The sequence below is a fragment of the Gavia stellata genome, chromosome 23, assembly GCF_030936135.1.
Source record: "Gavia stellata isolate bGavSte3 chromosome 23, bGavSte3.hap2, whole genome shotgun sequence".
In the NCBI taxonomy this organism is placed as follows: Eukaryota; Metazoa; Chordata; class Aves; order Gaviiformes; family Gaviidae; genus Gavia; species Gavia stellata.
In genome coordinates this window covers 13,382,637-13,525,338 of record NC_082616.1, presented here as the reverse complement: position 1 = coordinate 13,525,338, position 142,702 = coordinate 13,382,637, and the positions used below count along the sequence as shown (strand labels likewise).

At 52.4% G+C, this 142,702-nt stretch overlaps 2 protein-coding genes across 2 annotated transcripts; both read right to left on the bottom strand.

The window, feature by feature from the left end:
- Positions 1-78,303: 78,303 nt before the first annotated feature.
- Positions 78,304-87,948, bottom strand: NAA20 (N-alpha-acetyltransferase 20, NatB catalytic subunit). Its single transcript, XM_059828457.1, has 8 exons — positions 87,942-87,948; positions 85,303-85,519; positions 85,079-85,114; positions 84,929-84,996; positions 83,525-83,693; positions 82,377-82,522; positions 80,905-80,992; positions 78,304-78,530 (listed from the first exon to the last, which is right to left on the bottom strand). Exons 1-7 carry the CDS (start codon positions 87,946-87,948, stop codon positions 80,907-80,909), a joined length of 729 nt encoding a protein of 242 aa, XP_059684440.1. The 3' UTR covers positions 78,304-78,530; positions 80,905-80,906.
- RIN2 (Ras and Rab interactor 2) lies at positions 86,509-137,870 on the bottom strand. Its single transcript, XM_059828490.1, has 11 exons — positions 137,823-137,870; positions 125,399-125,493; positions 116,238-116,430; positions 115,254-115,365; positions 112,694-112,766; positions 109,642-109,733; positions 105,435-106,565; positions 96,104-96,409; positions 93,823-93,954; positions 91,506-91,669; positions 86,509-88,365 (listed from the first exon to the last, which is right to left on the bottom strand). The coding sequence occupies exons 1-11, from the start codon at positions 137,862-137,864 to the stop codon at positions 88,048-88,050; spliced, it is 2,658 nt and encodes an 885-aa protein (XP_059684473.1). The 5' UTR covers positions 137,865-137,870; the 3' UTR covers positions 86,509-88,047.
- Between the last annotated feature and the right edge of the window lie 4,832 nt (positions 137,871-142,702).

The window sequence follows — 142,702 nt, the reverse complement described above, 5'->3', positions numbered from 1 at the left end:
TTCTCGCTCACTCTTGCCTCGCCGTTCCACACGAAGCCTCTTCTTTCTTCTCCGCCAGCTGCTGCCAAGGAAGGAGGACACAGTTAGGCCTGAGAAGCGCCAACTCCTCCGCCCAAAGGACACGGGGTCCCCTACCCCTGGAGGGAGCTCCTCAAGGCACAAACCCAGCCGCCACCCACCCGCACGCCCGCCCACAGAGCCCCCACCTCCACAACACCCCTCCTACTTCAGCTTGTCTCACCCAAGCGACGCACAGCAGAGAGTCCCAGCCGGTGCTGGAGCTGGCCTCAGAGGCGGGCACCCTGGGCAAATGGAGCTGGGCATGCAAGGCAGCGGCCAAAGAGGCTGCACCCCTGCTTAAGGGGGCTCGAGCCGCTGCCTGGACTGCAAAGCGCCCGGGACTCCAGGGCACTGGCCGGGCCCTGACTTACAGGGCAGCCCTGGTCCCAAAGGCCCACGGAGGCTCCTTCTCTCCGCATTCAGGGGCACCCTGACCCGCACCCCGCTAACGGGGCGGTCACCCCACACAGGCTGCCAGCTGAGCACAAAGGCTCCCAGACCCAGACCCCGATTACAGGTGGGTCGACACCCAGGGAGCCAGAGAGCTCGGCCTTCCCCCGCAGCAACAGGAACGAGACTCAACAGCCAGGCAGTGGAGCTTCACGGCCAAAGGCCGGGGAGGCCGGGGCCCCAGCCCCGAGAACAGGGGGGGCACACGCCCGGCCCCACGCATCCTGGCCCCACGCCTCTGAAAGGCCGGGGCCAGGGGCACCCGCCTGCTTACAGGGGGTCCCTCCAAGCACGGGGGGCACGCGCAGCCCTGCTTACAGGGCGGTCCCCCTCGGCTCGGCACGCACTCCCAACAAGCCCAACGGAGCCCGAGGCTCTGACCCACGCCCGAGTTACGGGCTGGCCATCCTGGCTGCAGCACAACACCACATCTTCAGGAGCCCAGGGAGCGACCTCGACCCCAACCGCGGGGAGGTCGCCCCAGCCAAAAGCAGCGCCAAAGGCGGGACTGTGCCCTCCGGCACAGCGCTTCCTCAACCTGCACCCTCTAAAGAGTGAGGGAGGGCTCGTTCCTGTAGGCTGGCTAAAGGAGCCTCCCCGGCCCTGCTTACAGGGATGTCGGGCTGCTCCTGGGGACAGAAGGCTCCACAGCTCATGACACACGCCCCGACTCCAAGGGGTCACGCGGGCCAGGCCAGCAGCAGGCAGAAAGCCGCGGGGCCAGAGGAGGGGGACAGGGAAAGGGCCCTCCCCTGCTTACAGGGTGGGCTTGGGGTCCAGAGAGCTCCATTTCCCCCTCGGGTGCGGAGACGGTGGCTCTCACCCTCCTTACAGGGTTGCCACTCTCTCCGGGCAGCCAAAGGAGCAAGGAGGCAAAAGGCCAACAACAGCAAAAGCAAAGACCGAGCCCTGGTTACAGGGCGGTCGCCCAGCGCAACGCCAGCCAAGGGCACCCCAAAGGTGCCCGCGAGGCTCTTACGTGACCGCGCCCTGCTGACAGGGAGGTCCCTTTGCCCAGAGCGCCTTTCTCGTGGCCCCTCTTCAGCCCGACGCCGCTCCTCTTCTCGCTCACTCTTGCCTCGCCGTTCCACACGACGCCTCTTCTTTCTTCTCCGCCAGCTGCTGCCAAGGAAGGAGGACACAGTTAGGCCTGAGAAGCGCCAACTCCTCCGCCCAAAGGACACGGGGTCCCCTACCCCTGGAGGGAGCTCCTCAAGGCACAAACCCAGCCGCCACCCACCCACCCGCCCGCCCACAGAGCCCCCACCTCCACAACACCCCTCCTACTTCAGCTTGTCTCACCCAAGCGACGCACAGCAGAGAGTCCCAGCCGGTGCTGGAGCTGCCCTCAGAGGCAGGCACCCTGGGCAAATGGAGCTGGGCATGCAAGGCAGTGGCCAAAGAGGCTGCACCCCTGCTTACAGGGGGCTCGAGCCGCTGCCTGGACTGCAAAGCACCCGGGACTCCAGGGCACTGGCCGGGCCCTGACTTACAGGGCAGCCCTGGTCCCAAAGGCCCACGGAGGCTCCTTCTCTCCGCATTCAGGGGCACCCTGACCCGCACCCCGCTAACGGGGCGGTCACCCCACACAGGCTGCCAGCTGAGCACAAAGGCTCCCAGACCCAGACCCCGATTACAGGCGGGTCGACACCCAGGGAGCCAGAGAGCTCGGCCTTCCCCCGCAGCAACAGGAACGAGACTCAACAGCCAGGCAGTGGAGCTTCACGGCCAAAGGCCGGGGGGGCCGGGGCCCCAGCCCCGAGAACAGGGGGGGCACACGCCCGGCCCCACGCATCCTGGCCCCACGCCTCTGAAAGGCCGGGGCCAGGGGCACCCGCCTGCTTACAGGGGGTCCCTCCAAGCACGGGGGGCACGCGCAGCCCTGCTTACAGGGCGGTCCCCCTCGGCTCGGCACGCACTCCCAACAAGCCCCACGGAGCCCGAGGCTCCGACCCGCGCCCGAGTTACGGGCTGGCCATCCTGGCTGCAGCACAACACCACATCTTCAGGAGCCCAGGGAGCGACCTCGACCCCAACCGCGGGGAGGTCGCCCCAGCCAAAAGCAGCGCCAAAGGCGGGACTGCGCCCTCCGGCACAGCGCTTCCTCAACCTGCACCCTCTAAAGGGCGAGGGAGGGCTCGTTCCTGTAGGCTGGCTAAAGGAGCCTCCCTGGCCCTGCTTACAGGGAGGTCGGGCTACTCCTGGGGACAGAGGGCTCCACAGCTCGTGACACACGCCCCGACTCCAGGGGGCCACGCTGGCAGGTCGCCAGCAGGACAGGCAGCCACGCAGGCAGAGACCCAGGCCCTGACTACAGGCGGGTCGCATTGCCCGCGCTACGACTAAGCGGCTTCGCTCCGTCCTTAGAAAGAAGGGGCAAGCCCGCACTCTCCCTCCGCTTGCGGGCTCAGAGGGGACTCCCCGTAGCTGCACAGAGCCCTACTTTCCCTCCTGGGAAGCTTAAGCTAAGCTGCAGCAACTTTAACAGGGGCCTAAAGGACAAGCTCACTCACACCAACAAGGACAAGGACACACAGACAGAACTTCCCAGAAGGGAGCGCGAGCTCTGTGCAGCCAATGGCTGGGGAGCCATCCCTACCGCCGAGCAGGAGAGGAGAGCCTCAGACCTGCCCTCCGGGCTGCTGCGTGGAGGCCAGAGGGGCCTCAACACACCAAGGGACAAATGCTGTGACACGCCCCGACTCCAGGGGGTCACGCGGGCCAGGCCGCCAGCAGGCAGAAAGCTGCGGGGCCAGAGGAGGGGGACAGGGAAAGGGCCCTCCCCTGCTTACAGGGTGGGCTTGGGGTCCAGAGAGCTCCATTTCCCCCTCGGGTGCGGAGACGGTGGCTCTCACCCTCCTTACAGGGTTGCCACTCTCTCCGGGCAGCCAAAGGAGCAAGGAGGCAAAAGGCCAACAACAGCAAAAGCAAAGACCGAGCCCTGGTTACAGGGCGGTCGCCCAGCGCAACGCCAGCCAAGGGCACCCCAAAGGTGCCCGCGAGGCTCTTACGTGACCGCGCCCTGCTGACAGGGAGGTCCCTTTGCCCAGAGCGCCTTTCTCGTGGCCCCTCTTCAGCCCGACGCCGCTCCTCTTCTCGCTCACTCTTGCCTCGCCGTTCCACGCGACGCCTCTTCTTTCTTCTCCGCCAGCTGCTGCCAAGGAAGGAGGACACAGTTAGGCCTGAGAAGCGCCAACTCCTCCGCCCAAAGGACACGGGGTCCCCTACCCCTGGAGGGAGCTCCTCAAGGCACAAACCCAGCCGCCACCCACCCGCCCGCCCGCCCACAGAGCCCCCACCTCCACAACACCCCTCCTACTTCAGCTTGTCTCACCCAAGCGACGCACAGCAGAGAGTCCCAGCCGGTGCTGGAGCTGGCCTCAGAGGCGGGCACCCTGGGCAAATGGAGCTGGGCATGCAAGGCAGCGGCCAAAGAGGCTGCACCCCTGCTTACAGGGGGCTCGAGCCGCTGCCTGGACTGCAAAGCGCCCGGGACTCCAGGGCACTGGCCGGGCCCTGACTTACAGGGCAGCCCTGGTCCCAAAGGCCCACGGAGGCTCCTTCTCTCCGCATTCAGGGGCGCCCTGACCCGCACCCCGCTAACGGGGCGGTCACCCCACACAGGCTGCCAGCTGAGCACAAAGGCTCCCAGACCCAGACCCCGATTACAGGCGGGTCGACACCCAGGGAGCCAGAGAGCTCGGCCTTCCCCCGCAGCAACAGGAACGAGACTCAACAGCCAGGCAGTGGAGCTTCACGGCCAAAGGCCGGGGGGGCCGGGGCCCCAGCCCCGAGAACAGGGGGGGCACACGCCCGGCCCCACGCATCCTGGCCCCACGCCTCTGAAAGGCCGGGGCCAGGGGCACCCGCCTGCTTACAGGGGGTCCCTCCAAGCACGGGGGGCACGCGCAGCCCTGCTTACAGGGCGGTCCCCCTCGGCTCGGCACGCACTCCCAACAAGCCCCACGGAGCCCGAGGCTCCGACCCGCGCCCGAGTTACGGGCTGGCCATCCTGGCTGCAGCACAACACCACATCTTCAGGAGCCCAGGGAGCGACCTCGACCCCAACCGCGGGGAGGTCGCCCCAGCCAAAAGCAGCGCCAAAGGCGGGACTGTGCCCTCCGGCACAGCGCTTCCTCAACCTGCACCCTCTAAAGGGTGAGGGAGGGCTCGTTCCTGTAGGCTGGCTAAAGGAGCCTCCCCGGCCCTGCTTACAGGGATGTCGGGCTGCTCCTGGGGACAGAAGGCTCCACAGCTCATGACACACGCCCCGACTCCAAGGGGTCACGCGGGCCAGGCCAGCAGCAGGCAGAAAGCCGCGGGGCCAGAGGAGGGGGACAGGGAAAGGGCCCTCCCCTGCTTACAGGGTGGGCTTGGGGTCCAGAGAGCTCCATTTCCCCCTCGGGTGCGGAGACGGTGGCTCTCACCCTCCTTACAGGGTTGCCACTCTCTCCGGGCAGCCAAAGGAGCAAGGAGGCAAAAGGCCAACAACAGCAAAAGCAAAGACCGAGCCCTGGTTACAGGGCGGTCGCCCAGCGCAACGCCAGCCAAGGGCACCCCAAAGGTGCCCGCGAGGCTCTTACGTGACCGCGCCCTGCTGACAGGGAGGTCCCTTTGCCCAGAGCGCCTTTCTCGTGGCCCCTCTTCAGCCCGACGCCGCTCCTCTTCTCGCTCACTCTTGCCTCGCCGTTCCACACGACGCCTCTTCTTTCTTCTCCGCCAGCTGCTGCCAAGGAAGGAGGACACAGTTAGGCCTGAGAAGCGCCAACTCCTCCGCCCAAAGGACACGGGGTCCCCTACCCCTGGAGGGAGCTCCTCAAGGCACAAACCCAGCCGCCACCCACCCGCCCGCCCGCCCACAGAGCCCCCACCTCCACAACACCCCTCCTACTTCAGCTTGTCTCACCCAAGCGACGCACAGCAGAGAGTCCCAGCCGGTGCTGGAGCTGGCCTCAGAGGCGGGCACCCTGGGCAAATGGAGCTGGGCATGCAAGGCAGCGGCCAAAGAGGCTGCACCCCTGCTTACAGGGGGCTCGAGCCGCTGCCTGGACTGCAAAGCGCCCGGGACTCCAGGGCACTGGCCGGGCCCTGACTTACAGGGCAGCCCTGGTCCCAAAGGCCCACGGAGGCTCCTTCTCTCCGCATTCAGGGGCACCCTGACCCGCACCCCGCTAACGGGGCGGTCACCCCACACAGGCTGCCAGCTGAGCACAAAGGCTCCCAGACCCAGACCCCGATTACAGGCGGGTCGACACCCAGGGAGCCAGAGAGCTCGGCCTTCCCCCGCAGCAACAGGAACGAGACTCAACAGCCAGGCAGTGGAGCTTCACGGCCAAAGGCCGGGGGGGCCGGGGCCCCAGCCCCGAGAACAGGGGGGGCACACGCCCGGCCCCACGCATCCTGGCCCCACGCCTCTGAAAGGCCGGGGCCAGGGGCACCCGCCTGCTTACAGGGGGTCCCTCCAAGCACGGGGGGCACGCGCAGCCCTGCTTACAGGGCGGTCCCCCTCGGCTCGGCACGCACTCCCAACAAGCCCCACGGAGCCCGAGGCTCCGACCCGCGCCCGAGTTACGGGCTGGCCATCCTGGCTGCAGCACAACACCACATCTTCAGGAGCCCAGGGAGCGACCTCGACCCCAACCGCGGGGAGGTCGCCCCAGCCAAAAGCAGCGCCAAAGGCGGGACTGCGCCCTCCGGCACAGCGCTTCCTCAACCTGCACCCTCTAAAGGGCGAGGGAGGGCTCGTTCCTGTAGGCTGGCTAAAGGAGCCTCCCCGGCCCTGCTTACAGGGAGGTCGGGCTACTCCTGGGGACAGAGGGCTCCACAGCTCGTGACACACGCCCCGACTCCAGGGGGCCACGCTGGCAGGTCGCCAGCAGGACAGGCAGCCACGCAGGCAGAGACCCAGGCCCTGACTACAGGCGGGTCGCATTGCCCGCGCTACGACTAAGCGGCTTCGCTCCGTCCTTAGAAAGAAGGGGCAAGCCCGCACTCTCCCTCCGCTCGCGGGCTCAGAGGGGACTCCCCGTAGCTGCACAGAGCCCTACTTTCCCTCCTGGGAAGCTTAAGCTAAGCTGCAGCAACTTTAACAGGGGCCTAAAGGACAAGCTCACTCACACCAACAAGGACAAGGACACACAGACAGAACTTCCCAGAAGGGAGCGCGAGCTCTGTGCAGCCAATGGCTGGGGAGCCATCCCTACCGCCGAGCAGGAGAGGAGAGCCTCAGACCTGCCCTCCGGGCTGCTGCGTGGAGGCCAGAGGGGCCTCAACACGCCAAGGGACAAATGCTGTGACACGCCCCGACTCCAGGGGGTCACGCGGGCCAGGCCGCCAGCAGGCAGAAAGCCGCGGGGCCAGAGGAGGGGGACAGGGAAAGGGCCCTCCCCTGCTTACAGGGTGGGCTTGGGGTCCAGAGAGCTCCATTTCCCCCTCGGGTGCGGAGACGGTGGCTCTCACCCTCCTTACAGGGTTGCCACTCTCTCCGGGCAGCCAAAGGAGCAAGGAGGCAAAAGGCCAACAACAGCAAAAGCAAAGACCGAGCCCTGGTTACAGGGCGGTCGCCCAGCGCAACGCCAGCCAAGGGCACCCCAAAGGTGCCCGCGAGGCTCTTACGTGACCGCGCCCTGCTGACAGGGAGGTCCCTTTGCCCAGAGCGCCTTTCTCGTGGCCCCTCTTCAGCCCGACGCCGCTCCTCTTCTCGCTCACTCTTGCCTCGCCGTTCCACACGAAGCCTCTTCTTTCTTCTCCGCCAGCTGCTGCCAAGGAAGGAGGACACAGTTAGGCCTGAGAAGCGCCAACTCCTCCGCCCAAAGGACACGGGGTCCCCTACCCCTGGAGGGAGCTCCTCAAGGCACAAACCCAGCCGCCACCCACCCACCCGCCCGCCCACAGAGCCCCCACCTCCACAACACCCCTCCTACTTCAGCTTGTCTCACCCAAGCGACGCACAGCAGAGAGTCCCAGCCGGTGCTGGAGCTGGCCTCAGAGGCGGGCACCCTGGGCAAATGGAGCTGGGCATGCAAGGCAGCGGCCAAAGAGGCTGCACCCCTGCTTACAGGGGGCTCGAGCCGCTGCCTGGACTGCAAAGCGCCCGGGACTCCAGGGCACTGGCCGGGCCCTGACTTACAGGGCAGCCCTGGTCCCAAAGGCCCACGGAGGCTCCTTCTCTCCGCATTCAGGGGCACCCTGACCCGCACCCCGCTAATGGGGCGGTCACCCCACACAGGCTGCCAGCTGAGCACAAAGGCTCCCAGACCCAGACCCCGATTACAGGTGGGTCGACACCCAGGGAGCCAGAGAGCTCGGCCTTCCCCCGCAGCAACAGGAACGAGACTCAACAGCCAGGCAGTGGAGCTTCACGGCCAAAGGCCGGGGAGGCCGGGGCCCCAGCCCCGAGAACAGGGGGGGCACACGCCCGGCCCCACGCCTCTGAAAGGCCGGGGCCAGGGGCACCCGCCTGCTTACAGGGGGTCCCTCCAAGCACGGGGGGCACGCGCAGCCCTGCTTACAGGGCGGTCCCCCTCGGCTCGGCACGCACTCCCAACAAGCCCAACGGAGCCCGAGGCTCTGACCCACGCCCAAGTTACGGGCTGGCCATCCTGGCTGCAGCACAACACCACATCTTCAGGAGCCCAGGGAGCGACCTCGACCCCAACCGCGGGGAGGTCGCCCCAGCCAAAAGCAGCGCCAAAGGCGGGACTGTGCCCTCCGGCACAGCGCTTCCTCAACCTGCACCCTCTAAAGGGTGAGGGAGGGCTCGTTCCTGTAGGCTGGCTAAAGGAGCCTCCCCGGCCCTGCTTACAGGGATGTCGGGCTGCTCCTGGGGACAGAAGGCTCCACAGCTCATGACACACGCCCCGACTCCAAGGGGTCACGCGGGCCAGGCCAGCAGCAGGCAGAAAGCCGCGGGGCCAGAGGAGGGGGACAGGGAAAGGGCCCTCCCCTGCTTACAGGGTGGGCTTGGGGTCCAGAGAGCTCCATTTCCCCCTCGGGTGCGGAGACGGTGGCTCTCACCCTCCTTACAGGGTTGCCACTCTCTCCGGGCAGCCAAAGGAGCAAGGAGGCAAAAGGCCAACAACAGCAAAAGCAAAGACCGAGCCCTGGTTACAGGGCGGTCGCCCAGCGCAACGCCAGCCAAGGGCACCCCAAAGGTGCCCGCGAGGCTCTTACGTGACCGCGCCCTGCTGACAGGGAGGTCCCTTTGCCCAGAGCGCCTTTCTCGTGGCCCCTCTTCAGCCCGACGCCGCTCCTCTTCTCGCTCACTCTTGCCTCGCCGTTCCACACGACGCCTCTTCTTTCTTCTCCGCCAGCTGCTGCCAAGGAAGGAGGACACAGTTAGGCCTGAGAAGCGCCAACTCCTCCGCCCAAAGGACACGGGGTCCCCTACCCCTGGAGGGAGCTCCTCAAGGCACAAACCCAGCCGCCACCCACCCACCCGCCCGCCCACAGAGCCCCCACCTCCACAACACCCCTCCTACTTCAGCTTGTCTCACCCAAGCGACGCACAGCAGAGAGTCCCAGCCGGTGCTGGAGCTGGCCTCAGAGGCGGGCACCCTGGGCAAATGGAGCTGGGCATGCAAGGCAGTGGCCAAAGAGGCTGCACCCCTGCTTACAGGGGGCTCGAGCCGCTGCCTGGACTGCAAAGCACCCGGGACTCCAGGGCACTGGCCGGGCCCTGACTTACAGGGCAGCCCTGGTCCCAAAGGCCCACGGAGGCTCCTTCTCTCCGCATTCAGGGGCACCCTGACCCGCACCCCGCTAACAGGGCGGTCACCCCACACAGGCTGCCAGCTGAGCACAAAGGCTCCCAGACCCAGACCCCGATTACAGGCGGGTCGACACCCAGGGAGCCAGAGAGCTCGGCCTTCCCCCGCAGCAACAGGAACGAGACTCAACAGCCAGGCAGTGGAGCTTCACGGCCAAAGGCCGAGGGGGCCGGGGCCCCAGCCCCGAGAACAGGGGGGGCACACGCCCGGCCCCACGCATCCTGGCCCCACGCCTCTGAAAGGCCGGGGCCAGGGGCACCCGCCTGCTTACAGGGGGTCCCTCCAAGCACGGGGGGCACGCGCAGCCCTGCTTACAGGGCGGTCCCCCTCGGCTCGGCACGCACTCCCAACAAGCCCCACGGAGCCCGAGGCTCCGACCCGCGCCCGAGTTACGGGCTGGCCATCCTGGCTGCAGCACAACACCACATCTTCAGGAGCCCAGGGAGCGACCTCGACCCCAACCGCGGGGAGGTCGCCCCAGCCAAAAGCAGCGCCAAAGGCGGGACTGCGCCCTCCGGCACAGCGCTTCCTCAACCTGCACCCTCTAAAGGGCGAGGGAGGGCTCGTTCCTGTAGGCTGGCTAAAGGAGCCTCCCTGGCCCTGCTTACAGGGAGGTCGGGCTACTCCTGGGGACAGAGGGCTCCACAGCTCGTGACACACGCCCCGACTCCAGGGGGCCACGCTGGCAGGTCGCCAGCAGGACAGGCAGCCACGCAGGCAGAGACCCAGGCCCTGACTACAGGCGGGTCGCATTGCCCGCGCTACGACTAAGCGGCTTCGCTCCGTCCTTAGAAAGAAGGGGCAAGCCCGCACTCTCCCTCCGCTTGCGGGCTCAGAGGGGACTCCCCGTAGCTGCACAGAGCCCTACTTTCCCTCCTGGGAAGCTTAAGCTAAGCTGCAGCAACTTTAACAGGGGCCTAAAGGACAAGCTCACTCACACCAACAAGGACAAGGACACACAGACAGAACTTCCCAGAAGGGAGCGCGAGCTCTGTGCTGCCAATGGCTGGGGAGCCATCCCTACCGCCGAGCAGGAGAGGAGAGCCTCAGACCTGCCCCCCGGGCTGCTGCGTGGAGGCCAGAGGGGCCTCAACACGCCAAGGGACAAATGCTGTGACACGCCCCGACTCCAGGGGGTCACGCGGGCCAGGCCGCCAGCAGGCAGAAAGCTGCGGGGCCAGAGGAGGGGGACAGGGAAAGGGCCCTCCCCTGCTTACAGGGTGGGCTTGGGGTCCAGAGAGCTCCATTTCCCCCTCGGGTGCGGAGACGGTGGCTCTCACCCTCCTTACAGGGTTGCCACTCTCTCCGGGCAGCCAAAGGAGCAAGGAGGCAAAAGGCCAACAACAGCAAAAGCAAAGACCGAGCCCTGGTTACAGGGCGGTCGCCCAGCGCAACGCCAGCCAAGGGCACCCCAAAGGTGCCCGCGAGGCTCTTACGTGACCGCGCCCTGCTGACAGGGAGGTCCCTTTGCCCAGAGCGCCTTTCTCGTGGCCCCTCTTCAGCCCGACGCCACTCCTCTTCTCGCTCACTCTTGCCTCGCCGTTCCACACGACGCCTCTTCTTTCTTCTCCGCCAGCTGCTGCCAAGGAAGGAGGACACAGTTAGGCCTGAGAAGCGCCAACTCCTCCGCCCAAAGGACACGGGGTCCCCTACCCCTGGAGGGAGCTCCTCAAGGCACAAACCCAGCCGCCACCCACCCGCCCGCCCGCCCACAGAGCCCCCACCTCCACAACACCCCTCCTACTTCAGCTTGTCTCACCCAAGCGACGCACAGCAGAGAGTCCCAGCCGGTGCTGGAGCTGGCCTCAGAGGCGGGCACCCTGGGCAAATGGAGCTGGGCATGCAAGGCAGCGGCCAAAGAGGCTGCACCCCTGCTTACAGGGGGCTCGAGCCGCTGCCTGGACTGCAAAGCGCCCGGGACTCCAGGGCACTGGCCGGGCCCTGACTTACAGGGCAGCCCTGGTCCCAAAGGCCCACGGAGGCTCCTTCTCTCCGCATTCAGGGGCACCCTGACCCGCACCCCGCTAACGGGGCGGTCACCCCACACAGGCTGCCAGCTGAGCACAAAGGCTCCCAGACCCAGACCCCGATTACAGGCGGGTCGACACCCAGGGAGCCAGAGAGCTCGGCCTTCCCCCACAGCAACAGGAACGAGACTCAACAGCCAGGCAGTGGAGCTTCACGGCCAAAGGCCGGGGGGGCCGGGGCCCCAGCCCCGAGAACAGGGGGGGCACACGCCCGGCCCCACGCATCCTGGCCCCACGCCTCTGAAAGGCCAGGGCCAGGGGCACCCGCCTGCTTACAGGGGGTCCCTCCAAGCACGGGGGGCACGCGCAGCCCTGCTTACAGGGCGGTCCCCCTCGGCTCGGCACGCACTCCCAACAAGCCCAACGGAGCCCGAGGCTCCGACCCACGCCCAAGTTACGGGCTGGCCATCCTGGCTGCAGCACAACACCACATCTTCAGGAGCCCAGGGAGCGACCTCGACCCCAACCGCGGGGAGGTCGCCCCAGCCAAAAGCAGCGCCAAAGGCGGGACTGTGCCCTCCGGCACAGCGCTTCCTCAACCTGCACCCTCTAAAGGGCGAGGGAGGGCTCGTTCCTGAAGGCTGGCTAAAGGAGCCTCCCCGGCCCTGCTTACAGGGATGTCGGGCTGCTCCTGGGGACAGAAGGCTCCACAGCTCATGACACACGCCCCGACTTCAAGGGGTCACGCGGGCCAGGCCGCCAGCAGGCAGAAAGCCGCGGGGCCAGAGGAGGGGGACAGGGAAAGGGCCCTCCCCTGCTTACAGGGTGGGCTTGGGGTCCAGAGAGCTCCATTTCCCCCTCGGGTGCGGAGACGGTGGCTCTCACCCTCCTTACAGGGTTGCCACTCTCTCCGGGCAGCCAAAGGAGCAAGGAGGCAAAAGGCCAACAACAGCAAAAGCAAAGACCGAGCCCTGGTTACAGGGCGGTCGCCCAGCGCAACGCCAGCCAAGGGCACCCCAAAGGTGCCCGCGAGGCTCTTACGTGACCGCGCCCTGCTGACAGGGAGGTCCCTTTGCCCAGAGCGCCTTTCTCGTGGCCCCTCTTCAGCCCGACGCCGCTCCTCTTCTCGCTCACTCTTGCCTCGCCGTTCCACACGACGCCTCTTCTTTCTTCTCCGCCAGCTGCTGCCAAGGAAGGAGGACACAGTTAGCCCTGAGAAGCGCCAACTCCTCCGCCCAAAGGACACGGGGTCCCCTACCCCTGGAGGGAGCTCCTCAAGGCACAAACCCAGCCGCCACCCACCCGCCCGCCCGCCCACAGAGCCCCCACCTCCACAACACCCCTCCTACTTCAGCTTGTCTCACCCAAGCGACGCACAGCAGAGAGTCCCAGCCGGTGCTGGAGCTGCCCTCAGAGGCAGGCACCCTGGGCAAATGGAGCTGGGCATGCAAGGCAGCGGCCAAAGAGGCTGCACCCCTGCTTACAGGGGGCTCGAGCCGCTGCCTGGACTGCAAAGCGCCCGGGACTCCAGGGCACTGGCCGGGCCCTGACTTACAGGGCAGCCCTGGTCCCAAAGGCCCACGGAGGCTCCTTCTCTCCGCATTCAGGGGCACCCTGACCCGCACCCCGCTAACGGGGCAGTCACCCCACACAGGCTGCCAGCTGAGCACAAAGGCTCCCAGACCCAGACCCCGATTACAGGCGGGTCGACACCCAGGGAGCCAGAGAGCTCGGCCTTCCCCCGCAGCAACAGGAACGAGACTCAACAGCCAGGCAGTGGAGCTTCACGGCCAAAGGCCGGGGGGGCCGGGGCCCCAGCCCCGAGAACAGGGGGGGCACACGCCCGGCCCCACGCATCCTGGCCCCACGCCTCTGAAAGGCCGGGGCCAGGGGCACCCGCCTGCTTACAGGGGGTCCCTCCAAGCACGGGGGGCACGCGCAGCCCTGCTTACAGGGCGGTCCCCCTCGGCTCGGCACGCACTCCCAACAAGCCCCACGGAGCCCGAGGCTCCGACCCGCGCCCGAGTTACGGGCTGGCCATCCTGGCTGCAGCACAACACCACATCTTCAGGAGCCCAGGGAGCGACCTCGACCCCAACCGCGGGGAGGTCGCCCCAGCCAAAAGCAGCGCCAAAGGCGGGACTGCGCCCTCCGGCACAGCGCTTCCTCAACCTGCACCCTCTAAAGGGCGAGGGAGGGCTCGTTCCTGTAGGCTGGCTAAAGGAGCCTCCCCGGCCCTGCTTACAGGGATGTCGGGCTACTCCTGGGGACAGAGGGCTCCACAGCTCGTGACACACGCCCCGACTCCAGGGGGCCACGCTGGCAGGTCGCCAGCAGGACAGGCAGCCACGCAGGCAGAGACCCAGGCCCTGACTACAGGCGGGTCGCATTGCCCGCGCTACGACTAAGCGGCTTCGCTCCGTCCTTAGAAAGAAGGGGCAAGCCCGCACTCTCCCTCCGCTCGCGGGCTCAGAGGGGACTCCCCGTAGCTGCACAGAGCCCTACTTTCCCTCCTGGGAAGCTTAAGCTAAGCTGCAGCAACTTTAACAGGGGCCTAAAGGACAAGCTCACTCACACCAACAAGGACAAGGACACACAGACAGAACTTCCCAGAAGGGAGCGCGAGCTCTGTGCTGCCAATGGCTGGGGAGCCATCCCTACCGCCGAGCAGGAGAGGAGAGCCTCAGACCTGCCCTCCGGGCTGCTGCGTGGAGGCCAGAGGGGCCTCAACACGCCAAGGGACAAATGCTGTGACACGCCCCGACTCCAGGGGGTCACGCGGGCCAGGCCGCCAGCAGGCAGAAAGCCGCGGGGCCAGAGGAGGGGGACAGGGAAAGGGCCCTCCCCTGCTTACAGGGTGGGCTTGGGGTCCAGAGAGCTCCATTTCCCCCTCGGGTGCGGAGACGGTGGCTCTCACCCTCCTTACAGGGTTGCCACTCTCTCCGGGCAGCCAAAGGAGCAAGGAGGCAAAAGGCCAACAACAGCAAAAGCAAAGACCGAGCCCTGGTTACAGGGCGGTCGCCCAGCGCAACGCCAGCCAAGGGCACCCCAAAGGTGCCCGCGAGGCTCTTACGTGACCGCGCCCTGCTGACAGGGAGGTCCCTTTGCCCAGAGCGCCTTTCTCGTGGCCCCTCTTCAGCCCGACGCCGCTCCTCTTCTCGCTCACTCTTGCCTCGCCGTTCCACACGACGCCTCTTCTTTCTTCTCCGCCAGCTGCTGCCAAGGAAGGAGGACACAGTTAGCCCTGAGAAGCGCCAACTCCTAACTTCTAAACCCGGAGAAGGACTGACTCCGGGAGCAGCGTTACTTTAAGTCCCTGTTCTGTCTTCAACCCGTATCAACTACAATTTTTGCTTCATGCATCCTCCTCTCCTTTCTTACCCAGCCCCATGTTCTCTCTCTCCACCCCTCCTGCCCATTCACTGCAAGTAATCCTTTTGCTGAACTCACCATTAAGTACCGGTTGATCCTTTATCTCCTTTCCTCCAGGAAGATTATGTCCATGCATTTCTGTTAAAACTGGGCTTCAGAACTCTAAATAATAGAAAATACCATTGCTAAGTTGTTATTTTGAATCAAGTCCTATGCGGATGCCTTTTTTTTTTTTATGAAAATCCCTCTCCATGACCCTCTTTTCAGCTGTCCTGCATCTTAGAGCCTAAATAACTACACAAATCATGTAGCATGACCTCCTAACATCTTCATCCTTCCTCCTACTTTTAGCATCTTGCAACACCATAGCTTCTCCCACAAAAATGCTGCCAATATCTTCCCTAAGGTACCTTATATACTGCCCTCAAACATGCTCACCCCATCCTAACCATCCTGAATTTTTCTCTGATAAATGACGGAGGTCTCTCCTGGTGCCTTCCCTATCATCTCAGTTACCTCAAACTTGCCCCTCAAAAATACTGTTTCTGTTCCTCTTAAGAAACCTAAGGCTTTCCATTGATAATGCTTACTCCGTCCATTTTGAGGTGCCTCAGATTTTCCATAAAAACTGTCTGGTGGTTCCCCTCTAAATTACCTCAACTATTCCCTCCCCAATGCCACCTCTCCCCTCTACATTACCTCAGATTTTCCTACAAAAACACTTGTTCTGTCCCCTTTAAATTACCCCAGCTATTCAGCTTGAAATATCACCTCTATACCCTCTAAGTTATCCCAGATTTTCTGTCGAAAATGCAGCCTCTGTCTTCTCTGAGTTACAGCACTTTCCCTCAGAAATGCTCATTTTCCCCCTCTAAATCACCCCAGATTCATCCCTCCAAAAAAGGTCATTTTGTTTCATCTAAATTACCTCAGGTTTTCTGTCAAAAATGTCACCTCTGTCCCCTCTAACTTACCTCAGCTTTTCCCGCCAATAAGTTCATCCTGTCCCCTATAGATTATCTCACATTTTACCCTCAAGATGTCCCCTCTCTGACCCTTTTAAGTTACTTCAGCTTCCCCCACCCCCATAAAGCTCACTGTCCCCTCTAAATTACCTCAGCTTTTCCCTCAGAAATTGCACTGAAACACCGTGCTGTCCCCTGAGGCAGCTGCCCAGCACTCCCTCCCTCTGCAACAGCCCAAAGCCTGCCCCACGGCCACTCCAAGACCCATTACCAACCCCTGCACAGCGCACCCCAGCCGCAGGCGCGCATTTCAGCCCGTGTGGCTGCCGTCCCTCTCGCTGAACGGCGGAGCAGTGAGGCAGCGCGGTTTCAAACCCGGCGCCGTCGGCGCCTGACGAGCCCAAGGCGGCGCGAAAGCGACCCGCCCCGCCCCGCCGCTGAGGGAGGGCAGGCACAGGCGCGGCTGAGGGCGAGAGGCGCACTCCCTGTGGCGCGCGGGAGCGATGCACCCGCGTAGCCCACGGCGGCACAGCAGCAACCCGCCGCCCCCCCTTGGCGACCCTCAGGACACTCACAGCCCCCTCAGCGACACGCGGGGCACCCCCCGCCCCTTTGTCACCCTCAGGACACTCACAGCCCCCTCAGCGACACGCGGGACACCCCCCGCCCGTGGCGACCCTCAGAACACCCACAGCCCCCTCAGCGACACGCGGGGCACCCCCCGCCCCTTTGTCACTCTCAGGACACTCGCAGCCCCCTCAGCGACACGCGGGGCACCCCCCGCCCCTTTGTCACCCTCAGGACACTCGCAGCCCCCTCAGCGACACGCGGGGCACCCCCCGCCCCCCTTTGTCACCCTCAGGACACTCACAGCCCCCTCAGCGACACGCGGGGCACCCCCCGCCCCTTTGTCACCCTCAGGACACTCACAGCCCCCTCAGCGACACGCGGGGCACCCCCCGCCCCTTTGTCACCCTCAGGACACTCACAGCCCCCTCAGCGACACGCGGGGCACCCCCCGCCCCTTTGTCACCCTCAGGACACTCGCAGCCCCCTCAGCGACACGCGGGCACCCCCCGCCCCTTTGTCACCCTCAGGACACTCGCAGCCCCCTCAGCGACACGCGGGGCACCCCCCGCCCCTTTGTCACCCTCAGGACACTCGCAGCCCCCTCAGCGACACGCGGGCACCCCCCGCCCCTTTGACACCCTCAGGACACTCACAGCCCCCTCAGCGACACGCGGGGCACCCCCCGCCCCTTTGTCACCCTCAGGACACTCGCAGCCCCCTCAGCGACACGCGGGCACCCCCCGCCCCTTTGTCACCCTCAGGACACTCGCAGCCCCCTCAGCGACACGCGGGGCACCCCCCGCCCCTTTGTCACCCTCAGGACACTCGCAGCCCCCTCAGCGACACGCGGGGCACCCCCCGCCCCTTTGTCACCCTCAGGACACTCACAGCCCCCTCAGCGACACGCGGGGCACCCCCCGCCCCTTTGTCACCCTCAGGACACTCACAGCCCCCTCACAGCCCCCTCAGCGACACGCGGGCACCCCCCGCCCCTTTGACACCCTCAGGACACTCGCAGCCCCCTCAGCGACACGCGGGGCACCCCCCGCCCCTTTGTCACCCTCAGGACACTCGCAGCCCCCTCAGCGACACGCGGGGCACCCCCCGCCCCTTTGTCACCCTCAGGACACTCACAGCCCCCTCAGCGACACGCGGGGCACCCCCCCGCCCCTTTGTCACCCTCAGGACACTCACAGCCCCCTCAGCGACACGCGGGCACCCCATCGGCTCTCCCGCCCAGACCGCTCGCAGCCCACCACCCCTTCTCACCTGAGGCCGGCCCCGCCCACCGGCTCTGCCCCCTCCTCCCCGCACACCCGCCTGTCCCCGCTCTGTCCCCCACCACCCCCCCTGCGTGAGCTCTTCCCGCACCTGCATCCTGGCCCCAGCACCTCTCATCGCCTTTCCACCTGCCCTGCCTAGCTAGACCCCGGCCGAGTCCTCTGGTTTGCTCCAGCCAGCCCCTGGCAGTCCACAGGCTACTCCAGAGCTTGGCTTGACACAAGAGGCCCTCTCATTTCCTTTATTTTTTTTTTTAAGTCCAAATAAGCATTATGTGCTCTGATGTGATTTCCCCCAAGTTCTCACCACATGCGCCTACTTAAGATGATTTTTACATAAATACATCCATTTTGATCTTTGCCACATTTGTGCTGCTGTTTTCCCATAACCAACGCTTTGGCAGTATCATTCCTCTGCCAGTAATAATTCCAAAGGGAGTAAGTATGCTGTCTTTGCACTGGAATGCGTGGTCAGACGGAGCTATGAAAGTTAAGGAAATAAGGCTGGTTCCCTATGCATTTTTAAGCATGTATTTTCTAGAACTCTCTGATCTTTCCACCTGCACAGAGGTTCTCATGGTTAGCAGGGAAAAGTACATTTTCCTTTAAACAAGGTCCTGGGTCAGACCGCAACCCTGTGGATAATTCCCCAGGGATCCTACCTGACCGGGCAACTATTGCAGTCATTTTAAGGGGTGGGGAAAACTGCCAGCGACAAACACAAGCAACCTCGAGTCAGCAGAGGCACCAGGGCTGAGTGGTCTCTGCCTATAAAACTTACTCAGGACTCTAACGCCACAGGGCTAGCTGCTGGCCATACCCTTCAGCTTGCTCAGGTAGGTACAGAAGGGAGATCTTAGAGCACTGAGCCAGTGTACTTTGAATACCAGGGTGACATTTGAGTCCCCCTACTCCATCATAAAATCGTTTAGGTTGGAAAAGATCATTAAGATCATCACGTCCAACCGTTAACCTAACACTGCTAAGTCCACCACTTAAACCATGTCCCTAAGCACCTCATCCACATGTCTTTGAAATATCTCCAGGGATAGTGACTCAACCACCTCCCTGGGCAGCACATTCCCATGTGTGACAACCCTTTCAGTGAAGAAGTTTTTCCTAATATCCAATCTGAACCTCCCCTGATGCAACTTGAGGCCATTTCTTCTTGTCCTAGCACTTGTCACTTGGGAGAAGAGACCAGCACCCACCCCTCTGCAGCCCCCTTTCAGGTAGTTGTAGAGAGCGATAAGGTCTCCCCTCAGCCTCCTCTTCTCCAGACTGAACAACCCCAGCTCCCTCAGCTGCTCCTCCTAAGAGCTGTGCTCTAGACCTCAAGGCACAGCCTCACCAGTGCCAAGTACAAAGGTACCATCACTTCCCCAGGCCTGCTGGCCACACTGTTTCTGATACAAGCCAGGATGCCATGCATCGCACGGGGCTGTTGCAACCTCGGCACAGCAGCTTTGACGATCAGGCTGACCGCAACAGGCAGGCCAGGATTATATTGTAGCCTCATGGGTGAGGTGGTGAGCTATCTAGGGATCTCGGCTCCAGGGGACTTGACACTTCAGTTTCCAATACTCAAGAGCCTCAAGAAGAACCCCTGAGCAAGGCAAAGCAGGACCCCATAGCCGATTCATGAATTATCTTCTCTAGAGAGTCTTAGCACTCTCATGAGCTAAAGAGCTGACGTCTAGTGGAACTGGAAGCTCACATCCAGGCCCTGGGTGTCTGCTACCAGCTTGGAGTTACTGTGCCAACATGAACTTCTTAATCAGTGTAAGTTCACTCTGCTGAGTCAGGTGTGTTCCAGTGTATTATTTCGTCTGACAGAGGAAGATTTGTCCCAGCAGGTTTATGCCAGATGGGCTATCATCTCTGCTCCTGCAGCTGACACAGCCAGCACAAACAGCTCTGCATGTGCCAGCAAAGGGGACAAAACCTGTTTGTGCACTGGTATAGGTAACACCTTCATTGCCAGGTGATCCACCAACATGTGGATCCAGTACTAACCAATGCAAAACAGCAGTCTGCTACAGCTATACTCTAAAAAGGTACTAGAAATTTTGTTGGAAGGGAACAGTCTCAAGGCAGGGGACAGCTTTATAGCAGACAATAATGCAGATGCCAGCAGCAACACACAATGCCAGGTCTGGCAGAGCAGCCTTCTCTCTCCAGTTTTTTTTCCCCTAGGATTTTCATGGCATTATTTTGTGCCCAGTGAGCTCCGCAAGAGGTGCCTATGCCTGCAGCCATTGACAAGGCCTTTGGCCAGGCAGGCAGGCTGCCTGGAAAGCTCCAGGCCTGTGCCCTGGGGGAGGCATGGGCAGAGCCCAGAGCTCTGGGGCAGCCTGGGACCAGCCTCCTGCCCGGTGCTCGGAGCCCCTTATGGCTCCAGTGCTGCTTAGGAAGGGGAAGGGGCAGCACAGGCAGTGCAGCCCCAACGCCCAGCAGAGAGCACCCGGGAAGGCGGGCAGCTCAGCCCCCACATGCCGACTCAAGCCTCCAGGGTCAAACCACTTCGGAAAAGTTACATGAGTGTTTATCCCAGAGTAAGCACACTGGTAATTGACCTAAGTAAAGCCAAAGCAAGCTACTAACACAGGCTTAACCACCCAAAGTGCATCTCAGTGCTGCAAAGCACCTCCCCCCCCCCCCCCAGGTTAGACTCTGCATCACCCAGGACCATTTATATTGCCTGACAAATCTGGTCTGGAGAGCAGGCCACCAGCATAGCCCACAAACTCAGAGCAGCTGACCCCTAATCTTCCCAAGCAAGGGGGAGATTTATCATCATGGTCTGTTGCTATGTTAAATTACAGGGCAGACCAGCATCCCTTCAGCAATGCCCTAGCCTCCCCCAAGGCCCCTGAAGACCTCCCAAAGGAGATAGGACCCTGCAAAGAGGCGTCAAAGCCATTCTTGAACAGTGATCCTCTACCACGTTTTTAAAGCGCCCACATTTTGGCAGGCATCAAGCCATCCATTTTTCAACAGCAGGCACCGCATCCCCCAGGCTAAGCTAAGCCTGAAGCACCACCCCTTTGTACCCCTTCCATGAGCTACCTGACTTTCCTGCTCAGGCACAGCTCCCACTGGCATTACAACACTTACAGGACCACCCAGCCTCACTGGCCCTCCCTCAGCATTGTAGTTGTTAACTCAGAGCTAGAAAAAATTTGACAAATATCCTACTCTCCCCAGGTCACCCCTTAAGTAAAATGTAAGCCCCTTCATGAAGTCCACAACCCCCAAAAAATATTTTAGGAACTCTGTTTCCAAAAACACTTTGACCTAACCTCCAGCCAAATACCTGTATCAGCCCATTTTTCTCTGAAGCTTCAATCCTGAACACATTGAGGACCCTTCCAGCACCTCTCAGCTCCCTCACACCAGACCACAGCACAAACAGAAACCTTCACCTACTCTTGGGAAGCTACTTATAGGGAGCCCAGCTGCATTCCTGGGGTGCCAGAGGCAGAAGCCCTCATTGGCAGCATCTGAGGCACAATTAATAGCACACAGGTGCAGCCCAGCCTGATTTCTTGAGCAGATCCATTAATCCTTGCATTTATATAATTCTGGAGTTGAATTCTGAACAAAATATTTTAGGCCCTTTAACATGCAAAAATACTGTCACTGTAGAGTATATGACCAGGAAATTATTGCTATTTTACAGTGGTCTCCTCGATTTCTTTTAAAAAACAACTTATCAAGAAGCCCTCCTTCTCCACCCTTCCTGTGCAATGGCAGGAAAAAAATGTGGGCAAAAAGATTTATGCTATGTCCTCCTAGCTCTGCTTCTCAAGCCTGCATCCTTCCTCTCCCTGCAACTGGATTTGTACTTTTCTTTGCCTTGAAATTCCTGGATACAAAGCACTGGCCAGTCTGAGTATCACAATATTCTCCTAGCTTGCTAAACTGAGCCCTCTGAGACATTCAAAGTCCTGAAACAAGATTATAAATCATGAGATTATAAAGCTTATAAAACAAGCTTATAAACATGAGCTTATTAAAAAACAAAAAGAAATTGCTGCTTAAGTTCATATGCTGGCTTAGAAACCTTTTGAGCAAGTAAGTTTCTCAGCTTGTTATTGCAAGGATAAAGTCAATCATTTGACTTTATTTACTACGGTTATTTACATACTTCATTTACTATGTTTATATACATATAAACTGTGTTTATTTACATAGTTCTTTATTATGTGAGCAGTGGAGGGTGTTTGTGATGAGTCAGTCCTAACATGATGTGTCATTTTACTCTTTACACAGGGTAGATTTTTTTTTAGGTTGTGATTTTTTTTTAATGTTGTGAATTCCTGTTTTGAAGAGATTCAGATTTCAGTCAAAAAGTGTGTTGGGCAAGATACTCCAAAAAAGCAATGTTTAGGATCATGACCACAATCTAGGCTAGGGCTAGGAATAGTAAAGAAAATATATTTCTCAAAATAGATGTTATTGGAATTTATGCAGCTGTTACACGGGGGAAATATGCGTGTTTCTGAGCATCTTATTCAGTAAGATTCCTTTTCTTTCTTGCTATTTCTTAACTTGAAGGAAGTACTTATAGGTATTTCTGAGGTCACACATTAGTGTGAAACTCAGAAACCCCCTGAAGAACAAGTTATTTGCAACCAAAGGAAAAATGGAAAGTTCTGTCGGTTAAAATCAGAGGCAGGGACAGAGAGATGGGCAAAATGAGAAAGATAGGGAAAGAATTAGATGAATAACACGTACTGTCAGAGGAAAACAGTGCTACTATAATCATGCACGCACACAGACACCACAGGGGAAGGTTCTACTTACATACAAACACACACTTAACAAAAAGGGTATTTATTAAGCATCACAAACAATGTAATCTGCTGTTTACTACAAGAATAGTAAATAAATGCTAGGAACTAAACCACAGCCTATTTTAATGCAATTCCTGTTTGCGCTGGCAGGCCAGGGCTACACTTCTGAAAATATATTAGAAATAAATCACAAAAAGCTGTATTCAACCGAAGCAAACTTTGTAAATGTGAATTAATCAAGTGTGAAGGGCCAACAAAACCTGCCCTGAAGTCTCCATGTGTCCTCCTCATGCAAAGCAATGACTGGATAGAGCTAGCTTCTTCCTCCATTCTCCTTAACACGACATTCAGTGCTTTTGCTGTTGAGATACAGGAGGGAATTTACGCTGACACCAGCTGAGTCAGAAACAGCTTTAACAGGGGGAGGGGAAGAAAACCGCTCCCTGGCCTGCACGGGTGAGAGTGAGCACAGCCCCTTGCACCTTGCTGCGTGTAATTGATGGCTTTCCCTGGCAGAGGTGGTCTGTGTTATTGGGGTGAGGGGGTGGGTCAGTGAGCATGGTCGGTTATCTCTTCCCAGTGTAGTCTTTTAGGGAGCCCAGGGTGCTATGGCTCTCCATGATAAAGCTGCATGATACAGGGAAGCTGGCCTGTATGAGGGAGGGATGGGGGGAAGCAGCGTGATGTTAACACCCGTGGCTTGCAGCCCCTGTGTTAGCTCTGGTGACTGGTGGGCAGACCGGTTATTCTGCTAGGAAGCGCCCGAGGGCAGCATTGCCTTTTGCTGGAGTATGCTTGTGAGAACCAGCGTAGTGCTGCAGTCTTCCCTAAGGATCGTGAGGCTTGTTGGGGTGGAGCAGGTTGGATCCTAAGGTCCTGCCGTGGTCTGTTCTTACATGTGAAAAGAAATGCACTGTAGAAGCCGAAAGTCCTATGATTTGTTTATGGACTGCAGTCCATTGGTAGGGTGGGGTTTGATTTTTTTTTTAATGATCCTTGGGTTTTCAGGGTTTAGCCTTGCCTTCCCTGGTAGGGTAGATAGGAGGGATGAAAGTGAGCTTTATGGACTCACCTTGTCATGAGTCCTACAGCTCTATTTTGTGTCTATGCTAGTAGGTCTAAGTTACTGCGGCAGGCTTTTAGCAGAGAAGCACAGATTTCAGTGGGGAGGACTGCTCCTAGCTGTACGGGAAGGGGGAGTGGGAAGAAGTTAAAAAATGCTGATCTCTTAGAAGCTTACTAGATGAAATGGTTAAAAGTAATAGCAGTACAACTTCTGAATGCTGGCAATGATGTGTATCATGTGTGTAATGAGTTCCAGGAAGCTGTATGGTTGTATCAAAGGGGCAAGGCAGACTTCAGTGGGGAGTGCTGGCAGGGAGAGAGTTACAGCATTGCTGGAAAGCCAGACTGGTAGTAGTGTCTCTGAACGGTGTTAAAGTCTGCCTTCTCTGTCCCAGGCTTTCCAGGGCCAGCAACACTGCTGGCATACCTGTGTTTGGTGGTGAGGGAGTGAGGGGCTTAGAAGGGGGAGCTCTCCTGGATTGGCTTTCCAGACCTAATGTGTTCTTCTTTTGCAGGTATGGACCAGGCTGAGGAAGGACCCTGAACCTGCCTTGATGGCTGTAGACCTCAGAGTTGCACTGTGCTGCCTGCCTGGCTGCAGCTCAAGCTACCTTGACCTATAAAATAATTTCCAGCCTCTTGCGAAACACAGTCAGTAACTGTTCTTTGATCACTTAAATATTTTCCTATCCCCCATCTAGCCAAACTCTGTCTCTTTGCCACCATTTACAACTCAGAAAAACTTCAGGCAGCAGAAAAAATTGTTTCCTTGTTTGCAAAAATAAAAAGAAAATAACACTACCCCACTCAAGGGGCATGGGGACCTTGTTTGCCCTGCTTCAGCTTGAAGTGAGGTTTTTATGGGCGGGTTATAAACCCCTGCACAGCAAGCTCTGTAATATTGACAGAGCTTTCAGCGTAGCTGCTTTAATACCTCTGCTCTGACAGCAGCAACACCGTGCATCTCAGGGGATGAGATCAGAAGCAGGCAGACATTTTCAGCTATTGGCAGGCTTGTGTATACTTCACAGAAGCCTTTATCTTGCTAAGGAAGTGGAGACCTTTCAGTGTCTCTTGGTGGGGAGCGGGGAGGAATTCAACATGAACAAGGCAAACCCGTTCCAGTCCTGCCAAAGCTACTGGTTTGCTTTGAGCCTCCGGTTGCCTGCAGCAAGGGCTGCTTCTCTGTGCTATGCAATAGTGATCGTGTCCTGCTTCAGAGGTAGCTGCATAATTTTCTACCCACAGCAGAGCTTGGGATCCTTCTGTGAGTGGCATTAATGGAAGGTAGGCCAGAGCTTAACAAAGTGTTGGCCACCCGATTTCCCATGCGGTTTAATGGGATGCCATGGCCTACCTTCACCTAAGCGATGCTCGAGTGTGGAAATATAGTAGCTTTCAAGGTCACTCAGCAATACTGGCCAGTGGTTCAAGGGCCAAATCCTACAGAGTCTGCAATGTTAGCTCAGCTCTGGGTAGGGGTAAAAGCCCAAGCAAACTCTTTTGTGGGGTGGGGGAAACAGGACCTCGCTTCCCCCTCGAGAGGCTCTGGAGAATCGTTTTGGGAAGGTGAGGGCTGCAGTATGCCATCCTCAAGTTCTGTATTTTTCCGTGAGGGAGACTAAAGCGGAACTATGTTGGGAACAAGCAGAATCCTGTCTGAAAGGTAGCTTGGACTCTGGAGGTCCCATCAAAATCTGTTTTGTACTGTACGTGTACTATGGCATTGCTTTTCTCAGCCCCTCTAGTTTCCAGCAGTTTTGGAGTACTATTACTCCAGTTGTAGCGGTAGGGAAGTAGAGTCCCTGACAGACCATGCTCAAGTAAGGTCACGCTGTCTTCTGCAGACTTGGGGTTGCCTAGAGTTTGCTAGATAGGCGCAGGGAGGAGATACGCAGAGCCAGCATGGTGCCTGTTTGCCCCAGCTGAACTTGGTCTTGGTGGTGAATCCTGCTGGAGGATGGGGGTCTGGTAACTGGCTCAATATGGAGAGCGGGGACCTTTTCTCTGTGGCTGGCAACTCAGATCCCTGCTTGCTGGAAGTTGAGGAATTTACTCTACTTGAACTCCCTAGCTCCTGGCAGCCTGCTGGTAGAGGTTCTCCAAGGAGATACTTGAGGCAGAAACTTGGTACCGTATACAAGGGAGAAGCAGCCAGCAGGGTGTGATGGGGTGGACCTTGTTCTAGAGCCGTCACCGGGCCAGCGTCCAGCCACCAGTGTCACAGCGCTGAGGACCTGCAAACGCCCCTCTGTGTTTCCCGTGCCCTCTGTCTGGCACGTTTTCTTCCGCAGCCTTTGGTTCTTCCTTATCGTAAATCCTGTAGGATTTAACTTCTAGCTACTGATCCTTTTGACAGTAATGGACCATTAACTAACTAGACATAAAATTGAAAGTGTAAATCCCTCTCCCTTGGGGAATCAGAAAGCAGGTTTAGGATGCAGGCCATGAAATGCAGGAGTTCATTGTAATCACAAAAGAGGCCTGATTAACTCTGCCTGCCCAGCATCCCCAGGTCTGTGCTAGCTGATGAACAAGAAAGCAGAAGCTGAGGCTGGTACTGCAGAACCATTTGCATCTGCCAGGGGAAAGCCTTTAGTCTCAGCGTTTGAGCTTGTTTATCCCATTGCCAGGGTCTGCCCTGTAAGACAGTGAGGGGAGTCTCGGTTGCTAAGGAATGAATTATTTCTGGAGTCTGATGCTGTCTCTGATTGCAAGCTTGGTGTTTTTTCCTTTTTTGGGACAGGGTGAGAGGGGAAGACCAGGAGCTTTGCTCGCGTCAGAGGTGAGGGGGGGAAAAGCACAAGGTGCCTCTGCCCCAGGGGAATGGCCCACACTGCTCCCACCAGGGAGAAGGATGAGATGACGCAGCAGCTCTGCAGGTTGGTGTGTACCAAGTCTAGTTCCCAACACTTTCCCTGAAATCTCCAATAATGTGGCAGGACTCCGCTATGTACCTGTGGGAGTGAGGTTGCTGCTGACTCTGTTCTCTGACCTTGAGATCAGTGCCCACTGATTAAAAAATTAATTACCTTCCTCTTGAAGGAATGACTGTACTTTCAAGGTCTCCCAGGCCCTTAATCAAGCATCTCCCTTTGAAAGAAGTATTGATTGAATTGCAGTAAGCTGTCACTAGAGCCAGGATGGCCAGGTTAGAGGGGGATGAGTTCAGAGACCTAACTGAGCTCTGCTTGTGGTGAATGGAGTGGTTCCAAACTTCTCGGAGAGAAGAGGGGGAAATGGGTTCAAAAGCAGTTTCGTCATGCAGAAACTAAGTATCTTGGGCAGTCTGAGTACCGGCCGGAAATTATACAGGTTGCAGTAGAAAAACTAGCTGCATGTATGGAGGCTATCCAACATGGGAACAGTGTAGAAGGAGAGGACCTGGCCTAGATTCTCACTGGGCTGGAGATGCGGTTTTTACAGATTTGAGTGCTCAGTAGTAAGTAGCTTGAGGCTTTCTCTTCTCTGTGCCATGTTCTTTCTTCATGCTCTGCTTTGCAACCCTAGAGTTAGAGGATAATTCGCTCCTCAAACACAGGGTTCTCCAGTAATCACTTGATCGTCGCAGCTGGGCTTTGGGAGGAGCAATGCTGGCAGGGGACTGGCAAGGCCATGTCACCTGCCCTCACACCACCTCTGAGGTTCCTCTGAGCCTGCAATGGGAGGGACTCCAGGCATGGTGCTGATAGTAGGCAGGGCTGGGTGTGGTCTGTATCGCCGGGCCAGTGGCCCCAGCACACCTCAGTCAGCCTCACCACGTGTGTATGCTCTGGCATTTCCCTCCTTTCCTTGCAGCCCATGGCCACGCTCCTGCAGCCGAGCTGCGTGCTGGTGCCTGTGCTATTCATCATGCCAACAGCACAAGAGCAACTGGAAAAAGTGTCTGGAATTTATCACCTGTGGCAGGAGCTTTTGTCTGCAATAAAAACCACTTTCCCCCTCCTCTCTTCTAGTACTTTCCCCCTTCCCTTCTCTCATTATTATTAAGAAGCTTAATGCCATACGTCTTGCTGTTTCATAAATAACCCCTATAATCAAGCAGCACTGGGTAAATGGGCAGTCCAGCTTGTGCGATTTGTTTGGCAAAATGAATCCAGAACAATATGAGTCTGTGGAGGAAAGACAAATAGAGCAGCTTGGATTAATGTGTTAACCAAGAGAAAAACGGCTTGGCAGTGTGGTTGATGCTGTATTTATCCACACAAATGGAGGTCAGGGCTAATTTATTAAAAATAGAGTACAGAGCTTGCCAGAGCAGTCAGTGTCTCCGGGGAGGGACAGCAAGAAACACGGACCTGCCAGGGTCATGGAGAGGAGCTGAGCTCAGGCTTGTCTGGGGGTGTTAGGCCTTTCTGCACTGTGGGGAGGCAGGCAGTGTTGAGAGGCTAAAGGGACCCCACCCTCAGCTGATGGACACACGGGCTGCAGCAGTAGGGCTAGTGTTTGTATTCCTTGTGTGTATTGGCAATGCAAGTAGCCCTGGCCTGGTCTAGATGCTGGGCATACCTGCAGACAGACATTGCTGCAAGGAGCAGACAGTCTAGTAAAAATCACCAGCAGGTTCTTGTTGACTCTTTGATCTTCTGGGCTTTTTTCATGCTTTTCTTCTCAATCTCTGAAAGTGTCCAGCAGACTTTCATTCAGCATCAGTCCTTCCCTGGCCTATTTAGTGCATTTTAATTGTTTGCAGGGAAACCAGGAGTCCTGACTCCCTATTTTGGGACTGAGCAGGTCAGAGCTGGCTACTGGCAAAAACGTTCCAGCCAGAAAACCCCTGGTTCCAGCTGGGAGACCCCAGCCAACCACGGCTCCTTTGCCATTTGCTGGCAAACGGGTTGTGCCTGGCCAGGGGACGACATTGCCTGGCTGGGGGACAGGCAGGAGGGGAGCCAAATTCAAGCGCCTGTGTGCTGGGAAAACCTCTGAGCTGTATGGAAGCTCAAGGGGACCCTCAGTCTCTGCAGTTGCCACACTGCTGAGCTCCAGGCTGGGCCTGGTGAGCTCTATTTGGTTGTTTCCTGCTAGACCAAAATGCTAGGGCCATAAGGGGCATGCTGGTGAGCAGACCAGGCTGAGCAAAGACCTCCAGCCCTGCAGGATGCTCAGAGTGCTACAGGAGGAGGGAATGCGGGAGGCGCAGCCCTTGAGCACCCTTGGAGGCAGCAGGGATATGCAGAAGTGAAACAACAAAGTCGGTACCGAGCCCGCGATCAGGACGGTTTTCCGAGATGAATAACTCAGTAACAACTAGTTTGTTATTAAGCAGGCACTCTTTAATACAGTGCTGTGCAGCACTGGGGATTCGTCCACCACGAGTGCTCCAATGGGTTAGCAAAGCACCTCAGTTCATATACAGAAAAATCATACATATTCATCAGAATTCTAAAAAGGGCAGTCTTACGTGGATGAGTTCCCGGAATTCACTTGCATAGTCCAAGCATGCGCAGTAAAATTAGGGTTAGGGTCTTTTCACCCTCCGGTGGTTGTTCATAGTCTTCCTCACACTGTCCGCTAGTTGAACTTCGGCCTTCCTTTGTCCATACATGGTCATGGAATTGGCTCATCCATCCTTTGGCCTCGGAATGTTACAAAAGGGTCAGTTTGAACTAGTTCTTTGGCACTTATCTTGACACAAACGTCCCGAGTCCCTGTTATCAATGATATACTCAGGAGGCATAATGAGCTACCTCAAGGCCCATTTGATCTTGTCAGGAAGGGAGTTACACGTCTTGAAACATCCTATTATCAACTCTGCTCAGCAAATAACTAAAACTATGCAAGTAAAGCTTTTATGTATCACAGCAGGGTCTCAGCCAGGGACCATCAGTGATTTAACCCTTCATTCAATATGACTTTTCATATCAACTTTCACAGTGGCAGCCCTTTTTGCAGAGCCCAGCCAGGGGGTATGAGAGGAGGTGAGGACAGGGCAGGCCATCCTGCATGCCGCTGCTCCTCCCTGGGGTGCCTTGGGACCCAAACTCCCAGGGAGAGCAGCTCCCTGATGCTGCCCTCCTCCTCTGTCATACACATACCCAGTCCTGGGAGCCAGTCTGCTCCGGGGTTCTGGGCCCCCACCACTCCCCCTGCCCGGGGACACCTTGGCAGTCATTTCCAGAGCCACACTCATCACCCGGCAGGGAAGAGACCGTCAGTCGGTCTACCGGCTCCTGGGCAGAGGTGAAGGCCGCCGAAGAGGAGGAGCGGGGTGCGGGACACTAGAAGCCGGGGGAGGGTGGTGTGAGAAAAGCGGCAGCCGGCTGGGCAGCGGGGGTGTAGCGAGAAAGCGTGAGGCAGGGACTGGGCCAGCGACAGAAAGACAGGGAGCCCAACAGGGATGGAGAAAGAAGCGGCAGGCAGAGAGGAAGAGAGGCAGCAGAAAGAGGGAGAGGGAGTGGGACAGGGACCGACAAAGAAGGACGGGGAGTAGGATGGAGATGCAGAAAAAAACCCGGGATGGGCAGCATGACAGAGAGGGAGGAAAAAAGAAGAGGGACAGGGAGCCGGACAGAGAGAGAGAGAAAAAGAACAAAAAAGCAACAAAGAACAGGGCAGGGAGGGAGGAATGAAACAACAGGGACAGGGAGCCAGGACAACGAACGATGGGGCGGGGGTGGACAGGGACACATAGCTACACACCGTCTGCAGGGCTGTTTCACACTCACGTTTTCTCTATCGCAGCTTCTGCGCAGCATTTTTCAGTCCTTCTTAAATAGGTCATCCCAGAGGGGCTACCGGCGTCGCTGATGCAACTCGAGGCCGTTTCCTCTCGTCCTACCGCTTGTCGCTTGGGAGAAGAGACCACCACCCACCTCACCACAACCCCCTTTTCAGGCAGTTGTAGAGAGCGATAAGGTCTCCCCTCAGCCTCCTCTTCTCCAGACTGGAACAACCCCAGCTCCCTCAGCCGCTCCTCGTGAGGTTCGTGCTCCAGACCCCTCACCAGCTTCACGGCCCTTCTCTGGGCACGCTCCAGCACCTCAGTGTCCTTCTTGTAGTGAGGGGCCCAAAACGGAACACAGCATTCGAGGTGCGGCCTCACCAGGGCCGAGTACAGGGGCACGATCGCTTCCCTCTTGCCCTTTAGTTTGACCAGCAGGCCTCGACTCACCCACGCCTGTCTCTCACCTTCCTTTCCCGATTGCTTACCCCTGGGGATCGAGAGCTCTCGCACTCTTTGGAAAGCGTCCTTAAAGATCCGCCAGTCCTGTTCTGCTCCCTCGTCCCCATGGGCAGTTGCCCAGAGGATCCTATTGACTAACTGCTTGAACAGCTAGAAGTTTGCTTTCCTACAGTGCAGGGTCCTGACTTCACTCCTCGCCTGTCCCACATCCCTCAGACTGAGAACTCCACCAGTGCACGATCGCTGCAGCCCAGGCTGCCTCCCACCGTGACATCGCTGACTAGCTCGTTTGCGCTGGTGACCGTCAGGCCCAGCCTCGCGCATCCACTCTGGTAGGGCCGTCTATTACCTGGCTTAAGAAGTTGTCCTCCGCGCGCTCCAGGAGTCTCCTGCGCTGCCTACAGCTCGCCGTGTAACTCTTCCAGCATATGTCAGGGTGGCTGAAGTCCCCCGGCGGGGCGAGAGCCCGCGAGCGCGACGCCTCCTCCCGCAGCCGGAGCGAGAAGGGCTCCCCTTGATCCGTCGGCCTGTAGGAAACACCAGCGACGAGGCTCCCTTTGCCCCCTCAGTCTCTCATTCTTACCCCTAAGCTTTCACCCTGCTCGTGGCTCTTAGCCAGAGACAGCTCTTCACAGTCGATCCATTTCTTGACGCGGAGGGCAACCCCTCCGCCCCTCCTTCCTCGCCTGCCCCTTCTGAACAGCCGGCGGCCATCGACAGCCGCGCTCCAGTCACGGGATTCGTCCCGCCAAGTTCCAGTAACGGCCACGAGGTCGTAGCTTTCTAGCGGCGCGGTGGCTGGCGGTTCCTCCCGTTTGCCGCCCGTGCTGCGCGCATTGGGGTAGAGGCACTTCAGCTGGGCTATCGGCTGTGTCGCCTTCTCGGAGGAACGCCCCTTAACTCCCTTCAGGTACTCCACCCGTGTTTCCCTGTTGGCTCCTACTACCCGAGGAGCCCCGGCTCACCTCCGTAACACTTCAAGCGTGCTCCAGTGTACCTGGCACGTCCCAGAGCAACCGGCTGAAGGCCCTCGCTAGCAGCCCGTTCCTCTAGCCTTGGCGCGTCATCCCACAGCTTGTCCCGAGCAAGCCTGACATTAAATCCCTCCCCCCCGCCTCAAGTCTAGTTTGAAGGTAGGTCTGCCAACGAGCCCCGCTAGCCCACGAGCAAAGACCCTCTTTCCCACTCTGAGAAAGGCGAATCCCACCCGACGACAGCAGGCCTGCTGCCACGGAGAGCGTGCCGTTATTGAAGGTGGTCTGACGGACTGCAGAATGAGAACAAAGGCCCGGGAGCAGGACAGAGGGGAGTAACGGGACAGCAAGCTGGACAGGGCGACAGAGTGAGGAACGATGGGATAGGCAGCGGTACGGAGATAACACGGGCAGGACGGAGGACGGACAGAATAAGAAAAGAGAGACAGGGAGCGGGGCAGAGGTGGAGAAAGAAACATTAGAGACAGAGAGAGAAGTGGAGTGGCAGGACCAAGGCAGAGAGATGGAGAAAGAAAAGGAAAGAAAAAACCCCCATAAAAAAACCCGACGGTAGCAGGCCAGAAGGACAAGGAAAGACAGGGGGAAGGACAGAGGGATATCGAAAACAGGTGAGGGACAGGGAGCCAGGAAGCAGGATACTGCAGAAGGGAGAGGGACAGGGAGCAGGATGCGGGGATAGAGAGCCCACGAGAGCCACAGAGAGAATGGCAGAGAAATGGAACGAGAGAAAAAACAGGGACAGCGAGCGGGACAGAGAAGCGAAGCAATAAGAGGACCGGGGAGCAGCCCAAAGGGTCAGAGAGAGTAAGAGATGAACAGGAAGGAGGACAGGGACAGCGAGATGCAGAATGAGAAAAAAAAAAAAAAAACAGTGACAGGGAGCAAGACAAAGGCTAGGGGGAGAAAGAGCGAGAGAAAGAAAAGGAAAGAGGGCGAAAGATAGGAGGGCAGAGACATGGAGCGGCACGTACGGGCGTAGAGAGGAAAAGGCGGCCAGGGAACAAGCAAGAGAAATTCTGGGGAGAAAAAAAGAGGCAGACGCAGATCAGGACAAAGGGATGGAAAAAGAAACGACAGCGCTGGGCTGTAGGACAGAGACGACAGAGGATGAAAAAAGGAGGGAGAGGGAGCAGGACAGAAGCGCAGAGAGAAAAAGAAAAGGGAGCGGCAGAGCAAGAGAGAGGAAGAAGGGGCAGGACAGAAAGAGAGAGAGAAGAGGTACAGGGAAGCAGGGAAAAAAGAAAAAAAAAAATCATCAGAGCAGCACGGGAAAGAGAGGGACCGGGACACAGAAGAGGGGCGACAGGGCCCCGAGACTCACTGCAGCTCTCGCTCTAGGCGCTGCCGGGAGACTCGGACAGTTCAGACGCTTCCTTCTCCTTCTCTCCTCCCTTCTTCTTCTGTACCTCCGGTCGCTTGGCTGCGCTCCACCTAAGAGAATACGTGGGCATCTCACAGCTCTTATGGGACGAGGCTTCCTAGACGCGTAGCCTTGCTCACGTGCTACGCGCCTGTACCGTGCTTTTGGTGACGCATACAGACCCTGCGGCGCACACTGTCGGTCTGGCCTGCTGTGGACTGCAAGGAGGGATCCTTCCTCACCTGAAGAGGCAGGGTCTCTCTTGCCTGCAGCGGGAGGCAGCTGCCAACCAGCCGGCCTTCGATTTCTTCTGCTTTACCTTTCTCCAGCCTCCCCAGCTTCAGCCACGGCAGCTCCTGCCCACAGCCAGTAAGCGCTCCCGCCTGTCCCTTTTTGCCCTGATGATACAAGGAGAGCGAGGCCAGGCAGAGACAACCCACGCAAGCCTGAGGCGGGTGCAGTCAACAGCATCCCATGGGGAGGAACGGACAACCATACCCTCAGCACAGCCTCTGAGAGACAGAAAGAAAAAGCAGCAACCGTTATTACCGTAGCTCCCCGCCCGGCTGGATTACCTGAAAGGAGGTTGTGGTGAGGCAGGCGCTGGTCTCTTCTCCCACGTAACTAGCAATAGAACGAGAAGAAGCGGCCTCAAGCTGCACCAGGAGAGGTTTAGACTGGATCTTAGGAAAAACATCTTCACTGAGAGAGTGGTCAAACATTGGAACAGGCTGCCTAGGGAGGTGGTGGAATCACCGTCCCTAGAGATACCCAAAAAACACGTAGACGTGGCACGTACAGACATGGTTTAGCGGGCCTAGTGATGTTGGGTTGACGCTTGGACTTAATGATCTCGCAGGTCTTCTCCAATCTTAATGAGTCTGCGATTCTGTGACTTCTAGAGACGCTGCTCCTTCCCTGCACAGCTGCCAACAGCGCCCGCGACATTAAGGGAGAACCAAGTGCATTCAAGGGCCAGCTTGGCGCCATCAGGACAGGGCTTGGGGGTGGCCTGGAGCTACGGGACAGACCTCCTCAGGGGAGGTGCCGGCACTAGGGGCAGCTGCACGGGGGCATCTGCAGGGCTGGGGGAAGCTCGGGGGCAGGCCTGGTGAGCTGGGGGGGAAGCCAGGGGCTGCGCCTGGGCAGCTGTCCGCCTCCTTCCCTCTGCCCTTCTACCAGCCCTCGCCTGGCTCCGTGGGGCTGCCCGGACCCGGCCCGCCTCCAGCTGAGCGGGAGCCTGCCGCAACGGGTGGTTCGCAGCCTCCCGCCCCGCCACCCCCCGGGCGGGCAGGAGACACCCCGAAGGCGCCCAAGGCCTCGCGCCTCACCGGCGGCCGCGGCCCTCACCCGCCGCGCCACCACGCTGCTCTCGGGCACCACGCATGCGCCGGCCGCGCGCCAGAGGGGCCACTGCTGATGCGCCAACGCCGGGCTGCAGTGCCGCCGCTGCAGGACCCTGCTTGGCGCCCCGAGCGCCCACCGGCACCGCGCACGTCGGGCGGCGGCGTTTCCTTACCGGGGGGCAGCAACGGGCGCGGGGGCATCACCCCGCAGGCACCGCGTCGCCCTTAGCGGCAGACGGCAACGTGGAGCACAGCAGCACCCTCCGCGCATGCGCGGCGCCCAAGCCGCGGTGCCGCTTGCCGGGAAGCGAGCACCGCTGGAGGCCGGCAGAAAACCACACGAAAGCGGCAACAAAAACGACACCTCGCGCCGCGCAGCGGGGGCCCCGCCGGTAGCAAGGACTGCGTCTCCCGGCACGCGCCCGAGAGCAGCGCGGCTGCCCGACAGCCGAGTCCGCAAAAACTACACCTCCCGGCATGCACTGGCAAACACAGCATGGCCGCCCGGCAGCCCCCTGCCGGAAGACTACGCCTCCCGGCGTGCTCCGCGAACCACCCCCGCCGACGCGCTGCTTCCGGCATGCCACCAGAGGCAGCCCGCCATGCTTTCTGACCCTGCAGGGACACCGTACCCGCCCTCCGCCGCACGCGGAAGACCCGCCGAGCCGCGAGCGCAGCCCCGCGCTCGCCAGCGCTGCTCCGGGCGGCCCCCCCCTCCCGGGCCGCCTCGCCCCGGCTCCGGCCCCGGCTCCGACACGGCGCGGCCCCCCCGGGCCGCCCCCCCCCGGCTCCGACACGGCGCGGCCCCCCCGGGCCGCCCCCCCCCCGGCTCCGACACGGCGCGGCCCCCCCGGCTCCGACACGGCGCGGCCCCCCCGGGCCGCCCCCCCCCCCCGGCTCCGACACGGCGCGGCCCCCCCGGCTCCGACACGGCGCGGCCCCCCCGGGCCGCCCCCCCCCCCCGGCTCCGACACGGCGCGGCCCCCCCGGCTCCGACACGGCGCGGCCCCCCCGGGCCGCCCCCCCCCCCCGGCTCCGACACGGCGCGGCCCCCCCGGGCCGCCCCCCCCCCCGGCTCCGACACGGCGCGGCCCCCCCGGCTCCGACACGGCGCGGCCCCCCCGGGCCGCCCCCCCCCCCGGCTCCGACACGGCGCGGCCCCCCCGGCTCCGACACGGCGCGGCCCCCCCGGGCCGCCCCCCCCCCCGGCTCCGACACGGCGCGGCCCCCCCGGGCCGCCCCCCCCCCCCGGCTCCGACACGGCGCGGCCCCCCCGGGCCGCCCCCCCCCCCCCGGCTCCGACACGGCGCGGCCCCCCCGGGCCGCCCCCCCCCCCCGGCTCCGACACGGCGCGGCCCCCCCGGGCCGCCCCCCCCCCCGGCTCCGACACGGCGCGGCCCCCCCGGGCCGCCCCCCCCCCCGGCTCCGACACGGCGCGGCCCCCCCGGGCCGCCCCCCCCCCCCCGGCTCCGACACGGCGCGGCCCCCCCGGGCCGCCCCCCCCCCCGGCTCCGACACGGCGCGGCCCCCCCGGGCCGCCCCCCCCCCCCGGCTCCGACACGGCGCGGCCCCCCCCGGGCCGCCCCCCCCCCCGGCTCCGACACGGCGCGGCCCCCCCGGGCCGCCCCCCCCCCCCGGCTCCGACACGGCGCGGCCCCCCCGGGCCGCCCCCCCCCCCGGCTCCGACACGGCGCGGCCCCCCCGGGCCGCCCCCCCCCCCGGCTCCGACACGGCGCGGCCCCCCCGGGCCGCCCCCCCCCGGCTCCGACACGGCGCGGCCCCCCCGGGCCGCCCCCCCCCCGGCTCCGACACGGCGCGGCCCCCCCGGCTCCGACACGGCGCGGCCCCCCCGGGCCGCCCCCCCCCCCCGGCTCCGACACGGCGCGGCCCCCCCGGGCCGCCCCCCCCCCCGGCTCCGACACGGCGCGGCCCCCCCGGGCCGCCCCCCCCCCCGGCTCCGACACGGCGCGGCCCCCCCGGGCCGCCCCCCCCCCCGGCTCCGACACGGCGCGGCCCCCCCGGGCCGCCCCCCCCCCCGGCTCCGACACGGCGCGGCCCACCCCGGCCGCCCCCCCCCCCGGCTCCGACACGGCGCGGCCCACCCCCCCCCCCCGCCCCCCCCCTTCAGCCGCCGCGGCCCCGCCGTTTCCCCTTGCATCCGACACGGCCCCCGCCGGCCCCGCCACCTTCCTCGGGGCTTTCCCCGGGAACCGCCGGTCCACTGCGCAGCCCCGCCACCAGACCCAGTGCCCCTCCCTCCGCAGGGGCTCCCTGGCCCCCAGCGAACCCCCCGCACCCGCCCCGGCACTCGGCAGAGGCACCCCCCCCCACCCCAGGGGCCACCACCGCCTGGGACGTTCGGGGTCCAAAAGGGACGCCCTGCCCCGCTCACCTTTTCTCCCGCGCTGCAGCCGCAGCCTGGCCACGCTCGGCCACCGCTCCGCTCCGCTCCTCCTGCGGCTCACACCGACCCCGCCACGGCCACCCGGGACAGGGCAGCACCGGCGGCAGCCCCTCCCCAGCAGCCCCTTTACAGGGAGGGGCCATCATCAGCAGCCTCACTGGCCCCACCTGGGGCACCAGTAGCCTCACTGGCCCCACCTGGGGCCCCAGCAGCCCCAGCCCCCAGTCCCCAGACGGAAGGAGCCCAGCGGGAACAGGGGCCATGGCCCCACCCTCACGGCATGTCACCTCGTCCCCGGGGCTCTGTCGCAGGCCCTCAGCCAGTGCAAAGGGAGTGCAAAGGCGGCCGGGAGTGCAAAGGAGATGGCGAGGGTTTATCTGGTCACACACATACCCAGTCCCGGGAGCCAGTCTGCTCCAGGCCCCCACCACTCCCCCTGCCCGGGGACACCTCGGCAGTCGTTTCGGGAGCCACACTCATCACCCGGCAGGGAAGAGACCGTCAGTCGGTCTACCGGCTCCTGGGCAGAGGTGAAGGCTGCCGAAGAGGAGGAGCAGGGTGCGGGACACTAGAAGCCGGGGGAGGGTGATGTGAGAAAAGCGGCAGCCGGCTGGGCAGCGGGGGTGTAGCGAGAAAGCGTGAGGCGGGACTGGGCCAGCGACAGAAAGACAGGGAGCCCAACAGGGATGGAGAAAGAAGCGGCAGGCAGAGAGGAAGAGAGGCAGCAGAAAGAGGGAGAGGGAGCGGGACAGGGACCGACAAAGAAGGACGGGGAGCAGGATGGAGATGCAGAAAAAAACCTGGGATGGGCAGCATGACAGAGAGGGAGGAAAAAAGAAGAGGGACAGGGAGCCGGACAGAGAAAGAGAAAGAAAGAGAAAGACAAAAAAGCAACAAAGAACAGGGCAGGGAGGGAGGAATGAAACAACAGGGACAGGGAGCCGGGACAACGAACGATGGGGCGGGGGTGGACAGGGACACAACACAAACCAAACCACATAGCTACACACCGTCTGCAGGGCTGTTTCACACTCATGTTTTCTCTATCACAGCTTCTGCACAGCATTTTTTAGCCCTTCTTAAATAGGTCATCCCAGAGGGGCTACCGGCGTTGCTGATGCAACTCGAGGCCGTTTCCTCTCGTCCTACCGCTTGTCGCTTGGGAGAAGAGACCACCACCCACCTCACCACAACCCCCTTTTCAGGCAGTTGTAGAGAGCGATAAGGTCTCCCCTCAGCCTCCTCTTCTCCAGACTGGAACAACCCCAGCTCCCTCAGCCGCTCCTCGTGAGGCTCGTGCTCCAGACCCCTCACCAGCTTCACGGCCCTTCTCTGGGCACGCTCCAGCACCTCAGTGTCCTTCTTGTAGTGAGGGGCCCAAAACGGAACACAGCATTCGAGGTGCGGCCTCACCAGGGCCGAGTACAGGGGCACGATCGCTTCCCTCTTGCCCTTTAGTTTGACCAGCAGGCCTCGACTCACCCACGCCTGTCTCTCACCTTCCTTTCCCGATTGCTTACCCCTGGGGATCGAGAGCTCTCGCACTCTTTGGAAAGCGTCCTTAAAGATCCGCCAGCCCTGTTCCGCTCCCTCGTCCCCATGGGCAGTTGCCCAGAGGATCCTATTGACTAACTGCTTGAACAGCTGGAAGCTTGCTTTCCTACAGTGCAGGGTCCTGACTTCACTCCTCGCCTGTCCCACATCTCTCAGGACCGAGAACTCCACCAGTGCACGATCGCTGCAGCTCAGGCTGCCTCCCACCGTGACATCGCTGACTAGCTCGTTTGCGCTGGTGACCATCAGGCCCAGCCTCGCGCATCCACTCTGGTAGGGCCGTCTATTACCTGGCTTAAGAAGTTGTCCTCCGCGCGCTCCAGGAGTCTCCTGCGCTGCCTACAGCTCGCCGTGTAACTCTTCCAGCAGATGTCGGGGTGGCTGAAGTCCCCCGGCGGGGCGAGAGCCCGCGAGCGCGACGCCTCCTCCCGCAGCCGGAGCGAGAAGGGCTCCCCTTGATCCGTCGGCCTGTAGGAAACACCAGCGACGAGGCTCCCTTTGCCCCCTCAGTCTCTCATTCTTATCCCTAAGCTTTCACCCTGCTCGTGGCTCTTAGCCAGAGACAGCTCTTCACAGTCGATCCATTTCTTGACGCGGAGGGCAACCCCTCCGCCCCTCCTTCCTCGCCTGCCCCTTCTGAACAGCCGGCGGCCATCGACAGCCGCGCTCCAGTCACGGGATTCGTCCCACCAAGTTTCAGTAACGGCCACGAGGTCGTAGCTTTCTAGCGGCGCGGTGGCTGGCGGCTCCTCCCGTTTGCCGCCCGTGCTGCGCGCATTGGGGTAGAGGCACTTCAGCTGGGCTGTCGGCCGTGTCGCCTTCTCGGAGGAACGCCCCTTAACTCCCTTCAGGTACTCCACCCGTGTTTCCCTGTTGGCTCCTACTACCCGAGGAGCCCCGGCTCACCTCCGTAAGACTTCAAGCGTGCTCCAGTGTACCCGGCACGTCCCAGAGCAACCGGCTGAAGGCCCTCGCTAGCAGCCCGTTCCTCTAGCCTTGGCGCGTGGTCCCACAGCTTGTCCCGAGCAAGCCTGACATTAAATCCCTCCCCCCGCCTCAAGTCTAGTTTGAAGGTAGGTCTGCCAACGAGCCAACGAGCCTCTTCCCACTCTGAGAAAGGCGAATCCCACCCGACGACAGCAGGCCTGCTGCCGCGGAGAGCGTGCCGTTATTGAAGGTGGTCTGACGGACCACAGAATGAGAACAAAGGCCCTAGTATGTCCGTCTCTATGGTCTTGGAGGACTTCCGGATCCTAGAGTGTCCATCTCTATGGTATTAGAGGGCTTTTAGGTCCTAGATTGTCCGTCTCTATGGTACTGGAGGCCTTCTGGATCCTAGAGAGTCCGTCTCTATGGTATTAGAGGGCTTCCGGGTCCTAGAATGTCCGTCTCTATGGTAATGGAGGCCACCTGGATCCTAGAGAGTCTGTCTCTATGGTCTTGGAGGACTTCCGGATCCTAGAGTGCCCGTCTCTATGGTACTGGTGCACGTCCGCATCCTAGACTGTCCATCTCTGTGCCCCTGGATGACTTCCGGATCCTAGAGTGTCCATCTCGATGGTATTAAAGTCCTTTTGGGTCCTAGAATGTCCGTCTCTATGGTCCTGGAGGACTTCCGGATCCTAGAGTGCCCGTCTCTATGGCCCTGGAGGACTTTCGGATCCTACAGAGTCCATCTCTATGGTCTTCGAGTACTTCGGGGTCTAGAGTGCCCATCTCTATGGTACTGGAGGCCTTCCGGGTCCTAGAGAGTTCCTCTCTATGGCTCTGGAGGACTTCCGGATCCTAGAGTGACCGTCTCGATGGTATTAGAGTACTTTCGGGTCCTATAATGTCCGTCTCTATGGTACTAGAGGCCGTGCGGATCCTAGTGTGTCTGACTCTGTGGTATCGGAGGACTTCCGGATCCTAGAGAGTCCGTCTCAGTGATCTTGGAGGACTTCCAGATCCTACAGTGTCCGGCTCGATGGTATTAGAGGGCTTCCGGGTCCTAGAGTGGCCGTCTCTATGGTACTGGAAAACTTCTGGGTCCTAGAGAGTTCCTCTCTATGGCCTTGGAGGACTTCCGGGTCCAGAGTGTTCGTCTCTATGGTACTAGAGGACTTCGGATCCTAGAGAGTCCAGCTCTATGGTCTTGGAGGGCTTCCGGATCCTAGAGTGTTCGTCTCTATGGTACTAGAGGACGTGCGGATCCTAGAGTGTCCGACTCTGTGGTATTGGAGGACTTCCGTATCCTAGACAGTCCATCTCTATGGTACTGGAGGACTTCCCGATCATAGAGTTTTCGGGATTGTTGGGGGTTGCAGTAGCTGTTATGGCGGTTTTTAAAATTTTGTTTGCTTGTTTGTTTCTGTGTTGTGATTCCTTTTTCTGTTTTTTTAGTGTTTTAATTTGTTAGGTGTAGTTATTTGTTTAGGGAGCATGTTTGTGTAATTTTTGATTCTGATTGGACAGTGGTGTGTTTTTCTTTTGGGTGAGCAGTGGGGTGAGTAAGGTGTAATTTAGGTTTTCATGAAATGGGAGTACAGGGAGAGAGGTGTAGTGGGAGGGGTGGGGTTCTAGAACAAATTGAAAAAAAAAATTTCTGAGGGAGCAAACCATTTTCTACTGCTGCACCAGAGTTCTTATTTTTTAAGGTTTTTTTCTTTTATTTTCGTTAGGCCTAGGCAGTATGCTATTATCTACGGCTGGTTTAAGAGCCCTAAGCCTAACCGCTAAGCTTCAGCGGTTTTAGTAATAAAATAATTTTATAAATCTGAATATTGCTTCTAACAACAATATCCGCATGTTAAATGCGCAGCCTGGTATTTTTTTGTAAACAAAGCACCTAGCAGCAGGCTGTGACACTGTGGAAGCTGCAGAACCACACCTGCTTTCTAGCATGTTCCGCTAAGCTCTCGCCAGCACCTGCGCCAGAGCTATGATATAGTGCAGTACAACTATGCAGCCTCCCCTCCGTACCTCTTTTCACTGCTCCTGCATCTGCTCAAGCACATTTATGAGTATAGGCTCTGACAGCAAATTAAAAGCAAGTGCAGAATAAAACATGTACATAAATAAGCCTAAGTGCAAAAGTGCAGCTATGCCTCCTTTTTCGCTTTTGAAAGGAATTTGTGCATCCTCCTGGTGGAGCAAATCTGCCGGAGCAGGGGGTACCAGTGCTGCCCCAGTGGAGCACTTCAAGACAGCCACCAGCTCTGCCCCACACTGTCCACTGAGGTATTGAAAAGTAATGCAGCTGGACAACACCTTGAGCTACCCAAGAGTCCTCGTGGAAGCACCTGAGTCAAATACACAACCACCTCGTGAGAGCAAGAGTTGCAACTGCTGTTGCAAAAGCAAAAAAAGGTGTAGCACAATCTTATGAGTAAAATGAAAAAAGGATATTGAAATTGCTATGAGTACAACACAGAGTTTAAAAAAGCATTTTATTGAGGACCCAGAACGTCGAATAAGGGGAAAAAGGGAAGTCAGAGATGCATTTTCCTTTCTGTCCAGGAACAGCTTCTCCGGACGCCAGAGTCCAGCTGCATTCTCAGATATAGAGGAGCTGCAATAAAAACATACATTTGAGACAGAAAACACACCACAATCTAATCTAAAAGATAGCAAACAGCCTAAAAGAAACAGTTCTGCAGAAGAAACAACGTCCATCACACCAGCACATCCCATAGCCAGAGCTGCATATACGGTACAGAAAATTACATGCAAAAGCAGCTCTCAAAAGGAACTCCCTGCACTGCAGTGTGTCTGACAACAACCCCCACCATCCCACTACACCCCTCCTACTTCAGCTTGTCTCACCCAAGCGACGCACAGCAGAGAGTCCCAGCCGGTGCTGGAGCTGGCCTCAGAGGCGGGCACCCTGGGCAAATGGAGCTGGGCATGCAAGGCAGCGGCCAAAGAGGCCGCACCCCTGCTTACAGGGGGCTCGAGCCGCTGCCTGGACTGCAAAGCACCCGGGACTCCAGGGCACTGGCCGGGCCCTGACTTACAGGGCAGCCCTGGTCCCAAAGGCCCACGGAGGCTCCTTCTCTCCGCATTCAGGGGCACCCTGACCCGCACCCCGCTAACGGGGCGGTCACCCCACACAGGCTGCCAGCTGAGCACAAAGGCTCCCAGACCCAGACCCCGATTACAGGCGGGTCGACACCCAGGGAGCCAGAGAGCTCGGCCTTCCCCCGCAGCAACAGGAACGAGACTCAACAGCCAGGCAGTGGAGCTTCACGGCCAAAGGCCGGGGGGCCGGGGCCCCAGCCCCGAGAACAGGGGGGGCACACGCCCGGCCCCACGCATCCTGGCCCCACGCCTCTGAAAGGCCGGGGCCAGGGGCACCCGCCTGCTTACAGGGGGTCCCTCCAAGCACGGGGGGCACGCGCAGCCCTGCTTACAGGGCGGTCCCCCTCGGCTCGGCACGCACTCCCAACAAGCCCCACGGAGCCCGAGGCTCTGACCCGCGCCCGAGTTACGGGCTGGCCATCCTGGCTGCAGCACAACACCACATCTTCAGGAGCCCAGGGAGCGACCTCGACCCCAACCGCGGGGAGGTCGCCCCAGCCAAAAGCAGCGCCAAAGGCGGGACTGTGCCCTCCGGCACAGCGCTTCCTCAACCTGCACCCTCTAAAGGGCGAGGGAGGGCTCGTTCCTGTAGGCTGGCTAAAGGAGCCTCCCCGGCCCTGCTTACAGGGAGGTCGGGCTGCTCCTGGGGACAGAGGGCTCCACAGCTCGTGACACACGCCCCGACTCCAAGGGGTCACACGGGCCAGGCCACCAGCAGGCAGAAAGCCGCGGGGCCAGAGGAGGGGGACAGGGAAAGGGCCCTCCCCTGCTTACAGGGTGGGCTTGGGGTCCAGAGAGCTCCATTTCCCCCTCGGGTGCGGAGACGGTGGCTCTCACCCTCCTTACAGGGTTGCCACTCTCTCCGGGCAGCCAAAGGAGCAAGGAGGCAAAAGGCCAACAACAGCAAAAGCAAAGACCGAGCCCTGGTTACAGGGCGGTCGCCCAGCGCAACGCCAGCCAAGGGCACCCCAAAGGTGCCCGCGAGGCTCTTACGTGACTGCGCCCTGCTGACAGGGAGGTCCCTTTGCCCAGAGCGCCTTTCTCGTGGCCCCTCTTCAGCCCGACGCCGCTCCTCTTCTCGCTCACTCTTGCCTCGCCGTTCCACGCGACGCCTCTTTTCTTCTCCGCCAGCTGCTGCCAAGGAAGGAGGACACAGTTAGGCCTGAGAAGCGCCAACTCCTCCGCCCAAAGGACACGGGGTCCCCTACCCCTGGAGGGAGCTCCTCAAGGCACAAACCCAGCCGCCACCTACCCGCCCACCCGCCCACAGAGCCCCCACCTCCACAACACCCCTCCTACTTCAGCTTGTCTCACCCAAGCGACGCACAGCAGAGAGTCCCAGCCGGTGCTGGAGCTGGCCTCAGAGGCGGGCACCCTGGGCAAATGGAGCTGGGCATGCAAGGCAGCGGCCAAAGAGGCTGCACCCCTGCTTACAGGGGGCTCGAGCCGCTGCCTGGACTGCAAAGCGCCCGGGACTCCAGGGCACTGGCCGGGCCCTGACTTACAGGGCAGCCCTGGTCCCAAAGGCCCACGGAGGCTCCTTCTCTCCGCATTCAGGGGCACCCTGACCCGCACCCCGCTAACGGGGCGGTCACCCCACACAGGCTGCCAGCTGAGCACAAAGGCTCCCAGACCCAGACCCCGATTACAGGCGGGTCGACACCCAGGGAGCCAGAGAGCTCGGCCTTCCCCCGCAGCAACAGGAACGAGACTCAACAGCCAGGCAGTGGAGCTTCACGGCCAAAGGCCGGGGGGGCCGGGGCCCCAGCCCCGAGAACAGGGGGGGCACACGCCCAGCCCCACGCATCCTGGCCCCACGCCTCTGAAAGGCCGGGGCCAGGGGCACCCGCCTGCTTACAGGGGGTCCCTCCAAGCACGGGGGCACGCGCAGCCCTGCTTACAGGGCGGTCCCCCTCGGCTCGGCATGCACTCCCAACAAGCCCAACGGAGCCCGAGGCTCTGACCCACGCCCGAGTTACGGGCTGGCCATCCTGGCTGCAGCACAACACCACATCTTCAGGAGCCCAGGGAGCGACCTCGACCCCAACCGCGGGGAGGTCGCCCCAGCCAAAAGCAGCGCCAAAGGCGGGACTGTGCCCTCCGGCACAGCGCTTCCTCAACCTGCACCCTCTAAAGGGCGAGGGAGGGCTCGTTCCTGTAGGCTGGCTAAAGGAGCCTCCCCGGCCCTGCTTACAGGGATGTCGGGCTGCTCCTGGGGACAGAGGGCTCCACAGCTCGTGACACACGCCCCGACTCCAAGGGGTCACACGGGCCAGGCCGCCAGCAGGCAGAAAGCCGCGGGGCCAGAGGAGGGGGACAGGGAAAGGGCCCTCCCCTGCTTACAGGGTGGGCTTGGGGTCCAGAGAGCTCCATTTCCCCCTCGGGTGCGGAGACGGTGGCTCTCACCCTCCTTACAGGGTTGCCACTCTCTCCGGGCAGCCAAAGGAGCAAGGTGGCAAAAGGCCAACAACAGCAAAAGCAAAGACCGAGCCGGGCTTACAGGGCGGTCGCCCAGCGCAACGCCAGCCAAGGGCACCCCAAAGGTGCCCGCGAGGCTCTTACGTGACCGCGCCCTGCTGACAGGGAGGTCCCTTTGCCCAGAGCGCCTTTCTCGTGGCCCCTCTTCAGCCCGACGCCGCTCCTCTTCTCGCTCACTCTTGCCTCGCCGTTCCACACGAAACCTCTTCTTTCTTCTCCGCCAGCTGCTGCCAAGGAAGGAGGACACAGTTAGGCCTGAGAAGCACCAACTCCTCCGCCCAAAGGACACGGGGTCCCCTACCCCTGGAGGGAGCTCCTCAAGGCACAAACCCAGCCGCCACCCACCCGCCCGCCCGCCCACAGAGCCCCCACCTCCACAACACCCCTCCTACTTCAGCTTGTCTCACCCAAGCGACGCACAGCAGAGAGTCCCAGCCGGTGCTGGAGCTGGCCTCAGAGGCGGGCACCCTGGGCAAATGGAGCTGGGCATGCAAGGCAGCGGCCAAAGAGGCTGCACCCCTGCTTACAGGGGGCTTGAGCCGCTGCCTGGACTGCAAAGCGCCCGGGACTCCAGGGCACTGGCCGGGCCCTGACTTACAGGGCAGCCCTGGTCCCAAAGGCCCACGGAGGCTCCTTCTCTCCGCATTCAGGGGCACCCTGACCCGCACCCCGCTAACGGGGCGGTCACCCCACACAGGCTGCCAGCTGAGCACAAAGGCTCCCAGACCCAGACCCCGATTACAGGCGGGTCGACACCCAGGGAGCCAGAGAGCTCGGCCTTCCCCCGCAGCAACAGGAACGAGACTCAAGAGCCAGGCAGTGGAGCTTCACGGCCAAAGGCCGGGGGGGCCGGGGCCCCAGCCCCGAGAACAGGGGGGGCACACGCCCGGCCCCACGCATCCTGGCCCCACGCCTCTGAAAGGCTGGGGCCAGGGGCACCCGCCTGCTTACAGGGGGTCCCTCCAAGCACAGGGGGCACGCGCAGCCCTGCTTACAGGGCGGTCCCCCTCGGCTCGGCACGCACTCCCAACAAGCCCCACGGAGCCCGAGGCTCCGACCCGCGCCCGAGTTACGGGCTGGCCATCCTGGCTGCAGCACAACACCACATCTTCAGGAGCCCAGGGAGCGACCTCGACCCCAACCGCGGGGAGGTCGCCCCAGCCAAAAGCAGCGCCAAAGGCGGGACTGCGCCCTCCGGCACAGCGCTTCCTCAACCTGCACCCTCTAAAGAGTGAGGGAGGGCTCGTTCCTGTAGGCTGGCTAAAGGAGCCTCCCTGGCCCTGCTTACAGGGAGGTCGGGCTGCTCCTGGGGACAGAGGGCTCCACAGCTCGTGACACACGCCCCGACTCCAAGGGGTCACACGGGCCAGGCCAGCAGCAGGCAGAAAGCCGCGGGGCCAGAGGAGGGGGACAGGGAAAGGGCCCTCCCCTGCTTACAGGGTGGGCTTGGGGTCCAGAGAGCTCCATTTCCCCCTCGGGTGCGGAGACGGTGGCTCTCACCCTCCTTACAGGGTTGCCACTCTCTCCGGGCAGCCAAAGGAGCAAGGAGGCAAAAGGCCAACAACAGCAAAAGCAAAGACCGAGCCCTGGTTACAGGGCGGTCGCCCAGCGCAACGCCAGCCAAGGGCACCCCAAAGGTGCCCACGAGGCTCTTACGTGACCGCGCCCTGCTGACAGGGAGGTCCCTTTGCCCAGAGCGCCTTTCTCGTGGCCCCTCTTCAGCCCAACGCCGCTCCTCTTCTCGCTCACTCTTGCCTCGCCGTTCCACGCGACGCCTCTTCTTTCTTCTCCGCCAGCTGCTGCCAAGGAAGGAGGACACAGTTAGGCCTGAGAAGCGCCAACTCCTCCGCCCAAAGGACACGGGGTCCCCTACCCCTGGAGGGAGCTCCTCAAGGCACAAACCCAGCCGCCACCCACCCGCCTGCCCGCCCACAGAGCCCCCACCTCCACAACACCCCTCCTACTTCAGCTTGTCTCACCCAAGCGACGCACAGCAGAGAGTCCCAGCCGGTGCTGGAGCTGGCCTGAGAGGCGGGCACCCTGGGCAAATGGAGCTGGGCATGCAAGGCAGCGGCCAAAGAGGCTGCACCCCTGCTTACAGGGGGCTCGAGCCGCTGCCTGGACTGCAAAGCGCCCGGGACTCCAGGGCACTGGCCGGGCCCTGACTTACAGGGCAGCCCTGGTCCCAAAGGCCCACGGAGGCTCCTTCTCTCCGCATTCAGGGGCACCCTGACCCGCACCCCGCTAACGGGGCGGTCACCCCACACAGGCTGCCAGCTGAGCACAAAGGCTCCCAGACCCAGACCCCGATTACAGGCGGGTCGACACCCAGGGAGCCAGAGAGCTCGGCCTTCCCCCGCAGCAACAGGAACGAGACTCAACAGCCAGGCAGTGGAGCTTCACGGCCAAAGGCCGGGGGGGCCGGGGCCCCAGCCCCGAGAACAGGGGGGGCACACGCCCAGCCCCACGCATCCTGGCCCCACGCCTCTGAAAGGCCGGGGCCAGGGGCACCCGCCTGCTTACAGGGGGTCCCTCCAAGCACGGGGGGCACGCGCAGCCCTGCTTACAGGGCGGTCCCCCTCGGCTCGGCACGCACTCCCAACAAGCCCCACGGAGCCCGAGGCTCCGACCCGCACCCGAGTTACGGGCTGGCCATCCTGGCTGCAGCACAACACCACATCTTCAGGAGCCCAGGGAGCGACCTCGACCCCAACTGCGGGGAGGTCGCCCCAGCCAAAAGCAGCGCCAAAGGCGGGACTGCGCCCTCCGGCACAGCGCTTCCTCAACCTGCACCCTCCAAAAAGGGCAAGGGAGGGCTCGTTCCTGTAGGCTGGCTAAAGGAGCCTCCCCGGCCCTGCTTACAGGGAGGTCGGGCTGCTCCTGGGGACAGAGGGCTCCACAGCTCGTGACACACGCCCCGACTCCAAGGGGTCACACGGGCCAGGCCACCAGCAGGCAGAAAGCCGCGGGGCCAGAGGAGGGGGACAGGGAAAGGGCCCTCCCCTGCTTACAGGGTGGGCTTGGGGTCCAGAGAGCTCCATTTCCCCCTCGGGTGTGGAGACGGTGGCTCTCACCCTCCTTACAGGGTTGCCACTCTCTCCGGGCAGCCAAAGGAGCAAGGAGGCAAAAGGCCAACAACAGCAAAAGCAAAGACCGAGCCCTGGTTACAGGGCGGTCGCCCAGCGCAACGCCAGCCAAGGGCACCCCAAAGGTGCCCACGAGGCTCTTACGTGACCGCGCCCTGCTGACAGGGAGGTCCCTTTGCCCAGAGCGCCTTTCTCGTGGCCCCTCTTCAGCCCGACGCCGCTCCTCTTCTCGCTCACTCTTGCCTCGCCGTTCCACGCGACGCCTCTTCTTTCTTCTCCGCCAGCTGCTGCCAAGGAAGGAGGACACAGTTAGGCCTGAGAAGCGCCAACTCCTCCGCCCAAAGGACACGGGGTCCCCTACCCCTGGAGGGAGCTCCTCAAGGCACAAACCCAGCCGCCACCCACCCGCCCGCCCGCCCACAGAGCCCCCACCTCCACAACACCCCTCCTACTTCAGCTTGTCTCACCCAAGCGACGCACAGCAGAGAGTCCCAGCCGGTGCTGGAGCTGGCCTCAGAGGCGGGCACCCTGGGCAAATGGAGCTGGGCATGCAAGGCAGCGGCCAAAGAGGCTGCACCCCTGCTTACAGGGGGCTTGAGCCGCTGCCTGGACTGCAAAGCGCCCGGGACTCCAGGGCACTGGCCGGGCCCTGACTTACAGGGCAGCCCTGGTCCCAAAGGCCCACGGAGGCTCCTTCTCTCCGCATTCAGGGGCACCCTGACCCGCACCCCGCTAACGGGGCGGTCACCCCACACAGGCTGCCAGCTGAGCACAAAGGCTCCCAGACCCAGACCCCGATTACAGGCGGGTCGACACCCAGGGAGCCAGAGAGCTCGGCCTTCCCCCGCAGCAACAGGAACGAGACTCAACAGCCAGGCAGTGGAGCTTCACGGCCAAAGGCCGGGGGGGCCGGGGCCCCAGCCCCGAGAACAGGGGGGGCACACGCCCAGCCCCACGCATCCTGGCCCCACGCCTCTGAAAGGCCGGGGCCAGGGGCACCCGCCTGCTTACAGGGGGTCCCTCCAAGCACGGGGGCACGCGCAGCCCTGCTTACAGGGCGGTCCCCCTCGGCTCGGCATGCACTCCCAACAAGCCCAACGGAGCCCGAGGCTCTGACCCACGCCCGAGTTACGGGCTGGCCATCCTGGCTGCAGCACAACACCACATCTTCAGGAGCCCAGGGAGCGACCTCGACCCCAACCGCGGGGAGGTCGCCCCAGCCAAAAGCAGCGCCAAAGGCGGGACTGTGCCCTCCGGCACAGCGCTTCCTCAACCTGCACCCTCTAAAGAGTGAGGGAGGGCTCGTTCCTGTAGGCTGGCTAAAGGAGCCTCCCCGGCCCTGCTTACAGGGATGTCGGGCTGCTCCTGGGGACAGAGGGCTCCACAGCTCGTGACACACGCCCCGACTCCAAGGGGTCACACGGGCCAGGCCGCCAGCAGGCAGAAAGCCGCGGGGCCAGAGGAGGGGGACAGGGAAAGGGCCCTCCCCTGCTTACAGGGTGGGCTTGGGGTCCAGAGAGCTCCATTTCCCCCTCGGGTGCGGAGACGGTGGCTCTCACCCTCCTTACAGGGTTGCCACTCTCTCCGGGCAGCCAAAGGAGCAAGGAGGCAAAAGGCCAACAACAGCAAAAGCAAAGACCGAGCCCTGGTTACAGGGCGGTCGCCCAGCGCAACGCCAGCCAAGGGCACCCCAAAGGTGCCCACGAGGCTCTTACGTGACCGCGCCCTGCTGACAGGGAGGTCCCTTTGCCCAGAGCGCCTTTCTCGTGGCCCCTCTTCAGCCCGACGCCGCTCCTCTTCTCGCTCACTCTTGCCTCGCCGTTCCACACGAAGCCTCTTCTTTCTTCTCCGCCAGCTGCTGCCAAGGAAGGAGGACACAGTTAGGCCTGAGAAGCACCAACTCCTCCGCCCAAAGGACACGGGGTCCCCTACCCCTGGAGGGAGCTCCTCAAGGCACAAACCCAGCCGCCACCCACCCGCCCGCCCGCCCACAGAGCCCCCACCTCCACAACACCCCTCCTACTTCAGCTTGTCTCACCCAAGCGACGCACAGCAGAGAGTCCCAGCCGGTGCTGGAGCTGGCCTCAGAGGCGGGCACCCTGGGCAAATGGAGCTGGGCATGCAAGGCAGCGGCCAAAGAGGCTGCACCCCTGCTTACAGGGGGCTTGAGCCGCTGCCTGGACTGCAAAGCGCCCGGGACTCCAGGGCACTGGCCGGGCCCTGACTTACAGGGCAGCCCTGGTCCCAAAGGCCCACGGAGGCTCCTTCTCTCCGCATTCAGGGGCACCCTGACCCGCACCCCGCTAACGGGGCGGTCACCCCACACAGGCTGCCAGCTGAGCACAAAGGCTCCCAGACCCAGACCCCGATTACAGGCGGGTCGACACCCAGGGAGCCAGAGAGCTCGGCCTTCCCCCGCAGCAACAGGAACGAGACTCAACAGCCAGGCAGTGGAGCTTCACGGCCAAAGGCCGGGGGGGCCGGGGCCCCAGCCCCGAGAACAGGGGGGGCACACGCCCGGCCCCACGCATCCTGGCCCCACGCCTCTGAAAGGCTGGGGCCAGGGGCACCCGCCTGCTTACAGGGGGTCCCTCCAAGCACAGGGGGCACGCGCAGCCCTGCTTACAGGGCGGTCCCCCTCGGCTCGGCACGCACTCCCAACAAGCCCCACGGAGCCCGAGGCTCCGACCCGCGCCCGAGTTACGGGCTGGCCATCCTGGCTGCAGCACAACACCACATCTTCAGGAGCCCAGGGAGCGACCTCGACCCCAACCGCGGGGAGGTCGCCCCAGCCAAAAGCAGCGCCAAAGGCGGGACTGTGCCCTCCGGCACAGCGCTTCCTCAACCTGCACCCTCTAAAGGGTGAGGGAGGGCTCGTTCCTGTAGGCTGGCTAAAGGAGCCTCCCCGGCCCTGCTTACAGGGAGGTCGGGCTGCTCCTGGGGACAGAGGGCTCCACAGCTCGTGACACACGCCCCGACTCCAAGGGGTCACACGGGCCAGGCCAGCAGCAGGCAGAAAGCCGCGGGGCCAGAGGAGGGGGACAGGGAAAGGGCCCTCCCCTGCTTACAGGGTGGGCTTGGGGTCCAGAGAGCTCCATTTCCCCCTCGGGTGTGGAGACGGTGGCTCTCACCCTCCTTACAGGGTTGCCACTCTCTCCGGGCAGCCAAAGGAGCAAGGAGGCAAAAGGCCAACAACAGCAAAAGCAAAGACCGAGCCCTGGTTACAGGGCGGTCGCCCAGCGCAACGCCAGCCAAGGGCACCCCAAAGGTGCCCGCGAGGCTCTTACGTGACCGCGCCCTGCTGACAGGGAGGTCCCTTTGCCCAGAGCGCCTTTCTCGTGGCCCCTCTTCAGCCCGACGCCGCTCCTCTTCTCGCTCACTCTTGCCTCGCCGTTCCACGCGACGCCTCTTTTCTTCTCCGCCAGCTGCTGCCAAGGAAGGAGGACACAGTTAGGCCTGAGAAGCGCCAACTCCTCCGCCCAAAGGACACGGGGTCCCCTACCCCTGGAGGGAGCTCCTCAAGGCACAAACCCAGCCGCCACCCACCCGCCCGCCCGCCCACAGAGCCCCCACCTCCACAACACCCCTCCTACTTCAGCTTGTCTCACCCAAGCGACGCACAGCAGAGAGTCCCAGCCGGTGCTGGAGCTGGCCTCAGAGGCGGGCACCCTGGGCAAATGGAGCTGGGCATGCAAGGCAGCGGCCAAAGAGGCTGCACCCCTGCTTACAGGGGGCTTGAGCCGCTGCCTGGACTGCAAAGCGCCCGGGACTCCAGGGCACTGGCCGGGCCCTGACTTACAGGGCAGCCCTGGTCCCAAAGGCCCACGGAGGCTCCTTCTCTCCGCATTCAGGGGCACCCTGACCCGCACCCCGCTAACGGGGCGGTCACCCCACACAGGCTGCCAGCTGAGCACAAAGGCTCCCAGACCCAGACCCCGATTACAGGCGGGTCGACACCCAGGGAGCCAGAGAGCTCGGCCTTCCCCCGCAGCAACAGGAACGAGACTCAAGAGCCAGGCAGTGGAGCTTCACGGCCAAAGGCCGGGGGGGCCGGGGCCCCAGCCCCGAGAACAGGGGGGGCACACGCCCAGCCCCACGCATCCTGGCCCCACGCCTCTGAAAGGCCGGGGCCAGGGGCACCCGCCTGCTTACAGGGGGTCCCTCCAAGCACGGGGGCACGCGCAGCCCTGCTTACAGGGCGGTCCCCCTCGGCTCGGCATGCACTCCCAACAAGCCCAACGGAGCCCGAGGCTCTGACCCGCGCCCGAGTTACGGGCTGGCCATCCTGGCTGCAGCACAACACCACATCTTCAGGAGCCCAGGGAGCGACCTCGACCCCAACCGCGGGGAGGTCGCCCCAGCCAAAAGCAGCGCCAAAGGCGGGACTGTGCCCTCCGGCACAGCGCTTCCTCAACCTGCACCCTCTAAAGAGTGAGGGAGGGCTCGTTCCTGTAGGCTGGCTAAAGGAGCCTCCCCGGCCCTGCTTACAGGGAGGTCGGGCTGCTCCTGGGGACAGAGGGCTCCACAGCTCGTGACACACGCCCCGACTCCAAGGGGTCACACGGGCCAGGCCGCCAGCAGGCAGAAAGCCGCGGGGCCAGAGGAGGGGGACAGGGAAAGGGCCCTCCCCTGCTTACAGGGTGGGCTTGGGGTCCAGAGAGCTCCATTTCCCCCTCGGGTGCGGAGACGGTGGCTCTCACCCTCCTTACAGGGTTGCCACTCTCTCCGGGCAGCCAAAGGAGCAAGGAGGCAAAAGGCCAACAACAGCAAAAGCAAAGACCGAGCCCTGGTTACAGGGCGGTCGCCCAGCGCAACGCCAGCCAAGGGCACCCCAAAGGTGCCCACGAGGCTCTTACGTGACCGCGCCCTGCTGACAGGGAGGTCCCTTTGCCCAGAGCGCCTTTCTCGTGGCCCCTCTTCAGCCCGACGCCGCTCCTCTTCTCGCTCACTCTTGCCTCGCCGTTCCACGCGACGCCTCTTCTTTCTTCTCCGCCAGCTGCTGCCAAGGAAGGAGGACACAGTTAGGCCTGAGAAGCGCCAACTCCTCCGCCCAAAGGACACGGGGTCCCCTACCCCTGGAGGGAGCTCCTCAAGGCACAAACCCAGCCGCCACCCACCCGCCCGCCCGCCCACAGAGCCCCCACCTCCACAACACCCCTCCTACTTCAGCTTGTCTCACCCAAGCGACGCACAGCAGAGAGTCCCAGCCGGTGCTGGAGCTGGCCTCAGAGGCGGGCACCCTTGGCAAATGGAGCTGGGCATGCAAGGCAGCGGCCAAAGAGGCTGCACCCCTGCTTACAGGGGGCTCGAGCCGCTGCCTGGACTGCAAAGCGCCCGGGACTCCAGGGCACTGGCCGGGCCCTGACTTACAGGGCAGCCCTGGTCCCAAAGGCCCACGGAGGCTCCTTCTCTCCGCATTCAGGGGCACCCTGACCCGCACCCCGCTAACGGGGCGGTCACCCCACACAGGCTGCCAGCTGAGCACAAAGGCTCCCAGACCCAGACCCCGATTACAGGCGGGTCGACACCCAGGGAGCCAGAGAGCTCGGCCTTCCCCCGCAGCAACAGGAACGAGACTCAACAGCCAGGCAGTGGAGCTACACGGCCAAAGGCCGGGGCCCCAGCCCTGAGAACAGGGGGGGCACACGCCCGGCCCCACGCATCCTGGCCCCACGCCTCTGAAAGGCTGGGGCCAGGGGCACCCGCCTGCTTACAGGGGGTCCCTCCAAGCACAGGGGGCACGCGCAGCCCTGCTTACAGGGCGGTCCCCCTCGGCTCGGCACGCACTCCCAACAAGCCCCACGGAGCCCGAGGCTCCGACCCGCGCCCGAGTTACGGGCTGGCCATCCTGGCTGCAGCACAACACCACATCTTCAGGAGCCCAGGGAGCGACCTCGACCCCAACCGCGGGGAGGTCGCCCCAGCCAAAAGCAGCGCCAAAGGCGGGACTGTGCCCTCCGGCACAGCGCTTCCTCAACCTGCACCCTCTAAAGAGTGAGGGAGGGCTCGTTCCTGTAGGCTGGCTAAAGGAGCCTCCCCAGCCCTGCTTACAGGGATGTCGGGCTGCTCCTGGGGACAGAGGGCTCCACAGCTCGTGACACACGCCCCGACTCCAAGGGGTCACACGGGCCAGGCCGCCAGCAGGCAGAAAGCCGCGGGGCCAGAGGAGGGGGACAGGGAAAGGGCCCTCCCCTGCTTACAGGGTGGGCTTGGGGTCCAGAGAGCTCCATTTCCCCCTCGGGTGCGGAGACGGTGGCTCTCACCCTCCTTACAGGGTTGCCACTCTCTCCGGGCAGCCAAAGGAGCAAGGAGGCAAAAGGCCAACAACAGCAAAAGCAAAGACCGAGCCCTGGTTACAGGGCGGTCGCCCAGCGCAACGCCAGCCAAGGGCACCCCAAAGGTGCCCGCGAGGCTCTTACGTGACCGCGCCCTGCTGACAGGGAGGTCCCTTTGCCCAGAGCGCCTTTCTCGTGGCCCCTCTTCAGCCCGACGCCGCTCCTCTTCTCGCTCACTCTTGCCTCGCTGTTCCACGCGACGCCTCTTCTTTCTTCTCCGCCAGCTGCTGCCAAGGAAGGAGGACACAGTTAGGCCTGAGAAGCGCCAACTCCTCCACCCAAAGGACACGGGGTCCCCTACCCCTGGAGGGAGCTCCTCAAGGCACAAACCCAGCCGCCACCCACCCGCCCGCCCGCCCACAGAGCCCCCACCTCCACAACACCCCTCCTACTTCAGCTTGTCTCACCCAAGCGACGCACAGCAGAGAGTCCCAGCCGGTGCTGGAGCTGGCCTCAGAGGCGGGCACCCTTGGCAAATGGAGCTGGGCATGCAAGGCAGCGGCCAAAGAGGCCGCACCCCTGCTTACAGGGGGCTCGAGCCGCTGCCTGGACTGCAAAGCGCCCGGGACTCCAGGGCACTGGCCGGGCCCTGACTTACAGGGCAGCCCTGGTCCCAAAGGCCCACGGAGGCTCCTTCTCTCCGCATTCAGGGGCACCCTGACCCGCACCCCGCTAACGGGGCGGTCACCCCACACAGGCTGCCAGCTGAGCACAAAGGCTCCCAGACCCAGACCCCGATTACAGGCGGGTCGACACCCAGGGAGCCAGAGAGCTCGGCCTTCCCCCGCAGCAACAGGAACGAGACTCAACAGCCAGGCAGTGGAGCTTCACGGCCAAAGGCCGGGGGGGCCGGGGCCCCAGCCCCGAGAACAGGGGGGGCACACGCCCAGCCCCACGCCTCTGAAAGGCCGGGGCCAGGGGCACCCGCCTGCTTACAGGGGGTCCCTCCAAGCACGGGGGGCACGCGCAGCCCTGCTTACAGGGCGGTCCCCCTCGGCTCGGCACGCACTCCCAACAAGCCCAACGGAGCCCGAGGCTCTGACCCACGCCCAAGTTACGGGCTGGCCATCCTGGCTGCAGCACAACACCACATCTTCAGGAGCCCAGGGAGCGACCTCGACCCCAACCACGGGGAGGTCGCCCCAGCCAAAAGCAGCGCCAAAGGCGGGACTGTGCCCTCCGGCACAGCGCTTCCTCAACCTGCACCCTCTAAAGAGTGAGGGAGGGCTCGTTCCTGTAGGCTGGCTAAAGGAGCCTCCCCGGCCCTGCTTACAGGGATGTCGGGCTGCTCCTGGGGACAGAGGGCTCCACAGCTCGTGACACACGCCCCGACTCCAAGGGGTCACACGGGCCAGGCCGCCAGCAGGCAGAAACCCGCGGGGCCAGAGGAGGGGGACAGGGAAAGGGCCCTCCCCTGCTTACAGGGTGGGCTTGGGGTCCAGAGAGCTCCATTTCCCCCTCGGGTGCGGAGACGGTGGCTCTCACCCTCCTTACAGGGTTGCCACTCTCTCCGGGCAGCCAAAGGAGCAAGGAGGCAAAAGGCCAACAACAGCAAAAGCAAAGACCGAGCCCTGGTTACAGGGCGGTCGCCCAGCGCAACGCCAGCCAAGGGCACCCCAAAGGTGCCCGCGAGGCTCTTACGTGACCGCGCCCTGCTGACAGGGAGGTCCCTTTGCCCAGAGCGCCTTTCTCGTGGCCCCTCTTCAGCCCGACGCCGCTCCTCTTCTCGCTCACTCTTGCCTCGCTGTTCCACACGACGCCTCTTCTTTCTTCTCCGCCAGCTGCTGCCAAGGAAGGAGGACACAGTTAGGCCTGAGAAGCGCCAACTCCTCCGCCCAAAGGACACGGGGTCCCCTACCCCTGGAGGGAGCTCCTCAAGGCACAAACCCAGCCGCCACCCACCCGCCCGCCCGCCCACAGAGCCCCCACCTCCACAACACCCCTCCTACTTCAGCTTGTCTCACCCAAGCGACGCACAGCAGAGAGTCCCAGCCGGTGCTGGAGCTGGCCTCAGAGGCGGGCACCCTGGGCAAATGGAGCTGGGCATGCAAGGCAGCGGCCAAAGAGGCTGCACCCCTGCTTACAGGGGGCTCGAGCCGCTGCCTGGACTGCAAAGCGCCCGGGACTCCAGGGCACTGGCCGGGCCCTGACTTACAGGGCAGCCCTGGTCCCAAAGGCCCACGGAGGCTCCTTCTCTCCGCATTCAGGGGCACCCTGACCCGCACCCCGCTAACGGGGCGGTCACCCCACACAGGCTGCCAGCTGAGCACAAAGGCTCCCAGACCCAGACCCCGATTACAGGCGGGTCGACACCCAGGGAGCCAGAGAGCTCGGCCTTCCCCCACAGCAACAGGAACGAGACTCAACAGCCAGGCAGTGGAGCTTCACGGCCAAAGGCCGGGGGGGCCGGGGCCCCAGCCCCGAGAACAGGGGGGGCACACGCCCGGCCCCACGCATCCTGGCCCCACGCCTCTGAAAGGCCGGGGCCAGGGGCACCCACCTGCTTACAGGGGGTCCCTCCAAGCACAGGGGGCACGCGCAGCCCTGCTTACAGGGCGGTCCCCCTCGGTTCGGTACGCACTCCCAACAAGCCCCACGGAGCCCGAGGCTCCGACCCGCGCCCGAGTTACGGGCTGGCCATCCTGGCTGCAGCACAACACCACATCTTCAGGAGCTCAGGGAGCGACCTCGACCCCAACCGCGGGGAGGTCGCCCCAGCCAAAAGCAGCGCCAAAGGCGGGACTGCGCCCTCCGGCACAGCGCTTCCTCAACCTGCACCCTCTAAAGGGCGAGGGAGGGCTCGTTCCTGTAGGCTGGCTAAAGGAGCCTCCTCGGCCCTGCTTACAGGGATGTCGGGCTGCTCCTGGGGACAGAAGGCTCCACAGCTCATGACACACGCCCCGACTCCAAGGGGTCACGCGGGCCAGGCCACCAGCAGGCAGAAAGCCGTGGGGCCAGAGGAGGGGGACAGGGAAAGGGCCCTCCCCTGCTTACAGGGTGGGCTTGGGGTCCAGAGAGCTCCATTTCCCCCTCGGGTGTGGAGACGGTGGCTCTCACCCTCCTTACAGGGTTGCCACTCTCTCCGGGCAGCCAAAGGAGCAAGGAGGCAAAAGGCCAACAACAGCAAAAGCAAAGACCGAGCCCTGGTTACAGGGCGGTCGCCCAGCGCAACGCCAGCCAAGGGCACCCCAAAGGTGCCCGCGAGGCTCTTACGTGACCGCGCCCTGCTGACAGGGAGGTCCCTTTGCCCAGAGCGCCTTTCTCGTGGCCCCTCTTCAGCCCGACGCCGCTCCTCTTCTCGCTCACTCTTGCCTCGCCGTTCCACGCGACGCCTCTTTTCTTCTCCGCCAGCTGCTGCCAAGGAAGGAGGACACAGTTAGGCCTGAGAAGCGCCAACTCCTCCGCCCAAAGGACACGGGGTCCCCTACCCCTGGAGGGAGCTCCTCAAGGCACAAACCCAGCCGCCACCCACCCGCCAGCCCGCCCACAGAGCCCCCACCTCCACAACACCCCTCCTACTTCAGCTTGTCTCACCCAAGCGACGCACAGCAGAGAGTCCCAGCCAGTGCTGGAGCTGGCCTCAGAGGCGGGCACCCTGGGCAAATGGAGCTGGGCATGCAAGGCAGCGGCCAAAGAGGCTGCACCCCTGCTTACAGGGGGCTCGAGCCGCTGCCTGGACTGCAAAGCGCCCGGGACTCCAGGGCACTGGCCGGGCCCTGACTTACAGGGCAGCCCTGGTCCCAAAGGCCCACGGAGGCTCCTTCTCTCCGCATTCAGGGGCACCCTGACCCGCACCCCGCTAACGGGGCGGTCACCCCACACAGGCTGCCAGCTGAGCACAAAGGCTCCCAGACCCAGACCCCGATTACAGGCGGGTCGACACCCAGGGAGCCAGAGAGCTCGGCCTTCCCCCGCAGCAACAGGAACGAGACTCAACAGCCAGGCAGTGGAGCTTCACGGCCAAAGGCCGGGGGGGCCGGGGCCCCAGCCCCGAGAACAGGGGGGGCACACGCCCAGCCCCACGCCTCTGAAAGGCCGGGGCCAGGGGCACCCGCCTGCTTACAGGGGGTCCCTCCAAGCACAGGGGGCACGCGCAGCCCTGCTTACAGGGCGGTCCCCCTCGGCTCGGCACGCACTCCCAACAAGCCCAACGGAGCCCGAGGCTCTGACCCGCGCCCGAGTTACGGGCTGGCCATCCTGGCTGCAGCACAACACCACATCTTCAGGAGCCCAGGGAGCGACCTCGACCCCAACCGCGAGGAGGTCGCCCCAGCCAAAAGCAGCGCCAAAGGCGGGACTGTGCCCTCCGGCACAGCGCTTCCTCAACCTGCACCCTCTAAAGGGCGAGGGAGGGCTCGTTCCTGTAGGCTGGCTAAAAGAGCCTCCCCGGCCCTGCTTAAAGGGAGGTTGGGCTACTCCTGGGGACAGAGGGCTCCACAGCTCGTGACACACGCCCCGACTCCAGGGGGCCACGCTGGCACGTCGCCAGCAGGACAGGCAGCCACGCAGGCAGAGACCCAGGCCCTGACTACAGGCGGGTCGCATTGCCCGCGCTACGACTAAGCGGCTTCGCTCCGTCCTTAGAAAGAAGGGGCAAGCCCGCACTCTCCCTCCGCTCACGGGCTCAGAGGGGACTCCCCGTAGCTGCACAGAGCCCTACTTTCCCTCCTGGGAAGCTTAAGCTAAGCTGCAGCAACTTTAACAGGGGCCTAAAGGACAAGCTCACTCACACCAACAAGGACAAGGACACACAGACAGAACTTCCCAGAAGGGAGCGCGAGCTCTGTGCCGCCAATGGCTGGGGAGCCATCCCTACCGCCGAGCAGGAGAGGAGAGCCTCAGACCTGCCCCCCGGGCTGCTGCGTGGAGGCCAGAGGGGCCTCAACACACCAAGGGACAAATGCTGTGACACGCCCCGACTCCAGGGGGTCACGCGGGCCAGGCCGCCAGCAGGCAGAAAGCCGCGGGGCCAGAGGATGGGAACAGGGAAAGGGCCCTCCCCTGCTTACAGGGTGGGCTTGGGGTCCAGAGAGCTCCATTTCCCCCTTGGGTGCGGAGACGGTGGCTCTCACCCTCCTTACAGGGTTGCCACTCTCTCCGGGCAGCCAAAGGAGCAAGGAGGCAAAAGGCCAACAACAGCAAAAGCAAAGACCGAGCCCTGGTTACAGGGCGGTCGCCCAGCGCAACGCCAGCCAAGGGCACCCCAAAGGTGCCCGCGAGGCTCTTACGTGACCACGCCCTGCTGACAGGGAGGTCCCTTTGCCCAGAGCGCCTTTCTCGTGGCCCCTCTTCAGCCCGACGCCGCTCCTCTTCTCGCTCACTCTTGCCTCGCCGTTCCACACGAAGCCTCTTCTTTCTTCTCCGCAAGCTGCTGCCAAGGAAGGAGGACACAGTTAGGCCTGAGAAGCGCCAACTCCTCCGCCCAAAGGACACGGGGTCCCCTACCCCTGGAGGGAGCTCCTCAAGGCACAAACCCAGCTGCCACCCGCCCGCCCGCCCACAGAGCCCCCACCACCACAACACCCCTCCTACTTCAGCTTGTCTCACCCAAGCGACACACAGCAGAGAGTCCCAGCTGGTGCTGGTGCTGGCCTCAGAGGCGGGCACCCTGGGCAAATGGAGCTGGGCATGCAAGGCAGCGGCCAAAGAGGCTGCACCCCTGCTTACAGGGGGCTCGAGCCGCTGCCTGGACTGCAAAGCGCCCGGGACTCCAGGGCACTGGCCAGGCCCTGACTTACAGGGCAGCCCTGGTCCCAAAGGCCCACGGAGGCTCCTTCTCTCCGCATTCAGGGGCACCCTGACCCGCACCCCGCTAACGGGGCGGTCACCCCACACAGGCTGCCAGCTGAGCACAAAGGCTCCCAGACCCAGACCCCGATTACAGGCGGGTCGACACCCAGGGAGCCAGAGAGCTCGGCCTTCCCCCGCAGCAACAGGAACGAGACTCAACAGCCAGGCAGTGGAGCTTCACGGCCAAAGGCCGGGGGGGCCGGGGCCCCAGCCCCGAGAACAGGGGGGGCACACGCCCGGCCCCACGCCTCTGAAAGGCCGGGGCCAGGGGCACCCGCCTGCTTACAGGGCGGTCCCCCTCGGCTCGGCACGCACTCCCAACAAGCCCAACGGAGCCCGAGGCTCCGACCCGCGCCCGAGTTACGGGCTGGCCATCCTGGCTGCAGCACAACACCACATCTTCAGGAGCCCAGGGAGCGACCTCGACCCCAACTGCGGGGAGGTCGCCCCAGCCAAATGCAGCACCAAAGGCAGGACTGCGCCCTCCGGCACAGCGCTTCCTCAACCTGCACCCTCTAAAGGGCGAGGGAGGGCTCGTTCCTGTAGGCTGGCTAAAGGAGCCTCCCCGGCCCTGCTTACAGGGAGGTCGGGCTGCTCCTGGGGACAGAGGGCTCCACAGCTCGTGACACACGCCCCGACTCCAGGGGGTCACGCTGGCAGGTTGCCAGCAGGACAGGCAGCCACGCAGGCAGAGACCCAGGCCCTGACTACAGGCGGGTCGCATTGCCCGCGCTACGACTAAGCGGCTTCGCTCCGTCCTTAGAAAGAAGGGGCAAGCCCGCACTCTCCCTCCGCTCGCGGGCTCAGAGGGGACTCTCCGTAGCTGCACAGAGCCCTACTTTCCCTCCTGGGAAGCTTAAGCTAAGCTGCAGCAACTTTAACAGGGGCCTAAAGGACAAGCTCACTCACACCAACAAGGACAAGGACACACAGACAGAACTTCCCAGAAGGGAGCGCGAGCTCTGTGCCGCCAATGGCTGGGGAGCCATCCCTACCGCCGAGCAGGAGAGGAGAGCCTCAGACCTGCCCCCCGGGCTGCTGCGTGGAGGCCAGAGGGGCCTCAACACGCCAAGGGGCTTCACGGGTGGCCAAGGGGCAAATGCTGTGACACGCCCCGACTCCAGGGGGTCACGCGGGCCAGGCCGCCAGCAGGCAGAAAGCCGCGGGGCCAGAGGAGGGGGACAGGGAAAGGGCCCTCCCCTGCTTACAGGGTGGGCTTGGGGTCCAGAGAGCTCTATTTCCCCCTCGGGTGCGGAGACGGTGGCTCTCACCCTCCTTACAGGGTTGCCACTCTCTCCGGGCAGCCAAAGGAGCAAGGAGGCAAAAGGCCAACAACAGCAAAAGCAAAGACCGAGCCCTGGTTACAGGGCGGTCGCCCAGCGCAACGCCAGCCAAGGGCACCCCAAAGGTGCCCGCGAGGCTCTTACGTGACCGCGCCCTGCTGACAGGGAGGTCCCTTTGCCCAGAGCGCCTTTCTCGTGGCCCCTCTTCAGCCCGACGCCGCTCCTCTTCTCGCTCACTCTTGCCTCGCCGTTCCACACGACGCCTCTTCTTTCTTCTCCGCCAGCTGCTGCCAAGGAAGGAGGACACAGTTAGCCCTGAGAAGCGCCAACTCCTAACTTCTAAACCCAGAGAAGGACTGACTCCGGGAGCAGCGTTACTTTAAGTCCCTGTTCTGTCTTCAACCCGTATCAACTACAATTTTTGCTTCATGCATCCTCCTCTCCTTTCTTACCCAGCCCCATGTTCTCTCTCTCCACCCCTCCTGCCCATTCACTGCAAGTAATCCTTTTGCTGAACTCACCATTAAGTACCGGTTGATCCTTTATCTCCTTTCCTCCAGGAAGATTATGTCCATGCATTTCTGTTAAAACTGGGCTTCAGAACTCTAAATAATAGAAAATACCATTGCTAAGTTGTTATTTTGAATCAAGTCCTATGCGGATGCCTTTTTTTTTTTATGAAAATCCCTCTCCATGACCCTCTTTTCAGCTGTCCTGCATCTTAGAGCCTAAATAACTACACAAATCATGTAGCATGACCTCCTAACGTCTTCATCCTTCCTCCTACTTTTAGCATCTTGCAACACCATAGCTTCTCCCACAAAAATGCTGCCAATATCTTCCCTAAGGTACCTTATATACTGCCCTCAAACATGCTCACCCCATCCTAACCATCCTGAATTTTTCTCTGATAAATGACGGAGGTCTCTCCTGGTGCCTTCCCTATCATCTCAGTTACCTCAAACTTGCCCCTCAAAAATACTGTTTCTGTTCCTCTTAAGAAACCTAAGGCTTTCCATTGATAATGCTTACTCCGTCCATTTTGAGGTGCCTCAGATTTTCCATAAAAACTGTCTGGTGGTTCCCCTCTAAATTACCTCAACTATTCCCTCCCCAATGCCACCTCTCCCCTCTACATTACCTCAGATTTTCCTACAAAAACACTTGTTCTGTCCCCTTTAAATTACCCCAGCTATTCAGCTTGAAATATCACCTCTATACCCTCTAAGTTATCCCAGATTTTCTGTCGAAAATGCAGCCTCTGTCTTCTCTGAGTTACAGCACTTTCCCTCAGAAATGCTCATTTTCCCCCTCTAAATCACCCCAGATTCATCCCTCCAAAAAAGGTCATTTTGTTTCATCTAAATTACCTCAGGTTTTCTGTCAAAAATGTCACCTCTGTCCCCTCTAACTTACCTCAGCTTTTCCCGCCAATAAGTTCATCCTGTCCCCTATAGATTATCTCACATTTTACCCTCAAGATGTCCCCTCTCTGACCCTTTTAAGTTACTTCAGCTTCCCCCACCCCCATAAAGCTCACTGTCCCCTCTAAATTACCTCAGCTTTTCCCTCAGAAATTGCACTGAAACACCGTGCTGTCCCCTGAGGCAGCTGCCCAGCACTCCCTCCCTCTGCAACAGCCCAAAGCCTGCCCCACGGCCACTCCAAGACCCATTACCAACCCCTGCACAGCGCACCCCAGCCGCAGGCGCGCATTTCAGCCCGTGTGGCTGCCGTCCCTCTCGCTGAACGGCGGAGCAGTGAGGCAGCGCGGTTTCAAACCCGGCGCCGTCGGCGCCTGACGAGCCCAAGGCGGCGCGAAAGCGACCCGCCCCGCCCCGCCGCTGAGGGAGGGCAGGCACAGGCGCGGCTGAGGGCGAGAGGCGCACTCCCTGTGGCGCGCGGGAGCGATGCACCCGCGTAGCCCACGGCGGCACAGCAGCAACCCGCCGCCCCCCCTTGGCGACCCTCAGGACACTCACAGCCCCCTCAGCGACACGCGGGGCACCCCCCGCCCCTTTGTCACCCTCAGGACACTCACAGCCCCCTCAGCGACACGCGGGACACCCCCCGCCCGTGGCGACCCTCAGAACACCCACAGCCCCCTCAGCGACACGCGGGGCACCCCCCGCCCCTTTGTCACTCTCAGGACACTCGCAGCCCCCTCAGCGACACGCGGGGCACCCCCCGCCCCTTTGACACCCTCAGGACACTCGCAGCCCCCTCAGCGACACGCGGGGCACCCCCCGCCCCTTTGTCACCCTCAGGACACTCACAGCCCCCTCAGCGACACGCGGGGCACCCCCCGCCCCTTTGTCACCCTCAGGACACTCACAGCCCCCTCAGCGACACGCGGGGCACCCCCCCGCCCCTTTGTCACCCTCAGGACACTCACAGCCCCCTCAGCGACACGCGGGCACCCCATCGGCTCTCCTGCCCAGACCGCTCGCAGCCCACCACCCCTTCTCACCTGAGGCCGGCCCCGCCCACCGGCTCTGCCCCCTCCTCCCCGCACACCCGCCTGTCCCCGCTCTGTCCCCCACCACCCCCCCTGCGTGAGCTCTTCCCGCACCTGCATCCTGGCCCCAGCACCTCTCATCGCCTTTCCACCTGCCCTGCCTAGCTAGACCCCGGCCGAGTCCTCTGGTTTGCTCCAGCCAGCCCCTGGCAGTCCACAGGCTACTCCAGAGCTTGGCTTGACACAAGAGGCCCTCTCATTTCCTTTATTTTTTTTTTTAAGTCCAAATAAGCATTATGTGCTCTGATGTGATTTCCCCCAAGTTCTCACCACATGCGCCTACTTAAGATGATTTTTACATAAATACATCCATTTTGATCTTTGCCACATTTGTGCTGCTGTTTTCCCATAACCAACGCTTTGGCAGTATCATTCCTCTGCCAGTAATAATTCCAAAGGGAGTAAGTATGCTGTCTTTGCACTGGAATGCGTGGTCAGACGGAGCTATGAAAGTTAAGGAAATAAGGCTGGTTCCCTATGCATTTTTAAGCATGTATTTTCTAGAACTCTCTGATCTTTCCACCTGCACAGAGGTTCTCATGGTTAGCAGGGAAAAGTACATTTTCCTTTAAACAAGGTCCTGGGTCAGACCGCAACCCTGTGGATAATTCCCCAGGGATCCTACCTGACCGGGCAACTATTGCAGTCATTTTAAGGGGTGGGGAAAACTGCCAGCGACAAACACAAGCAACCTCGAGTCAGCAGAGGCACCAGGGCTGAGTGGTCTCTGCCTATAAAACTTACTCAGGACTCTAACGCCACAGGGCTAGCTGCTGGCCATACCCTTCAGCTTGCTCAGGTAGGTACAGAAGGGAGATCTTAGAGCACTGAGCCAGTGTACTTTGAATACCAGGGTGACATTTGAGTCCCCCTACTCCATCATAAAATCGTTTAGGTTGGAAAAGATCATTAAGATCATCACGTCCAACCGTTAACCTAACACTGCTAAGTCCACCACTTAAACCATGTCCCTAAGCACCTCATCCACATGTCTTTGAAATATCTCCAGGGATAGTGACTCAACCACCTCCCTGGGCAGCACATTCCCATGTGTGACAACCCTTTCAGTGAAGAAGTTTTTCCTAATATCCAATCTGAACCTCCCCTGATGCAACTTGAGGCCATTTCTTCTTGTCCTAGCACTTGTCACTTGGGAGAAGAGACCAGCACCCACCCCTCTGCAGCCCCCTTTCAGGTAGTTGTAGAGAGCGATAAGGTCTCCCCTCAGCCTCCTCTTCTCCAGACTGAACAACCCCAGCTCCCTCAGCTGCTCCTCCTAAGAGCTGTGCTCTAGACCTCAAGGCACAGCCTCACCAGTGCCAAGTACAAAGGTACCATCACTTCCCCAGGCCTGCTGGCCACACTGTTTCTGATACAAGCCAGGATGCCATGCATCGCACGGGGCTGTTGCAACCTCGGCACAGCAGCTTTGACGATCAGGCTGACCGCAACAGGCAGGCCAGGATTATATTGTAGCCTCATGGGTGAGGTGGTGAGCTATCTAGGGATCTCGGCTCCAGGGGACTTGACACTTCAGTTTCCAATACTCAAGAAGAACCCCTGAGCAAGGCAAAGCAGGACCCCATAGCCGATTCATGAATTATCTTCTCTAGAGAGTCTTAGCACTCTCATGAGCTAAAGAGCTGACGTCTAGTGGAACTGGAAGCTCACATCCAGGCCCTGGGTGTCTGCTACCAGCTTGGAGTTACTGTGCCAACATGAACTTCTTAATCAGTGTAAGTTCACTCTGCTGAGTCAGGTGTGTTCCAGTGTATTATTTCGTCTGACAGAGGAAGATTTGTCCCAGCAGGTTTATGCCAGATGGGCTATCATCTCTGCTCCTGCAGCTGACACAGCCAGCACAAACAGCTCTGCATGTGCCAGCAAAGGGGACAAAACCTGTTTGTGCACTGGTATAGGTAACACCTTCATTGCCAGGTGATCCACCAACATGTGGATCCAGTACTAACCAATGCAAAACAGCAGTCTGCTACAGCTATACTCTAAAAAGGTACTAGAAATTTTGTTGGAAGGGAACAGTCTCAAGGCAGGGGACAGCTTTATAGCAGACAATAATGCAGATGCCAGCAGCAACACACAATGCCAGGTCTGGCAGAGCAGCCTTCTCTCTCCAGTTTTTCTTCCCCTAGGATTTTCATGGCATTATTTCGTGCCCAGTGAGCTCCGCAAGAGGTGCCTATGCCTGCAGCCATTGACAAGGCCTTTGGCCAGGCAGGCAGGCTGCCTGGAAAGCTCCAGGCCTGTGCCCTGGGGGAGGCATGGGCAGAGCCCAGAGCTCTGGGGCAGCCTGGGACCAGCCTCCTGCCCGGTGCTCGGAGCCCCTTATGGCTCCAGTGCTGCTTAGGAAGGGGAAGGGGCAGCACAGGCAGTGCAGCCCCAACGCCCAGCAGAGAGCACCCGGGAAGGCGGGCAGCTCAGCCCCCACATGCCGACTCAAGCCTCCAGGGTCAAACCACTTCGGAAAAGTTACATGAGTGTTTATCCCAGAGTAAGCACACTGGTAATTGACCTAAGTAAAGCCAAAGCAAGCTACTAACACAGGCTTAACCACCCAAAGTGCATCTCAGTGCTGCAAAGCACCTCCCCCCCCCCCCCCAGGTTAGACTCTGCATCACCCAGGACCATTTATATTGCCTGACAAATCTGGTCTGGAGAGCAGGCCACCAGCATAGCCCACAAACTCAGAGCAGCTGACCCCTAATCTTCCCAAGCAAGGGGGAGATTTATCATCATGGTCTGTTGCTATGTTAAATTACAGGGCAGACCAGCATCCCTTCAGCAATGCCCTAGCCTCCCCCAAGGCCCCTGAAGACCTCCCAAAGGAGATAGGACCCTGCAAAGAGGCGTCAAAGCCATTCTTGAACAGTGATCCTCTACCACGTTTTTAAAGCGCCCACATTTTGGCAGGCATCAAGCCATCCATTTTTCAACAGCAGGCACCGCATCCCCCAGGCTAAGCTAAGCCTGAAGCACCACCCCTTTGTACCCCTTCCATGAGCTACCTGACTTTCCTGCTCAGGCACAGCTCCCACTGGCATTACAACACTTACAGGACCACCCAGCCTCACTGGCCCTCCCTCAGCATTGTAGTTGTTAACTCAGAGCTAGAAAAAATTTGACAAATATCCTACTCTCCCCAGGTCACCCCTTAAGTAAAATGTAAGCCCCTTCATGAAGTCCACAACCCCCAAAAAATATTTTAGGAACTCTGTTTCCAAAAACACTTTGACCTAACCTCCAGCCAAATACCTGTATCAGCCCATTTTTCTCTGAAGCTTCAATCCTGAACACATTGAGGACCCTTCCAGCACCTCTCAGCTCCCTCACACCAGACCACAGCACAAACAGAAACCTTCACCTACTCTTGGGAAGCTACTTATAGGGAGCCCAGCTGCATTCCTGGGGTGCCAGAGGCAGAAGCCCTCATTGGCAGCATCTGAGGCACAATTAATAGCACACAGGTGCAGCCCAGCCTGATTTCTTGAGCAGATCCATTAATCCTTGCATTTATATAATTCTGGAGTTGAATTCTGAACAAAATATTTTAGGCCCTTTAACATGCAAAAATACTGTCACTGTAGAGTATATGACCAGGAAATTATTGCTATTTTACAGTGGTCTCCTCGATTTCTTTTAAAAAACAACTTATCAAGAAGCCCTCCTTCTCCACCCTTCCTGTGCAATGGCAGGAAAAAAATGTGGGCAAAAAGATTTATGCTATGTCCTCCTAGCTCTGCTTCTCAAGCCTGCATCCTTCCTCTCCCTGCAACTGGATTTGTACTTTTCTTTGCCTTGAAATTCCTGGATACAAAGCACTGGCCAGTCTGAGTATCACAATATTCTCCTAGCTTGCTAAACTGAGCCCTCTGAGACATTCAAAGTCCTGAAACAAGATTATAAATCATGAGATTATAAAGCTTATAAAACAAGCTTATAAACATGAGATTATTAAAAAACAAAAAGAAATTGCTGCTTAAGTTCATATGCTGGCTTAGAAACCTTTTGAGCAAGTAAGTTTCTCAGCTTGTTATTGCAAGGATAAAGTCAATCATTTGACTTTATTTACTACGGTTATTTACATACTTCATTTACTATGTTTATATACATATAAACTGTGTTTATTTACATAGTTCTTTATTATGTGAGCAGTGGAGGGTGTTTGTGATGAGTCAGTCCTAACATGATGTGTCATTTTACTCTTTACACAGGGTAGATTTTTTTTTAGGTTGTGATTTTTTTTTAATGTTGTGAATTCCTGTTTTGAAGAGATTCAGATTTCAGTCAAAAAGTGTGTTGGGCAAGATACTCCAAAAAAGCAATGTTTAGGATCATGACCACAATCTAGGCTAGGGCTAGGAATAGTAAAGAAAATATATTTCTCAAAATAGATGTTATTGGAATTTATGCAGCTGTTACACGGGGGAAATATGCGTGTTTCTGAGCATCTTATTCAGTAAGATTCCTTTTCTTTCTTGCTATTTCTTAACTTGAAGGAAGTACTTATAGGTATTTCTGAGGTCACACATTAGTGTGAAACTCAGAAACCCCCTGAAGAACAAGTTATTTGCAACCAAAGGAAAAATGGAAAGTTCTGTCGGTTAAAATCAGAGGCAGGGACAGAGAGATGGGCAAAATGAGAAAGATAGGGAAAGAATTAGATGAATAACACGTACTGTCAGAGGAAAACAGTGCTACTATAATCATGCACGCACACAGACACCACAGGGGAAGGTTCTACTTACATACAAACACACACTTAACAAAAAGGGTATTTATTAAGCATCACAAACAATGTAATCTGCTGTTTACTACAAGAATAGTAAATAAATGCTAGGAACTAAACCACAGCCTATTTTAATGCAATTCCTGTTTGCGCTGGCAGGCCAGGGCTACACTTCTGAAAATATATTAGAAATAAATCACAAAAAGCTGTATTCAACCGAAGCAAACTTTGTAAATGTGAATTAATCAAGTGTGAAGGGCCAACAAAACCTGCCCTGAAGTCTCCATGTGTCCTCCTCATGCAAAGCAATGACTGGATAGAGCTAGCTTCTTCCTCCATTCTCCTTAACACGACATTCAGTGCTTTTGCTGTTGAGATACAGGAGGGAATTTACGCTGACACCAGCTGAGTCAGAAACAGCTTTAACAGGGGGAGGGGAAGAAAACCGCTCCCTGGCCTGCACGGGTGAGAGTGAGCACAGCCCCTTGCACCTTGCTGCGTGTAATTGATGGCTTTCCCTGGCAGAGGTGGTCTGTGTTATTGGGGTGAGGGGGTGGGTCAGTGAGCATGGTCGGTTATCTCTTCCCAGTGTAGTCTTTTAGGGAGCCCAGGGTGCTATGGCTCTCCATGATAAAGCTGCATGATACAGGGAAGCTGGCCTGTATGAGGGAGGGATGGGGGGAAGCAGCGTGATGTTAACACCCGTGGCTTGCAGCCCCTGTGTTAGCTCTGGTGACTGGTGGGCAGACCGGTTATTCTGCTAGGAAGCGCCCGAGGGCAGCATTGCCTTTTGCTGGAGTATGCTTGTGAGAACCAGCGTAGTGCTGCAGTCTTCCCTAAGGATCGTGAGGCTTGTTGGGGTGGAGCAGGTTGGATCCTAAGGTCCTGCCGTGGTCTGTTCTTACATGTGAAAAGAAATGCATTGTAGAAGCCGAAAGTCCTATGTTTTGTTTATCGACTGCAGTCCATTGGTAAGGTGGGGTTTGATTTTTTTTTTTTTTTAATGATCCTTGGGTTTTCAGGGTTTAGCCTTGCCTTCCCTGGTAGGGTAGATAGGAGGGATGAAAGTGAGCTTTATGGACTCGCCTTGTCATGAGTCCTACAGCTCTATTTTGTGTCTATGCTAGTAGGTCTAAGTTACTGCAGCAGGCTTTTAGCAGAGAAGCACAGATTTCAGTGGGGAGGACTGCTCCTAGCTGTACGGGAAGGGGGAGTGGGAAGAAGTTAAAAAATGCTGATCTCTTAGAAGCTTACTAGATGAAATGGTTAAAAGTAATAGCAGTACAACTTCTGAATGCTGGCAATGATGTGTATCATGTGTGTAATGAGTTCCAGGAAGCTGTATGGTTGTATCAAAGGGGCAAGGCAGACTTCAGTGGGGAGTGCTGGCAGGGAGAGAGTTACAGCATTGCTGGAAAGCCAGACTGGTAGTAGTGTCTCTGAACGGTGTTAAAGTCTGCCTTCTCTGTCCCAGGCTTTCCAGGGCCAGCAACACTGCTGGCATACCTGTGTTTGGTGGTGAGGGAGTGAGGGGCTTAGAAGGGGGAGCTCTCCTGGATTGGCTTTCCAGACCTAATGTGTTCTTCTTTTGCAGGTATGGACCAGGCTGAGGAAGGACCCTGAACCTGCCTTGATGGCTGTAGACCTCAGAGTTGCACTGTGCTGCCTGCCTGGCTGCAGCTCAAGCTACCTTGACCTATAAAATAATTTCCAGCCTCTTGCGAAACACAGTCAGTAACTGTTCTTTGATCACTTAAATATTTTCCTATCCCCCATCTAGCCAAACTCTGTCTCTTTGCCACCATTTACAACTCAGAAAAACTTCAGGCAGCAGAAAAAATTGTTTCCTTGTTTGCAAAAATAAAAAGAAAATAACACTACCCCACTCAAGGGGCATGGGGACCTTGTTTGCCCTGCTTCAGCTTGAAGTGAGGTTTTTATGGGCAGGTTATAAACCCCTGCAAAAACCCTGTAAAAACTAGATGCATCAGTCCAAGTTGGCCACCCCGAACTCCCTTCACAGACATGACACAGACAACTCCAAGGGGTGATTCATCTGACCACCTTGGATACCCACTCTAGGCTGCAGAGGAGAGCCCGTCTTTCACATCTTTCCCATTCCTGGACATATGCTCCTTCCCGAGGAGGACTGGCAAAATCTTCTCTGTTCTTTTTTGTCACGTCACACTGCAAAGCCATCTTGTCCAAAGGCCACTCATTCTTTCGGGCTGTGGACTGCATGATGGCTGTCAGGAAAGAGTGGGGATTGAAGAACCCAGCAAGCCACACTGAGGAGGGTAAGGAAAAGTCTCCTGTCCAGGCCTCCAGCTCCTTGACGCGAGTGAGGAGGTCAGCAAACCATGTGCCCAGGCTGGCTGTGGAAAGGTGAGCCCTCTTTATCCAGGACTCAGGCACTGTGTCCAAGAAAAGGGCATTCTGGAGGTTCTCCATGTCACTTGTCATGGTCAGTTCTCCCTGAGTGAGAAAGGGTAGAATTAGCACTGACAGCTGTTTAACCTGAACAAAGCCTCCTTGAAAGCAGAGACTGAGCTAGGAAATGTGAAAGAGCATGACATCCTACACAGTCACAAGTGTTTACATACTGTGAATTTCTTAATGAGTTTTGGGTTTTCATGAACACCTTCTATCGCATATTCCTGCATCGTCATCTTCCTACTGTAAAAATACTACTTGGAGGAAAAGATGCATTACACAGTGACAATGAGCACTGTGTGAGTTGTCTCAGTGTTGTTTCTGTTCTCTCTCACTGACTGAAGATCTTTATAGGGCAGGAGGAGGAGGAGTGGGAAGACGGCAGCAACAGAGAGCTGTCCCGAGGGGAAGACGCCACCTTCTACAACATCTGGGTCAACCCCTTGGTCCCAGAGCTCTTCCAGGATGACCACACTGGTCCCCAGGAGGGGCCCGGCTGGCCCAGCAGCACAGGCACAGAGGCGGCAGGAGAGGCAGATGGCGACCTGCAGAGCGCGTCTCCTGCCCCGGCAGAGCTCACGGATACCGAGCTGGCAGCTTCTGCCCTGGCCGGAGCTCCTGAGGAAGAAGGGCACCGTGCTCCTGGGGCACAAGTGGAGGGCAAGGCACCAGCTTCTCCTGTCTTGGGCGAGCAGGCCGGTGCAGCACAGGCAGAGAGCCAGGCACCTGCCCCACACAGCCCCGCAGCCTATGAGGCAGCTCTGCGGGAGACAGCCCGGTGCCTCATGAATGAGGCCCTGGGCAAGGCTTTCACTGGGAGCCGGGGACCCAGGCAGCAGCCAGCGCCACAGCGGGACCTGGCACAAAGCATGGATGTGGCAACGGCAGCAAGAACACCTGCAGCGCCTCGGGACACAGAGTCTCCCTTGGCTGGAGAGCCTCAGGGAGAGGCCAGCACAGCCCCTTTCATCCCTGCGGCATGCCAGGATGGAGAAAACATGGCTTCTCCCATGTCTGGAGACCATCAAGGAGAGGCCAGCACAGCCACTGTCTCCCTGGTAGTGCACAAGGATGAAGTGGCTTCTTCAGTGCCTCAAAACCCTGCAGCAGACACTGGCACACCCCACCTTGCCCCAGCAGCGGACAAGGAAAGAGACCCAGTGGCTTCTCCCTTGGCTCGGGACCCTCAGCAACAGGTGAGCCAGGCATGTGTGGTCAGCAGCGGGCATCCCGAGGTGCCAGAGGCAGACGCAGTGCCCGGGCTGTGTGCGGCAGGGAGATGCCTGGTGCTCTCCGTGTCATCCTGCCGACATCCCTTCCCTCCCCTACCTGTGCTCTTGCTCTCCCCATGCAGGCGGCCTCAGAGCACAGAGGCGATGCGCAGCCCTCCTCTGCCTCCAGGGACATGCCCGAGGATGACCCAGGTACGTCCCCGAGTCGAGCACTGCCCCGGCAAGGGCAGGCCTGGCCCGGCTCTCCCAGTGAGCGGCACCCAGGCCAGGCCGGCAGCACTGTTCACCTGGGGCCTGGCCATGCCCTGGCCACCCCTCCCTGGGGAAAGCCCTCAGTGGTGAGTGGCAGGCGGGAGCTTGCCTGTCACCCGCCCAGCCCCTTGCCTACAGCTCTCCTTCCCCCCCAGACATGGCCGCCCTCCCGCACACCCCAGCTCAATGGCGATGGCCCTCCTTCTTCAGAAGGGCGCTCAGGGCTCTGCGCACAGCTTTCTGCTGTACCTGCATCACGGGACAGCAAGAGGAACAGCGCCCCGCTGCCAGCACCGTGTGGATCTCCGAAGATGGCAGCTGGCCCTGAGCCTGCACAGCATCCACAAGGAGCGGCAAGGGGAGGCACGCGAGGGATGGGTGCATGGACAGCGCCCCAGGCATTCAGCTGCCCTGAGGACATTCTGCTGCCAGCCTCCGCTCGGCTGTGGAAGCTTTCTGAGGCCAATAAAAGATGACAGTTTTCCCCCAGTGCTCGTCAGTGCCTGTTCCATCTCGGGAGAAAGACAGGCAGGCAGAGCCCCTGTGCTCCCTCTTCTCCAGGCTGAGCAGAGCTTACGCCCTTGGCCTCTGCCCGTGCCTCCGGTGCTCCAGCTCCCAACCAGCTGGGGCCTCCGCTGGCCTCGCTCCACCATGGCCATGTCTGCCGGGACCCGGGCAGCCCCAGCCCGCAGCCAGCGCCCAGGCACGGCCTCCCCTGGGCCCAGCGGCCCAGAGGAACCCCTTCCCCACGGTGCCACCCACGCCCTTGCAGCACAGCCCGGGCTGCAGGCCTGTCCTTGCTGCCCGGGCACGCTGCCCACCCCTGTGCGCCTTGGCCTCCAGGGCCTTTCCCACAGCCACTGCTGCTATCCAGCCACCCTCCCCGGCACTCGGCAGAGGCGCCCCCCACCCCCGCGGCCACCACCGCCTGGGACGTTCGCGGTCCAAAAGGGACGCCCTGCCCCGCTCACCTTTTCTCCCGCGCTGCAGCCGCAGCCTGGCCACGCTCCGTGACTGCTCTGCCCCTCCCGCGGCTCACACCGACCCCACCACGGCCACCCGGGGCAGGGCAGCACCAGTAGCAGCCCCTTTACAGGGAGGGGCCATCACCACCAGCCTCACTGGCCCCACCTGGGGCTCCTCCAGCCCCAGCCCACAGCTGCAGCCACAGCCCCTTACACCCAACTCTGTCACCTGCTCCCCTGGACTCTCTGACAGCCACTCACCAAGTACAAAGGACTACAACCACAGCCGTGAGGGCAAAGGAGACAGCAGGTGTTTATTCGTTAATGCGTGTAAGTCCCGGGAGTGAGCCTGCTCTGGGGCTTGGTGCCTGTATACTCACCCTGGGACCACTCGGCAGTCATTAACTACAGCAGCAGACAGGACAAAAATACACCGATGGGGAGCAGGACGGAGGAACAGAAAGATAAAAATAAAATGAGGGAGAAGGACTGAGGAGCAGGTAAAGAAAGGTACAGGGAAAAGCACAGTGAGATGGAGAAATCAATAAAGAGGAGATGAGAAGCCCTGCAGGGACATGGTGGAAGAATAACAGTGCCAGGGAGCAGGACAGAGGGAAAGACAGAGAAAATTATGAGCATGGAGAAGAACAGATGGACTGAGAGAGAAATTGAATGAGAGGAATAAGGAAGGAGGGAGGGAGAGAAAAAGACAGGGAACAAGCCAGAGGGACTGAGGAAAAAAGAGAGACACAGATCAGGACAAAGAGATGCAGAAAGAGGAAACAGTGATGGACTACAGGATGAGAAAAAAAGGCCTGGGAGCAAGACAGAGGGGAATAATGAACAGACCAGCAAGCTGGGCACGGGGATATAGTGAGAAACAATGGGATAGGCAGTGGTATGGAGATGTACAGACAAAAACTTAGGGGGAGGATGGAAGACAGAGACAATAAAAGAAGAGAGACAGGGAGCTGGGCAGAGATGGAGAAATAAACATTAGAGACAGAGAGAGAAGAAGAATGACAGGACCAAGGCAGAGAGATGGAGAAAGAAAAAAAAAAGACAGTGATGGGTAGCAGGCCAGAGGGACAAGGAAAGATAAGAAGAAGGATAGAGGGATATAGAAAACAGGTGAGAGACAGTGTCGTGGTTTAACCCCAGCTGGCAACTAAGCACCACACAGCTGCTCGTTCACTCCCCCCAGGTGGGATGGGGGAGAGAATTGGAAGAGTAAAAGTGAGAAAACTCATGGGTTGAGATAAAGACAGTTTAATAGGTAAAGCAAAAGCCACGCATGCAAGCAAAGCAAAATAAGGAATTAATTCACTACTTCCCATCAGCAGGCAGGTGTTCAGCCATCTCCAGGGCTCCATCACGTGTAATGGCTACTGGGGAATACAAGCGCCATCACTCCGAACATCCCCCCCTTCCTTCTTCTTCCCCCAGCTTTATATGCTGAGCATGATGTCATATTGTCTGGAACATCCCTTTGGTCAGTTGGGGTCAGCTGTCCCAGCTGTGTCCCCTCCCAACTTCTTGTGCACCCCCAGCCCACTCGCTGGTGGGGCGGTGTGAGAAGCAGAAAAGGCCTTGACTCTGTGTAAGCACTGCTCAGCAGTAACTAAAACATCCTGCTTTATCAACACTGTTTCCAGCACAAATCCAAAACACAGCCCCATACTAGCTACTATGAAGAAAATTAACTCTACCCCAGCCAAAACCAGCACAGACAGGGAGCCAGAAAGTGGGATACTGCAAAAGAGAGAGACACAGGGAGCAGGACATTTGGATAGAGAGCCAATGAGAGCAACAGAGAGAATGACAGAGAAATGGAGCACAAGAGAAAACAGGGACAGCAAGCAGGACAGAGGTGAAGCAATAAATAATAGGGACAGGGAGCAGCACAAAGGGTCAGAAAGAGTAAGAGATGAACAGGAAGGAGGACAGGGACAGTAAGATACAGAATGAAAAAAACCCAGCAACAGTGACCAAGACAAAGGGATAGAGAGAGAAAGAGAAGGAAGGAGGGAGAAAGATAGGAAGGCAGGGACATGGAGCGGCACATACAGGCACAGAGAGGAAAAGAATGCCAGGGAACAGGCCAGAGAAATTGTGGAGAAAAAGAAACAGATGCAGATCAGGACAAAGAGATGAAAAAGGAAAAAACAGTGGTGGGCTGCAGGACAGAGACAGAAGATGAAGGAAATAGGGAGAAGGAACAGGACAAAAGTGCAGAGAGAAAAAGAAAAGGCAGTGGTAGAACAAGAGAGAGAAGGGGAGAGAGGAAGAGGGAGCAGGACAGAAGAATAGAGAGGAAAGGTACAGAAAAAAAAAGAAAAAAAAAAATCACAGCAGCATGGGAAAGAGAGGGGCAGAGAAGGCCCAGGATGTACAAGAGGTGAGGCAGGGCCCCGAGGGCCCGGGACGCCCAGCAGCTCTCACTTTCAGCGTTGCCAAGAGGCTTTGACAGTTCAGACGCTTCTTGTCTTCTTCTGTCCTCCCTTCCTCTTATGTAACTCTGGTCGCTTGGCTATCCTCCACCTAAGAGGATATGTGGGTGTCTTACAGCTCTTATGAGACAAGGCTTCCTAGACATGTAGCCTTGCTCGCTCGCACACTACACAGTTGTGCCGTGCTTTGGGTTATGCATACAGACCCTGTGGTGCATTGGTGGTCTGGCCCACTGTGGACTATGAAGAGGGATCCTTCCCCACCTGGAGAGGCAGGCGCTCTCTTGCCTGCAGTGGGAGGCAGCTGCCGGACAGATGACTTTCAATTTCTTCTTCTTTACCTTTCTCCAGCCTCTTCAGCTTCAGCCACGGCAGCTCCTGTCCACAGCCAGTAAGTGCTCCGCCTGCTCCTTTTCACCCCCATGCCATGAGGGGAGTGGGGCCGGGCAGAGACAATCCACACAAGCCTGAGGCAGGTGTAGTCAATGGCATCCCCAGGGGAGGAACGGACAACCATATCCTCAGGACAGCCTCTGGGAGAGGGAAAAAAGAAGCAGTGACCATTATTACCATAGCTTGCACCTGGCCCAATCTCCTCCTTTGCAAGGGCTTCTGGAGACACCGCTCTTTCCCTGCACTGCTGCTAACGGCACCTGCATTAAGGAAGAACCAAGTGCATTCGAGGGCCAGCTTGCCACCTTCACGACAGGGCTTGGGGGAAGCCTGGGGATACGGGACAGGCTTCAGGGGAGGTGCTGGAGCTGGGGGCAGCTGTACAGGGTGACTGCGACCAGGGGAGGCTCAGGGAGAGGTCTCGCTAGTCAGAGAGGCGCTCAGCGTCTGCACCTGGGCGGGCGTCCACCTCCTTCCTCTCTTCCCTTCCACCAGCTCTCGGATCACTCCCTGGTGCTACACTGACCCCGCTCGCCTCCCGCTGACCGGGAGCCTGTTGCAGCGGGCGGTTTGAAGCTTCCTGTCCCGCCATCCCCGGGCAGCCGGTGGGCAGGAGACACCCCTGCACCCGCCAAAGGGGCTCGCTCGTCTCACCGGTGTTCCTGGCCCTCACCCACCAGGAATCGTGCCCAGGACACCGCCATGCTGCGGCGGCAGCGCTGCCTCGCACCGGTACCGTGCTGGCGCCGCAGTACCGCGCTTTGGCCACAAGGCGGCAGCAGCAGCGAGCGCCCGGCGGGCGGCACTTGCCCAGGGGCGGCAGTTCCGCCTTTCCTGTGGCGAGTGCCCGCCGACACCGCGCACGCGGGGCGGCAGCAGCGTTTCCGTAACGGGAGGCGGCAACGAGCACGGCGGCATCGCCTCGCAGGCACTGCCGTTATCGGCGGATGGCAGGGTGGAGCACGGTGCGCCCCCATGCCGCCCGCCTGTGTTTCGTTCGCCAGACCGGCAGTGAGCACGGGCGCGCGCCACGGCCCGCATGCGCGGCACCCAACCTGTAGTACCGACTTTGGTCGCCTGGTGGCAGCAGCGAGAGCTGTGGCGCATGCCACCACGCACGCGCGGCGCCCGAGCCGCAGTGCCCCTATTCGGACGCAGGGCGGCGCACCACTGCGCATGCGCTCTCGAGGCGTGGCCGCACCGCTGGCTGAGGAGCGGCTGCAGCGGGAAGCCCGCGGGAAACCGCACTAACCCAGCGACGAAACTAATCCTCGGGCCCCGCCGCGGGGCCACGGCCGTAGCAAGGGCTACGCCGCACCGCACGTGCCCGGGAGCAATGCGGCCGCCCGGCAGCCGAGTCCGCAAAAACGACACCTCCCGGCGTGCACTGGCAAACACAGCATGGCCGCCCGGCAGCTGAGTGGCGGAAGACTACGCCTCCCGGCACACTCGGGGAACCAACGCCGCTGACCCGAAGCCCGGTGCCCCAGGACTACAGCTCCCGGCGTGCCGCGAGAGGCAGCCCGCCCTGCCCGCTGGCCCTGCAGGGACACCGTTTCCGCCCCCCCCCCGACGACAACGACGCACCGGGAAGCCCTGCCGAGCCCCGAGCGCAGCCCCGCGCTCCGCAGCCCGGCTGCAGGCGGTCCGCCCGCGTCCCCCACACCCGGCCCCGTCGCTGGGCAGCCCCTGCCGCCGGCTCCAGCACCACGCGGCTCCCCAGCGTCCCCGCCGCCCGGCTCCCAGCAGCCCTTGTCGCTGGCCCCGACACGGCGCCGCACCCCCGAACCCCCGCCACCACCGCTCCGTGCCTCTGCCACAGGCCCCGCTGACTCCCCGCAGGCCCCGCACCCTCCTCCGGGCGTTCCCTGGGACCCGCTGGTCCATCGCGCGGCCTCGCTCACCCTCCCTCCTTGCAGCCGCAGCCTGGCGCTGCTCCGCTCCTCCCTCAGCTCCCACCAGCCCATCCACAGCCACCGGGGGCAGGGCAGCACCAGCCCCTCCACCAGCAGCCCCCCCTTACAGGGAGGGGCCGTCACCATCAGCCTCACTGCCCGCCCCTGGGGCTCCTCCAGCCCCAGCCCACAGCTGGAGCCCAGCAGGAACAGGGGGCCATCACCCGACCCCCACAGTGTGTCACCTCCTCTCCCGGGCTCCAGCACAGCCCCTCACCCGATGTGCATGAGTGCAAATGCAGCCAGGAGGGCAAAGGAGATGGCAAGTGTTTATTCAGTCACACACAAGTCCCGGGAGCGAGTCTGCTCTAGGGCTCAGGGCCCCCAACACTCCCCCTAAGACACCTCAGCAGTTGTTCCCAGAGCCACACTTGTGGGTTCAGCAGGGAAAGGATGGTCAGTCGGCTGGCTCCTGGAGCGATGGGCTGCTGGGCAGAGGTGGAGGCCGCCAGAAATGAGGAGCAGGGCGCAGGACACTAGAAAAGAAGAGAAAAGTGGCAGCCAGCTGGACAATGGGGTGTAACGAGAAAGCACGAAGCAGGGAACAGGACAGCAGGAGAAAGATGGGGACAGGGAGTCCAACGGAGATGGAGAAAGACACAGCAGGGAGAGAGGAAGAGAGGCAGAAAGAGGGAGAGGGAGCAGGACAGAGATGGACAAAGGACAGGGAGTAGGATTGAGATGCAGAAAAAACCTGGGACAGGCAGCGTGACAGAGAGGGAGGAAAAAAGAATAGGGGCAGGGAGCCAGACTGACCGATACCGTAAGAAGCAATGAGACAGGGAGCAGGACAGAGCAACAGAGAATAAAAAAGGAAGAGGAAGCATGAGAGAAATGGGGGCCAGGGAGAAGGACAGATAAAAGGACAGAGAAACAGAGGGAAACAGGATCAAGGAGCAGGACACTGGGACAGAATGAGAAAAAGAGAGGCAGCGAGCAGGACAGAGTGGTAGAGACACAAGAAGGAAAGAGGGATAGAGAGACAAAGGGGAAAGGACAGAGAGAGAGATAATGACTGGGGGGGAGAGAAAGACAGGGGCAAGGATCAGCAGAGAGGGATGGAGAAAAAGAGCGATGGGGAGCAGGACAGAGTTAGAAAAGTAACACGAGGGACAAGGACTGAGGATCAAAGACAGAAAGGTACAGGGAAAAAAGGACAGTGAGATGGAGAAAGAAACGGGGAGGGAAGGAGGGAAGGAGGGAAGGAGGGAAGGAGGGAAGGAGGGAAGGAGGGAAGGAGGGAAGGAGGGAAGGAGGGAAGGAGGGAAGGAGGGAAGGAGGGAAGGAGGGAAGGAGGGAAGGAGGGAAGGAGGGAAGGAGGGAAGGAGGGAAGGAGGGAAGGAGGGAAGGAGGGAAGGAGGGAAGGAGGGAAGGAGGGAAAAAGATGGGGACAGGAGTGTGAGATATGGAGAGAGAAAAAGTAGGACAGAGAACAGGGGAGAGGGATTGAGTACTAGAGATGCAGATTGGGACAAAGAGATGGAGAAGGTAAAAACACCTGGGCTGGAGGACCTGCTTCTCACAACCTGTCACTCCTGATGCCACTTCCATAGCCTCAAAAATGGGACGTGGCACAAGACAGAATGGGGGAGTGAAAAAAAAAAAGGCACAGGGAACTTTAAAAAAAAAATCAAAAAACAAGAGAGAGCAAAATAGTGATGGGGAACAGGATAGGGAGCAGATGGACTAATAGAGGACCAAGAGAGCCAGGATGCTGGACAGAAAGCGAGAGGAAAAAAGGGACAGAAAGCTGTATATAAGGATAGAAGAAAAACAGGAAAAACCCCCAGTATTTATTACACAGTGTGGCTAATTAAAACATAAATAATCTACCAGCTTGAACAAACCTGCTTACCATAATGGCTTAGCCTGTATCTCGTCTAAGTTAGCATCTGTTTCTTGGCAGGGTACACAGGACTATAAAACCCATGATAAAACACGGAGGGAGAAACATGCTTACAGGAGTAACCTAAATGGATCATGTGCACAAGATTTGATATTACTTAGTCTGAATCCTAGCTCATACGGTCAATTAATACTCTGATCACTGAATTTCATTTCTGCAAATTCCACGTTTATCCATGCTTCTCCATTAAAAAAACCCTGCATTATCTCAGTGTTAGACACAGGGCCGTATGAAGATTCTTTGAACATAAGGAGAGACTTCTCTTTCACAGGTTCTCTGGAAATCCCACATTGATCTTGAAATTGAGCAAGAAGAGTATGAGGAAACAAGAAATCTTTACTGCAGATTACTTCAGTGGACACAGCACGTTAAGGTATGTATAGACACCCAGAACACAGAATTGGTCTTGAATCTGGTTCACAGTGGAGAGAAAGCCTTGACTGCTTTGGTTGTCTGGCTTTTTCAAATCAACAGTGAACCTAAGTTCAGTCCCACGCCTGTGCCATGAAGAGGGGAAAGACATTTCTACATTATGTATAACAGGTTTATCTTCTGTGCCAGTATTAATACGTTGCCTTCCCCTGCTGTGTTTCTTGGGTATTGTACAGTATTTTCACTGGTCATGAATAAATGCATTTGAAGAGCTTTTACTGTAACTGACTTCAGGTTATTTTTGGTTTGAAAGAAAACCAAGAAAACACCATACATGAGGTAATTCCATTTTCATAATCTCTGAATTTTCAATATTTGAATGGAAAAATAATGGTGTAAGTGCAGGACTATGCAGCCATTACCAAGCAGCATTAGCAAGCTTCTCAATATTGTTTTTCCCCATGAAACACCAAAAAGCATCGAGCCTAAGATTTGTCATCCATAAGTTCTTGGGGGCTGGGGGGAGAAGGAACCTGACACTTTTAGTAAGTTGCCTAAGAATCATAGCTTACAGTTACTCAATGTCTTCTGGTCTCACAGGATGAGGCAGAGGTATAATTGATTTCTTCTCCGTATCTCTGGAAAGAGCTTTTCTCATATCTGTGGCAAAAGAAAAAAAATGCTATTATAATAAGACAGTCATTGCACAAAGCCACATTAAGTGAATTCTGTATTACAGTAAGATCATTTTAACCAAGATTTCATAGAATATCTCAAGTTGGAAGGGACCCATAAGGATCATCGAGTCCAAGTCCCTGCTCCTCCAAGGGCTACCTAAAACTAAAACGTATGATTAAGAGCATCATCCAGATGCCCCTCGAACTCTGACATGCTTGGTGCCTTCACCACTTCCCTGGGGAGCCTGTTCCAGTGACCGATCACCCTAATGTCCAGTCTGAACTTCCCCTGATGCAGCTTCATCCCATTCCCTCATGTCCTATCACCAGCCACCAGAGAGAGGAGATCAGCACGTCCCCCTCTGCTGCCCACCCTGAGGAAGCTGTAGACTGTGATAAGGTCTCCCCCCTCAGCCTTCTCTTCTCCAAGCTTAACAAACCAAGTGACCTCAGCCGCTCCTCATAAGTCTTGCCCTCAAGACCTTTCACCATCTTGGTCGTCCTTCTCTGGACACACTCTAATAGTATGATGTCCTCGATGTTACTCAGCAGCAACGTTATCAATTGGAATATAACACTGCATGAAACTCAAATGAATGGAAAAGAAATGGCAGGCTAAAGGGACAAGTATATGATTCAAGGCATCTGCAATAATGCTAGATGTCTGTCCGTAGCCCCGGTATTTCATAGTACCCCCGCCTATCAAGTGAATAGTGCAAGAACAGAAAAGATATACAGCATGGCCACGCAACCCTTTGGGGAGGATACTTAAAGGAAAGAAGATCTAGAAAGAGGAAGCAGCTGGTACTTAGTTTTGTTAATAGAATTAACATTAACATACTTGAACTTCCATGTTCCTTCCCTTTTAAATTGAAAATGCCACCCAATTCTCTGCCACTGTTGACCACTGACACTTGTAAATTTGTAGTTAAGATATCCGAGAAAAACAAAGTTTCAAATCCCTGTTATGGGAAGAAATTAGGAAAGCACGGCCATTCCTTCTCCGAATAACATTAGCAAAATGCCCAGCCACTGGGTATGAGCATTCCTCAGAAAGAAAAATCAGGTAAGAAACTGCATTTTTATTTTCATCTTGCCTACAAGATATATGTCTTTGTACTTACTAATTTATTCTTCTTTTGTAGTTTATTTTGCCACAGATGCTACAAAATGTGTAAACTGCAAGATTAAGTTTTGTAACTGATGTAATCTTCAGCAGGAAAAGCTATCTAAAGGAGTATACAAAATCCCACTCAACAACTATCTGAACTTGTTTGTATGATTTTATTTTTTTTTTTAATATGAAACAAGCCCAGGAACCCTCACATGAGAATCTTCATCCAACTTGAGGCAGAACGAGTACTTACCATACGCATCTTCATCTGGCTCTCCACTGCTAGCAGAGCAGTGCTCTAATACTGTCTGGTACCCATTGTAGCCTAGTTGCTTATACGTATTTACTGCAACCTGATTTGATACTCTCACAGAGAGATCAATGAAAAATCCACGCTTTCTTTGAAAAAATAAAACCCAAAAAACCACAGTAAGGAATAGTAGGTGAACGTATTTCTAAACAATAACCCATAACTTGTAATCAGTCCAAGAGCAGGTCTGATGATGTGGTACGCTAACCAAACATCTTTCACACTGTAGTAACAGATGCACTCCTTTACCAAGGGACAAATCCAGTACAAGCACAAACTTTGTTTTATTTTTGTCACATAACCATTCTTCTATACCAGCCAGTGGGTTCAGAATTACAAAGAGGAAGAACAGGGCAAGCTAAACCACCCACACAAGCCTCATATCCATATGAAATTATTTAAAAAAAAAGAAAAAAAAAAATCCACATTTTAGACTGCCTCCAAAGTGCATGGAGGGGCAGAGGGGTGGAATCAGTCACAAAATTCAGTTGCCTGACAGGAGACAGCCCTTCTCCTCACAAGGCAGATTTTTTAAAACATCGTACTATTTTCTGATTTTACCAACTACGGTGGGGTTGCCCTACCAGCATGAGTTTGGGACATTTCCTTGTGGGTTCATCTGACACTAAATTAAATTCTCTGCAGGAACAAGTAACCAAGCACGAGACAGAAAGCAAGCTAAAACACTGTCTGCCGTATAAAATTTGTTCAAGATTGTGCCTGAGGGAATTGCACAAAGCCCGTGATTACTGAAAAAGTATGTTGAAGGCTCTAGGGGAAACAGTGCTGATGTTTCGCAAAGCTCTCTTCCTGTCAAGAAAATGACCTTTTATACAGTATTTCTATTGGAATTCAGGCTACTTCCTACTCATTCTAGCACGTTAGCTTTCAGAGAAACCCTGAGATTTTAAACCGTCAAGCAACATTCATAATTTTTGTTCTCTAACTACGGGGAATTTCAGCAAATCAGAACACTACTTAAAGCAAAATTCTAGGTCTGTTTCATGTGATTCAAATATCTAAGCCACAGACAGGTGTCTGTAGAAAGATTACCTTAAAAGATTAAATTTAAAGATAAGCATAGCACTCACTTTTCTGAAATTTCTTCCAGTAGTTCCATCAATTCAGCAGCCAAACCCAGCCATCGAAATCCTGGTGCAACAGAGAGAGCAGTAACATGTCCATGCCATTCTTCCCTAAACACAAAGCCTTTCGCTTTACCCATTACTGTGAACATACAGAGCATCAGCGCAGTAGCACCTTTGAAATAACACACCACCCACAGCTATACATCTTTACAAAAGAACCAAGCAGTGTGTAAACAAACATTGCAATGACTGTGGTAAAGGCCCAAACTGGATGTCTGTTACCACTCTGTGATTCATCTACCACCAAAAACGTCATTTTGCTCAAGTATTACAGTACTTTCTTAACTTGTGTAAAAAAAAAAAAAAAAAATTTTTTTTTTTTTGCAAATTCATTGTTTGAAGCATGACTTCCAAATGGAAATTTTAAGCAACTCTTGTTGAGTGAGTCTTTAACTGAGCAGAATTCAGGATCTGACTAAAATAATAAAGGAACGGAGAACTAGAAGCCCAAAACTAACTCAACATCCCAGCAACTGTTGTAGACTTTCAGTGACTATGGGTGAATAGAACTTGGGAAGGTTTGCCAATCTGGCAATAGAAAGCCAAGACCTTGCAAACACAGCATGTTTAAGTAAAAAAAAAAAAAGGGGGGGGGATGGATGTTGTTTTGAGGGGCTTCTTTGTAGTTCCTCTCCTTTCTACACGGAGCCAAACCAGTGTTAGTTCACTAATGAATATTCACACTTCCATACGGCACTCTTATAAAGATCACAGTCACTGCTAATAAGCAACTGATGTGGTGGGTATGGAGAAACCTTCTGTACAGCAAATGCTTTAAGTTTTACTATGTTAAATACTTTATTTCCCAGGTCCCTGCAAAGACCCTTATTCTGCTCCCCCCCCCCCAAAAAAAAAAAAAAAGAGGGGAAAAAAACCCTGGAAGGAATAAACAAACCAACAGCTCTATTTAGAATGATTTCTGAAAAACAGCAGTATTCCACAGCAAATAAGCAAATGACATCCAGACCCAGACCTTTCCATTACAGGAAAACACAAAACCCAAGCCCAGCATTTTGACTTACTGACAGTGGACGGCCTGTGAGATCAAAGCTGACTGCAAGGACTTAATTCCAGGATTAGAGAAACGCCTGTACGCGTACATTCACTTGTGTAAAACCTGGGTGGACGTTACCACAGCCGAGAGGCCGTGCCACGCTACGAACACCAAACCCACGACTACTGCTCCGAGTCCTACGTAGTGCCCTCAGACATTTACGAAGTGGGAAGATGCTACGTAACGTTCCTCTTCCCTGTTGAGCATTTGGAAAAGAGGAAGAGTAAAAAACGCTCCTGCGTTATAATCCCCCAAAACGGTAATCTGGAAAGCGCGGCACGGCGGAGTCGCACCACACGCGCTGAAACCCATCAGCTCTCCGCCGGGCGCCTCGGCGGCAATGAAATACTCGGGCCAGGCACTGCAGGTAGAAGGGCATCCATCCCCTAACGGGGCTAGGGCGCTCGGTCAAGGAGCAAGCTGTCCCGCTGCCCGCCGGCAGCGCGGAGGATACGGTCCCCGTCAGCGGGTCCAGGTTGCTGCGGGGTGGGGGGGAGAGCAACGCTCACCGCGGGTCCAGGCCCCGCCCGCCCGCCGGCCGAGGGGGCGCCCTGCGCTCCCCCGGGGGAAGGGGGAGCCCCTTGCGTGCGCCCGCGGGCCGAGCGCGGCGGAGAGCGAGCAGGGGGCTCGGGGGCGGGGGGCGGAGCGGGAGCCGGCCAGCACTCACAGGTTGTTGAAGCAGAAGTAGTCATCGCAAGTGAAAGCGCGGAGCGCCGCCACGCTGCTGCTGGCCCTGGCACCGCCGACCCGGAAGCGCTCCCGCCAACCAAGGGCCCCTTCCGCCACGGCGAGGCGGCCGCAGAGCGCCCCGGCCCCGCCACCTGCCGCCGCAGGCCGCGGAGGGGCTGCGCTGGGTGCGGGCGCCGAGAGCAGCAGGCGGGCGGCTGGGAGAGGAAGGAGCGGTGGGGCCAGCCCCGGGGGCCCGGGACGCGCACAGACGTAGGCCCCGAGAGCTACCGCCGGCAGCAGAAGCTGAGACCTGGGCTCCCTTGGCTCCGTCTTCCCGTCTAAAAGGCGCGGGTTTAATATGAAAAATAAGAAAAGCAACATGGGGAAATGACAACAAGAAGTTTGATTTGATTTAAGCTGCTGGGGTTTTTTGTGAATCCACAAATAATCCCCTCATGTAGCGTTAAACTTTCCTGTTAAGCCTCCTCTATTAGTAAGATTTACGGATTTATTACTTACGGCTTTATTTCCTTTAGCCTTTTTGAAATAAGTAACTGGAAAAAGAGGGAGTAATAACTAAAGAGAGACCACGTCAAATATAAGCTTTTTCTTGCTTTTCAGTATTTCATAATACCAAACACCTTCCACTGGAGAAGACGGAATAGCTTATTTTTACAAGCCCAAATTCCGTCCAACGTTTTTGCATCATCTGTTTCCTGGCATTATGAGAAGTGAGAAGTGTTTTGCACAGCACAGTGAATAAAATGTTCTATTTTTCCAAAGAAATAATGGCACAAGAACGGACAGCAGAATCATCTTGAGGTGGTTTGGGCACGCATTCCCCTTTTTGTACTCTGCCTTCCTTCGTTTCACACCTGAAATTCTGTTTCTTACTACTTAGTCTAGCGGCAGAGCCACTATCGTATTAAAGTAGTGGAATTCTCTTTAGCGCGGAACGTCAGTCTTGACTGCTGAACCATTCCTTGCAAGTTAAGATACCTGCCTGCTTCTTCTAACTGTTCAGGTCAAGCACACTAACTAGATAATAATGTTACCCCACCCTTCCTTTGCAAAGAGTTTGAAGTGGGCCAAGCAGTATGAAAAGCAGCATCAGAGTCTACTGATACACAAAACATTCAAAGTGTGAACCATTTCTTAAGGGAAAAAAGAACAGCCCAAAAACCACAGCACACAGCATCCCAAATTGTAGTTCAGTATAACAATGTATTATGTGCAAAACTCACCATTTACAAAATGAAATACAAACATGTGCCAGGGGTTTCGGATACATGGCAAACTGACAAAAATGCTACAGATCTCTGTATGTACAAGACACATGCTGCTCATGACATTTTTGTAATCTGCCTTACGTGACACTGCTCACGCTAAACTTGGGGAGAACCCCATGTCCCTCTACAGAGAGTAGCCCTAATTGGCTTAAGTAGGGTCCAGAGTGTCACCCACTGCCATCAGCTACCTTGGACAAATCTATAGAACACACACTTTTAATACCATTTTATCTTTGCATATATAGGACTGACTTCCACCTCTCACCTACTGAGTAACTTAGAACCACGAAATGCTACAACACATTCTTCAGCCCAAGACACATTTTGATGTTGATGACAGACTATATAAAATAGTTAGTGTTCCCCTTCACCTTACTGATCTATTTAATCCTCTGCTAACACAAATAGTATCTAGGATAGGTGGTGTCAAATCCCTCTGCAAATCTACAATACTGCTTTACATAAGAGTTCCTTACCAACCTCCTCCACTTATTTTCTGCAAGGAGCCTGAACCAGCAGACTAACACATTTTAATCCTAAATTAGTTTCTCTATATTCTTTCTCTACTCCTTCTCTACATCCTTTTCTTTCCATTTCCTCTTCCAACCCCCTAGTTCTGTCTAAAACAATGCATATAAACAATAATCCAGATAACAGTACATCAAGTTCAGATAAAGGCACTGAAATCACTAGTGCCAATGTTACAATCTTCTTACAGATAACAGAAGTTTCATAAAAACTCTCCTGTAACAGGAAAAGAGAAACCACAGAGACTTTTAATGCAATACTCTAAAACCAGCAAGAGATTTATTCTTGTATATTAAATGTTAAAATCACATGCATAATTATAGAATACTTTATAGTTAAAAAAATATTTCAAAAAACAACCCTGACAGTTTACCTGCAACTGCTATAAAATTTCTATGATATATATATATATATAAAATGGCAATTTTCTGTAATTAAAAAAATTAGGAAAGGATGCAATCATCCAGGTAATTATGAGTTAACTGATGCCCTGCATCGGACAGTCTTGTCAAATTCATGCTGGTGAAACTGAGCTCATACCAGCCAGTTTACCAAAATACTTGTCTAGCATACATATATTTAAATGAGAATGACATTTGGCTAAAGGATGAGTGTAAGAAAATAGATTTTTGCACACTACAGCAAAAGACCGGCAGAGGGCCACAGTATAATATGCTTGGAAAGAGACTGTGGTACAAGAAATTGAGCCTCATGGGCTGTTTACTCAAACACACTGCTGGAATATTCCACATAACTGGCCATACACGTGGTTTACGTCGGTTTTTCTAAGCAACGCTAGAAATGTCTGTGTGTGTTTTACTAGGCATTTTCGGTTTAAGGCCTGTTTTAGCTCCTAAGAAAGGCAGCCAACAAAGATGTTTTCAACAATTAACAAGGAACAGAAATTAAACTATGAGTTGCTGGTTTTAAGGAGCTGAGTCATCACTGTTTTGAAAAATGGCACCATATGGATCACTGTTAATGCGCTTATAGACAAAGTGAAAGACCTGGGGTTGCGGACGGCTGTGCAACTCTGCCTTAATTTTCTGAGGGTAGGTATCCTCTGTCAGTTGCTGCCAGGTGTCGTCAACAAAAAGAAACAGGCTATATTCTTCTGGATTGTCCACTTTAAACTTTTCGGCACAAAGCTGGCATACATCTTCGGTAGTGATATATGGTCTTACTAGTAAGGTCTTTCCTGTACATCCACTGTTAACTTCCTGGAATGCAACACGAAGGTAGTTCTGTAGAATGAGAAAACAGACATCAGAAACTCAAAGAACCAAAACTCATTGTCTGAAAACAGAAGAGTCAGCAACAAAAAGCAAGCCTCTCCATGTTCCAGTTGTGAAACGCACACCGGTGATTCCTGCACTTTACAGCCACCTTGTGAACTGCGATGTTGGTAGTAAAACTGTGGCAAGTCTGCACTGGGCATAACAAATTCATAAGCCAACATTCTCCTTTCCTTGGCTTACATTCTAACCCTGCAATTAAGAGTGAATAGATACAGCCTTAAAGCCACACGGAAAACACCAGTGGTTTTAACAGGACTTGATGTTTGCCCTTACTAGGAAACAAAATGCTTTGAAGCAGAATAAACATCTGAGGCAGCACGCCCGAGAGATGATGCTGCCGCTGCTGGGTCAATACTAGAGAACAGAAGCCTCACACAACATGTTAGTCAGAAGGAAAACAAAAAAAAAGCCTCCGTCAGTGGCACAAAACAGCGTTGATCCACAAGTTACTGCACAATACACTGTTTGCGCTCTTACACTGCAGTATGCAAAAGGTAATACATCCTCATGGAGCACATTTTCATCGCCTTAATCGGTGGCAATTTGGTGTCTGAGCCAGATGTAACCAAGTTTTGTGTGACAGCATTTTCTTTTTTTTTTTTTTTTAAACAAGGCTTAGAAGGATGCAGAAAGCAAATTTACTCTGCAACATTAGAGTAAATCTATATGATCTTGAAGAAAAAGCTGGATATTTTTTCTCTGTTGAAATTGATACATGCCCACAACTCTGATAACATGGATAAATTCTAAATATGCCCTACAAGGAAATTCAGTTCTACCTTTCAAAAAGCTTTTAAAAAGTAAAATAAAAAGCAACAACTGGGAAAAAAACCACCACGAACTTCTGGACACATGAACAAAGCAGCCTGCTGTTGCACACTTTTTAAAAAAGAAATTAACTGCAATAAAAGACTAAAAAGCAGTAAAATTAAAGGAGATGGGGAAAAAATGACTGAGAAAGACCCGTTTATTGACTGAGCTAGTACCTATGTTTGCATGCTGAATAAATTAAGCATGCTAAATCACCATGGTAAAAATTTACATTTCATAAAAAACAAGCTGTTAAAAGCTAAGAATGAGAAGAATGTTCATATGAGTTACATTCCAAAGAGCACTCTTGTCTTTATTAAAGTATTTTTTGATAGCTTGCAGACTGAAACACTGAAGCTTTGCAACAGCATTTAAACCACTGGGACTGAACCTGACCAAGTAGAACTAATCCATTTTTGCTACCCAGCATGAAGAAAGTATATAAAAAAAAAATCAGCCTAGATAAGGCAAAACACACTACAATTTTAATTTCTAATGTACTTAACACACAGAAGACGTGTTTTTAAATGCATGCGCTTTGAGACAGACAGGATTGCTTCAAGGAGAGACTGAAGTTTGTGCAAATGCCTGTAACCCATACTAAGTATCAAAATTATTTATGCAGTATCAGAAAGTTGTATTTAATCATCATCAAAATATAGGATTTTTTGCTTTTCCATCCAAGGAGGCAGGATGAAGACCTTCCAGGGCCCAAAAGCTGGTAAGGCTGAAACTGCATCACAGAAATGCAGTGATCACATCCTGGTTCAATGTGGGAAAGATGAGTTGAGCTACAGTTTGTTACATGTTGATTGTAGGGAAGGTGCTTCATTTTGGGACTGCAGGATGTGGAGAAATGCGATGGAAAACTGGCATTCTGATCAAGCAGCAAAATGCATGAATTTATGCTGAGCATAGCCTGGAAGTAGTGTGATCTTACTAATTCGAGGCTCTCTTTCGAAAGAGACAACAGAAGGAGAAGCACGGGACACACTCAGTGCCAGCTGTTCCCCCGCCCCCCTGCATCTCCTTGCATCCAGCATGGAATCCAGCTGTTCAGTTAGCTTGGCTGAAGTTCGTTTGCTGAGGAAGAGAAGGTGAAACGGAATACAAGATCCTCCTGAAAGAATCTTCTGTCATTTAGTCATCCAGCAGAAAAACAAGGAGATGAATTTTCCTATGAACAGTGTAGTGTTTGCTAGAAAGAACAAAGACTCAAGCTACTTGAATCTGACACCTAACTACAGGTAAGCAGAACATAAAATGGATTTCAGTAAGATGGACTAGCTTTGTGCACTGGCCACAGTTTGGAATTTCCATTAATCAGTTCTCCTCCTAAGAGAGGCAAATTGTGGAAGACTGCTTCTTTTCTCAACTCCTTCCTGTTCAGTGTTGTGCTGTAGTCGTTTGCATAGACACTGATAAAGCAGAAGGAACCTCAACTGAAAGGTTTCATCTCCTGATGACCCTGCACCTTCATTTCTCAAGCTCTTAACTGCATCATAACTAATTGATGGTTGTCATTAGCCAGTTGGCAACTTTGCGCTATGGTATGAACTGTAAACTACTGAACACAAAGGAGTAAATCCTTTCTTCTTGATTCCAACATCCTCCTTGCTTCAGTCCACAAACTGATGCATCTGAACAGTCAACAGCATACTATATGGAAGACATGCAAGGCCTGGTTTTAAAAGACGAAGTAATCCCGACTATTTTGTTATTCTTCAGTTGAAGTTACAGCCCTACTCTGAAAGAGCAGTAAGAAATGGAGGAAAGGAAAAAAACAAACAAACATGAAGACATCCATAGTATAGAACTCTACTCCTTGCTTAAACTTTAAAACCGTAGACAAGCTTTTCTCCTACCACTCCTCTCTATTACCTCTCTATTACCTGCCATATGCCACCATTAGCTACTGGGGAGTTATGCTGATTTATACCACTGGAAATCTAGATTTGTTCTTTTTAACAGTAAAGTATACAAAGAAGCTGAATCTAAAATATGATTCAGTTTGTCCTCGCTCTGTGTGACTTAAATAGGAGGGAGAGCGGGAAAGCTCCGTTATTTAGCATTTTCTTTAGACCATCATAATCAAACTCTATTATAAAGTGCAAAGTTTTCAAAACTGAGGCAAGTTTGCCAGCCATATTCTCAGCACTGCTTCACTCCACTTACCTTGTGCCCCCAAGGGAATTGTTATGAATCATACCTCTCAAATAGGCATTTCCAACAAAACAACCATCCCCTGTTTTTTGTCCTTCATCCCTAGGCTCTACCTGAAAATCATCAACTGAAGGTATTGTCCTGTTAGTTGTCCTCCTCTTGTGCCATTGCCGCAGAGTATCTCTGGCTTCTGAACTTAGCAGTCGGGCAGCTTGTTCTTCCTGGAAGTTCTTGATCAGTGAAAGTGCTCCATAAGCGCTTGTCAAGTAATAGCCTCCTGTGAAGGACAGCAAGGGAGTGTGTCAGAGCGGACACAAACACAACACTAGTTCCAACTGGTCACAGTCACAAGTACAAACACAATATGTATTTTTTTTTTATATATATATACACACACATATATATGAAAGTCTCTGTACTCTATTGCCAAAATATTTATACGTAAAGAAAAACAGCTCACTGGCCTGCAAAATACTGGATGGTGTGTTCTCAGCTGCTAAGAGACATGCAGTGGTTGCATGCACTCCACATTATCAAGTGTGCAATAGTATCTAACTCTGAATCCACTAGCACTGGGGATAGATGGTTACTTGAATGACTGGTGTCATTCTTTTACTCCTGAGTGTTTTTACGAAGTTGGAACATGAAATTTTTTTCATTTTTTTCTGAACAATTGCCAAACAGTGACTTGTTTTCTTCCTGAGCTTCAGGTGTGGATGAACTAAACACAGCTGTTTAAACAACACAAAAGACGATCTACCACAGTTCAGGAACTTAAAAGCAACCATCCTTAGTGGCAATAAAGCAAGGACAGAGTGTGTGATTTGTACCCTGGAAGCATCCCAAAGAGTTTGCTTTTGTTTTTAAAAGGAAGACTGTGTTTTTCACCTTTTTAGCATTCCCCATAATGTCCAACTAGTTCAGGAGGTGATGTGTACAGTCCTCCATACTTCACCTTTATTACATGAGTGGAGAACAAATTAAAGTCAAGACAGCATTGCCCATGTACAAAAGAAGCTGCAGGTCACAAAGGAAAAGGAGTCTCAACACTAGGTAACTGTTCTCAACAACCAGGAGAAACAAAAGACATAATATAATTTATTGCTCTCGCCCTTTTTTTTTTTTTTAAAGTAAACTATTTTAGTGGGAGTGTCCAATTCGGAGACAGCACAGTCTATTCATGGAGTCATTCAAAGATGCATTCTATGCTCACAGGAGTATTTTCGGTATTACTGATAGCATCCTCTTGGCCTTTAGCTTTGCAACAAGTTCAATACATAAACCACACACAAGACCCATGAGACAAATTGGACAATAGATTACATTTGAACTGCACAACCCTGAAGCACTAAACAGTTTTTCCTGCACTGTATAGTTCAGCTGGTGCCAAAGACAGAGACAGCTAATGGATGGACTTCCCTTGCTACATTAAAACCAACATGTCTTAGTAGCCCAGTAAATGTGTCTGCCTTTCAAGCATGTTAATGATCTCCAGCTTCACATCTCAAGTATTTTCTGTGCTAAGATTCCTGAACAATGCACTAGAGGATACTCTGTATGCAAAGCAGGGAACAGACTAGTGCCAAATCAAAGGAATCCTGGCACGGTTGTCTCATGCATACCGGCATGTAAGAGGATACAGCAATTTCAGCAAGCCAAGAGATAGGAGGAATGGGAAACATACACAAATACTTAAACTCACAGCTCAGCTTAATCACAAGAACCTTTAAACTTCCTCATAAACTGGTAGATTCTGGGGTCTACCAAGGGCTTGCAGAATACCTCTTTGTTAAAAACACCGCCATGAAAACCAAAAGGAGGGATATTTCCTTGCCTCTAGAGGACTTCAGCCATCATTCAAGGGTGCCTTAGGAAACATACTCCTAGGGCTTATAAATACTTCGTGAGAAGCAAATATTGGGAAGAAATGAAGATCATTAAGGGGGCCAATAATCTCTAAAGCACTTCCCCATCAGAGAATTCCCCCAGAAGTTTTTACAAAGCACGTAACCCAAGTCCCATTACATGTCTTACAATTTAACTGAATGCTGTGGCCCTATAAACACTCTCAGGATATTTTCAGAAACAGAAGGGTAACCACATTTGGCACCTGCACAGCATATGTGTTTGCTTGCTAAGTTACGATGCCTCCCCCTTCTTGATCGAAAACATGTTCCCCCATAATGGAGTACACATCAGTAGACTCCCAGGTCACTCAGGCCTGTACTCTGCAAGCTAACTCGTTTCCTCTTAGTTTAAGGTGGAAGTAATTATGAGATGCTCTTGTTACACTTCTGACATCACTGACTTCAGGACTCCCCTTGAAAGGATTTTTACTCAAACAAGGTTAACAGCAACTGTGCTGTGAAGAAGAACTCCTCTTCCCTAGTTCCTTTACTCAATTCTAATAAAAATATATAAATAGATTACCTTCTCCATGCAGCAAAGATGGATCCAGCAACTCCATCATGTATTCAATTTCAGTATCCAGCTCCAGCATATCACACTGGGCTACTACATATGTCAACACAGGCAAGAAGTCATCAGCTCCATACAGCCTCCCTGGGTTGAAGGGAACATAGACAGTGACAGACAAAGCACAGCCTTTTACCAGTTTCAGTGTTTGAAAGGAAAGCATTATTTTGCTGCCTTCACTAACCAGTACATTTGTATTACTCTAGAGCCTCCTGATATAAACGTGCAGCAAAGAGAACATCATCTGACACTTGCTGGACAGGAGACCAACACCAGCTTCATCCTGTACTTCTAACAAGCACAAATCTGATAATGCACACCTTGAGGCATGCAAGGGAATTTGAAGACTGGGCTCACCTTGGCATCAGCTCAACTAGCCAACTCACAAAAGGCTGCCATGCCAGTCTGGCCTGACCTCCACCTGCGCTTCTATCACTGGCTAAGAGACGATGAATAGGCATTTTCTTTACACATGCAGGGACAACATCTACTTTCTGGAAGAATCCAGCCACGAATGTCAGTTTCTGAGTCTGAATCCCAGCAGAGAAGCCTGAATATAAAAGCCTATTATATCTGACATGAAAACTCAGCTTATTTCCTTGATGGAGCATAGTTAAACACAGCAGTAAGCAAAGCCTCATATCATTCCCAGCTAGCCGGTGAAGCATCATTGGCAACGGTGGCATGCAGCTAACACACAGAGACTATGCTGTACCTAGCTAGGTCTGTCTGTACTCGTATCACTTTTATTGCATTTAAACTTTCTGTTTAGAAAATACTATATGGCCAAATCTCTGGGTCTGGCCAAACTGTGAAACTGTGTTCATTTCAGAACTGGTGTGATGGTTACTTAAAACCACCAAGAGCAGGAGCCAACTCAAACTTTGGTGAAACTCCAGATGACTGAAGGGCTGATAAAGTTACACCAGCTAAGGCATACCCTCCAGGTATTACACTATTATCCGGCTGAGAGTACATGACAAAGCAGATACTCAAACAGCTGCTGGCTCAATGCCATGTTTTACAAACTTCACATGACAAAACAAGACAACCTAAGGAGCATTTGCCACATCTTAGCCCAAGCCCCTCAGTGCAACAGTTAACTGGCAGCAGCCTCTCAATGTTTTTCTTCTGCATGTTGGAAATACCTTACTCAATGTGGTAACACAGCATGGAGAAAAGAGTTTAGAGCACTTCAGGACAAGATTCCTATATCCATTTTAAAATGCAGGATTTTGCACAGAAATAATAAGCTAGGCAGGAGCTCAGACCTAAATCTTGCAAAAATGCCTGGGGGTCTTTAACAGCCACAAGCTTTCACCATTCATCTCAAAAGAAAGTAGGTGTCTTGATCAGCACCCGACCCAGCTGCACATTCAATGCTCACTTAGAAAGAAAACTGCCAACAACCTGCTTATAATTGCTTAGGGGAAAAAAAATCCCCCACTACCACCAGCATTGCTTCACCTTAGCTCATGACCTACCACAGCAGCACATGATAAGACATCAGGCAACAGAGTTGCACCTATGAATTCGTGCCATCCAGCACAGCACTTCAGTTGTGCCACTGACTACTCAGCAGGTCTTACTGGTCTGTAGTTCCATTTCATTATCTAAGATTCAAGGTCACTTTTGGACTCTTGCTACAGTGTAGAAATAGATGTTATTTCTGTTCCAAGAACAGGAAAGAAAGTGTCCAAATAAGAACATTCAGAGGCACAGCAAGCCAGAAATACTGGATCAGAGGCTGCTTTCCTCCACGCATTAACACAGAGCCCTTGTAGTTGTCATATTGCATACACACTATTGAATTACTATAGCTATATACAGGGTGTTACCTCTATTACAATTTCCCGAAAAATACTCATTTAGAACCAGTGTCAAATTCAAGGCTCACAGGACAGCCTTTCTGCTACAGTTAAGCAAAGCTGGTTTGGGGGGGTGGGGGTGGGGGGGGTGGTGTTTGTTGGTGGTTTGGGGTTTTTTTTGGTTTTTTTTTTTTTGCTGCTTCACAACTCTGCTTCACACTGAATTTGTAAAATGTGCTGCCAGATGCATCAGTGGTATCAGCAAGGAAGCAGAGAGGAAGAATCCCTCTCAAAAAGGCAAGGAGATGCCAGAAGAGCTCCAAGAGAAGGAGACATTATCTGCAGAATCAGGTCGTCTGATTTCCTCCACCGAAAGACAACCCCAGGTTTGGAATATCAGTGAACTTGAACCACAAGAAGCACCATACCTGAGTTATTCTCCATAACAGTGTAAATCAATTTGCAAACTCTCAGCAGCAGCATCACTTTCTTTTCAGGTGAATACATTTTCTGCATGGTCATGAACTTGACTTTAATCTTTTCAACATCCACAAAGTCTGGTGTTGGAACAAACACGCCCAGTTCCTGAGGATTCCTCTGCCGCACCAACTGCAGGTTTTCCTTTAGTTGTTTCCAAGAACCATCTGCGATATGAAACTCTTTCAACATCGCTTCAATGTGGCCCTTCAACGGCTTCAGAATGCACTTATGCATAGCCTTCTCCAGGACAACATCTGCAATGGGAAAACACAAGTCCAGCTGACTTCCTCCTCTAGAGCAGAGCCAGTATTAATATAACCATTCCCAAAAGAGACACTGCAGAGCAAAACCTACTTGCTAAGGCCTATTTTATTACACAAGCTGAGTTTCCAGATGTTTGTTAACAAGAAAACAAAAGGCAGAGCAGAATCTGTATTCCATTTTCTTTTATGGCAATGTGGTAAATAAAAAAAAAAACAACCACCAAACACAAAGACCCACTACAGACTGTCATAAAAAAAAAGCAAGCTGTGGCTCCAGTTAACTTTTTCTTTTGTTGTCCAGAAGTCTCTGAGTTTTATTTTACTTTGAGCTTAGACTTTAACTCCCAAACTTAAAGTAAAACACAGTCAAAACCGTAACTTTTGTCTGCTTTGGCATGAAAGCCCATGCTTTTTGCATAGTTTCCATCAGAAACTGTAATTCAACCAAGGTCTCCCTAAAACTTGGCTCAACTTTGTCAAGATCTTTATGAAGTTGGACAGATTGTGGGTTTTAAACTATAAAGGAAAACCAAGCTGTGTTTGTCCAGCTTTGGATTTCATCATGCAAGCTTATATACAGCTTTGTCATCAAGTTTGAAGTTCTTTGTTTGGCAATAGTGTGCACGTGGCACAGTAACCACTAACTTAGGTTGGTTTTTTATTCTTGCTCTACTCAAGTTTTTCTTTAACAGTCATTCTCCATTTTCAAAGTATGGACCACATCAACAGAGAAAGTTCTTTGCTAAATATTTTCTCTGCAAACCTTTACTTTATAAGCTAATTTCCTCTCCCACTCAGCATCCCTATGGCAACACAGCTTATATTAATAATTAGCTTATATTAATAATAATTATATTAATAATAATTCATCAATCATTTGTACCATAGTGAACTTCCACAAGCACAAAAGAAGCTGGGGACCCTTGAGCCTGGCCACTGCACCAACACCCTGATGGTGTGGCAGGACCAAAGCCTCGAGTAGGCAGATGCACTAAGGGAGCACAGGGACCAAAAGCAGAAAGAGGAGAGATTGTGTCACTGCTAGATCACACATTTGTACAAGATAGCAGTGGACATTCCTGCTACTAGCAGTGACTCATTAAAGTTTCATTAAACCTCATGTCATTTCCAGGTTCTTTGCCTGTTCTTATGCATTTTTCTTAGACCACAGTCTCTTTAATTTCTCCCTCTTCTCCCCTCCCTTTTTTTTTTTTTTTTTTTAAATTGCAGACTATTTCTAAGGCTTGGGATTTACACACACACACTCTCTCCCAACAAGCATGACCTACTTCTTGCTTTATGATTTCATTTATATTATCCTTGTGTTCAGCCATTTTTCCTTTTGGGTCTTCATATCTCTCTTTCCCATACAAACACACCCTTCACACACTCCTCCTCTTATGGTGCCTTTGCTTCATATGTAGCATTTATTCTGTGTTTGTCTGGCATGCAATTCCCAAATGTCCAACTCTGTTGGGAGCTCCCATCTCCCCTACCCCAATTCTGCTGGGACTTCTGTACTTTCTCTTGCTATTTTCCCCCTCCTGAGAGACCCTGATGGAGGTGGCAAAGCTGTGTCTGCTTCATTCCCAGACGCTTTAAACGCATCTGGGCTCTCTCTCTCACAAAGACGACTGCGAAAGCTGCTGGAAGGGAGAAAGAGTGAATGTGAGGAGCAGCATTTGCCCTCTGATTTTCTAGACTGCCCTATGGCCACCAATAAAGGCATAACCAGTCTGACACATGTTCTTGATGGCCTGTCACACAGCATGAAGGGTGGATCCGGCTTCCCACCAGATGAGAGCCACCAGTTATACATAACAAGTGGCAACATTGCAAATGACTGATCCTTACCTATTGTACTTGGTAGAGCCACACAATCACCACTGACAGCACTACCAAACCCAGTCAGGAAAGCAGAAGCATCACCCTTCTGCACAGTGACAGAAACTGCCTCTCCTTGCCATCAAAGCCATCCTCAGGGCTCACGGGGCAGAAATTTTTTTCCACCAAGAAAAATGCCCAGATCTCACCCATGGGTATATTAGCTAGCTAAATTTCTGGAGGGTATACATAGTTTCTTGCCAGCTTCACTGATGATTTTTTTTTTTTTTTGACAATTCGGCTTACTTTATTTCTACTGCCTGTTCAGTTCTTTAACTAGCAAACACATCAACTGCTTTGCTTGTAAGCAGAACACCTCTGCAGTTTGCATTCCAACCACCTGGGCTCCTTTAAGTAAAAATTAAAGCAGTCAGTGCTGCCAAACATTACATTAATTGAGAGAACTCTCTATCCCCATGAAATTTCAACTCCCACAGGCTTCCACTGGAAGTTCTGCACATGAATAGTTAGCACCAGCCATTCTTCATCTCAGTAAAGCAGGGTTACTGCCACATTTGGTCACAGGAGGCTCAACAAATTGTAACAAATTCAGCATGGATCCTCAGAGCCCTCGGTCTGATAATGAGGGAGCACCTAGCCTGGGATGGGAGATCGGAAAACTCAGTACGCTTCTGTGACTGATCCCTATAGGCTCCAGGCTGGAGCTGGTTCAGCTGCTGCCTGCAGGATCAGTATGGGGGGAGCTGCGGAAGCAGTCCCTCCCCAGAGGCTACAGGAACTGGATGCTGCCGAGGCGGTGGGGGGGTCGTGGGGGGGTGGGCAATTCCTCCACAGAGCCCCAGTCCTTGGTTGGGGCCAGGCTTGTTATCTGTAGGTGAGAAGGGGAAGCCTTAAGTCTTCTGCCTTCAACCCTTAATAAGTCAGTGCCACTCCCACAGCTTCCCATACAGATGAACTGCACAGATTTTTACAGCTGTGCAAGATGGCGAGGAGGCATTCTTTCATAATTGCAATTCGTCACAAGCTCCAAAAGCAGTTCCTGGAAATTGCTTTGAAATTTACTCGATCACATTCCACGATTTCTCCAGGAACTTAAATTGATTTGAAGCAGCACAGAGGAGGTGAGCAGATAACTCATGTGGCTGTACTCAAGCTCCACGCAGCATCTGAGTACTTATTGCTGAAGGCTGTTCCTAATGGTTTCTGTGCTGTTAACGCGATCAGGTAAATAAAAATAGGATGAGACATTTAGAAAGCATCCTTCAGTGCTGTTCAGTGACTATATTACAGCTAACAGGAGACAAATGAAATAAAGGACATATAACTGTGATTCCAAAGAGATACTAACTGTGTCAGCTCGGTAAGGGTAGACTGAGATAAACTGTCGTTTTAATTCAGCATGTTTGCACAGAACTAGGCAACAAACAAGGAGGTGACTAAGATATGACAGTGTGTCTAAGGTTTTTGTTGTTGTTGTTTTAAAAAACAAACAAACAAAAACCCCCCCAAAACACCAAAGCAACACACAACCTTTTCTTCTCCCTTATGAATTCTTGGCACAGACATAAGAACCACGGAGTTCTGCCCTCAAATTAAAAAGTGGCAAATTCCAGCAAGCTGATGAGGCCAACAATATGGCAAGATTGTTAAGAACTGGAATTTTTCTTTTTTTTTTTAAACAGTCAATAACAACACCCATATGCATCCTAATTAATATAAAACCTATATAAATATTTTATTATTGTTAAAGCCTGGAAGGACAGCATTTCTTGTGATCTAGGTCTTAGACCAATACACAGTGTCACAAGACACCTGTAAGCATGTTTGGGATCAGACCATCCAACTATTTACCCTTTCTTCTGAACTGCCGTTACTGGCCCCTTTCAGAGAAAGGTATTTCTGGATATGATCCCACAAAACAATTCCCAGCCAGCAGCAGCTTTCACTGTTTAACTTCTAATGGCCACAAAAAAAGTATAGGACGGTCTCCCAGGCAAATAAGCATCTAAGTTGTGAAGTGAGGACTGATCCTTTGCATTAACATCTCTGTATATTTCTCAGATCCAAATTGGCAACAAAGATACCTGTTTACTTCAGCATACGCAGTGTTTTCAAATACCCTCCCAGGATGCTTAATGGTCCGAAACCAAAACAGACACTCTTCATGTATTTACCGTTTTTTTAAATTTATATCATTTGAGCTGAGCGCCATGTAGCATTCCTGAAATGATACTTATAATTAGCCTCTAACCTCAAAATGGGAACTGGAAATGCTTTGATAAATGAATTATAAAGGCCAGCCAGCTAGTTTCGTTGTGACTTGTGGAAACACATCTGTATCCTGTGCTGACATGCTATTTTGTTTTGCTGTACACCACACAAGTCTGCATCTAGAGAGGACAACATATTAGTCATCACCAGTGTCCTTATGCAGCCTCTTTACAACCCTCCCTGCCTGAAATTGCAGGCGTGCTCTCACCTTTGCCAGGCTGCCAGTTTACCTGTTACCAACTGTTGTTGCTCCACTGAGATTACCTGTCAGACTCCAGTCCCTGGATTTACACACAAGCCCTATTTATCATCTACGATGGCCAAACCATTCATCAGTAAAAGAAGAGCTCAATAAGAGACTGGGCGAGCCTGGGAACCATCACAAAAAGATGCAGTCCTGCACAAGTAACATTGCCTGGGAGGCTGAAAGCAGAAGGTTGCTTTGGAACACCATGCATGTATGCGCAGGACACCTGACTACACTGCGTTTGCTTTGTTCTGGATTTTACTACTATCTTGCATGTTCATAGACTGGCATGACTAATACAGTTCTATTTAAAGACAGCTCATGTCAGGAAGGCCAAGTCTTTGGTTCTTGGTTCTGATGTCTACAGTGGCACATGCCTAGTCCGTGGTGCAGACAAGGGCATGTCCTCCAAAGGAGCAAGACTTGAAACTAAGATCTCACACAACCCACATTCCTTGCTAATCTGCACAACCCTGAAAACAGAGGTAGGACTGAGGCGGGTGATGGATAGGTGGCGATGGCAGAAGGTGAGCAACTAGGGAAGAAAGGACTCTAGGGTAAACCTCCCCTCATTTTACCTACATAAAGCACACCAATGAATCACAGAACTACCTGTGCTAGGTTTGTTTTACTTTAATCAGCTGTGGGTTAATTAAAACTCACACTATAGGTGTGTGGTAAACACATGTCTCCTCTTAAAGAAGAGGTAATAAAGGAGCAGGGAATAAGTCACAAAGCAAATCAAAGGGATAGTTGGGAAAGGGAGAACAAATCCTCTGCCTCTGCTCAGAACTTTTACCATTGCTTCTTACTTGCCCTATCTCCCCCCACTCCTTAGTGAAAGGAGCAGCGCTGGGGGACACATCGGTCAGCCTCAACTCAATATGAAAAGATACTAGGATGAACGATGGGGTAGGGTGACGGGACACCAAAACAAATGTACAAGCACCTAAGTAGTAACACAGTGCTAAAAAACAGCCAACATGAATTTTTCAAGAAGAAACAGTGGCATACCATTCTAATTCCGTTAAGAGCATAATTGGATCAGTGAAGAAGAGGGGAACAGGCAGTGGGCTGTATCTTAACCTTTTTAAGACCCATAACCCTATTCCATGCAACTTTCCTATAAACTAACAAGGGAAATATTGTCTTGCTGTAATTACCGTAAGGTGGGTGCGTGAACAGGTGTCTAAAATACTGCACCGAGAGTCCAATTATCAATAGTTGACTGTCAAACAAGACAGATATTTGAAAAGAGGTACCATGGGGGTCAGCCCCAGGCTTTAGTCTATTTAAGTATTTTCATTAAAAATTTGGATGATAAAGCAGGGAGTTCACATACAAAATCCACGTGTGATATCATGGCGGGGGTGGGAGAAGGGCCTCACCAGTCCTTCGGAGACCACGTTTAAAGTTACCTTCGTAAGTGGGCAACACACCTAAAGCTAACATGCTAAAATCCCGTAACAACAAAAGTAAAACATAGCCTCTCAGCAAGAGGAATACAAAGGCAAAAGTGCTGCTCAGAGAAGCCTCCCTCTGAGCGGCTGGCACACCGGCTCCCATGGGGAACAGACTACACTCCTCCATACAGCCTCCAGCTTCGTCTGCCTGCAACTCCTCCACACAGACCCAAGTCCCTGTGACAAGGCATGTCCTGCCAGGAAGCGGCCAACACATTCTCTCCAAGCCTGTTTTAACATTCAACATTTAAAAATCCATTACAAATTAGAAATACCAAAACAAAAAACAGGCAGTACTGTTTAGGCACCTTCCCACATGATCAGTTAATACCTTATTGCCAAATTACTTAAACCAGTCATTTCTTGGCCTAGGCCCACATTCAGACATTAAGACTGAAATTGTTCAGGTGTTAGATCCCACCTAGTGATCACCTGGCAAAGTGATGACAGTCAGTTTGACGCCTTTCTGTTCACAGCCAGGAAAAGATGAAACACAAACAAAAACTCCTGAATATTTGCTATTCAAGCAGCTGTGGACTATCAGGGTCTCCTCTGACCAGTCCAGGTCTTTATTCTGTGGATACATATTCAGGTGAGGAAAAGTTTTTAAAAAATACTTTGCATTCATCCTTTAACAATAAAAAGCCATGTGCCTTAGTCTCAATTCTATCCCAACACTGGGAATCCCGTTGTTTCAGGAAGGGTTAACAGCCTACAGTGCTAAGATTAGGAGGCACCTGTCAGGAATAATTAGAAACACTGATGCACATTCTCCCAATGATTTGGCAGAAGTTAAACAATTTGATATGCCCCCTGTCTGAGGAACTTAAAAGATCTCCCACAGAAGCCTCTTGCTTGCAAGAGCCTGGGAAGTCCTTGATGCAGTTCTACAAGAAAAGCTACACTATCACAAAGATCATTGCACAGACACGGGAGAAAGTCCCCAACACCAAGGGCTTCACTAAGCCTGGGGGGGTGCTGCTCCAACACGTACCAAAATTCAGAAGACAACACCGGGATAAGGTGAAGTCTTGCTGGCCCAGAACGGGTGACCGACAACGGCAGTTCTGCTGGGTGGAAGAGGGAGGCAAGGACTGGCTCCAGCTCCTCTCCACAGAGGCAGGACTGGCCTGGGAGCCCTGAAAATTTTCTGCTACAGGCTCCCTTCACTGCCCCGTCGGCACCAGCAGCGGGGTCCGAGATGCAGGGTGAAGCTGCTGTTACGCAAGTGCACCTGGTGCCTCTTCCCGCGAGTCCCGGACAGGGGCATGGCCGCTGTGGCCCACTCTAACATGGCAGTCACCAAGCCTTACCAGAGCCCCTAAGCTCTGACACTGACTCGCCACCGCCATAGGACAGTACACGATGAACAGAGAGAAGGAGTATTTTCCCCGCAGCACACATCCAGCCCTAGGCTGACATGTCAAGCGGAAAAACCTGCACCACGGAAGTGTAAACTGAGAAGAGAGGATAAATGATGACTCAAAATTCGGGCTGCAATTCCGTACTGAAATAGTCAAGCAAAACAGGGGATAATAGGCAGGGCTACATCACAACAAGTTCTCTACAGGGATGACTAAATCTTGCTGTCACATAGTTATCTGCTTAGATCAGCAACATCTGATGCTCCTGATCCACTGTGGTTATTTGCAGGCTCGAGCCATAGGCAGTAGATGATTCAAAAGCAAGTTCTTGTTTAAACTGTCCCGCTTTATAAATTAATTGCATTTAATCACATGATCAAAGCCAGACTTTCGGTCACTGAAGAAAACCAATGTAGTTTAGTTATTACATTTCATAGCTTATGCTACTCCAAACTACTGAAACATTTAAAAGCAGGCAGCATTTTGCCAGCCTTCAGAGACCCACAGTTGATTTAACCACACCCTTACAGTGAAAAGTACAAGTCAAACCAAGCTTTCACAAAATTACAAGCAAACTAGGTATGTATTTCTTTGTCAAATATCCAGTACCCCGCAGAACTCCAGGCGAAAACACGCCTGCACCGCTGCTCAATTAGCTGTTTTTTCTTCCACATAATATTCCTCATCATGCTAACGATAACATTAAAAATCTTTGAAAGAGTCTTGATTTCAAGGACACTCTTTGTAGTGTTATATTTGCTTTAGCAGTGCTCGTTACTTTTGCTTGACTTCATGTAAATGAAGTTGAGGTTACATGAGAATACTTCCTCTTGGTCAAGGACAGACAGAAACGTCCACGTAAAATCACCCTCTAGTCCCAGAGAAAGAACTATCTGCCAATTTTGCACCGGGCCAACTGTTGTGACACCGGGGCACAGGAGAAAAACAAGCAAATTAGGACTGAAGTGAGCTCACAAGGAAAATATTCTGCCCTGAGGGATGTTTACCTCCTAGATGTGGCTTATAGGCTTTTTTACAAATACTGCTCAAACTGCAAGACAGAGGGGCAGTGAGATTTTATGCAGCAACACTGATTTCACTTCTGTGGACGCAGAAGACACTCTCTTTGTTGTTAAAACATGTTATTCAAACATATAGCTCATCTGCAACCATTTATAAACACATACATGTAACAGAGAGGTATAGAAAACCTAAGATTAGCAGCCCCTTCTCTCTCTTGCACACATTTGTTTTTTTAAGACTCATATCTTTTTATTTAGCTTCAAGTGTAGGGACAGTGCAGCTTTGCTAGGAGTGAATGAGAATGTCTGGAAGAATAAGATTTATTTCTAAAGTAACTTGCTATGAAACGTGCCTCTGCTCTTAACTGTCACTGGTTTCGAATAAATTCTAGTTTCAAGGCTACCGTTCATATGGTTAAAATTGGCACAGTTTTGGACCAAGCATCGAGAACTATTTCAGCCCAGTTCAGGGAAAAATACATGTGTGACAGCAGATAAAGGATTCTGTACTGTTAACAGTAAAACAGCTAAAAAAAAAGTAATAATTACAGGTAAAAAGTCCACATTGCAGCTATTTTAAGGATAACTTTTTATGAACAACTTTGTAGCACAGTTCCTCTGAGTTGCTAGGGTGGTTGAGGGCAGGGGGTGTGGGGGTGTTTTGTTTTAAGACTCAAATACTCCATGGCTCGAACTCTGCTAGCGAAGTCAACCCCACCATTCCGAACTGGCACAAAGACTATCACTATAAACACAGATTACACATTTTCACCTTCCCCCAAAACACACGACAGTGTTTCTTACCTATTTGGTCCTCGGGAATTAGCGATTCGATTGGGGGATCAAGTTCGGAGCTTTGGGACAAATAGTTCTTGACTTGGGTCATGAACTGACGAATCGTTTGCAGCATATCAGTGCTCGAAACATGGCACTCCTTGTTTTCCTGGAGAAAGCTGACATAGTCCTGCACTAGGCATCCAAAATAAGTGCGTTTGTCCTGGGACATCTCTGCAATTTTCTTAATCATCCTCTTTTCGGGGGTCATGAAGGAACTGAAAACTCCACTGACTTTCCGTAGCTGAGATTTCACAATCTTGGGGAGAACAAATGAACTGTTTCTTTTCTTCTTGGGCTTCAAAGGGGGTGCCATACTCTCTTGGTCGCTTTCCCCCTCAAAATCCTCCAGGCTGCTGTTAGTGTCCCCCTCGTAGCCAAACAGCGGCATGCTCCGATCGAAGTCCAGCGAGTCAGATGAGGAGGTGGAAATGCTCATGTCGCTCAGTCTCTGCCTGCCTCCATTCCACGGTATGTGTGACTCAGAGCTGGTAGCTACTGACTTTTTAGCAGCTGCTGGAGCTGGCTCAGGCAGGGTTTCACCTGGAACGCCAGCAGCTTCGGGCACAGGCACCGAGCTGCAGCCTGGTCGAATTACTGCTGTGGTCTTTGAGCTACCTTCCCCCTCTGAGCAAACAGCCTGCTTCTTCAGCCGAGGAGGCGGAATAGGGGTTGGTTTATTCTGCAGGAAATCCAAGCCTCTCTCTTTTTTATGGATGAGTGTTTCTGGCATGCTCGCCTGCTTTATAGTCCTGGAAAGCTGTGGACTCGTGAGGATGCTATTAATAGAAGGTGGTGGTGGCCGGGGCGGGGGGGAGCGAGGCCTCGCTGTGCCATTCACGTCTTGAGTTCTTAGGCTCTGCCTTTTCAGACTTCCACTGACATCCTGGCTGTGCACTTTTAAGAAGAGGGGATTAATGAAACACAGCGCTCCATTGGTCTGGCTGCACTCCAGCTCTGAAGGCGTTCTGGTTCGTATAGAATGCACTCCATTTATAAGGCAGAGCTGACGCGAGTCTTTACAAGCACTGTCCAAAGGCACAGGCCTATGGGAAGGTGAAGGATCCAGGGGGCTGCTGTTAGCCAGGGAGCTCCAGAAGTCTGAAAATCACCATTATGTTAACATAAGAATGCAAAACAGCATTCAGATAGCTTTCAGAACATTCAGCTCAACATCACCAGTTTCAAGCAGTAAAAAATTTAGACAAGCTTTCATTAATTCAAGGGGAAGAAAAGATTCTGTGTGAACCTCTTAAAGCACCACCAGACATAACTGCATGCTACACTCCTGGGGCTGCTCTTACTCATTTATAAATATCATGACCAATGCGTAGCTTCAAATCAGCTCACTGAACTAAGCTTAAAAATAAACTGAGAATCAAAGAAAGGAATGGAGACTGTAACACGGTAATTCTTACCAACTTGAGACTGAAATGAACATAAACTACTCACTAGCATCTCACTCAGGAGAAATAAGCCTAGATTCTCAGCTGGTATTAATAAGCTCCCTCCATTAAAGACAACGGTTAGGCTGATTTAGACCAGCTGACAGCCACTTATGGCAACTCAACAAAAATTTTGGTTTGGTTTCTTTTGATAGTGAACAAATGAAACTAAACATGAAAAAACAGCTCATATTTTGCTGTGGTGGGTGCACACATAATTGTTAGCTACGCAGACCAAATGCTCACATCCCTAAGAGCACTGGCCTGAAGCCCTGCCTTTGCAATGGTGACACAGTTTGCCTGAGGTTTTAGACACTCAGCAGCACATAAACAGACCAAATGTGCAGTCCTACACCAGTGTGGAAAACCTGTGCTAAACTGGCAAGTTTCAGCTACAGCCTCCACACTTGTCCCAGCAAAGTGTCAGCACGTTTGTGAAACTGAGTCAACAGTAAAGCCCATCAGCTCCTGAAAGTGTGAAGATTGAAACCATACAAGCCCTTGAGGATAGCAATCGGGCTGAAATAAGAGAGGAATACCAGAGGAGGAAGATTTTGCCAAAATCTGCCAATCTTGACATGTCCCATTCTCCTGTAGTGTCAAGATGCCTCATTTGGGCTGTTGAGCAATGACACCCGGGCCCAACTGCATGAATGCCAAGCACTCCACAGCAGGGTCCATGCCCGACAGCTGTGCTTGCCTACAGGGCAGAGGACAGGAAATGGCCCATGGGGACAGGCCACTGCCAGAGAACATATGCAGGCACAGGCATATTTCTCTAGATAGTCATGCACTGCCACTGTTTTTTTCCAGCTCCATGACTTCATATCCTGCCTGCAGATCCCTCAGCAGACTGGCCAGTGTGCCTGGCATGTGGGCTGTTGCAAACACTCATGATGCAAGAGCCGCTGCAGGTGAAACACAACAGGGACCAAGAGAGGGAATCCTACATTCAGCACATGAAACCTTACAGGTTGGCAACAGCCTTGAAAACTTTACCACCTGTTCTTCCTGATGTGGTTTGCTGGGCCACATGCTGTTGACCTGCCTTATGCAGTTCTCCCTCCGAGCCCACAGCATAACAGAGCTCTGTCAGGAGCTACAACCCTTCGCATTCAGACCAGGGTGTTTTGTGCCTACGTGCCAGTTAAGTAAAGCTCACACTTAACAGGAAGGGCCCTTGGGAGTTTTTAGGCATCTCTTGGGTCCGCAGCATTGAAGGGCTGACTTCCTGGTCTGCTCTTTTGCACGTGGACACATAAAATTCCATAAAAATCTCAACTTTGTTGTCTGGTTTTTGCTCACAGAAACTGTGATCTTAATCTGGTATATAGCAGGCAATTGATCAAATACAAATACACCAACCACACAGTTAAGACACTGATCCATCAGTCTCCTCCTCAGCTTTCACATGTATTAGCTTAAAGAAACAACACACACAATGTAGACAGAGACTGTTCAAGAGCAAGACTAACTCCGCAGCAAGTAGGACATGGTGCTCTCAGGTAATGAGGACAAAGACAGTGTGGTTAGTCTGGGGAGCTTGCTCAACACCACCATTATCATCTCCTATGGAGAAACTCACCTAATGTTACTTTAAGGCTTCCAGGTGTCACTGGGAGACTGTCTTCACTACACTGTATCGCAATCAGACCTTTTCTCTTTTTTCGTCCAAACATTCACCTAATCAACAGTTCCATGTTTGCCTCTATTCCCATAAAAATCTGTACTTTCATCCAGTTACCTAAACTTGCAGATAAGCAGTGCAGTAGTAATTTGTCTCTTCTAAATCAAATCCCTCAATTGCATTGCTACTGCAGCAAAACAAAATGCAAAGCAGCGCAATACTTCCCTGCGTATGGCTTTGCTGCAAAGTCCCACCAAATGGTTCTAGAGAGCCTCATGCTAACACTCCGATTCAGTGAGGATCCACTTCTAAATCGAAGACGATTCAAAAATTTACTGGGACAAAGACTGCCGACAGTCAAACCTCCCTTCCTGCAAAAGGAAATGAGGCCATTCAGCACTTCGCAGGAGTTGCTCAACAATTCATCTGGGTGGAGCCCATGTTTCAAATCCCGCCAGGCTTTGTGTCTCCTGCAAGCTCAAGGTATGTTTTACAGTGAGCCTGTATTTGGCTGTAGCAGTCAAGCCATGCAAGGACATGTCCTTGGCATTTTCTTTTGTGATTTTAAAAATTTCACCAAACCAACACGCTTGAATACAGTCTGCGGACCCTATGTATACACTCATTCTTTTATTAACATGCTACTGCATTGAGCCACCGATCTCAAAAATCACCATTCTAAGATCACATGCCAATCTGAACAGAAGTTTTATAGACACTGAACCTCAGTTCCTACCCTTTCCTGGCAACTCAAGCAAATTATCAAGCTATTGCCTACTATGTGAGCTCGCAGCCAACATTAGCCCTTGGAGGAGAAGCTATATCAAACCTCTGTCTGGGGATTGTAAGACTTGCTTTGCCCAAGTGAGGGAAGAGGAGAACAGAGGAAGGAAACGGCACTAACAAAAATAGCACAGAAGGCAGGAAGAGCACCAAGGTCACCATTTGGCAAGTACAAGGTTTGGCCTTCCCAGTAAGAGAAACATATTTAATTTCTAAAAAGCAGCATCATCACCGACCAATATGAACTACTTACTGACACAGACTATTTCTTCAAGCTTACAGCAATGCTACAGGGAATGACATCTATGTAGAAAATACTTACTCAGTCCAAGCTGAGCAATCTCTTCAAGTTCAGCTTCTGTCTTTGCTGCAGCAATAGCGTGAGGCAACTTCAGGGTGAATGGAAGAACATCCCTGTTGTTGAAGAGAAAAACAATTATAGTTTCCATAACATCATCCATAGTTTTAAAAACATTTGTTTTCAATGCTGGCAGCGGCTGGGCTCTGATTCTTATTTTCTTCTTGACCTGTGGCAGGTAGCAAGAGCCTTAAACACACAGCACATAGTGAAAACATTACGAACCCCAAGGCTCCTTTACATTGGAAAGTGGTGTGAAGTGCAAATGACAGTCAAGTCCCCAGGACTCTCTTTAGGCTCATTTCCACAGAGCCATCCAATATTTTCTCCCATTACAGCAGAAGCTTTTACACCTGGTCTTTTACAAGCATACCAGTGAGATGCAAAAGTGTTATCTGCCCTTAACCCTTCAGCAAAGCTGCTTCTTTTCTGAATATGCTGTTCATTGCTCTCAAAATTGAATTCCAGTTCTCAGAATAAAAATTTAAATGAGTACTAGGGCAGCTACCCTAAAAATTTCTAAGCTAGGATGTTTTGGTGCTAATCTGTCCTAGGCCGAAAACACACTTCATTTAAGAAAGTCTTTGTAATTTATGCTCATATGTGGTTTCTCTTCTCTGCATACTAGAATGTCAATAGATGTTTACAAAGGGAGATGCATAAATGCATGAACAACAACATAAGCCAAATCCACTGTGAAAAGCTTTTAGACAGAGATTTCAAGGAACAAAACTACTTAACCACATGTACATTGTATGAGTACTACCATCACCCAATACTATACTTCTTGCCTGCCCAACTGGTACTGATACACCCTCAAACAACAGTGCATGCTAAAGTGCAAAATCTGTAGAAGTATCTATATAATTAAGAGTAAACGAAAACAAATGGAACACAGGAATCCTACATACAACTGCTGTCAGCACAATTTTTTAAAGGCTATGAACAAGCCAATCATCTGTTGTAGCACAGACAGATAGTGGGTTTTTAACACATAAATATTCTCTATGTTGTATGTTAACTTGTTGAAAAACAGGATCTCAGAACACCACTCCAATTCAAATCAAGCATACGCACAAGACTGATGCACTAGCTAGAAAGTATTTGAAAAAGACAATTTCAACATTGTACCACAAATAATCTAGAGTCTAGAACATCATCATGGACTCAATACAAAGATAGGTAACCCTTGACTCCTCATACAAACTGACTGGGTATCTATTGCAAGAAATTCCCTCTGGCTTTAGGAAATCCTCCTGATTTTGCTGTGATGTACCAGATGGTACTCTTCCTCATGATAGCTACCTATCTGCTTCCCTAAGAAGTCTATACATTTTCCTCTTGCACCACCAGCAATCCTAGACTGCTGCCCTGAAGAGGACAAAGATGCTGGGTAGATGCTGCCACTTAAGAAACATTAGGCAAACAGAAACACTTAGGATGTTTCTCCATTGAATGGGGAAATAAGCATCCGCTTCTAAAAGCAAACCCACAATCAAAGAGTGAGCTTCATTTACTGGAATCTCTGGACAGGTTTGCAGCTGAAGTTGTATTTATTACTGGTATCTGTGGATGGGTTTGCAGCTAAAGTTGTGTTTAAGAAGCCACACTAGGAAAGTTTTAACACCATGTCTAAGTTGTGATCGCCACTCTTTTCACTTCCTTCCCCTTCCCCAAAGGGCAACAAGAAAAGGAACAGAACAATAAACAGACAAAGAGCCTGGTTATGCAGTTGTGTATGTGCTTCCTGAATGGGAAGCCTGACTGCATCAGGATACTAAATTCAGACTTGGCTGACTGAAATACCACTAAGAAAATTAAAGCCACTTTGCAAAGAGAGACTCTCAGTTACAAGACTCACGAGCAAGGCAACAAGCTACTGCGTGGCTGTGGGCTTACTTTTAGCAAATGTGAAGCAACTTGGAGCCTTCAGCGAAAGAAAAGGGATAAACTAATGCAAAGAAATCTACATTTGCTGCATGCTCCCTGTAAGCGCTTAGAGGGAATTTACCAGAGCCTGGCTAGTGCGGAACAGAAAGGGTGACAAAATAAGGAATCTCTCATCATTAAACTGCTTTTAAATGCAGTTTCAGCTCATTTCTCATCTGAGTGCTGACCAATTACTTATGTGGTATAAATGCTTCTTTCATCACATGCATGTACAGGTCGGCAAAATGGGGGCTTGTAAGAAAAGGGGTCTAGATGCTTCTTCACCACAAACAAAAACAGCAAGCACAGTAACCTAAGTACATCCCTCGTGAGTACTTCCTACACCAGAAATCACCACTGTCAGTACTATTTGACAACCTCGTTGCAGTAAAAGGACCAAGGCCATCAAAATTGCCTCTCCCTCTTTCCTTCACAAAATTTGCAGGTGTGCAGTTTAGCCATGTCCTGTCTGTGGATAAATGTAAGGCTTGAGCATCAGTCTGGAAGTTTTCACCAGTAAACTAAAGTCAAATTGAAAACAACTTAAAAGATAAAAATGCATCAGCTATTTCATCTCTGCATAGTAACTGGAAAACAAGTTGGGCAACCATAAACTGGAAAGCTGATGGGGCCATTTTTGTTCTTCACAATTTACATTCACATCTTTCAGTTGTCATATTCTACAGTGTGATCTGACATTCTTCCATTATGCTCCAAAAATGCTTTTTACTAGAAATTCCAAGAAATGAACATCGCAAGATAGTTTATGGTGCTTATTAAATGTGTTACCCAGCAGTTAAGAAAGCATTACAAGATTATCAGCTCCAGTTATTATCAAGTCCAGTTCAACTCGGCAATGCCTCACAGTTGGGTGGGTAACATAACACCAGCCTTCCAATCATCAGTACCAAGTAAGACAGACAGACTTGCCTCCAATTTTCATCTCTTATTTCTCCCATTACCTTCTAAGACTACCCAGGAATATTTGTAGATTGGCAACATAAATAGCATGCTGAACCAAGTCCTTGAGACTCTCTTTTTTCCAGACAGTCCAGCAAATACGACTCTGAACATAACACCATCTTACCTGCTAATACAGTAGAAAGCAATGAGCCTGAATAAATCAGCAAAACTTATTCCAGACCCCTCCAAGGAAAATGCTGCAAAGAAAGTTACAAGAGGGGAAAAAAATTTAAAAAAATCACACATCTATCCACCATTTCTTAGAAAAGCTTAATAACATGCATCTCAGATTTTTGCATAAAATTAATAAGTTTGCACCATCAAACTAGCTACTGTTTGGTTACGAGAAAACAACTTTGTGGAGGAGCACATGTCTCTGCTAAAGGCATTTTCAAGAATATACCGATAGTCTTGGTGGTGGGTTTGTTTTTGTATTCTAAACATATGGTCTAATTCCTGGGAAACAGATCAAGTGCGATTAGAATTGCACAACATTTTGCTGCTAGACAATAAATCAATAACTGAGGCTTTCTTTGCCCAGTGTACTAATATACCTCATCTTAAATCTCTTATTTCCTCCTCTTGCATTCCATCCTACTCACCTGTCTTCTCCCCAGATGTGTTAGCACCTAATGGGAGATGATAAATTTTCATTCACTTCAAGAAAACAATTTAAGCTGAAAACCTCAGACAATTCTGCTTCATGCCATTGCCTTGCACAATGGGGCAGGAAGACATGAGCAATGCCTTTCATTTTTTCCCACTCCATACCATTGTCTTAGTGACATAAACATTTGTTCACAGTAACAATGACACAGAAGTGATTGCCACCTCACTTACATTAAGCTCTGATTCCAGTGGCAAATCTCACCCAACGACTACAAAGATCAAGCAGAAGAAGCTCCTAGAGTGAAACGATCTAGATCTTTCGCCTCTGGACATGACTGAGACCCGAACAGAAGGAAGAGTATTTATGAAATATAACGGTAGCAGAAGACAGGTTCCTGAAGAACACAAACACCGGTCTCTTGCAGCCTCGGACAACTTCTACAAAGGGGTGAATGTGAAGTCTGTCATTGCTTCAGCCCATCCCCGAGTTAGAAAAGCCAGATCATGGGGGTGAATCTCTGCCTGGTGTGGTGCATGCGCTATCACTGTTTCACTCGCAGAGGAACGCTTTTGAAATTCATCTCCCATGCAGAGTATTTCCCTGCTGCAGACACTTCAGGCATCTGGGCTGAAACAAGGCAGACTCCCAAGCTTGGTGGGGAAAGCCAAAAGCCACACAGCAGCTTTGGATACTTCAGCAACGCCTCTCAGTGAGTAGCGAAGGCGTGTAATTTTGTCAGTACTCCATGCTGCAAGGCCAGTTCCCCCACACCAAGGTTCCAGTGCTACTGACTATAAAGTCTGCACGTGAACCAGAGGAAAACTTAAGTCAGGTACTGATCTTCTATCCAACCTTTACACTGAAGGACAGGTCAACCTGGTCATTTATGTGCCTGGAAAAAGGGCTATCTTTAGGTGAACAATGCAGACAGTAAACATGCAGGTGATTTGGGAGCAGGTTAAGAGAAGAAGAGTGTTCAGATCCCTGACTACAATTAAAACCTCAGCTACAACTGGTGAGTAAAAACTTCAGTAGATACTTCCCCCTTGTGGTAAAATTTTATTCATGAAAGGCAATATATTATTTTATTTTCTAGATGGGAGAGAGGAAATGCATTAGTGTAACAAGCCTACAAACACAGCCTTAAATCACACTCAGATCAACTATCATTGATAGCTTTCTCTTCTCTTTGCCATGCCTTGTTTGTAAACTGGAACCAAAACCAGACACATAGAATTAACTTTTTGCTGCTGTAGGTGGGGAAGGGAGAGGTAAAAAGGGAAAACTCAACTAAAATCATCTCAGTTTACTAATAGAAATAGAAGTTAACTACAGACCCTCTGCTTCAGGGAAGTTTAACTGAAACTGTTGCTGATTTTCTCCAGTTGTCACTTTTTTGTTCAAATGAAGCATTTGCCCCACTTGCAGTTTCTGCACAACATACACGAATGAAAAAAGGAAGCTGTAGCTGGCGAGTGTATCATCTCAAACCTCTCTCTAAAAAGATGAGGGCAGTATTGTTTTGAAACTGACTGGAACATTTGCTCATTTCTATTAGAAATCAAGGAACAAATATAATTGGAATTAAAAAAGAAAAATCATTGATCTTGCATCAGAAACAGTTCCAAAGGGTTAAAATCCATCTAGTTATTACATCAAAAAAACATACCCAAATTTGTAGACAGAGAGAGAGCTCATGACAGAGCTGCATCCAAGAATAGTCCCCTGAGTACAAGGAAATGCAAGCACATTTCATTGACAGCAGACAGGATTATAGACTGCGTTTCTACAAAGAAGATAACTACCCGTAATAATCAATGAATCCTGGGTTCAACAAGGCACATAAAAGAAGTATTCCAGTGGTGTCCAGCACAGACTTAAGCATTTCTGTATATCTTCCCTTCTCCAGGACATGCCTGACTGACTCGGAGCCCTCCGCAGAATGCATTGCAGGCAGTGTGTCACACTACTTGCAGGACTTTGAGTATCTTCTGCTGTGGGTTTCGCTAATGCAGAGTGCTCCTGGCTCATATAGGGTGACAAACAGCTGAAAAGTATGTAACTCACAACTTACTGTATGTGCTTTCTTTTATTGCAAATTCTTTCAGGCAGGACCCACAGTCACTGGGCAGACGCAGAGAGATTACTTTCTTCTGCAATCTTGCAGATTTCCTAACCAGAAATATCTGTGGTGGAGAAGGCAAAAGGACATACTTTTAGCTTCATCACAGATGCCTTAATAGAGACAGATTATAGATAAAAGGAACCAGAACGACTTCATGATTTCTGATCTTCATAAAACGTCTCAGAATTTTACTCAGTTGTTACTGTATCAGGTCCAACAGCTTGGTGGAAAATGGCAGCAGAATATTTAGAAAAACATCTCATCCTTGTATAACAGATACAAAACACCAAGTCCATTATGCCCTTCTCTGAGCTCTCCAGCTTAACACACAGCAAATTCCAAGCCTTGACTCAAGCTGCAGAGCCTGGAGGAGACTGATGGTGGAGTGTTCCTGTGTCCCACCAGCCCATTCATGCAATCCTCTGCTCCAGGATGGAGGCAGCATTAGAAACATGCCATCAGCCTCACCCAAGCAGACAGGGCCTGGTTTCCACCACAGCAACTTTAATGCAGGCACCAGTGAAGGATGAAATGCTGACATTTCCCATTTATCTATTGCTTTCTCATTACAGGGGAAATACATCTGTTACACACCACCCTGGTTAGCAAGGTCCAGCTTTGGAGCTGTAATTGCAGCAGTCTAGTTCTCAGCTCCAGAGGACCCCAAACTAGTCCCCCAACGTATCAGCCCAGGTAATGGGTCACACTCCAACTGGTCCAGCTGCCAAGCACTCAGGAAGCCCTCACATGGATTATCCAAAGCAGAGAGAAGAAACGGGGGGGGAACGTTGGTTGATTTGGTTGGTTTTCTGTTGTTGTTGGGGGAGGGTGGGGGTTTTTTTTGGTTGGTGTTTTTTGGTTTTGTTGTTTTGTTTTAGTTTTGTTTTGTTTTTTAAACACTTGCATCAAATAAATTGAAATGTAAGTTCTTACCCCAGGAGGCTGGGCCTGCAGGATTTCCATGGCTTCAGCATCATTCAGACCAAGCTGCAGCCACACAGGGTGGGTATGGAGGAGCTTGTCCAGTATGCTTAGCTTGTTGGATAGGCTGTCATATCCAGAGTCCCGGGGGCAGCTTTTTACATCATTTTTCTCAGGAGAGACGTTATCCATGTCCTTTACTAGACTGTGAAAAATTTTTTAAAAAATTAAATTAGACATGCTAACCTCCTATAAACAATCACTCAGTTCAGCAAACTGAGTTATCACAAAGCTAATGGCACTGCTGGCACCCTGGGCTGGTATTTCTCATACTGAGAATTCATATAATTAGTATACACAAAAATTCTCTTATGGATAAGATTTTTCTTTTACTTGTCGTCAATTTAACAGCTAGCTTTAAGATAAGCCTTAGCATTCTTCTATTAGCTTACTGAAATTTGGCAATCACTTCAGATACAGGTGTGTATGCATATGTGATTGATTGAACATTTCACCTCCTTTCTTTGTTATGTTCACATTTGGAAAATCTTCTCTTCAAAGGTATTTATGCAATTCAGATATTTTTATTCCCAGATAGATTGCAAAAGCTACACTGCAAAAGCAGTGTGCCCAGGTGGCCAAGAAGGCCAACGGCATCCTGGCTTGTATCAGAAATGGTGTGGCCAGCAGGAGTAGGGAGGTGATCATGCCCCTGTACTCAGCTCTGGTAAGGCCGCACCTCGAATACTGTGTTCAGTTTTGGGCCCCTCACTACAAGAAAGACATTGAGGTGCTGGAGTGTGTCCAGAGAAGGGCGACGAAGCTGGTGAGGGGTCTGGAACACGAGCCTCACGAGGAGCGGCTGAGGGAGCTGGGGTTGTTTAGCCTGGAGAAGAGGAGGCTGAGGGGAGACCTTATCGCTCTCTACAACTACCTGAAAGGGGGTTGCAGAGAGGTGGGTGTTGGTCTCTTCTCCCAAGTGACTAGTGACAGGACTAGAGGAAATGGCCTCAAGCTGCGCCAGGGGAGGTTCAGGATGGATATTAGGAAAAAGTTCTTTACTGAGAGAGTAGTGAAACATTGGAATAGGCTGCCCAGGGAGGTGGTAGAGTCACCCTCCCTGGAGATATTCAAGGAGCGTGTGGATGTGGCATTGTGGCATGTAGCTTGATGGACATGGTGCTGTGTGGTGTTGGGTGGGTTGTGGCTTTGGCTTGTTGTTGTTGTGTGGTGGGTTTTGTTTTTTGTTTTTTTTTTTTTTGTTTTTTTTTTTCCCAGGTTGGACTTGATGATCTTACAGGTCTTTTCCAACCGGAGTGATTCTGTGATTCTGTAACCCACAGAAATCTTCCTCTGTCCTGCTTGCCAGAAAAATCTGTTCAATAGTCTTGACAATAGAGCAACCCACTACCTGTTGGCAATCACTGCACCAAACACAAGCACTTTCTCTGTTTGCTTGTAGGGATTGTTTCCACAAAAGAAGCCCACAAACTAGTATCACTTCATCTTATCCCCAGACTACTGTCTCTGCTTCACCAGCCCTGTCATCTTCACTGCTGCATATCCATCTTTGTTCACCTCTGCTAAGAAGTGGTAAGAGAACTCAGTCAGGAGAAAAAGAAAAAGGAGAAAGAAAAAAAAAGAAGGAAAAAGTTAAATTCCCCAAATAACCCTCCCTAAGGCACAGCTTCATTAAGAAATTGTCCTAAGTGGTAGTAATTTTTTTATGGTCCATACTCTCAATTGTCTAGATATTTATATTTTTGCCATTTTGCCATGAAAGGTCCTTACCTCCCATTTTAGTACAATGCTTCCCAGGATCAGAAGGAAGTAAAGAATTGTATATTTATGCTCCTAATTCCTTTGGCTCTGGATTGACTCCTATGTGAGGAATAAAGGCTAACCTAAGTGTAAATGTGGCAAACCAACGTGAGGTTAAAATTTATTTGGGGCAGGGCAGCTAAAGTTACTGCTAAATTCAGAATTGAAGTACAGTTCTTGGAGGCTACAGATACTTTTTATGCATTAAAAATCCAAATAAACGGAATACTTTGAGAACTCCATGCAAAGCTTCGCCATCATTCATATAATACAGAACACCCAGTAGGATTCCACGTGTGTTACTGGTTCAGATTCCTCATTTTTGAGCTAGAAGTGCATCATGTCATTCTTCCAGTACTAGAAATCCCTACAGAACAGTTACTTTGGTCCCGATGACATTATTTGAGCATAGACAAAAAACACCCTGCAAGCTCAAGATCTGACTCGCTAAGATGTCAGACGCAGAGGTTGCATTCTCCCTACAGACCTTTTCTGATGGCAGAAGAGGCCCTGAGCGGCAGAGGGCAATGCAGCTGCATTTCCCCACTGCAAACTGTCTCGCAGCTCTTCTGAACTTTGTGTTTTGGACAGGCAGTAAGCATCACTAACAGCATTTAGCACCTTCACTATGCCAGCTACTGTACCCACAGGAAGTGGGTAGAGACTTCACAAGCACAGGAGCACTGATTACATAAAAACAAACAAACAAAAATCATCCCTGCCTCCCCCCCAACCAAAACTCACGAGTACCAGATCACCTGTGTGCCTCTCCCTTCCTTTTTGTCCTCCTTCTCTGTTTGCTTATTTACGATGTGATGCCTTTTAGATTTGGGCATCTAAAATGCAGATGATTTTCCCTCCCCCAGCGTCAAAAGCTCTTAGTAACTGCCAATATGCCTTCAAGGGGCACAAAATACACAGAAACATGTGTGCAGAAGGGAAGTAGTGTTTACATCAGTTATGACAGGACTCTGAAATTGCCACAATAGGAATCCTGGGTTCCCCTTTCAACCATGGTCCCAGCGGAACTTAGTGTTGTAATGTATGAATATCCACAAAAGTCAATTAATGAATCACAGAAGTGTTTTCATGAGCTGTACCTCCAGTAAATAATGCTCAGAAACTTTCCACTCACCTTCAGAGACAGTTAGCAACATTACAAACCAAAGACAGCTATGGCAAAGTGCAAGTTATACACCGACACTGGCAGCGGGCTTAACCAGATATAACTTATTTCCATTCCTTAGTCAAGAAGTGGAAGCTAAACATGTTGCAAAGGGAACATGTCTGAGAGGGAAAAAATTTTTGCCTACAAAAGAAAGTTACAGCACATGCAAAAGAAGGTGCATGACTGGTATCAGTCATATCAGCTATAAGGACTGGCACTGCTTTCTACCACGGAACAGCCTAAAGCTAGTAAGAGTTTGCATGTGTACATAGGGTCACAGTGTTCCTCTTCAGTATGGCTGGCTTAACGTTGTCAAACACATCCAAACCGTTATAAATCAGAAGATTAATTTGAAAGGGAGCTGTCGGGGTTTTGGAACCTCCAGGTACTTACATGCACAATCCCTCCCACGTGCTGAGATTTGAGGAGGAATGCAAGATGTGAGCCCACACCTTACTGACCTAGAGACACACATACCTCCTTGTTGCAGCTGCTTCTGTCCCTCAAGAAATAATCCAAAGATTATGAGTATCTGATCACGATGAGACTTTCTGCCACTTCTGAACACTACCAGTTCAAATAACCCTGGTGCACCTCAGCTAGATCCGTACTAGTATGTTATTGCAATCCACAGGAAGGTAAACTAGGAACAAACAACACTTGAAAAAATTATTTCCTATCCAAATAATAAAGAAAAAGGCAGAGAGAAAGATCAGACCTGGTGAACTCTGGCAAGAGCATAGCTTGGAAAAACCAAGTCTGGCAAACTACATACAACCTATGAGAAGCCACCTCCCAAGGTCCAGGAAGTAAACACAGTCAAGAAGTCCGTTGGTCTATTTTGACAGCCCATTTGCAATGGTCTAGCACCACTGAGCATCATAGTCTGAGTTTGTTTTTTATTCTTAAATAATGATCCAGGCACTAACAAACTCTGACACATGGAGTTCTTGGAATTTGTCACGTCTTAAGAGTTAGACTGTAAAATTATTTGGGACTGGGATGTGTGTGCAACTTCTTTGGAAACAATAGCATGGAAAGAAGAACCATTTGCATTCCTCACCATCACCTGATTAAATCAAGCATACAGAATAAGAAGTTGCTGTAACCTAAACACTAGCAAAACAATGCTGTATATTATGCAACAATTAAATTTTTTTCCTGGTTTACTTTTGGCATTTTTGGGTTTTTTGTTTTGGCGGGTTATTTTGGATTTGGTTGGTTGGTTTTGTGGTTGTGTGGTTTTTTGGTTTTTGGTTTGTTTTGTTTTGTTTTGTGGTTTTGGTTTTTTTTTTTTTTAACAGAGACTCCCAATACAAGACAATCTGACTAGGTCACATTAAACTCAAAAATCGAAACACAAATCAACCTCCATGGATGGTGTACTTTAACGCAGGGGTACTACACTGGTTCCTCTCCAGTGGGACGGGAGTCTCAACACAACTCACAATGAATTAAAGAATCCATCAGACTGAATGAGGGATTCAGTCTGCTCCCACACTATGCAGAAGGCCGGTTATCAGTCCAAATGAAAAAGCAACCCTGGGTTTAGCCTGTCATTGCAGATGCACTCACTAGCCAGGAGGAGGGTCATAGTGAGAGACCAGGTTTGATACTATAATGAAGATAAGGACTCTTAACTTTCACTGGAATGCATATTCCCTCATTCCATTTTTTGCCCGAATTGGCCTCCGTTTTTAGGGTACTTGCACACCAGGATCACATTACCCAGGGGGAGGGAGAGAGAGAGAAGAGGAGGTCTACTCATTGCCCATGGCAGTAGGATGCTCAGCATCTCCCCAGCAATGCAACTTAACAAGCCTTGCTGCCAACTCTTTGCCATGGTGCAGAGGTTTGCAAAACAGACCTCTGTGTCCAGGCTCATTGTTCTCCCACTCCACTGTTACTCAGTAGCGAGGAATATTCCTCTTGTTTCTTTCCCAGTCACAAGGGCAAAGAGAACAGCAACAGGCAGGTAAAGTGAATCTTTCTAAAATTGTAGATGAGCATGAACCTTGCTCCACTCCCACCAAAGGCTCCTGCCAGTTAAGAGAGTTTGACTTCCCACTGCAAAAGTGCCTGGATTTCTGTAAATCCCACAACCTAGCAGGCCTTCATAGCTTATACAGTCATATCTTTATCAATGATCTGGATGAGGGGATTGAGTGCTCCCTCAACAAGTTTGCAGACAACACCAAGTTGGGTGGGAGTGTCGAACTGCTCGAGGGTCAGAAGGCTCTGCAGAGGGATCTGGACAGGTTGGATCGATGGGCCCAGGCCACTTGTATGAGGTTCAACAAGGCCAAGGGCCGGGTCCTGCACTTGGGTCACAACAACCCCATGCAACGCTACAGGCTTGGGGACGAGTGGCTGGAAAGCTGCCCCACAGAAAAGGACCTGGGGGTGTTGATTGACAGCCACCTGAATATGAGCCAGCAGTGTGCCCAGGTGGCCAACGGCACCCTGGCCTGTATCAGAAATGGTGTGGCCAGCAGGAGTAGGGAGGTGATCGTGCCCCTGTACTCGGCGCTGGTGAGGCCGCACCTTGAATGCTGTGTTCAGTTTTGGGCCCCTTACTACAAGAAGGACGTTGAGGTGCTGGAGCGTGTCCAGAGAAGGGCGACGGAGCTGGTGAGGGATCTGGAGCACAAGTCTTATGAGGAGCAGCTGAGGGAGCTGGGGTTGTTCAGTCTGGAGAAGAGGAGGCTGAGGGGAGACCTCATCGCTCTCTACAACTACTGAAAGGGGGTTGTGGTGAGGTGGGTGCTGGTCTCTACTCCCAAGTGACAAGTGCTAGGACAACAAGAAATGGCCTCAAGTTGCATCAGGGGAGGTTCAGGTTGGATATTAGGAAAAACTTCTTCACTGTGAAGGGGTTGTCAGACACTGGAACAGGCTGCTCAGGGAGGTGGTTGAGTCACCATCCCTGGAGGTATTTAAAAGATGTGTGGATGAGGCACTGAAGGACATGATTTAGTGGTGGACTTAGCAGGGTTTAGGTTAATGGTTGGACTTGATGATCTTAAAGGTCTTTTCCAACCTAAATGATTCTATGATTCTATATCGAGCATCAGCTGGGAGAGGGCATAAAGCCTCTCCTGAGCATTACCTCTACTTCTCAGCAGCTGGACTGTCATTTTCTTCTTCATCTCATTACAGCTGAAGGGACAGGACAAAGCTGCTGGGGAAAATGTTGTTGGATACTTGCCTACCTGTCAACAATAACAGAAGCAATTCATCGTGCAAGACACAGAAGACTATTCTACTTAAGTTAATAACTGCTGTGGAAAAATGTAGAAAACACGGGCATGAGGGCTGTCCAGTGCAAAACATAAGGGAGGGAGCGAAGTTCCGCCCTTGTTTCCATCACGGTAACAGAGCAGGAAGGGAATAAGCTGCAGCAGCTGCCACCACCAGCAAAGCACCCCTGAATCATTTCACAGGCACCAAATGCTCCAGGAAGACGGGGGCTTGACAGCCTTCCCTACAGAGGGACAGCAGCAAGCATTTTCCCCTCACTGTCATTCACAAAGACAACAGGCACGCAGGGCTCCCAGGGCCCTCGAGGGAGGCTCAGTGCCTCCTAAAAGACCATCTGGATGCCACCAGCCACCTCACATGTGTTCCCCCATCCTACGTGGACCTGGGCTGCCATTGCATGCAGAAGCTCTCTAGATACCCCTTCAAAGGTCACCAGTACAGCACAGGTCAGAATTTCATTCCGTTTATGCCCTTTTCTGACAACTCCACTCATTTGCATTACTGAGATTGTGTCTGTGCTGGGAAAAAGTCCAGCCGTCAAACACCGTGCAACATTGAAACAGATGACGTGAGCATCCCACTTAAAACAATTTTACAAGCCTCTTTTTTGCCTGGCTTTTACATGCTTACAAGCCAAAGCTGTATGCCCAGTTAGTTGAATCGGTCTCAATATTACTTGGGCCATAGATGTAAAAAGGAGAGACAAGTCCAAAATATAACTGAGGGGAGGAATATAAATCTGAAAGTCACCACACAACCACACAAAAAAAACCCCAACACACCACACAAAACCAGAACAACAAAACCAACACACCCCAACACTAAAGTTGCAGACACGCAATTTCATGTACTTATTTTTCTGAATACAGTTGAGAGCTCTTGCAACTGCTGCCTTTCTAAAACTGTTCTGGGTGCATGCGGATATGTGCTAAGGTGAAAAACGAGTAAGGAAAATAGACATTTCTTTTAGCTCAAATTACTCTAGATGCAAATCCAAATGCCACATCAAGATACCAACTTCTGAACAGCAGAACACACAACAATAAAAGCAATTAATTACAAAGTTTGAAATTAGCTACAAAGAAATAAAGTTATGATAGTAAACACATCCTTGTGGGGAGTCTAGTTTCAATAAGAACTCTGGAAAACCTTAGCTGAAATTACTGTAATCTGGCTCTGTAGTTCTATATAAACAAAGGACATCAGTGCACAACTAATTGTATGATTTATACCTACTTTGATACAACTTCTTCCTTACATAGAAGTACACAGTTCAGAATTATGTAGTCATACAAAAATTGACCTTAATTCATTTATTCAGATTTCATATTTTACATTTATCATCTTCAAAGTAAGAGAAAAGATTTTTTTTGTTGTTGTTGTATGGCTATATTTCAATATTAAATTGAATTCAGTTAAGCAGTCATGGAAATTTCTTTATTCACTTTATGTTAGCTTTACTTACATATTTTAATCAAAATATATTTTGCACTCAAAATTAACAAATTCCGTTTTTAAAAAATCCATTTAAAAAATCAGTAGAAATTTCCCTTGGATCAGTAAAATGGGGAGATTTAATTGACTGTTTCCAGCTAAACGTTTCCACCAAGATTTTAGAACTAGCAGATCTTAGTTTTTCATGCATATGGTGTATTCAAAGATACAAGAAGCCTTTTCGTAATGGAAAATTAGCTAATGATCATTGAAATTAATTAGCTGAATCCACTGAAAGGGAGAAAGTATCCTTTCCACCCCTGTAAAAGAACCGTGCTTTCAAAAGCTTTAAAACTTGAATAGTGTGCAATCGGGGCATAGCCAAGGACTTTAATTAGTTCAGCTGTCGTATGTTCTTTACCACTTGGGCAACAAGGGTGCTGTTCAATGTTTTATTTAAATAATTTAAATATACATAGTAGTAATTTTTAGTACATTTCAAAAGTATTTATAGAAAGGAAAAAAAAAGCTAAAAAACATGGATGTATTTTTAAATAACAAGCTATTATCCCACTTCATTAACTCACTGCCTTGAAGAACAAAGCCCATCAGCTCCAGAGCTGGCCCAGACTGTGCAGTCAGGTAAAACAGAACGCCTGCATTGGTTGCTTTCCTTTTGCAACAAGTATTTCAACAATAAGTAAAAAAAATGTTCACTTGTTAACACAGTCATTACAATATTGAATATCCTCCAGATGACAATTTAACAGACATTACCAATCAAGCACAACAGCCACAGCAAAGCCAAAATGCTGGGGTCCCACTATGCCCACTTAAAGGTACAAGTTTAACATTACAAATTTCCACAGTCCACACCTAGGTGGCACGATCTATTTTAAAAAGCCAGAAATTTTATCTGCACTGTAATATGCACCTCAAATCATTTTAAGGTTAAGGAAATGCCCCCATCTACTTTTTTTTTTTATGTGCAAGATACTCGCATATAAATGAACTTAAACACATAACCCATAAAAGCATCAGCTCGTAACAGTCAATATTTTACTTCCTAACCTGATAAAATAAATAAATGATGTTATTGTATGTTGAGTCTTCACAGAGCCACTTGAGGCAATGGACATTTTTAGCCTTTACAGCATGAAAGCTAAGCTCATTGCCATAGACAATGGGAATAACATTAGTAGTTTCCTGCTTTAGACATTCATTAGTATCCCAGGTTTGTAACAGGGAAGTAGAAGCGAAGTTCAGTTGCTTTTAGAAGATACTAAGGCAAATACACAAAACAACTGAATCTCTGGGCACTCCTCCTCCACAAAGGCAAATCCCTTCAATTAAGAGCAAGATTATCTACACCTCCCAAGTTGCTAGGATGAAAAGTGCTAGGACATAAGCCACCCAAGAAGAGAGCACAATGAAAACATTCCTGTCATGGTACACCTCCAGGAACTATGAAAATAAACGTTTTAATCACCTTCGCAAATCAGCAGATTCATCTTCCACTGTGAGATCTGTCTGTACCATCTCCTGTTTCAGTTCTCCGATTTCTGAGGCAATTGTGTCAATGAGCTAGAAAGGGACAAAAATAGTACGACATCAAGTGAGTGGAAGAGGCGTGGAAAAGAAGCCCGGACAAGTTCAGTCACCAGAGATTACAAATTTTTTTTTTTTTTTTAAATTTAAATCACATCCTATTTGGACTTCCCCTTGCAAAGGAAAAAGTAAGGATTGGAGCCACTTGTAATCGTTCTCAGAGGAAGAATAATTCCTGTTTTGTGCCAATACAAAACTTTTCAGGTTGGCTAGCTTTTTTATGTAAATATATTAGATCTGCAGCCTCAACATATTACACAACAGCTTAAAAGAACTAAATGATTTGAATGTTTGCAGCATTTGCTTTCTCAAACTATAAGAAAAAATGTAATTAGAAGAGTTCCATCTGCAAGAGTTATTTCAGAAGGGACACTAAGCCAGCATTATGATATTGTGGTGGATGAAAAGTAACAAAGCAAGAAGGAAATGGGCAGCTGCTTTTCACATTAGGTCTGGGACTGCACTTGAACAGAATAACTCAATTAAAAGAGAACTGCCTTGTAACACTTCAGCTCAGGTGGAACACAATCCTAATTTTGGACAGAAGGGCAAGAACTAACTTTAAAGTAGGCAAGACTAGCACTAGGGCTGTATCCTGAGAAACAGAGCATTTGCTAGCCAGATGTCTGGGAAATGTTTTGTTGAGCAGAAACCAACTAAGAAGTTTGCAAGGCATGTTTTCTTGGACATTCTTTGCAGCAACTGCATCAAGTTTGCTTGACACACCGCACCTTGACAGCGTATAAACCCTGGCAGCATTCCCCCCCTCCTGCCTGTAGTGCAACCCGATGAAAAGGTTTGCAATGATGCCATTCCCTCTACCACTACCCCCACACCTCAGAGCAAACAAACAAAAACCCCTGGCAAACCAAGTAAAAACAGCCTTCCAGACCGAGTTAGAACAGTCTTCATAGTCCCCCACAAGATATGATCCTGAGACCCGTTAGTGTTAGGTAGCTCAGTACAGCAGTGTTTTCAAAGAACTGCAGGCAACATTTTCCTATACTGTTTTAACAGAAGTTTTTCTCTGCCTCAGAAATTCACACCCTCCTTTGCTGTGCAGCATTATTCTGACCAATTCAAAAAAGTTTCAGTCTCTGCTTACAATAGGCTAACTCCATTACGTATACCTTAAGTGAGAATGAATTACCATACAGTACATGCATACTATAAGCTTCTTTCTGTCAAGGTCAGAGCTCCCAGCCATACTGTATCACTTGCATTACAGTTTACAAAGATCTTCCACCTGCTGACTCTCAAACACCCCCCGAGTCACTGCGGTGAGACGTGAGCAATGTCTTCCTAACCACGAGAAAGAGCAGCAGGAGGAACCTGCATAATCCTGACGGAGCAGCCTCGCACCTCACCACAGCACTCAGCACCCCTACGAAACAGCACCTCCAAAAAAGAGCCAGCGAGTGCCCTGCTAGGCACAGGTAAATTCATTCCCCCTTTTGCATAAGGGATGAATCCAGCCCCCACATTGGCTTTACACGGTGAAAAATACACGTGCCGCTGCTGTCAGACGAGCCTCACTAGAAAGCCATTGCATCATCACACGTGTCTGACAGCAGTTATGGGCAGCAGCATCGCCTTAGAGGGAAGCTTTGACACGAGTGCTCAGAGAGCAGTACCAGGCTCTAGCCAGTACACGGTTGACTGCATCCTGCAGATCACACTGCTTTGTTTCTGCTGTTTGAAAGCCTCTACTGCCTTAGCATCATCATCATCCTTAATACATTTGTTCTTGTAATCCTGAAATGCAATAGAGCTGCAATTCTCACATCTTGGCATGTATCTCACCACTTCCCTGCCCTATATTTTCTGTCCTCCATTCAGGAGCGACATGTTTCAGCTTGGCCCCTTTTTCAAGTATGCAAACACAAGACTTGCAAATTTTAACTGACTTCAGTGCCAGGAAATGGAACTTCTAGATTAGGAAGTAGATGGACTTAAATTAAGGCAATATCCTTCCCTTCCCAGCCACACTGGGTGCTACATTTCCACCTTCCGTATTAGCCTCCACACAGCAGGTTTGACTGAGTATAATGAATGAGTAAAGTGGAATTCATTCTCTGTCTACTATGAAGTTTCTAGTATTTTCAGATCTCCTAACATCCCAACTGCTCCAATAAGGTAGCATGCAGCCCTTCCTTGTTGCAGCAACTCTCTGCCACTGTTAAAACCTTTCCAAACTTGCACCTGAACACAACTGAGAGGTCAATTATCACTTGAACTGACCAGATTTTCCCTTTTCCCACCAGACAGCCACAAAGGCTCTAACACTGTCTGCGGAGTCATGAATGCAGCCACTTCAGGAACAGAACCACCTCATGTGCTTCATCCTGCTGTAATGGCTAAAAAATTAACTCTTCTAACAGATGAAGCAAGGCTCAGTTTTTAGTTTTAAATCACAGCATTCCCTGAAGATGCTTTCTATTCACTGTGAGACTGTGAATTTTTTCAAGCACCGAGTAGTCACAAGTATGAGCAATTTAGCCAGCTGTAAATATATTAGGGCTTCCTGTCACGGCTTGCCTGGAGCCATCTCAGAAGGAAGGCACCACTAGTCAGTTACCAGCACACAACATGAATCAGTGCCTGGAGTCTCATTATAGATTGCAACTGATTCACAATGATCTCCAACTATTTTTGGCCGTTTAAAATACGAATTCAGGATGGAAATCACTACCTGAAGCTCAACGTATTATTAAACACTATTCAAGGATTTAATCTGTTAATGAAACAGACCTACTGTAGGCACGAGCTCTGCAGCATGCAATATTGAATGAGGTCAGCAGAGCACCCTTTTTATTGAATTAGCAATATAACTCTACTCCAGTGCTATATGCACTGGTCACCCTGACTGACCCCCTGACGCAGGGCCTGATGGGGGGATCACAAAGGGCCCAGGAAGAGCATGAAACCAGAGGAATCACCCCTATCCCCAGCTCCTTCCATTGCATGGAGCATGGTAAAACCTAAAGCCAATTACACAAGCATCTTGCAGACAGTCAGTATCAGAATAATCAGGCTGGAATTGACCATCTATTCGTTTTCAAGGGATTATCCACTGAAAGGGATGATGTCAGCTCTACCTGACAACAGATGCATCTCTTTCAACAGTCTTCCTTCAACAGTCAGCTGTTTGCTTAAGATTCAAGCAGAGCAGGAGACAGACTGCTTGGCAATCCCCCGGCTTCTTCAAGGAAATCTACCATCCATACAGAGAAGCTGATCAGGAATAAGGGGAGGGCAAGTCAATGCTCCACCCAACTCTCAAAGTCTACCTGGCATTTACCTTCCCCGGACCTGCACTCAAGGAGATGCCTCAGGAGCAGTCTGTGGGCTGGGAACGGGAAGCCAGCCTGATGCTGACCGCACACCCCACCACAGCAGCTGCAGCTAGCGGATTTGTGCATTAACAACTCGTAGAAGCTGTAAAGGTGGCAAGGGGGAGACTTTGGCAGCTGGTTGGAAGTTTGGGGGCAGCAGGTATTGTGAGAAGCAGCATGGGAAGCACGTGCTTCTGCTTCAAAGACAGAAAGGGGAAGTGGTAAACAAAGCGGAGCAACCCTCTGTTACATTAGCAGCTGCTTTTGAATCATAAGCTGCCAGCACCACAACACAAACTTCTTTCCCTACAAAGCTTCCTACACTGGTAACTGCATGAAAGCTAAGCTGCTATTCCCCATGGACCAGCTGCGAGACACGACAGGATAAATCAGCTCTGTGTAAGTAGCTCCTCTTCATGGGCAACATCACCTTGGTCTTTGCACGCACAAACCCAATTGTAGCCATAAAGAACCACCACAGTAGCAAGTGTGCCTTGTTCTCTGACACATCTACAGAGAGCAAGCGGCTCACAGGCCAACAGTTCGCCAGCATCTCTCCCTGAGAAGTATACAATACGAGGAGCTCTCCACAGAAGCACTCATGGGCTTCCAGCCACCGCCTCAACACCTGCCTTGCTGTGTTGCTATCTGGCTGTCAACTGACTTAACTGGGTTAACTGGCTTCGACCAGAGTTGGGGGCCAGGGGGGGAATCTCACAAAACAACTCCCTCCCAGGAAACAAAATCTCTGGGCACTGCAGCAAAGAGTTCTAATTCAACTTGCACTAACAACATGGTAACACGCTCAAAAATTCAAGCTGACACTCCTCACTTCACGCTATCATTTCACCTACCAGTTTGACCCTAGAAGATGGAACAGATCTACAATGCAAAGGAATTTAAATACTCTATAACCTTCCTACACTGCAATTCCTTGGTTAGTTCTTTTGTTTACTTATACCTAAAAGCTAACCATGGCAGCATGTTTTCTGATGCTTTCCAATATCCAGTTTAACTTTGGAAGTTATTTGCATTTATTTTTGTATGGCTGCCACGCTCGGCCTCTTTAACACAACTGCCTTTTACATCTTTGTCTGGGAAAGGCACTTGCTTACGTAAGATTAAAGTTCTTGAAAACAAATATTTTAAAACACGTTTTAACCTATAAATGCTTTAAATCAGAATAGCGTAAGGCAAGCACTGCAGAACAGTTCTATCTTGAAGACATTGTAATCTTACCACTTTTTAATTTGTATGTCTGCCTTGAAGGGAACTTGTCAGAAACAGTCTTTCCTGAGAGGAATTTTTCTGTGTTTAGCGATTTTTTTCTTTTTCTAAAGAGAACTTAAACAAAATAGCACGTTTCAAGCAGTCTTATGCTCACATTCTCTTCTACAGGCCAAATTTCTTGGATATACTACATATCCTCCATGACACAAGGCAGTCTTTCCTTACATCTATGAAAAGTCAGTTCATCCTGGACAAGGCAACTAGGTCAAGTGCTGAGCATCAAACCTGAACCTGACCTACAAAGTCTCCCAGAATGGGACACACTCCGCAATCAAACTGTGATTCATCAGCTACCAGCACGTACCTGAACTAAAACATTTATCTTTAGGAATAAAACCCTATTTTTTGTTAAATAAACTGCCAATATTTTCTGCAAATGGCAACTAATTTTCCTGAAATCCTTCTTCATGTAAAAAAAAAAAGTTACTCTTCTCCTGGGCAGGGGTGGGGGAAGGAGTCTTTTGGAGTTGCATCATTTGGGTATTCTTGCAATTAACTGACACATACTGTTACAACAGCACCTGACAAATTATTTTCTATCAAACAACATAAGGTATACTCATGATTTTATGACATAATTTCTGAAGTATTTAGGACCAATGAAACCTCTGGTCATTATACAGTGTATGTGATGCTTGCATGATTAGCATTAAACAAGATGAGCTGTTAATAGCATGTTTCCACAAAATGCAGGAAGGATCCTGGGTCTGTATCTATTATTAGATCCAACCCTGAGAAAATAAGCAGCAGCAGAAGGCTGCCACCTCCTTAGCGGAAGGCTCGGAGTATTTGAATTCTTCAAACCAATTTCTCTATTCGCAAAGAGTGTGATTCCTATTTCGCTGAAAATAATGGGAAAACTCACACATTGGTTTCAACAGACTTGAAATCAAGACCATAAGAGGCAGTTTCTGAAGCGAAATACACTTGAAGTGGACGGATATATTTGTCAGAGGCCCTGGTTAGTGTAAAACAACATACGTGAGCCCCAAGACTTAAAAAGTAATCTGAAGAAATCTGTCGCAGATTATTTAGGACTATGCAATAAATATTACCCTGCTACACCAGAGAAAGAAGAGGTTTTCATGAAAAGAAATGTGCCTCAGGTGGCGAGTTATTTAACAGTAAAAACCCCACTATTAAAAGACCTTGTATAACATGATAAATAGACATTTCTGTGTCTAATGTTTTTCCTTTGGAGTTTATTTCTGACAAAGCACTGTTCTGTAAGTTAAAAAGAAACTACAACACAACCATTGTAAACCCAAATAATAATTATGACTCAGACAGCATGAATTCACATAGCAGCCCAGTACAGTATTCCCTACCCAAACCTATCCTAAACATTAGGTTGCCACAAATACCCATGTACTGTAACTGTTTGCATTCCTAAAAATCTATGAACGTAATAGTGAAAACCAAATATCTTAAACCACAATGTTTCCTTTCATAACGTATCACGCTATGCTTATTGTCAATTGATTCTTCATTCAACAAGACTGATCTCAGCTTTTAGAAGCTGGCAGGGGTGACAATGTAATTCCTACATATAGACCACAAACATAACTCATCACAGCTCCCCAGTGCTCTCTCACCCGAGCTCATATATTCCACTTTTGTTTTACATCTTTCAGAATGTCATAAAAGCAGCAAAAATCAGAGCAAGTGAGTTCACTAGAAGCAACACACTCCCAAGGAGCTACAATCACCTTTCTGAAGCTGCTTTGTCTACACACACATCACTATTGCGCATCAGGGAAAGCACATGCCCAGGACCAGACACAGACCAGTGTCTTTCAGAAGCCCAACACAGCTACAGGTCTTTACTCAATCAACTCACAAAGACAGGTGGCTTTGACTTGATATCTGTTTCAGGACATTTTTAGAAAAATCATTCATCCATCACTGCATGGCAACTGAATTCCTGGTTTTTGTGTTGAAATGTAAATAAGCTTGTACAGAGAATTAACAAAACTGCCATCTTTCTGAGAGCGTATCGAAAGAGTCAGCCAAAGTGACCACTGCAGAATGTTTCCAAGCCCTGAGACTTAAAATAGCTAAAGAGGAAAAGGTAAGATCAGTGCTTCTAATCTGGCAAGGGAACACAGGCTGAAGACAGCAAGGATCAGTATCAGACTGGACAAATGAGCCTCAGCACTTACCACCCCCCCTTCCTGCCAGCATCTCATTTTTCATTCTCTCTTGAGACCTGCATCCTCTTTGGCATCACATCTTTTCCTTCCTGTTTTGATAAGCAGAGCATAGCAACCCTCAAAAAGCACCCTGTGTGATGAGGTGGCAAAATGCCAGAGACAAGCCAAACTGCTATTTCTGGACTTGTCCAAATGTCTGAAATACAATTAAATGTTTTGATACATGGCTGTAATTTGTTTATTTTGCACAGTGAGCTACGAATTCCCAAGACCACTAACATTATTAGTGTCTTATTCACCAGTAAGCCACAAAGTTTTACCTGATGTTTGATTTTGGGTATAAAACCTCTGATGCCAGTTCAATAAAGGTTGGAACATTCTGATGAGTAGGATGGTTCAGTGAAAAGGATGTTTGTCAGAGACATATATTCAGTTCCTTGCTTTACCACAGATCCCCTCTGTAACCACTGGCAAGCTATTCAGTTCCAGAATTACCTAAGCCTAACTCCATCTTTGCTTCATTTTTACTACTTGCTGGCTTCGAGCCTTCCTCAATTGCAAGGTATAAAGACTCTGGAGAATTTAGCCTGTAAAACTACAGACCTTTGTAAAATGAGGACAATACTGTTTTCCTGGTGTACGAACAGTCAAAAGAATGAACGTGAAAAAACTAAGAGATAGTTAGAAGCTACAGCAATGGGAACTATTTAAGAACCAGAAAGAAAAGTAAAGTTGGAATTTCCCACTGGTATTTGTCAATGAATTTTCTCGTAAACGTTGCTGAGAACAGTAAGATACTCTTTATGAGCATTTTAAGTGCCCTGAGAAACTGCATGTCAGCATACTAAAGGTTTCTTGGGCAACTGTAAAATAACAAGCACAACGAGAGCCACAAGCAGAAGTAGACTACATAGCCTGTGCATCTGGGAGAGCATTCTGAAGTACAGGTCAGCATAGGTAAAAGGCTGTATCTTAATTACTAGGTCTCCAAAACACAGCCAAACAACTGAAAAAAACGGATGGGCCAAGTGTTTTCTTTGCTCAGCCATCCAGCTGTAGCAAATGTAAGCGTTGTCACAATTTTGCAAATGGAGGGGAGGGAAAGAAAGAGAAGGTAATTTCACTGTACACACAAGTGCAAACACACAGACAGCCAGTACAATACAGGCAAGCTGGACACACTGACTACCTACAGTTCCAATTCGACGCCGTAGGTTCAGAACAGTGCTCCAGTAGCGCAACTTCCCAGGGATGGTGAGAGGTCTGAAAAGGTAGTTTTGAGGCATCTTTTATTCACACTATTCTTCAGGCCATTCCCCTGCCAGCCTATCCTTAGGAAAATTTAGGACCACCTTGGTTTCTTAATTGACAATGCTTCATATGGCCTTAAAAGTCCTGTGTCTTGAAATCACTCAGGCATACTACACTCCTAATCATTTTGAGTAACTACAACCATGACATCATGAACAGGAGGCGCACAACACAGCTATTCCAGCATCTATTTTCCCACATGAGAATTACTTACACAAGGAGATACCAAAGGACTGCAGAAAATGACATGGGCACTGCTTACAGTCCCACCGACATCACGATTCCTTCAGCACATGCGTAAGTGACAACCTAGAAATATTCCTCATAAGTGAGACAGTTTCTTGCTATGATTTGAAAATATGACCATTCTCCCTATATGGCTGTGGACTGCCATCAAACAAGGTTGACGTTTGTGCTTATGAGATACGAGATGTAACAGAAGTGTATTGCAAAACAGAAGCAGTTCCTGTCCCCAGAAGACCCTGTTATTGCTGACCACATGAAGCTCTGGGTGAGCCAAAGAGGAAAACATGCTGTCACTGCAGGGCTGATCATTTGTTTCCTAAAGACTGGCCTGGTAAGATTGCCTTAAGATAAAGAAAGCATGTTAACACATGAAACAAACACTTCAAATTGTATGTGTGTCACTACAACAGTACTACGAAGCCGCTGACACAGAAACTGCTCCTGCACAATGCACTGGCATTCATTATAGCTCTCCATGTGCTAAAGGCACCAACCACCACTTGCTCGGTTCTCCTTTGCCTATAGCCTATCATGAATGTATTTATCACCTGCTGGAACATGCACCCCTGACCCCCCCCAAGCATTCGGGTCAGATTCAGGCAGCAAAATATCAGCATCTCTGTCCCAGAGGAACAGAGGGAATGGAAACAGGCTGGATCGATGGGCTGAGGCCAACCAGATGAAGTTCAATAAGGCCAAGTGCCGGGTTCTACACTTCGGCCACAACAACCCCAGGCAACGCTACAGGCTTGGGGACGAGTGGCTGGAAAGCTCCCCCGCAGAAAAGGACCTGGGGGTGTTGATCGACAGCCGGCTGAAGATGAGCCAGCAGTGTGCCCAGGTGGCCAAGAAGGCCAACGGCATCCTGGCTTGTATCAGAAATGGTGTGGCCAGCAGGAGTAGGGAGGTGATCATGCCTCTGTACTCAGCTCTGGTAAGGCCACACCTCGAATACCGTGTTCAGTTTTGGGCCCCTCACTACAAGAAAGACATTGAGGTGCTGGAGCGTGTCCAGAGAAGGGCGACGAAGCTGGTGAGGGGTCTGGAACACAAGTCTTATGAGGAGCGGCTGAGGGAGCTGGGGTTGTTTAGCCTGGAGAAGAGGAGGCTGAGGGGAGACCTTATCGCTCTCTACAACTACCTGAAAGGGGGTTGCAGAGAGGTGGGTGTTGGTCTCTTCTCCCAAGTGACTAGTGACAGGACTAGAGGAAATGGCCTCAAGTTGCGCCAGGGGAGGTTCAGGCTAGATATTAGGAAAAAGTTCTTTACTGAGAGAGTAGTGAAACATTGGAATAGGCTGCCCAGGGAGGTGGTAGAGTCACCCTCCCTGGAGATATTCAAGGAGCGTGTGGATGTGGCGTTGTGGCATGTAGCTTGATGGACATGGTGCTGTGTGGTGTTGGGTGGGTTGTGGCTTGTTGTTGTTGAGTGGTGTTTTTTTTGGTTTTTTTTTTCCCAGGTTGGACTTGATGATCTTACAGCTCTTTTCCAACCGTAGTGATTCTGTGATTCTGTGAAACAGTAACACTTGAGATGTGTGGCACAGGACCCGCAAGGACAGCGTGGTGCTCTAGGAGCAGCAGAGGAGGCAGGAGCTAGGAACAGTCAGTAAAGTGGCAGCTGCTTGCCACTACTTAGAGCTTTGGCTGGTCAATCAAATTTGCTGCAGTACTAGAAAAAGAAAAGCAGTATGCTTTTTCTTAATATAAGCTGAGATGGCAGCAAGTATTAGCATCTTTCACTGGAAGAAGCTACAGCAGGCAATGAATATTCTAAGGGAAGCGATCAAGGTAAGGTAATTCAGTGCTCAGAAGCACCTATAAATTTTGATTGCTCCTTAGAGCAGAGCCTTGCCCACCAAGACAGCCACTGTGACCCTGGCATTATATAAACAGCAAAATTCTAGTGCAGAACAGACAAATTCAATTCTGTTGTATTTAACTCTGATCCCAAGCTGGTCTATGTGACAGTTTACTCTCTTCCTCACATCAGAAAAATACACATATCTTCCTGGCCAGTGGTAGGACACCACAGTTTGATAGGTCAGCATACTTTCAATACAGCGGCACTGCCTGGACACTATTCTCCCTGTCCTGCTCTCTATAAGTATACGGTGTTCACAGCTGTACTCACACAGTGTACATGAAGGCTTTGTTAACAACATTTCAGATCAACTAAACATATTCTTCCAGAAAAAAGGATAACTACAGCCTTCTCTACAATTAACTTCAGCACTGCCTCCAGACCTCCTCCATTACACATAAATAAAACAGTTAATGGGATTCAGTCATCTTTTGAAAACCATACTGATGACCTACTGCACCTCTGCTTTTTGCGATGCCAACCTGAAAGATGACAGTTCTCCAATGTCTCTCCACTGCATAAAGTCTCTCTCTGTCACATAAAAAGACAAAAACACATTCCCCTAGAAAACAGTAAGCTCACTGCAGCCCCAAAAGCCTTCTGACTGATCCCCCCCCAAAGCCTTAACAAACCTCACACAGAGCAGGAAGCTCAAGAGAGGACATGGTGACCCATGCTTACTTTTGCAGTGTGATTGTTCACACCTGAGCTAAGCTACTACTGCTGTGCAAATCTGGGGCCAATCACGCAGGTTAACTCTGCAGGAAATACTGGGAAAAAGCAAAATTAAGTCACCAAGTTTAACCCTTGATGGAAGTTCCCAGAGACTGAAGTGATTTATAACTATGTAGAAGTGAAGATGATCACAGAAGACACTCAAAACCTAATGACGGCTGGCAGCCAATTTGAAGTACATCCTTTCTCATGCAGTTCTCATTTTCCAGCTGTAATGAGGTTCGCAGGACAAAAATCAGACATTCACGCCCAGGGAAAAACGCATTTTTAAAGAGTTCCAGGGAGCATTTGAAGGTGCTTCAACCGAGGGCTCTACCACCCTGCAGCTCTGAGCACCACCTCAAGTCTGGAGAGGCCTCCACCCATGCCTGTACTCAGCAGGTATTTCCCAGGGGCATTTGGAGAGCGTATGTTGCATTCTGCCTTCCTGTCCCTTTCGTACATTGCCACACACCAGCTCTATCCCATGATGGAATGGAATTGAGGGGGACAGAAGGGCTCTCACCCAAAACATATTTCTCACTGGAATATGCTGTATTACGTGTGCTGTAAGCCACATGACAGCTCAAAACAGCCCCCAGAACACAGAAACACTAAATGGAATTATTTCTGTTTTCTCTCTATAAGCACAACCATGCCAGAACAGAACTACTAGCTCTCTACTACTAGACTCTATCTTCACAAAGCTGGGCTGAGTATCTTAAGGGAGGAAGCATTAGACTCCTTTAAAGTCTGTATCTTTGGGTGCCTCCATACATCTGCCTTGCTGGATTTTTGAGTGTATGGCAGTGAGCTAAGCACCAGCTTCTTGTTCATTTCAAACAAGATGCACTTAGGCTTCAAAAAACCCAACCAAACAAAACCCACAAACAAAACAAAAACACAAAAAGGACTGAAACATACATTGAGAATACAAATATAATATTTTTGTGTGTTCAGATTACACACAAACAAGGAGCCCCCACTAATTTTTCTTAAAAAAAGCAAGGAAATGAAACTAATTTTCAATCCAATAATGGAAATCATAAACCTGTACCGCAACTTTAAGCTACACAAATCCAGTATATGAAAGCCCTAATAATTTTATGCCTATGCATAATAAAGCTTATTTCTCAGCATTAGCGGCAAAGAAAGCCAAAAGCTGTTTTACACCAAATATTCTATTCAGTGTACAGGAAAACAATATACACATGAAATAACTGGATGGTAGTCAACCACAAATACCACCTGTAAAAAAAGAGATGCTCAATGAAGTGCTTCCCTATTTTACAGAAAAGGCTTGCTACGTATCACAGACTGTACTGCACGTTCTGCAGCACTCGTTTCACATAAAACCCATGTGCTTTATATTCTGTATAAATTCCCCGTTTACCTTAAAGAAACTTCCTCTTTTGTCCAGACAACGGGCTTTCATTGTCAAAGACGACATCTTCCCCGGGAAGACTCCACTACTGAACTCCTAAAAGCAGAAACATTTTTTAATGGTTAGTCCAGTCTGTAGGAAATTCCTTTCTAAGCCACAGAAACAGTCACGACAAGCCTTCTGCCAAAACCCTTTCCATCAACAATACAAGGCCATTTATTTCCTACAAGAGTCCTTACATTTCCCTTTAGTCTATTATTTTTCCATAAATTGCTTCAAAAAGACAGTGCTACTCTGAGTTCCATGTTTCTCCCTTCTCTTCACAGCTGATCTGACTAGATTTTAATGTGATCATTGAAAAAGAATGCTAAAACATAATGATTGCTTTATTTGTTTGCTTGACCTCAGCATGAAGTACAAATAGAACAAAATGTTAGATGTCATTACAATCCACTCTCAAATATTACAAATATTAATGGGGCTGACCAGGAGGCAAAAAGAAAAATTAAAAATCACCCACAAGGGAGAAAACATGCTACCATGAATGTAAAAAACAAAAAAAAGGCAAGAGACCCCCACAAAACAAACAAACCCCAAACACCCCCAAAAAACTCCTGCTTGAAGTTCCTAAAATGCAATTAAGTCTTCAGAGAGTCATGTCCAAGTGAGAAACTGAAGATGCAGTTAGGAAGAAGCTGCATTTTCCACTATCAAGTAAACTGAACAAATGGTTTAACACTCAGAATAATACAATAACACCTAACTAGAACATGCGCACACAATGAGAAATATCATGGGGGTGATCTCCAGCTGATTAGTAGAGTTCCTCTAAAGTCACAACCAGTTCACACCAATAACTTGTGAACAAACTTCTGAACTAAATAGGAGCCAAGATCCATGGCTAAAATGTCTTTCTAGGGTTTTTAACAGTGAGCTTGTAATCGCATTTCAATAGCTTAAATCTTCTCCTCGCTCACACATTTACTGACCACATAGCAGGTAGTTACATTGAAAGTTTCAGTTACCTAAATGGCAAATATTGCAGGTGCAAAACATTTAGACTAAGATAGAAGCACAGCTTTTGATTTGATACAAGCAGAAATTAAAATATAAATGGCAGAGAGCAGCAGTGAAAAACAAGTTTTAGCAGCATGGCTGCAGACGGAGCTTGAGTAAAACAAAGCAGCTGGGACAGAGAATGCTGAGAGATTAAAAAAAAAATTATCCATACCCATCCCCCCCCCACATACACGCTTTGCTTCCCTCTAATGCCTTATGAGAGGGCATCAACAAGGGTAAAGAGGACCAAGGAGGAACTTAAAAGAAAAAAGGGTTAAATGAAAAGCCCTGGCAAGCACAAGTACTGGAAAAGGGTGAGAGGTAGAAGCAGGAGAAAAGAAACATTTTCTCTTGGTTTTAACATGTAGCAGGAAGTTTTAAATTGTTCACCTTGCTTCCAGAGGTCATACCACAATAGCACTAGAAAAGGTTACATTTTTCCACCTAGATTCTGGTTAAAAAGCAGTCATGCCCAGAAGCTCAGGAATGAGCCTGTTTTCCAGGCAGAGTTTGCAGAGTTTTAAAGGTTGAAAGAAAAATCCTGAATTCTGCATTCTTGTGAAAGCCAAACACTAGAGGATGACCAAGACAAAAAAAAGTGCTGGGGGGGGGAATCAAACCTTCTTTGTAACTCAGCATATTTAAAGAAATACTTTCCTGATGAGGCTCTAAAGCATTGTGATTCATGTTGCTTTACCTAAAGTCTGTCTAAATAACTTCATTGCACCAATCCTATAAGACATCGAAGTCCAGTGAAGTGGGTAGGTTTGCAGGCGCTATTAAATCAGTTGAGCTCTGTGTCCTCATTTGCGACGTGCACAAGGGTATAGAACAGTTGTTCCACTCTGGGGAGCATCACACATTTTAAAGACTTTTAGTATTTGATATTGGCTATTCTAAACAATCTAAAGGTTGCCATATAACTAGAGTTTTTAGTTATAAAATTAAAAAAGTTTTCTTTCAATGAATTCTGAAAAGAGAATCTGAACCTGAAAGACTTAAGGTGGAGGGAGACCCAAGAAACCCAAAAAGGAATTAGAATAAAAATTCAATTTTCCAAGTTGATGCTATCCTCTTAGTGACAGCACCAAATTCAATTCCACAGAAGAAACCAAGAGATTTTAAGTGAGTTACATTAGGGGTTTATAAGCAACATCATGCGGTTGTATTTGCATCGCTAGTCTCAGTCATTAAGCATTCCATTTGCAAACAATGACCCCTTCACAGGAAATGTAATGTTTTTAATTTTTTTTTAATTTAACCACAAGGATGTCTGCATGCAATCCTATTACGAAAATAAGACCATGCCAAGATTTTTACATTCATCTTATTTCAAAACAGAAGTTTATAAGCTTCCACACTCAAACATACAGAAGAACACAAACATACAAATACCCAGTTTGCCCTTCAAAAAGCGGTGTGACTAAGTCTGAAGAAAGCCTCAGACAAGACCACTGCTTATTTTCCTTACAAGAGGTTCTGAAGCTCTAAACTTTTCCATAGTTGCTATAATTGTTACTATTTACGCAATATTATTACTATCTGTATGACCATAACTCTGAGCCTCAGCTGAGCTCAAGTCTTTGCTCTTCTCAGCTCTCTACATAGCCAGTGAATCAATCCACGCTACCCTTTGCGGTTACAGTGTCATTTCAAACTGACTTAAGGTAACCTAAATACTGTTCCATGTTTGAGTGGTTTTTATTATTTCTGATTAAAATCAGCACAACGGGAAACACTGTTGTTGTTTTTTCTGCCTTTGAGGTTGTGGGGTTTTTTTGTGTGTATTATTTTTTTAGGCCGCCCAATATGCAAATAGACATTAAGACCCACTGGTAAAACGGATGGCCAGGGGTGGGTGCAACATGCGAAAAACTGAGGATAGGCCCCTACTTGTCTCCCACCTTGAAGTTCAGAGGTGCACATAGTGCACAGAAACAACTGCAGAAAAAACCACACCTACTGTCAGGAGGTTTCATTTCTCTACGCAGCTGTCCCCATCTGATGCTTATTCAGATCCAAAACAGGCTGAAAAACCACTGCCCTGAAGTTGTCTTTGTTGAGTTTGGACAGTATGAGGCTGTCAGAAAGGAAAAATCTGCCTTCTTTGATTGGGAAGCCAGGTGGAGAAAGATGGTAAAGCATGTCTTCTTCTGTACATACCAGAGAGGAGCATTTTCTCCTTCCTCCTGTGTTTTAAGGACTGAGGTAGAGAGTCTAGATAGATTTGCTTAGACATTGCCTGGGTGACTGCTCAGAAACCCAACTGAACATGCCATCAAGCTGCAGGAACCAATTCACTGTATAATTCACATGACCTTTGTCTAGCCACCTGGAAGGTAGCCTCTTCCGTGTTTAAGTTACCTACTTTAATTTACCTACTCAGCAGTCTCCGCAGCTCTTAGCTCTCAAAGGGCAGCAGGTGCTAGACTACTGCTCTGATGTCTGGGTGGCTCCCTTCCAGCATCACAAGTCTCTCCTGTAAGCAGCACTGTCTTTCTGCAGCTCTTCAAATCCAGGACAAAGCTCATGTGTGTAAAGGACAAGACAGGGCAGGGAAAAGCAATGATATGTCTGCTTGGCAAATTTCTCTGAAATGCAATGCTACTCCATGGATACTGACACGCATGCAAGCTCTATGTGTCAAAAATCTGGTGCTTTTCATCTTCTTTCTTCCATTCCCTTCTCCTCCTGGTTTTCATTTACACAGGAATGCCAGAGCACCATTCAGGCGCCTGGATGTAACCAAGTCTTCTGACTTCTTGTCAAAACTTGCCTCCCTCTCCTGCAATTTTATTTGGTATTTTATATGTTCTTTACTTAACTGTAGTAGTGCTGATCACCATCTTCCTGGACTCCTCAGGATCCTTCCCTTTAATCCTGTAAACAGGATTAAAGTCTCTGTTTACAAACGCTGACAAAAAGTTAGAGGGAAGAGACTCCTTTAATGCTGTCACTGAAGGAAGAGGAGAGATCTGCAGCCTTCCTTTTGCTGACCGACCAACAGAATTAGCAGAACTCACTTTTTTGTATTTTAAGCCTAAATTAACCCACTGAAGGAACTGGCTGTCCTCTTTTATTCTCAATCTGTAAAGGCCATGCAACCACTGAGCATAGACACTCACAGAAACTACTTTAGGCAAACAAAAAAGGGGTTTACTATTCCTGCAGCCAAGGAAGAACACAAGAAAAATATCAGTCCAGACCTTAAGTATAAACTGGCAAAGGTCAGCTAATGTCAGAAGACTAACGCTGATTGATAGCTGTCAATGTTGTCCTTAGGCCATCCACTTTGCCAGTAGCGGGGTGCAGTAGAGGAGCTGAAATACACTCCCCTACTGTCTCATAACAGAAATGTATGGAAGCTAGGTAGAGCCTACTACACATGTACTTGAAAACCGATGGTGAATTAGCATCATATTACAATCAAATTATTATAGCAATTTATAAATATATAGTATTAAAAAAATTACAATTAATTCAGTGATCCCATTTTCTGGTGGGTTAAACTAGAAACCAGAAACAAGAAGGATAAATACATTTTACTTTTCTTAAAAAAAAAGTGAAAAGAATACCTCTAAAATGTAATACTACACTTGAGAATATGCTAAGAGATATACACAGAACTTCAGATTTTCACCAAATTTAAGCATCCTCATGCATTTTGTTTTCCTGTTCTCCTAGCACATTTGTACTACCCCATGGAGAGGGCTGCATTCATCTCCAACCTACAAAGCTCTGATTTGTCTAATTACTCTGACCTTATCTGATTCTTGGCAAAATTAAACTTTTCCTTTTGAAAGTATTTCCTCTGAGAAGTTAACTGAAAG

Coding starts and splice junctions, on each gene's coding strand:
- NAA20 (XM_059828457.1), bottom strand. Junction 85,115..85,302: donor TACTTCTGCTTCAACAACCT/GTGAGTGCTGGC, acceptor CCCACCCCGCAG/CAACCTGGACCCGCTGACGG. Junction 82,523..83,524: donor CTGGAAGAAATTTCAGAAAA/GTGAGTGCTATG, acceptor ATTTTTTCAAAG/AAAGCGTGGATTTTTCATTG.
- RIN2 (XM_059828490.1), bottom strand. CDS start 137,864: ATGAAAGCCCGTTGTCTGGACAAAAGAGGAAGTTTCTTTAAG. Junction 109,734..112,693: donor GCTTTCTACTGTATTAGCAG/GTAAGATGGTGT, acceptor CTTCAACAACAG/GGATGTTCTTCCATTCACCC. Junction 96,410..105,434: donor AATTCCCGAGGACCAAATAG/GTAAGAAACACT, acceptor TTCCCATTGCAG/ATGTTGTCCTGGAGAAGGCT.